We start from the raw sequence: 133,150 nt of genomic DNA on the forward strand, positions 1-133,150 counted from the left end.
CATCTGGTATGTGTCCCCTTCAGAACCTGGTGAGAATGGCTAAAACACATGTCGGAGAGAGGATTCCTGGGACGTAGAATATGTGCGTACTTACTTTGAGTGGTGCCTGACTATGAACAGTCTCCACTGCTGGCAGACAAGACTGGGGCTGCAAGGAGTCAGAATTGTTCTTTTCATCCATTTTCCCCACACGGAAATAATAGCCTAAACAGATACTCATCCCGACTTGCAAAGCCTCAGGACATCAGTACTGAGATGCACCATGCCTACTGAATGACAGAGATAGACACACCTTTTTATTTCCTGTCTCACATCTCTTTACTAAGTTTCTAGGACACTGACTACATTTATACCTCCTGAGCTCATAAAGCGAGGTTGTTCTTTATCCCTCGTGGATAAAATTTCTGAAGAAAAACTACTGTTTCAAAAATTTTGTTTTGCTCTTGGGGTGCAAAGATCTTTGACCCTATAAGGACCGTCTTCTTTTTTTCTAACCAGGAGGTGAGTGGGAGGGGACTGGCCCCTTAACCTCTCCCGGCACTAGGAGCACTGAGGAACCGGGAAGAGAAGGAGGGATTCAAGGGGTCAGCTGGGAATTTTCTCTGGGGTTTCTGCTGACTTCCTGGAGAGAGACTAAAATCCTTATGGATGGTGGAAACTGCGAAATTTCTTCCCTGGGAAAATGTCCTGCATTTTGGGAGGATCGACCACCTGGGCAAAGCTCGAAGCTAACACATCCCTTGGAATCTCCTGGGGCTGGTCTCTTTCTGTTTGTTTGTTTCGGCTGCGCTGCCGGGGATGCAGGACCTTAGCCCCTGACCAGGGATCGAACCCATGACCCCTGCTGTGGAAGTGCAGCAGGGAAGTCCAGGTGGTTCCTTCTTAAGGGACTAGCTCAGAGCTTACCCTACATCCCTACACCCAGGGGTGCATCTTTTCACAAAGCACGTGCGTGTCATCAGAAGTCATTCGCAAAGAGTCCATTTGTATGTAATGTGAATCCCTTTGTCCTCATTCTGGTTCCCTGAGTTCGGATTTCTCATAACTGGCTTTTCTTAAGTGAAGGCCGTCCTCCTGCTGGACAGACCAAACCCCTGTTGGACTGTCCCAGTAAGTCGCTGGCAGGGCCTGGTGGACAGCTGGAGCGGTTGCTGCGCCCGTGAGGGTTTAGTGCTCTCTCTGCCTGTCGTCACTTCTTTCCCCTCACTGGCTCCTGGTTTTCAAATTCTAGCTCTGCGAAGTGGCTTCTGTGGCTGGCTTTATTTGAAAGTATTTAGGACAAAGAGAGAACCCAGCATTTCAAAACACTGAGCCTCACTTCCACGTCGCTTTCTCATAAATGCTGAGAGGGAACAGATTAGGAAGAGGAGATGACGCCTTTGGAGAAGTCACCCTGATTTCCCACTTCCATCTGTCCTCAGCACTTTGCTCAATACTGGCATCATAGACATGGGGTCAAAGGTCAGCAGGTCAATGGTCCTGGAAGAAGACAAGATTACCATTATTCCTTAAAATAACCCATTTTTAAAATTTTTATTTGTTTTTTAAATATATTTCTGGCTGCACTGGGTCTTTTTGTTGCGCACAGGCTTTTCTCTAGCTGCGGGGAGCAGGGGCTGTTCTCTAGCTGAGGTGCGTAGGCTTCTCACTGAGGCCACTTCTCTAGTTGTGGAACCCAGGCACACGAGGGCTTCAGTAGTTGTGGTTCCTGGGCTTAGCTGCCCCACAGCATGTGGGATCTTCCCCAAGCAGGGATTGAATTGTGCCCCTGCATTGGCAGGCAGATTCTTAAACACTGGACCACCAGGAAGCCCGAAGACAAGATTATGACGAGACAAAGAGCGGCACTCTTTATCCAGTGCCTACTTCATGATGGATGTTGTGCTAATACTTGGGCCACTGGATGTGAAGAGCCGATTTATTGGGAAAGACTCTGTTGCTGGCAAAGACTGAAGGCAGGAGGAGAAGGGGATGACAGAGGATGAGATGGTTGGATGGTATCACTGACTCAATGGACATGAGTTTGAGCAAACTCCGGGAGATGGTGAATGACAGGGAAGCCTGGCGTGCTGCAGTCCATGGGATTCGCAGAGTCAGACACAACTGAACGACTGGAAAACAACAACAAATACATATATACATATACACACACACACACATATCCCTTCCCCACTAACTGTGACCATATTATTGCAAGGTAAGCCTTATCTCAACTTTGTGTAGCCTACAACCCCAGGCTACCTTGGACACCACTGTCTACCCCACTAAGACCCTCATCTCTCTCTGACTCACTCTTCTGCTATTCGAAGGTGACTGGGCTCTGCCTCAGAGCATGGGGAGGAAGAAGATTCCTTGGCACCAGGAAGGGGAAAGGGACGCAGGGCTGTTAGTTCCGTCTGTGTGGGACCGAAGGCAAGCAGCGGCAGGAGAGAAAGGCCCAGGAGTGGGCAGAAAGGGGCACAGAGGGTCTGGTCACCAGAAGGCAGGGATGATGCAGAGCTGTTTGCCAATCCCACCCTCTGACCCCTCAGTCCTTCACAAAGCAGGACCCACAGAGTGTCCCAGGGGGAGGGCGGAACAGCAGAAGCACCTGGGAAACTGCGCAGCTGACCCTCTCCTAGGCCTTGAAGTCACCCTGAGGGCTGAGAAGAAGATTCCCGCGACTGTCAGCCCGGTAGGGGTCACGGATGTGTGGTGGGCTCAGGTTTTCCCTCCACCCGGCCTGTGCAATGACCTGGTCCTTGTGCTAAAGGCTGGTCAGAACAGGGGAAGGGAGAGTGGGGAAGGGAACCCTGTAGCGAGGGAGTCCACGGTGCACTGAGCAGAAGGGTGAGGAGAGAATGAAGGAGACTGGGACTCAACATGCCTCCTTTTCTGGACTGGGAGCGCCACTGGAGGGGGCTGGCAGGACCACGCTGTGCAGCTGAGCGAATGGTGCCTCCCACTGCACTGGGAGGTGCCAGTCATGTAGACCACAGTGCAGATGGCAGCCCCTAGGGTCAGGCGCTCCACAGGCTGCAGGGCATAGGAGTAGTCATGCCCTCTGCACCTAGCTGCTGTTATTTAGTCACTAAGCCATGTTTGACTCTTTCAGGCCCCAAGGATTGCAGCAGGCCACACTCCTCTGTCCTCCACTGTCTCCCAGTTTGCTCAAATGCATGTCCATTGAGTCAGTGATGCTATCTAACCATCTCTTCCTGTGCTGTCCCATTCTCCTTTTGCCTTCAATCTGACTCTGTCTGAAAAGCAAGAGTCTTTTCCAATGAGTTGGTTCTTTGACTCAGGTGGCCAAAGTATTGGAGCTTCAGCTTCAGCATCAGTCCTTCCAATGAATATTCAGGGTTGATTTCCTTTAGAATTGACTAGTTTGATCTCCATGCAGTCCAAGGGACTCTCAAGAGTCTTCTCCAGTACCACAGTTCGAAAGCATCAGTTCCTTGGTGCTCAGCCTTCTTCATGGTCCAACTCTCACATCCATTCATGACTACTGGAAAGACCAGAGCTTTGACAGTGTGGATCTTTGTCTGAAAAGTGATGTCTTGGCTTTTTAATACACTGTCTAGGTTTATCTCTGTGCCTAGAGAACATTTTAGAGGCTACTGCCTATTCTAGACTTTGAAGGTAGAAGCACTCAGACGTGAGCATTGTCCAGGAATTTAAGAAGCTTTCTGAAGAGGCCATCATCAGTTATAAGATCTAGTGGTTCTGGCAGGGGCCCAGCCAGAGAGGTCTTCCTGACTGCCATGTCTTGTCCTTGGCCCCATAGGCACCCAGGACTGAAATGGCAGAATCCTTGATCTTTCCCTGCATCAGCAATCACAAGAGTCAATTCCAGTTAAAAAGTCTAAATAATCTCAGACACACATGAGCCAGTCCTTTACAATGAAGACATAGCATAGCCTCTTAGGCCTGCTGCCCCAACCGTTCCATCTAGCTTCTAAGCTTGATTTCTTTCCAGTGGAGACCCCCAGAGGCATGCTTGCCATTGGTTCTTTGCCTTTTTGGGTCTCCATCCCTCCTCCTGGATTACCATCAGTAAAAAGAATGTAGATGTTTAGTGGGCAGGGGGTCCAAACCCCACCCCTCAGGGATACCTCAAGTATACTCGCCCATCTTAGGGGGAAGCGAGGTTGCCCACTGGATCCCAGATTAGGGGAGCAGAGACAGGAAGTCAGTAGTCAGATGGAGGTGCTCACTGGACTCAGTTGACCTCACAAGGAAGACACACAGCACCCGAATTCAATAGGAGCCAAGTCTAGGGCATCCTCTCCAGTCTCTCTGTAGAAGGACAAGCTGGGAGAGTTGTAGGATTTGGACAGTGGCCTGAGCAGAAGGACAAACTTGCCTTTGTGTCAGGTCTTGCCCCCACGGTCAGCCAGACATGAACGAGGCAGGGTCTCTGCCAGCTCTTCCACCTGTTGGGGCTGCCCCGCTGTCCCCAGTCAGGCTAAACTAGGTGACACCTGCTCGTGGAATGCCAACTCAGGCAGGTGCTTGCAGAGCAAAGTGTTGGAGTTTCCTTTGAGCAGGGAAGTTTAAAACTGAGATAAAGATGATGAGATCTGAACTGTAAGCTGCTTCTCACAGCTAGTTTAGGAGAAAGATCTTACCAGGATCTTTCCAAGATGAGTACACAGATTTGGACAGTCTTCTTCGGTCTCCAACTGGGTAGATTCCATTTGAAATGTGTTCCTTCCTCTTCTGGTCCTTGGGTGCTTATAACTGGAAAGTTCTTCTCTCATTCTTGAGTGCCAACATACCTAAAACCTAATGAGCTTACAGAATGGGCATCATCAAAGAATCTACAAATGATAAATGCTGGAGAGGGTGTGGAGAAAAGGGAGCCTTCTTGCACTGTTGGTAGGAATGTAAATTGATACAGCCACTGTGGAAGACAGTATGGAGATGCCTTTTAAAACTAGGAATAAAACTACCATATGACCCAACAATCCCACATAGGCATATACCCTGAGAAAGTCACAACTGAAAAAAGTTACATGTACCCCAATGTTTACTGCAGCACTATTTACAATAGCTAGGGCACAGAAGCAACCTAGATGTCCACTGACAGATGAATGGATAAAGCAGCTGTGGTACATAGACACGATGGAATATTACTCAGTCATAAAAAGGAACACATTTGAGTCAGTGCTCATGAGATGGATGAACCTAGAGCCTATTATACAGAGTGAAGTAAGTCAAAAATAGAAATATCGTATATTAATGCATGTATACGGAATCTAGAAAGATGGTACTGAGAACCTACTTGCAGGGCAGCCGTGGAGATGCAGACCCAGAGAACAGACTTATGGACATGGGGACGGGGATGGTGGAGAGGGTGGGACGAATGGAGAGAGTAGAACGGAGACATATTCACTAACATATGTGAAATAGATAGCCAGTGGGAATTTGCTGTATGACTCAGGGAACTGAAAGTGGGGCTCTGTGACAAACTAGAGGGGTGGGATGGGGTGGGAGGGAGGTTTAAGAGGCAGGGGACATGTGTATACCTATGGCTGATTCATGTTGATGTACGACAGACACCAATGCCATACTGTAAAGAGTTATCCTTCAATTAAAAATAAATAAAAAACCTAATGGCCATCCTCTGATCCCTTTGATCTTTTCTTCCAGTCTCCCAAGACGTTAATTGCTCCCCTCTGAAACTCATCCGAGATTTGTTGACCTTTCTGGGCACTGAAACATCAGGATGGCACTCAGCAGCCTACAAGCCGCCAGAGTTGCTGAGAGGTGCAGCGACAAGTCACGTTCGTTAGTATGAGGGTAAGGGCCCTGGTGTTGATTTTCTGAGGGTGAGGGCGGGCCAAGCTCAGCTGTCTATGGTTTTCCTTTGCACAAGGCTCTTCCCTCCTTGCCCTGCCTCCTTACAGGCCATCTTCAATCCCCCATTAGGGCTGTGTACTGTCATCAGACCCCTGCTGGAGTCACACTGGAGGTGGGGAGATCAAGGTAAGTGGCCCCCTTCCTCCTCCCCCTAAGAACTACATCTAGGTACAGCAAGATGTAAGGCAGGTGTCAGACTCAGAGGCCAGGCCAAGCCACTAACTGGCCTTGGGCTCTCCTCAGAAACGAGGGGGTAGACTGGGCAATACAGCTACGCACTCCACCCTTCAGGACCAGCCCTTCCTACCCTTTCTTTAGCTTCTCTTCAGGCAGATGCGTTTTATTTGAAAAGTTCCCCGCCTCACCCAACCGCAGTATAATTTCACTGTCTCTTTTCCACCAGCAATTCAAATCCCTCCTTTCTCCTATTCCTCTGCTTACCCTCTTCAAAGGCCTGTGCTCTGAGATCTCTATTCCAGATCTGGCCTGAGGCTTTAGTGAGCGGGGACTGAACTCTGACTGTTTCCCCTCTTGGCCTAGTCGGACTTCTTTTTTTTATGGTTGAACTTCTTCTTGAATTAGATGTTACAAAATATTTAACACACATACACATGTGAAACAATCCTGCATGGAAAACTCTGGTCAACTTTTCTTTGGCACAAACACAGAACATTTCCATGGCTTCCCACTTCCTTGATTCTCTAGGGCTGGCCCATGGCCAGATGGAGGAAATTTAGCTCTCAAGGCCAGAGAGAAGTTCGCTGTCCCAGCTCCTGAGGTCTGGGTCATCTCCAGTACCACCATATTAAGACAGTAGTTTAATAAAATCTGCCAGTATCCCCCGCCCCCTAGCCTTGCTAATAGTTGAGCAAGGATCTATAGTTGAGCAAGGATCTATAGTTAAGCAAGGATCTATAGTTGAGCAAGGATCTATGGGCCCTGTCAGCCAAGTCTGGTTCTTTTTTAGAAGCTCTTAGACAAAGCCTTTAGACAGCTGGCTCCCCAAGTTGGAGGCAGTGTCCAAGGGCTCAAACTCAGCCTGGTCCACTATAATAGGGATAATTTACTCTTTTCTATGATCGCAGAGTAAGGTTTGCTTTTGGCGAATCTGCGTGCATGCTCAGTGGCCGAATTTTTGCGACCCCGTGGACAGTAGCCCACCAGGATCCTCTGTCCATGAACTTTCCAGGCAAGAATACTGGAGTGGGTTGCCATTTCCTCCTTCAGGGGTTCCCAACCCAGGGACAGAATCCATGCCTCTTGCATCTCTGGCATTGGCAGGTGAATTCTTTACCACTAGCGCCACCTGGGAAGCCCCAAGGATTGCCAACAAATAGTAAATTCTTTCTCTGAAGAACTTACTTTCTATATTCCTTGGCAGATCCCATCCAAAAAAGCCTTCTTCATGGTTGCTATCAACAAGCAATGAGGGCAGAGTAGAGAGGATATGCTACTGAATGCAAACACTTAAGTGCTTTCTATACATCGGGCTCTAAGGCACAATAATATGCACGCACCCATGCATGCACGTGTGCAGATGGTTTATCCTCTAACAATGTACTGGCACTTTCCCCCTTTTTACACATGAGGAGCTTGAGGTTCTGAGCAGCTGTATACTTACCAAAGATCTTGGCTCACTGGTTGGTTCTGGTGGCACTACAGTGATGTCTCAGGAATGAGAACTCATAGGAATGGGATGCAGATAGTACGTGGAATTGTTAGGGGAAACACACTGACTGAAACCGCCCACCCTGGCCAGGCACCACAGTAGCCATTTGCACGTTATCTTACGACAGGAGGTCTTGGGGAGGAGCACAGAACTAACCAGCTACTACCAACCAGAATTCAGGAAAGGTCGAAAGCAGAAGCCAGGTGTCCTGCCACCTCCCAGAACCCTTCTCGCTGGCATCCATCTTGGCAGAGCAATGCATGGAGTACCAGGAATGACCCTGACTCAGAGTGGTTGGCCAGAGAAAACCCAGAAGTTAAATCCCATCACAATAAAAATGGAAATTGCAAGCCATGTGCCTGAGCAGTCTTCCTAGGTACCCTTACCTTCCTGCTCTCCACCCAGGTGCCCATTTTCCCAGTAAAGTTTCTTGCTTTGTCAGCACATGTCTCCTCAGACAATTAATTTCTGAGTGTTAGACAAGAGCCCACTCTTGGGCCCTACAAGGGTCCCCCCAACTTCCTGCAACAGTATGGAAAGAATGACATTTTAGAGTTGAGAGGGACCTCGACTGTACAGTTCCCAAGAATCTGAGTGATCTTCCCAAGGTTCACGAAGCTACTCCATTGAAGAATAAATACAGAATCCACTTCTTTTGTTATTTCAATACTATTTCTATCCTGCTCACAGGTCTCTCTTATGAGGAAGGGAAAACAGACATTAGCTTTAATAATTTAAGGTGGGGTCTTGGAGAGACCAGAAATGTTAAAAAACACTTGACTCTGAAAGAAAAAATAAGTTTAAGAAGTGGTAAGGGTAAGCCCCAAATAGTGTCACGGACCATAGCGTCTATGACTAGTCCAACAGGGAGACGTTACCCTCTGAAAGCCTACACCAGTCAGCAACAACTGCATACTCATCTGTTTTGAGTACCTGTTTCAGTGTGCTGGTTCTCAGGATTATTTTTTCTTGGAATGTATGCATTCTAGCAAAGCGAATTTCTCCCAAACCAATCCTTCACTTTTATTGACTTCCATTATAACTTTGGCAATTTTCAAGAATTTTGATGACCCAGTGTTTGAGGCTGACCTGTGGCATGTTCAGCGCTAGTTCTGCGGGTCTGGAAAGCAGTGCGAAGGCACCTGGCGTTCCACTCCTTCTACTGCAGCCTTCCTTTTCTTCCCTTCAAACATCTTCCATGTTAGCTCCCCTGGACCACAAGAATATCTTATGGCTGAAGATCTGGGTTAGCACCCAGGCAACTTTCTGTTGTATTGCCTTTCTCCAGCCTTGGTGGAGGTACTGACAAAGTCAGATACAGGGAGACTTGAAAGCTAGCATTCTATATTTCAGTTGGAATATTCCATTAGCTCATGGCTTTGGGCTCCAGAAAGGAGTCATTTCCCAGTAATTTGAAATACTAGATACTCGATTTCCTTACAATGTGACCGTCTTGTAGATAAGCACTGTGGGCCCCTGCTGCACAGCTCAAGTAAACTCTGTTGAGTGAACAGGACTGACCAACTCTTCCTGCTGTCCCTGGCCATGTCAGCGCTGGCCCAGTGAAGTTTATCTTTGCCTTTCAGCCTCCTTCCTGAGAAGCATCTTACCACCTTTTTACTAAGAGTGAAAGGCAATTAGGGTACAGATGGCTTAGATTTTCTTTTCATATACATTTTTCTTCTGCTGCATGTGGGAAGCACTGTACTTTGAAGAAATTCAAAATTATTCCCAAGACACTTAATGTTATTTTTACTCCAGCATGAGTGCTCAAGGACAAATGAGCACTTAGACGGAAACATCCTGCCTGAGAGAACCACACAGCTTGTCCAAAGCCCTTATCCTGATGCTGTGGGCAAGTTCGGACTCACCGAGCTTTATTTCACCTTTGTATTTCAATTGCTGGCATGTTGCCTTGCTTAGGTCATAAGGGACGGATAGTCTTCCTTTGGCAGTATAGATTTTCCTCACAAGAATTTTGGTTAGCAAGAACTTTTCAATTAACTGAAGGAGGCAGCTTTATAGGCAGGATATATGATGGGTTGGGTTTATTTTTAATTTCTGTTAAAAGTTTACCATGCATGTCTGGGAGAGGGCAGGAAAAGCAACTTAATATTTGGAAACATCAGAAAACATAATTCTTTGGAGGCTGTTTTCAATATCACTTTGCTGCATCTTTCCCTCAATTCTAACAAAAGGGTCAATTCCAAGATTTCAGTTATCCTGAGTTCATAAAGCCTGGGAAAAGAGATCAAGTAGATACTTCCTCCAACTCTATAAATTTTGTGCTCCTAATGTGACCTTTGTCCCAATACCTAGAAATGACCTTGACCACTGGCATCGAGGCAGTATACCACAGCTTTTCTCCTAGTGTTCAGGGTGGCTTTGAATCAAGTTTCCAATTAGCAAAGAATTGAAACAGGAAAGGAATAAAGGAGGAGGGGTGTCTAAGCAACCGAGTCTTCCCTGCAAGAGAAGAGGAAGCCATGAGAAGTGAGTAATAGGTTTATTTGCATATACAGAAGAGAAGAGCTAGCGTTGCTGGGAGAGAGGCAGGGCTTGTGAGGAGGTAAGGCTTCAGCAGAGGAAGGCACCTTGACAAACAAGGACTCCGGGCTCAGTAAACCAAGCACAGTTGCAACCTTCTTTTGCCCCAAGCCCACTACTCATTTAACTCATTTACCTGTTGTCAGAGAGACATGGGAATTACTTACAAAACCAGGTGGTAAATAAGGTGGAGGGAACCAATTTTATAAATCTGGACCAGCCACTTAAAACCTTTATGTACAGGATGCAGAAAAAACCCATAAGAGGCACCTTTGAATAGTTCAAACCTAACCAGGTGCCATCCGCCCTGTTAGTAAAAATAGCTATCACGGAAGACTCTGGGGATTAAATGTCTCTCCAAAGTTGAGGCCTCAATCCTACAAGTTTAGGCAAAGGGACTCTAGAAGTAGAAGTTCCTGCCAGGTTTGAAAGACCATGATCACAGACAGGAGATCTCTGGGGATCAGAGTGGAATGGCTACAGAGACACGCATTTCTCAGCCTGCTTCTGTGGCTACGCTGTGGGGCCGAGCTCCTAGCAAGCAGAATCCGGGGTGTCTCCCAAGGATGGAAGGCATCCTTGCGAAAAACATCTTTTCCTGGATTCTAAAGTTGAACCAGAATGAACTTTGACCTCTTTTCTAAGTATCCAAATGAGATAAAGGCTCTTAACATGAAAAAATCAAGTTCTGCATTTGGGAAGAGCAACTACCCAGTGGCTAGTTCTCAAGGGAGCTTCACCTACTTCTTTTTCTCCAGGAAGACATGTGGATTGTCCTCAGAGAAGTCAGAAGTGGCCAGCTACTGACTAGATGCAGTAATATAAAACAAAAAGATTGGACATGCTGACTAGGAAGGGGAAGAGAAACACACACTGAGTGATCATATCTTTTTTTTGTATATAAAGGATTAAAAAATTCCAATTTAATAATAAATTTTGGAAAAGCAAATGTAAAATGACTTGGGCTTATAAAACCGGAATTTACAATTATCTGTGTATAGTCAAAGACAAATCATAGAACTGTTCTGATTACAGATTAAAGTAATTCTACTGGTTACAGAATCACTGACCCACTCCCTGGTGAGATTACAGTTGTTCAATTGCAAGCATCTCCACCGCTACTCACACTCCTTTGTCTCCTCCTCAGACAGTGTTTTCACAGCCAAGTCACAGCACACACACCAGGCACGTCTTTCTTTTCACAAAGCTTAGCAAGATGATCCCTCCTTCTGGCTTAGATCAACAACCTTCCTTTATAAATAACCCCCCTTCCCCTGGTCACTAAATTCGTCCACGTCTTCATCCTCCACAGGCTCCCTCCCCTTGGTCCCAGTTCCAGTAGGACATGTTCATCCCTAAAAAGAATGCTGGATTCGTGAGGCCACACCAGTCACAAGCTAGGACCTCTCTAGGCCAGTGGCGCTGGGCTCCTAGTTGTCCAGCACCTTTGTGCTCAAGAAGCTGTAGTGTTCTCTCTCCGTCATTTCTTCCCAGCATTCTCCTGCCCTTTCATGACATCCATGCCAACAAGCTGTCCGTCATTCTAGGTTTCCCTGTCTTGTACAAGTCTTCATTAATAACCAAGTGACTGTAACTACCACGGCAATGCTGAAAAGATCCTTGTCTTTTCTTCTCTCAATCTTCATCTACCTTCATGAACAGAGTCTCCTCTAGAAGCCGGTGACTCCTCTCTCCTTTCTCTGCATCCTGAGGGACCTACTCAATAAGAATCTGCTACTCTGAGATGCCTGCTCTGCAAGATCAAGTCACAACACCGCAGGCTCTGTGGACTGCAGGTTGGAGGGAAGATGCCAGGCCCACCAACTCTGATCGATCATTTCAGGTTATATCAAATGAACGCAATACCACACTCTGCTCTTCCCTACACTTCTTCATTAACACACCTATAACATCCGCTTTAGTAGTCTGAGCACAAAGCTCTCGAGAGCTGTCTTTCCCCTTCTTTCCACAGGCTGAGACGCCACCATGCAGGGCCTAGGAAGTGCCTGTTGGCCTTCTGAGTGCCTCTTAGGAACTAGCACCTAACTTGTTAAAGTGTTACCCACAACTAGTTATATTTTATGGCCCCCTACAGTATGGTGTTGCACCACTGCTCAATTTGCAACCAGTGAACTTTACCAGGGATCTATGTCCTCTCGAATCTGGTCTTAACTGCTAACCTCTCATTAGCATGAAAAACGCTCCCCTTTTACACCTACTTTAATGCTCAACGAAGAAGTGCCACTGAGAAAACATGGAAGATTTCTTTAAGAAAGGAACCATGCTTTCCTTTCCAGCACAGCCAGTGGGCTGAAGGCCTGTTTCCACTCATCTCCATTCTTTCAGTGTAAATCCACTACTCACTGGCAACACAGTCTGATTTAGCAGGCACTCATCATTAAAACCAGAACATCTATGGCATATAAACGAGGTGAGATGCCAAAAAACACAGATCCATAGAGCCTTTCTGATGGAGAATGGAAAGAAAAGTCTGAGACAGTGAGCTCACGCGTGCCAGTGTACACACATGAGGAAAGTCAAACATCTCAACAGGATTTACTGTAACAGAATCTGCACAGGTACACTATGCTCAAGTCTTACTAGAAAGGACTCACTTGCATTTTTTCCCTTTCTTAACGCAGCACGACCAATGGCCAGCTAAACATCAGACCCATTGTTGAATAGAAGGGAGCAGCATCAGACACAAAATTCCAGGCCCTGGTTTTACGTGCCTTTAATACTATTTTTCCTTTCCTCTGTGTTCACTAAACAGGATTTAAAATTTTTGTAAAGCTACTTTTCATAGCTTTTTGTTTTCCCTTTGTATTTATCATGTTTTTAATTTCTTCTCTGAGGAGGAATTCTCCGAATCTGGGTCTTCCAATTCGATTCGGTGCCTCTTGAGGCCACTATGGCCATGAACAGCTCTGCTGCTGTCTGTGTCTGGGGGGTCAGTGGGGTCCTCTCTCGTTCCAGCACTGGGGGACTCACAGGCCATTTCAGACCCACAACAATCTTTGTGTAGGAGTATCCCTGTCAGGGACAAGTTATCGTGGTCAGTGTCCACACGTCCTGGGGAAGAGCAGGCCAGTGCCTCCAGCTCCCCGAAGTTCTGCCCATTGTTGTGGGGGTGCGGGGGGCGGGGGTGCAAGCGTCCATTGTTGTGGTTGGCACAGATGGTTTCGAGGCTCCTCTCCTCACTGTCATCAGACTGGGTCCTGAGACAGTTGCCAGACCCGCTGCTCAGAGTGGAGCCAGACGCCTTGGGGACAGGAGGGGAGGGTGGCTCCTCAGCCCGGCTGCTCAGGGCCTTGCTTAGGGCCTTTCCATTGAGCTTCTTGGTTTCAAAAGTGTATTCTACAGTGCCACCATTGTTGGAGTCCTGAGAAGCATCCTCGGGGGCCTCTGCCCAAGGGTGGCCACTGGGCTCGGGGCCTGGGCCATTGTTGGGGCTTAGGGCAGAAGTCCCCTCTTTAAAAGCATCCTTGCTGCGGCCTTCCGGCGGCAGGTCCTGGGTCCTCTGGGCTACCGCCGCGTTTAGACAGGCTTCCTTGCTGGAAGAAGGGGCTGGGTTGTCCTTGTGGCTGGTTCCCGCCCTCCCTTCATCGGCCTCCCCAGACACGAGCGAGCTCTCTCCATCTTTGTTGTTTGAGTAGGAGATGTAGGAGTAGCGGAGCCACTTGTAAGCTTTATAAATCTTCCGCTCAACCGACTCTATGTCGGAAGTTGGCGATGCTCGGCTTGGCTGAATCTCCAGAGTGGACGCGCTCCGCTCAGGGGAGGAGGTTGGGGAGGAAGAGAGGTCATCTACTTTGATCTGGGGGTAATCGTAGTTGTCTTCGCCAATGTAGGTGTCGGTGGGCTTGGGCGGGGCGCCGGGCCTCTCTTCTCGAGGTGTCTTCTGCCGGCGCCGCATGGCGTTCCGCTGCCGGGTGGATGCGCGCCGTTCGTTCAGCTCCTCCTCGTCCTCAGAGCTGCTGGAGCTGCTGGAGCTGCTGGACTCATCTTCGGGGCTGGGAGACCGTGGCCGGGGAAAGAGGTCTGTGTCCAGTTCCACCTCACAGGCATTCTCTTCAGAGTCAGACTCGTTGGAAAGGGCCAGAAGGCGTTTGTCCTGGTAGCGCCGCAGGGCAGACAGGCGCTGCTGGCGAGACGTGGCATCCTCACACGAGGGCAGTGGCGGGGTGGACGCCACCACGTTTGTGGCAGTGACCCGCAGGGGGCCCAGGTGGAAGGCGCTGTCGGCAGACTCATCCACTGTGGGCGGAGGGGAGCGGGGCAGCGAGGCCGAGGACTCGGAGTCGGTGTAGCCGGAGCGCTCGCTGACCCCCGCGTGCAGCTGGAGGATGGTGCTCTCGCTGAGGTCACTGTCCGAGTCAGAGCTCCAGCCCTCGATCTCGCGACGCACCAGGGAGTCAAAGAAGGCCATCATCCGGGGGTCTTCCTGCACAGACTGGTTGGCGTAGTCGTGAGACAGGCCACTCCCACTGTTCAGCACAAGGCTGATGTACTCTTCGTGGGTATAGAGACAGCGAGAATCATCCTCAATCCGACCGTCCAGATCTCCGGTACATCCTGGCTGCTTGTATGGGCTCCAGATCTGCACAGAAGGTAAAAACAAAACCAAGGAAGCCTGATTGCAATGTATTCTAAAGCAGTTGGCCATTAAGAGCTTCCCCAGACTCTCCCTGTCATTTAGCCGGGACTTGCTAACCAACTTTAGGCCCAGGATAAACACATACCATGACTCCCACTGCCCCCCTCCCCTTTAGCTTCCTCTACCAGTAGCCTGGAAATCACAATAACCCCCTACATAATCTCTGAGGACAGAGGATGACTTGAAGATTGGCCAGTGTGTTCAAAACTCTCAGAAGATTGTTTTCCAAAGTGAAAACAGACCCAGCAGTCAGTCCTCTGCAACAGTTAATATTTCAGCCTATAACTACTTCTCCCCAAATGCAACATTTCTATTTTTAACTAATGGGAATTGCTTACTGGAGCTTGGTAAGAATAGCCAACTGCCTACACTGCAGTTCCCTCTTGGATATGCAGGCATCAGTTACCCAGGAAACTGGGTTCTCTTAACCAGGGAGCTGCCTGCTTGCTCCCCAACTTTTCTGTTAGCTATTGGAATAGGCAGGACTCACCCTCCAAGCCCACAGACCCATCTCTTAAGAGCCCTCCACTCCACAGTCAGACCTAGGCGCTCATAGCCAAAAAGTGGCCGAACTAGGATTCAGACTAAAGTCTGTCTGAATGCAGAAGCCCAGCTTTATGAGCTGAATTAAGTTATGCAAAAGTGGAGTTCAAGGTAATTAAGCTGTCACTGCAGATGAGAACGATTAGCTTCACCTGACTCTGCCAGACTGGTCCTTAGCAGCACAGAGAAGCTCGGTTATATCAGCTGGTAGTTATGGCAACTCAGATGACATTCCAGGTGATTTTCTTGCCTTAACAGGCTCCTGTCTATCTTTAGATGGCACCCAACCCAGAAAGCAGTGGCTTTTTGTTCACTATCCTCTATCAAGACAATGGCTTTGCTTCCCCAAAGTTATCCAAGGACAAATTCACCTTCCTGTGAGCATGCTCCTGAGGCCCGCTCCCTCCATGGTTTACTTTGATCTCCCGGGAGGTAGCATCTCTCAGGAGGATCCCCAGTTTAAGAGGGGCTGAAGAAACCTTCTAGGCTAGGTCTCTTCACCAATTCCCAATTCAGATTCATTCCTCCTTCAACTTTGTCCTCTGCCTACAACTCCTCAGGTGTCCTCCCACCCCCAGCTTCACAATCTCACCCAGGGGAGTGTTAAGGCAGTGATTCTCAAACTTTGGTGTGAACATGAATTACCTGAAGAATAATTAAAACGCTGACTCCTGAGCCCCACCCTCAGAGATTCTGATTCAGTAAGTCATGGGGAGGTTACCAGGGCTCTGCACTTTTAATAAGCACTCGAGGAGTGAGAAAGTGGAGGGACCAACTTTTAAGAAACACTGAAATATATTAATAGTTAGCATAAAATAAGTTGCAAAAAATAAAGGCTTTGTCTGAAGCGATTCTCAAATTCTTTGTGAGACCCAATGTTTGGGAAACATTTAGATCTGGTCTTTAGCAACAGGCTCAAGCTATAAATGACTATCTTTGCAAACAGATGTCTCTGGGAATAAAAGTTTGGTGGCTTAGGAAAAAAACTGAAAGGTTCAACAAGCAAAGCCCTTAGGATGCTTTGGAGTCGTAGTCTATACACTGGGCTAAATCTCATTCCCGCAGTTAAAAATGGAAAATGTTACTAACCATGTTATATAATATGAAGATAAATCCTTATGTACTTCCCAGAAACTCAGAATTTAACAAAAGAACGAAACATTCATGGTGAGATGCTTGCTGGCCCAACTATCCAACAAGCCTGGGTTTTAGTCTACTACCCAGCCCCCTACATCTTCACTTCAGGAATGAAAATCATAATACTGAAAGTTGCCATTTATATGCACTCTGGAATGTATTAAGCTGAGGTAGACTTTCATTCCTGAAGCCTGGAGTAATGGAACAAAATGCTGGATCAGAAGGCAAGAGGCTTGAGTGTGGGTTCCCACACAGCTCTAGTTTTCTCAGCTCCCCATCTAAACAGTGAAATTAGATGGGTCTCATGCAACCCAAAGATTCAGAGCAAAACAAAAGATCCATCCCAGATGGCCAGGCTCCAGTCCTCAAGGGACCTATAGCACAGAGCTGTGGGAGAGGCAGAACAGGTAGGAACCTGAGCCTTCTCACTCACATGGCCCAGAGCAAAGGACTTCACCCTTGAAGCCTCTTTCCTCAGTTGCAGACATGAGAAGGATGAAATGATGTAACATATGCCAAAGTGCCAATAACTGCAGTGCTTCCTCCTTCATTTGGCAAACGAATACCTCAACTGGAGGTTTGAGACTCATCCTCAAACAGACTTTTGAACACCAGAGGCACTGACCATCCCAATTATGTTAGTTCTCATCCTTGAAACATCAATTTCAAACATTTGTGAAATTATCTTTTTAATATTGAAAGTCAACAACTCAGAAGTGAAGCAATGAAAGCACAGCTTTCTGTTGCATGTGAACTGTGGCTAGATATCCCTCCTCATGGGACAAGGTTCATGAGAAAAGGAGGAGGGATGTGCGGCTTTCTCTTGAAGCCCAGTGACAGTGACAAGTTTAGCTCAAGAGGCTATTGAGCAAACAGATGCAGTTCAATTCTCATTCAAAAATCATTGAAATGGAACGCAATTTCAGTAACAAGTGTTCTGACCCACACAGGTGACCGTGACATGCTTGATGTAGCATCTCTAAACCCTCTTCTCTCTCTGCACTATTATACTAAATTCAGACATCTGGCCACCTACCAAGAAAAACGACACAGGCAGAGACTTATGTTGTCATTCAGGGGTGCTTCACACTCTCTAATCTGGATTCCAAGACTCCCTGGGCCCAGGTGTGGCCTACACCTTCCCAGCCTTACATCTGAGCCCTCCCCTTTCTGTGCTCTTCACTCTGGCCAAATGATCATTTCCTAAACAGGCCCTATGCTTTGCTGCTTGTGAGCACTGACTCATGAGCGTACTACCTGGAGTGCAGTAGGTGATCAATAAATATTTACTGATTCAGTAAAATAACGAAATATCCAATCTCTCTCTTTAAAATGGCTCTCCCATCTTATTCCTTTCTTTTCTTTTGCAGACTTTTTTCTTCAAAATCTAGTTCAAGTATTCCTTGAGATAGCTCAAGTGTACTGAGATTACCCCAGGTGGGGGGAAAAAAAATCTCTGCCTCCCCACATAGCAATGTTTCTATCTCTTATGTACTTTGCATTTTTCATTACTTTTATTTCTTTTTTCTCCTACTGGGTCATCAATTCCTATGGGGACCTGCATTACCTATCTTTGCATTCCTCACAGGGCCTATCGCAAATCACACATAGTAGGTATGGTTCACAAATACTGGGTGAATAGACAAATACTGGTCTTTGAGGAAAAAGAAAAAGCCAGCAATTGTTCATCTTTCTCTCTCTTATGTTTAACTACCAAATAACCCCATTTTTTGCTAAGTGTGGGCATTCAAGAGAGTATAAGATCTGTTGTGGGTGAGAAGAGCCTGGTTCTGACTCCTTTCTTTCAGGCTAGTAAGGCATCAGTAAAGGACAAGTCAAGGAGAAGGTGGACCAAACAGAGACAGGTGGAGACAGAGGCTGGCTGGATTAAAGTATGGTGGAATGATGCTCTTTGAGCCATTGACTCTCTCAGAGAAAACACAAGAAAGAAAGAGATTTTTTTTTAAAAGATTTTTTTTTTAAGCGGTGGACCATTTTTAAAGTCTTTATTGAATTTGTTACAGCACTGCTTCTGTTTCATATTTGAGTGTTTTGGCCACGAGGCAAGTGGGATTGTAGTTCCCTGACCCGGCATCAAACTGGCCCTCTCTGCATTGGAAGGCAAAATCTTAACCACTGGACTGCCAAGTAAATACCTGAAAGTGACTTTTATTAAAACAGAAACTGTCAGGCACAGGTAACCTGTAAGGCACTCCTACGTGTCGTTCACTTGACAGATGGGAGACAGACTCACTGCCCAAGGGTACTAACTGTTACTGACTTAAGGTTTCCAGTGGCTAAACGTGCCTCCTGGTGGGGCAGGGCTCAGACTCCACTGGGACCTGGGAGCAATGAGTTCTACAGTTCAGTCTGAATATTTTCACAGAGAAAATACTCTCTCCTTTAAGAACTTGGCTAGTCTCCAACCTCTGACCTCTTGGGTAAGGATTCCAACTGACTAAACAACGACTGGGGAGACTTAGCACAGAAGCATCCTAGGGCATCAGCCAAGCAGGAATCTCTCTTCTAAAGGAGATGCTCAAGCAGAGTTCCCTGATAAAGAGAATGATGTCAATAGGACTATGGAGGACATGGTACTATACTAACCTGTGAGTCACACCCTAAAAGAAAAGGGAAAGCAATATGCAAGGGACAGGCCGGTTCAGTGATCACCCAAGTGAAGGACTGCTGAGATGAACAAATACAGCAGGAGCACCAGGCCACTGCTGCCTTCCCACTAGCAAAGAAAGGGTGGCTAGACATCGACAAGAACAAAGAACAGGGCCCTGTGCTGGCCTTACCACTACTAGCTATAATTAACCCCAAACAGTAAATTTATAATTTACATCTCATCCTCTGCAAAAAGAAAAAGTCAATAAAAACAATCTAAGTCTAGGTCTAGCACTGTTTATTTATGGGTAAATAAATGTATGCAATCATGAAAGTCAGCCCTGATCAACAATAAAACCTAAATAAAGGGAGTTGGAATAACGACAAATAAAAATACTGACCCATACTCCAACATTACATTTCTGATAGTTTCCTCTGCCTCAGACGTAAGTTGGATAGTTTTTTTAAAGAGAACAAAAGAAAATGAAAACTATCCGTTTATTACAAATCAATCTTCACATTTCCCCTGAAATCTCCCTCAAGTTTTCAATTGTTATTTTGGGGGAAAGTGAGGAGTTTTATGTTTTGCTGGGGGGAAGAGGGAGGAGATATCACCTATCCTTACTTAAAAGTCACATCATCACAGGGTCCTCAGGAATTCATCATTTGCCTTGAGCCCTCATTTTCTCAGCTGTGGAGAAGGGTTACTAGCAGTCCACTGGAATGTGAGTGATGGGCAGTGGGCCATCCTTCCATGGACACAGGCCAGGCTGGCTCTCTCATTTACAAGCTCTAAAAATATCCCTTGGCAGGGTTACGTTCATTCAGTCAATGTGCAATTGATGCAAGTGTTCATCCTCAATCACAACCACATGAAGTGGCTTTTGATATGTCCTGAGACAAGTTAGCTATGGTTCTGGAAGTCACTTGTTGTATCTGTGCCATATGAGTACAGGAATTAATGCCAAGTGCACACCCAGTAACTGAGGAGATGGTAGCTTCTTTATCTGAGATGGGGTTTGGAAAGCAGAATTCATCAGACTCCAGATCAAACACCATTGGAAATGCAGCAGCATACAGGTAGTATCTGGTTTCAAAGCCTCGTGACTAATTTTTAAGAAAACAGTTCCCTCTGAAAGGAGGTTTAAAAACCACTCTCTTGATTATAACATCAATTTTTCCATATGTTGTAATATGTCAAAATAATTAAGAATTCTGATAGACCTTTAGTATGTTTAGCTATGACGTGCTACATACATTGTTTTGTTTTTTTCCATTTATGAACTTGCAGTGATTTCTCTCAAAGGACAAAAGGGGAATGTGCCTCACCTTGATAATCTTTTCTACACCAGAAGAGCAGATCATGTAGGTGTGGGGGTTAAATCGGACCTGGTTAACAATAGACCGATGCCCTTTCAGCACCATGAAGGCTCCGTTGACCACCCTACCAATGCCACCTGGGAAGACAGAAGGAAAAAAAAATCAAATGATGAAACAGATGGAAGTAAACAGGCTCCAGTAATGGCAAACAAACAGCTCTGAACCAGAGTTGACATTTTTTACTAACTGTATCACCAGCAGAATGCCTAATCTTACAGATAAAGTTGCTATGGAAAGAAGGAAGATGAAATATCTCTCAGCATATGTGCTCTTACCCAGAGCCTTTATTTAGCCTTTAAGCATTGCCCACACCCACCCACTGCAATTCCATTGTCAATGAAGCCACAGCCACTTAAAACACTTCTCAAGTTTTTGATCCCTAGGATAGAATCCCAGTGTTACCTTAGAAAAGGCCAGTCATAAGCAAAATGAGACTGATCTGCTTGGGAACAGTTAGGCAGCTAAGCCAGGGACATGCAAGAACCAGAAGCATATAATTACTTAAGTGTACCCAAAACATCACTGATCCAGTTGCCCTCAATTTCTATGATGAAAGTAGCAAACAAGACATATAAAAACCTCTGGGAAATAATGGAGAAAATCCTTTCTTCACTCTGACAGGGAGAACTAAGGATAAAGCAAGGAGATACGGGTCACTTTCACAAGAAGCAGAGTCCAAGTATGGAAAATTACATAGGGTGGGCCTTGAAGACATCATGTATAGAGACCACTGACAGAAAGCAGTATCTTATGGACCATCCTATAGGCTTTCTTTTTCAATGATGAGAAAAGTACCAGAGGCCTAGAACTTATAACGCAGATGAAAATGTCATCATTTATGAACTTGGGATAATCTAAAGGTTCAACTTCATTGGTAAGGGCATCACACTCCCACAGGACACATGTACCCAAGTCATCACTTTTAAGCAGCCATCAACAGCTCAGTACACACAGGCTGACATGTGCTCCTGGTCAACTGGCAAAATGTGATATACAGACACAGACAAATGAGTGCTCATTTATTTAAGTAGGGAGAGCCTTCGCAGACCCTGCCAGGAGCACGGCATCGCTGGGGCACAAAGTGCCATTAGCACCACCTCGGTTCCACATGCTCCACCCCAGGGCCAACTTCTCTCAGTTCAAACATTCATGCCAAACACTTCTCATCTCACTATCTGCAGGGAAAATGGCTAGAACGATATCCCTCTTCTAGGGATAATCTGGTTCTGCAGAAGGTGTCTTCTGCTTTTGGCCTCCTGACACAACTCCTCTTTCACCTCTCCTGCCTCATGAGAGATATTCCTCTCTACTGACATGTACATAACATATCTTTTTTTTTTTTTTTTTTACAACAGCAAGAGGTTGGGAGACTGCACTGATTTGCTTCTGAGTGGTGTCAACTTGGCTAGCACCAGGTGCTTACTCTACTTGCCGAGTGACAAAAATGTCCTTTCCCTAAATTTTGCCCCATGTCTGACATTATTAATATCTGAATAACCCACGATGGACAATACACTTATAGCCATTCGTATTTCAGCCCAACATCATCACATTTGCTAACAAACCATAAAAGAGGAGAAAGTAACTAGGACATAGGTATGTTTTTATGGAGACAAAAGAGTCAGGGAAGGTTTAAGCACCCAGGTAGGCTGCCATGATGGGAACACCTAGGCATCCTGAGTGCACCAGGTTCCTAAGGCGCGAGGGAGGAGGGGAAGGTAACCTGAGCCTAGTCAAAACAAAAAGAAACTTGAGAGAACTAAGAGGGATCCATGGGAATCTAAACCAGTTGTCTCAATACACCCCCAAAGAGTTCCTTTGGGTCTGTTTCTTTTCTATAAATGGCTGATTCAACAAGCCGCAATCTGGCTCATGGATTTCTTCTCAATCCTACGTTTCAACAGCCTACTCCTATCCATACCTCCACTGGGGTGGTCAATAGCAAAAAAACTTATGCTTGAACCTAGTACCAATATCGTTGAATCCTTCTGCTTCTAAGAAAAGGAATTTAAGTGACTCAGAGAATTTCAGTGACTTCTTCCAACTAGCTTGGCAGAGCCAGAATCTGAACCAGAGTCTCTTTGGTTTTAATGCCTAATATCCTTTCCATTGTATAAGTGGCCTTTAAGAGATGAAAAGGTTTGAATAGGGATAGAGTCAGAAGGTCATAACCAATTTCTAAATCCTTCTGGGAGTCATCATATAAGCTGGTTTTCATTTTAAGTCCTGAATTTAACAGGGGGTGGGGTGCTTCCTGGGTGGCGCTAGATGTAAACAATCCACCTGCCAATGCAGGAAACACAACAGAGGCGAGTTCGATCCCTGGGTTGGGAAAATTCCCTGGAGGAGAAAACGGCAACACGCTCATGTATTCTTGCCTGGAAAGTCCCATGGGTCAGAGGAGCTTGATGGGCTGTAGTCCATTGGGCTGCAAAGAGTTGGACATGACTGAGCAACTGAGCACACGCAGAAGGGGGTAAGGAAAAGATTCTGTCCAATGGTATTCCGAGTGCAAGGTCTATAGTATCAGCACAGGACGTTTCATCCCACTGCCAACACTAAATAGTCTATGAAGTAGAACTGGATCTCATGCACACCGAGAACCTGGAGTGCGACGCCTGAACTAAAGCAGGCACTTGCTATAACTAAAGCTGGTAGCCACTGCTGAATGGACAGTGTTTCAGGAGAGGGCAGTTCTACAGTAAGTACCACTAAAGGAGGACTTTGGTGAGATGGAAGGTCTCATCTTAAAGAAACAGCAACCATACAACCAGGGTTTATTAACTAAACCAATCTTTCTGTCAAAGATGACTTAGAATACAATTACACTAACTTTCAGATCTAAAGAATAATTGAAGGGTATCAGTGCTTGAAAAATTCAGACCACAAAAAATCTGTTTCTACTGCTCTTTCACATGCTGTGACCTCATTTGGTTTCTCTTCTTGGCAGTAATTTTAATACAAGATACTTTCTCCTTCCTACCCAAGAAACCTGAAAAAAAGGAGGAAGTCAATAAAGCCAAGAGACTGAAAGTGAAACAGGTACAGAAAGAATTACTGCTGCCATCTGTATAAAGTAATCCCGGCTATACACAGAATCACAGCAATGAATAGGCTTTAGAGAGGTTCGCTATAGTCCCTCTCCAGTTTTCAGGTTTCAAGTGATTGAAAACAGCTGCTACTGTACAATTTACACAGAATGAGTTTAGAGAAGAAATTTTTATCAGTTCTGGAGATGTGTATAAATCAGATAGATCCCTTGAGTCTCAAATGACTAATGCCAAGATGCCAATACCAGTAAGAACTTGGGTTCTCCTCTCCTCCATTATCTAACCAGAGCCTGCCCATCAATAGCAAAATCAAGCTGAAAAAACTTAGGCGGGGAATATTTTTGACAAGAACTACATAACCTACATAATTTCCCTTTAGGGTCATCACTCATCTGTGAGTAAGAGCCCTGGTAAGGCTCAAGCCCACCCCATGGTTACTGAGCCAAGTCACAACGTTATTGCTAGTAATGGTACCAATAAGTAAAACAGCACAGATTCAAGAATGAGACCCTTGGTCATTCTTGAGCTGCCATTTGTTTATCAAGTTCTGTGAAACCAATGGTCATTTCTCCAAACCATCTGCTCTGGCTGGCTCAGACAAACAGGCTGGTACCATTTTGTAGGTTTCTTTTTAAGTTGAGGTCAAAGTTTCCATACATCCATCTTTCCTTTGTTTCAGAAGGGATACTAGGGAGGTGGCAAATGTTCTATCTTATCTGTTCTACTTCTCTATTCTACTGCCAAGACCTCAGAAAAGAAAATGAGTGAGAGGGCCATCTCATAAGACTCCAGCATTAGTGGTTCACTCACTATCTTGGGATTCTAGGAAACACAAGGCACTTAGAAAAAACACCTTGTTCAGAACCCTGATAAAGACCTTTCTAAAATGCCATGGCCAAATGTTCCCACAGAGAAGACAAAGGATAAGCCTACATGTGCTCACTGCCCTCTTTTCTTAACTATGCTCTTTTCAAAAGATTCAGCCAGAGATTTGTCCCCTCAAGCCTCTCAAGAGGGTCAGGACACCACTCCCACTTCTTGCCAACTTCAATTACTTCTGTTTCTTGTCAATTTCATTCATTTTCAACAAAGTCCTCCAAGAATGAGGATGTTTTCAACTCAGAAGCTAAAAGCACCCTGGTCAGGATTTCTAGATGCTTTGGTTCAAACAAACTTATCCACTGTGCTAGGGCATGAACCTCAACAGCACTTGGGACTGACTACAGGACAGGACACTGAAAGATCTTGTTCTGAAATAAACTCCGAATCAAAGTGGGTAAAATGGCAGTATTAATTTTCTTGTTACAGTCTTTGGATTTTCCACTCCTTCCTCAGTTCAGTCGCTCAGTCGTGTCCGACTCTTTGCGACCCCATGAATCGCAGCACGCCAGGCCTCCCTGTCCATCACCAACTCCCGGAGTTCACTCAGACTCACGTCCATTGAGTCCGTGATGCCATCCAGCCATCTCATCCTCAGTCATCCCCTTCTCCTCCTGCCCCCAATCCCTCCCAGCATCAGAGTCTTTTCCAATGAGTCAACTCTTCGCATGAGGGGGCCAAAGTACTGGAGCTTCAGCTTGAGCATCATTCCTTCCAAAGAAATCCCAGGGTTGATCTCCTTCAGAATGGACTGGTTGGATCTCCTTGCAGTCCAAGGGACTCTCAAGAGTCTTCTCCAACACCACAGTTCAAAAGCATCAATTCTTCGGCGCTCAGCCTTCTTCACAGTCCAACTCTCACATCCATACTTGACCACAGGAAAAACCATAGCCTTGACTAGACGGACCTTAGTTGGCAAAGTAATGTCTCTGCTTTTGAATATACTATCTAGGTTGGTCATCACTTTTCTTCCAAGGAGTAAGCGTCTTTTAATTTCATGGCTGCAGTCACCATCTGCAGTGATTTGGGAGCCCAAAAAAATAAAGTCTGATGCTATTTCCACTGTTTCCCCATCTATTTCCCATGAAGTGATGGGACCAGATGCCATGATCTTCATTTTCTGAATGTTGAGCTTTAAGCCAACTTTTTCACTCTCCTCTTTCACTTTCATCAAGAGGCTTTTTAGCTCCTCTTCACTTGCTGCCATAAGGGTGGTGTCATCTGCATATCTGAGGTTATTGATATTTCTCCCAGCAATCTTGATTCCAGCTTATGTTTCTTCCAGTCCAGCGTTTCTCATGATACACTCTGCATATAAGTTAAATAAGCAGGGTGACAATATACAGCCTTGACGTACTCCTTTTCCTATTTGGAACCAGTCTGTTGTTCCATGTCCAGTTCTAACTGTTGCTTCCTGACCTGCATACAGATTTCTCAAGAGGCAGGTTACGTGGTCTGGTATTCCCATCTCTCAGAATTTTCCACTCCTTCCTAATAGTCCATTAATTAATGGGTAGGACAAACACCTTTGCGAGAATGGGAAGGAGAAACAATGGACAACACAGAGATTAAGGAGGGGGAGTCTGAAACCAAGAGTGAGGAACCAGGAACAGGGACTAGATGACTGGAAGGGTCTGTTGGAAGATAAGAAATTAGGACAGCAGGAGATAGATTTGTGTTTAAAAAAAAAATAGAGCTCTGGGTTCTCATGAAGAGGGTAAACATCCTTGATCTTCCAAGATTTATATGTTGACATGTCCAAGGATAATAAGAGCTGGACATTTAAGGACTTAACAAATGATTGTTAAATTGGAATTAGTGAAGAACACTGTTAAGAGCGGCGCTTCCCAGGTGGCTCAGTAGTTAATAGAGTCCGCCTGCCAATGCAGGAGACTCAGGTGATGCAGGTTCAATCCCCGGGTTGGGAAGATTCCCTGGAGTAGGAAATAGCAAGCTATTCCAGTATTTTTACCTGGAAAATTCCATGGACAGAGAAGCCTGCCTGGCAGGCTACATTCCACAGGGATCACAAAGAATTGGACATGACTTAGGACTCACGCATGTACTGTTAAGAGTGGTATTTTAAAAAACTTAATACTCAAGTTAAAAAAACATAGATTATGGTACAGGAGATGCTTTCAGCATTTCATGGGAGAACTTCATCTGGTAGCTCTAGATTAGGGTAGGAAACAAAAGGCTGCAGAACACACTGATGGGGCAAGGTGGTAAGCAAGGGCGTAAACGAGTGGCACCAATTTATAGAGAAAGAAGTTGAAAATATCTCAATGACGCAACTGACTTCAAGACTCTGTAATCGCCTAGCCCCCCTCGCAGCAGGAAGACTTGGGCTCGGTGTTCTTCACCAAAGAATCCAACAGTCAATTCAGCTTTCACCCTACTCGCCTCATTACTGGCAAGACTCAGCCGAGCTGCCTCCTCGTGTGATGTTTTCCTCCATCATCTTCCTAGGCTTCACCCTCTTATGGGTTTCCTGCTACTTCACTGGTCACTCCTTTTTTTTTTTTTTTTCTTGTAAATTTTTTACTGAAGGATAATTGCTTTACAGAATTTTGTTGTTTCCTGTCAAACCTCAATATGATGGGCACTCCTTCTTGATTTCCTTTTTGGCTCTTCTCCCTGGCTTCTTGACATTAGACTGCCTTAGGGTTCAGTCTTTGGTCCCCTTCCCTTCAACTAGTTATACTCACTTCACCCACTGCTGACCTCATACAGTCTGTGGCTTCAGATACTACCAATGTTGTACCAAACCTTCAGACACCACCTACGTGCCGATACCAAAACTCAAAATGTTATCTCTAGTCCAGGTCTTCCTTGCACTCTACACTTCTATATCCAAACTGTTTATTCAACATCTCTAGAGACATCTCAGACTCTACCTGCTCACCTTTTCTCCCAATCTAATGTATCAGAAATTCTGATGGCTTTACTTTCAAAACCTATCTAGACTCCAACCCCTATTACCTTGGTTCAAACCACCATCACTTACTAACCTGTATTATGAGAGAATCCTACTGGTTCTCCTCATTTCTATCGCTGGAAGTCCCACTCCCAACATTTACCCTCAAAACTCAGTAACCAGAGTGATGCTGTTAAAACAAGTCAGATGAAGTCACTTTTCTGCTCAAAATTCTCCAATGGTTCCCACTTCACTTATAGGAAGAGCCTACATGACTGGACACCCCACATCCCACTTACCTCTATGACTAAGCCCTGTTCTTTTCCCCTTCTCATTCCGCTTCAGCACATTGATTTCCGTGCCATTTTTCAAACATAACAGGCACACTCTCACTTCCAAACCTTCATGGTGGTTCTACCTGAAATTTTCTTACCCTGGATTTCTGCAATGCTCCCGCACCATCATGAGGTTTTATTCAGATGTGACCTTTTCAATGAGGACTATATTGAATATCCTATTTAAAATGACATTTCCCTGATTCCCTTCCCCATACTACTTCCTATCTCCCTCATTCTGTTCTAATTTTTCCTTTTCCAAAGCACTTCTAACCTTTTATACACATGATATAATTTATTGTAGCTATTGTTCACTGTCTGTTTCCCCCACTAGGATGTAAGCTCCATTCTAGCAAGGATCTTTTGTTCTTCTGCTGTACCCTAAGTTTCTAAAACGGTGCCTATCTAGCACATGATAAGTTTTCAACAAGTATCTGATGAATGAATGAAAAGGCATGTGCATTAGACTTCAGAATATAAGAATGTAGGAAAAGAACCTAATCTCCACTAGTGGGCTTCAACATCCAACATGTGGATTATCCAAGTGTCTCTCTCCATCTTCCTGATGTCAATTTTGGATGTTTCTTCTATAACATTTTTGACTACAGTAGGAGCAGAGAAATAAAGAAGCTAAGATTCTACCTACCTTCATGGTCCTTTGAAACACTAATTCCATAAAAACTTGACTTGATTCCCCAAATCTGTTCAAGCTCTCCTTAAATATCTTTTTTATAGGCCTTGGAACCCATTTTAAAATTTAGTACGTGCGCACACGCGTGCGCACACACACCCCCCTCCCCCCCACACACCCTTTTCTCATCTCTCTTGGACTAGAAGTTCTTGGAGGGCAAGAAAGCATTTATCTTTCAATCACCCATAGGATTTGCATAACATTTTATCTAAGGGTACTCAGTAAGTGAACAAATTAAATTCTTTGGAACAAGGCTTGAAGGAGAAGGCTAAAGCTATTATCTACTAAAATGAGGTCTGGTAAGTACCTGTTCAAGCAGTTAATCTATTTCATTCTTGACTCTACCAGCAGAAATTAAGAAGGGCTGCGAGGGGCAAGAGACCACTACTTTTCCTCACTATATCTAAAGAGTTGTCCTAACAATCTCTTAGTAATTCCAAAAGGTCTGCCTGTACATTCCCAGGGCTCCAAGTTTCCAACCATAAGGAGAAATACAATCAGGGTACTGACAATACAGAGAGCAGTGGCTGCTTCCTGGGGATCATGTAACCACTTAAGAGCTAAGAAAAGCCAGATGGGGACAGTCAGTGCTGTCAGTAAAGCTCAAAGAGCCCCACAGACAGCAACACTTAATTGTACAAAAGAGTCAATTACACTAAATTCTTCTTTCATCATCTGTATTTCACATGTGTTTGCAACCAACTACTTGTGAACAATTAAAACCAGTTGTTCCTCCAACTACTCGGGAGGAAAGAGCAGATACCCAGGTCTGACTCCCTGATAGTGAATGCGTCTATGAGAGTAATGGGAGGAGAGACGGAGTATGCACACACACGCAGGCTCATGGAGATGCAGCAACAGCTGTTTCCAGCCTCTTTCCTCCGCCTGCTGGCAGTGGGGGTGGCTGCAGTGAAGAGCTGTATGCGTCCCCCTCCATTCAAGGAAAAATCTGTCATAGAACTCCCCCTCTTAAACTACCAGTGAGTCAAGAGCAGCCTTCATGCAAGAAAAATGTAACTGACCATTCAGGAGGGTACCAGATAAGGCCCATGTCTTGGTCTCTAAGGAATTTTTCAGAGGAAAGTTAAAAAGGAGAAAGCTTTTAAAATGAGAAATAGCAACATTTATTTATTATAAATAGAAACTCAGTAGCTACTAAGTACACTTAAAATACCCCTAAGAAACTAGGTATTATTATTACTGTTGTTATTGTTTACATTGTTAATATTCTTATCTTACAGATGAAGAAAGTTTTATTAAACAATTTTCCTAAAGCCTCCAACTAGAAGATGAATGTGTATCAGAAATTTTAAGCCCAGGCCTACCAACTCTATTACACTGTGTTTCTTTCCATAAATAGTACGGTCTTAGTGTAGAGGCATATCTGAGGCGAAGCAACTCAATCAGTGAAAACCCTAAAGCCATTTCCAACAAGAATTAGGAAAAAGGGAAAGAGAAGGCCATGTGGATATTTTACAGAGACGCCCACCTCTACCACATGGTATCAAACCCTCCATTACTTCTATTACCTGTTACTAGGGGGCAAACACTTTGGAAACTATGGATCTATGAGCACTCATCTTATCCAGAGCAGTAACAATGTCTTCCATCTGAACACATCTAGTTTTCAGAAAGCCTTCAAGACTGTTAAATCATTCCATGATATGAGATGGTAGGCTGGGGGGGGGGGGGGTAGCAATTTTACAAAAGAAACTGAGGCCCACAATTGCTGTTACATAACCTGCCTAGAATCACTCAATCAGTTATTGGAAGTACTGGACTTGAATCCAGGTATGATTTTAGGCCTAATGCTCCTTCCTATACACCATGCTGACTCTATACATAACTGTCAGTCTGTTTATCTTCATAACTGTCACATAAAAACAGATGCTCTTCCTACGTACTTCAGAGGTGTAAAACATATTCTGATGGGTTTTTTTTTTCTTTGCCACAGTGAAATTCCCAGTTCTATTCCTTCCTCTGATTTTTAAACAGGTTTTTAGAAATGAGTTGTTATTTGAAATCAATTGAAAAAAATTGAGCCTAATTTTCCAGGTAGGAAGTTTTACCCTGAGTATTAGGTCTTACATCTTGAAATTATTTCCTCAACCTACTAGGAAGCCCTATGTGAATTACTTAGCCAACTGGCTAATTCTGTTTATATAATAATACTAAGTCTTATTTATATAATAAATAAATTTCATCTCTTTGGCGTTTGTGTAGCAAAAACATTTCCCCAGTGATTGTCAGTCTTTCTGAACAGAAGCGTGGAGAAGAAAAAGATGCCCCTGCTCTTGGCTCACACTTAGCACCGCTCTCCGCCTAGTTCTCAGCATCTGGCATGCACCGAGAAGCACACGGCTGGCATTCAATAAAAAATGTCGACTGCGTGTCATCTGATTACGCCATTAAGGCATATAACAGCAAGCCAACTTCCCCACATAGCCTGCCTCAGTGTCTTACTCTGAAATGGCATGAACAGAGACAGCAACTCAGCCTCATTCCAGATCTGTTAAGTCAAAGAGGCAGTAGATTAGATTAAGAATTTCCTGACAGACTTTCCATCATCTAAGCATTCAAAGCTAAAACCCAAGGCCACTTCAAGCCCTTATATGTTATGTCTGGCTCACTGAACCTTGCTAAATGTTTTTTAGAACTACAAATGGCCAATAGTTAAAAATAGAGAAATTACACAGAAGAAATTTCTAATCACTGGAGTTGCTCTGGGGCAACAAGCAGGCTATCAGGGTGGGCAACCTAGCAGAGGGCTTCAGTTAAAATTCCTCCATAAAAGTGTACTTGAATACACGTTAAGTTATAACTCAAAAGAATTATTGTGGGGATGGGTACGTGAGCAGAAAATTCTATAGACCACTGATCTAGGCTAAGTAAACTCCAGCATGTAAATGCCTCTGCTGGGATATCATGTTTTCATTTTTATTCATTTAATAATATTTTACTTCTATTGTGATTTTTCTTTGACAAACATTTATTCACTAGTTTTTAAATTTCTTTTCATCAGGGAATAAAAAAAGAATACCGAAAATAGCATAAAAAGTATAAGTTAGGGCTTCCCTGGTGGCTCAGTGGTAAAGAATCCACCTGCCAGTGCAGGAGATACAGGTTTGATCCCTGGTCTGGGAAGATCCCACATGCCACTGGGCAACTGAGCTCATGCACCACAACTACTGAGCCCGTGCTCTAGAGCCAGGAGTTGCAGCTACTGAAGCCCCTGTGCCTAGGGCCCCATGCTCTGCAGTGAGAGAAGCCACTATAATGAGAAGCCCTTGCACCACAGCTGGAGAGTAGGTCCCCCTCCCCCGCTCACTGCAAATAGAGAAAAGCCCACACAGCAACAAAGACCCAGCACAGCCGAAAGTAAATAAGGAAAATCGTGAGTCAAATGAAAGTTTAAAAAGTATAGCTTAATGAAATTTTGTAAGACAAACACCTATCTAACCAACACCGAGGTCAAGAAATGGAATTTTTCTTGGCCGTTTAGAGGCCTCTATGTGCCTCATTCCTATTACAACCTCTTCCTTTCCCCAAAGAGATCATCATTATCCTGGGACTTCCTGGGTGGTCTAGTAGTTAGGAATCCACCTGCCAATGCAGGGGACACGGGTTTGATCCCATATGCCGCAGAGCAACTAAGTCGGGGCGCCGCGACCACTGACACCTACACGGCCTAGAGCTCAGGCTCCACAGCAAGAGAAGCCACCAGGATGAAAAGCCCGCACACCTCGATGAAGAGTAGCTCCCCCCTACCATAACTAGAAAAAGCCCGCACTCAGCAAAGACCCAGGGCAGCCAAACAAACAAAAAACCCCAAATACACCATTACCTTGACTTCTGTATTAATCACTTTCTTGCTTTTTAAAACAATTTTTATTCATTTCAGTATACATTCCTAAATCCTTTTCATCTGGGGTGGGGGGAGGGGGGTGGTGGGCACACCACACAGCTTGTGGGATCTTAGTTCCTCAAGCAAGGATCAAACCCGGGCCTTAGGCAGTGAAAACGTGCAGTCCCTAAACCACTGAACCGCCACTGAATTCCTCCAGGGAATTCCCTCCTAAATAGTTTTGCTTTGGTTAATGTATCTTTTGGAATTTTTTTATACAACAGGTTACTCCCTGTCCATCCTTTCTTTTATCATCAGAATGTATCTGTTGAAGAACATAAGATCATTTCACCTATAGTTTCTGACAGTCTGGGTTTTGTGGATTGTATCCTCACAATGTAGTAGTAATACAACACACCCCTCCGTCCTCTGTGCTACCTGCAAATCAAAGCTAGAGCCTGAGGTCTGATCAGATTCAGGATTGTTGTACTTCGCAAGACTCTAGGCACCACCATGTTTCCCATCAGCATGCTCATAATGCCTAGCTGCCTTTCTTTTTGTAATGCAAATAACCAGTCGATGCTCAATGTGTAGATGCATTAATTCACGAAGGCTGCTAAGTAATTATATTAAAACTCTATAATTTCTTTTTTTAAATGCCTTTTATTTTACCTATATTTTTGAAAGATATTTTCCTCGTGTACAGAATTCAAGGTTGGCAGGTTTTAATTCTTTAAGCACTTCAGAGATATCCTTCTATTACAGTCTGGCTCCCATCTTTTGATTATCAATCTTACTGCTGTTTATTTACAGGTAATTTGTCCATTTTCTCAGGCTGCTTTTAGGCTTTTTCTCATTATCTTTTGCTTTCAGTAGTTTGATTTATGATGTGCCTAGGTGTGTTGTATTTACTCTGCTTGTTTGAATCTGTATAGCTGTATTTACTTTGAAGTTTTTGAAACTGAAAATTGGCATATTTCATTTGTTCTGGAAACTTTCAGCTATATATTTCTTTATATATTTCTATATTTCTTCATATATCACTTCTGCTTCACTTTCTCTTATCCTTCTGGGATTTCAATTTCATATGGATATGGCAGATCACCCATGTCCCTCTTGTCTCTTACACTCTGGTTTAGCTCTTCCCATTCTCTATTCTCATTGTCCTTCAGTTCGAATGTCTTCTATTGACCTGTCTTTGATTCACCAAACCTTTCTTTTCACAATTAAACCCAGCCAAAAAATTCTTAGTATTAGACATATTTTTCAGCTTTAGAATGTCTACATTTTTTCCAAGTAAATTCCAATTCTCTGTTGAAATTCTCCAACTTTTTATCCATTTTGTCCATCTTTTCTATTTTCTTTATCACATTTACAATATTTAAAGCTCCTGATTATTTGACTTCAGTATCTAGATAATATTGTGGATTGGCTTCTTTTGATCCCTGACCACATTTTCCTGTTTCATAACTTTTTTACTGCATACTGGACACTGAGGATAAAGAACCACAGTGACTGTTACGGACTGAACTGTGTCTCTCGCAAATTCGTATCTCAACGCCCCAGCCCCGCAAGGTGACTATTTGGAGACAGAGGCTTTAAGGAGATAACTAACGTTAAACAAATTATAAGGGTAGGACTCTAATCCAATAAGACTGATGTTCTCATAAGAGGAGGAAGGGACATCAGCAATGAGACATTAGCAAGAAAAGGCCATGTGAGAGCACAAAGAAAGGACAGTCATCAGTCAGCCCAGGAGAGAGGTCTCGGGAGAAATCAAACTTGCCAGAACCTTGATCATGGACATCCAGAACTGTGAGAAAATACATTTCTGATGTTTAAATAACCCAGTCTGTGGGATTTTGTTATGGCAGCTGTAACAGACTGATACAGAGATGAAAGTAATTTCCTCCATCTAGCATTTACCCATTCTACTTCTTTCCTCAGGAAGGTAAGGGGCTGATCACCCTCAATCCAATCAGGAGGGACCAGGTCAGGGCTGGATTGCTTCTTTAGTCAGACTAAGTCTACTTCTGGTTTCAAACCTCTCAAAGGCAAGACCTGGAGACTGCAGGTTGCAGGTCTCTTCCACTAATGGGGGTTTGTGTCCTACACGCCAGGAGACTGCAAGAGACTGCACTTTGCCTTTCTGGTCCAGCTCCGTCCTCGAGTGTGGCCTCTTGGGCTTCTGATGGAGAGCCTGGGAAACCTCTGTTCTCTGCTTCTGTCCTTTGGAGGTTTTAAGCTTATCTCTGTGTCATCCTCTTCCAAGCAGGTTCAAAATGCCCTGGGAGCAGCCCCCTCCCACTAGGGAACTCTGTCTCCTAAGCACTGTATACCACAGGCATTTCATTCTGCTTTCCAGTCTAGTCCCCTTCCCTCAGTGCAACCCCAGCACCCAGCAAATGTCCTACAGAGAAGGCTGGTCATGTGCTTGGGGTTCCTCTGAATCTAATATATCCTATCAACCCATGTGGCTGTTGAAAATCCCTGGTAGAGGCTGTCCATGGCAGCTCCATCGACAACCTGGGCACAGATGCCGTCAGGACAGAGCATGGCCAGACCTTCTGCTCAGTTGGGAAGGTTCTTCCTTCTTCAGAACTTTAGTTCTTCTCATACTATTACCACAGCTCTCTGACATCTTTAAAAAGGTGGCTTTTGTAATTTGAGTTTTGTACTTATTGCAATGGGAACTTACTGCACCCTATGTGGAATCTGCTGCTGCTGCTAAGTCGCTTTAGTCGTGTCAGACTCTGTGTGCGACCCCATAGATGGCAGCCCACCAGGCTCCCCCGTCCCTGGGATTCTCCAGGCAAGAACACTGGAGTGGGTTGCCATTTCCTTCTCCAATGCATGAAAATAAAAAGTGAAAGCGAAGTTGCTCAGTTGTGTCCGACTCTTAGTGATCCCATGGACTGCAGCCCACCAGGCTCCTCTGTCCATGGGATTTTCCAGACAAGAGTACTGGAGTGGGGTGCCATGAAGTCTAACTATTTTTCAATAGAAATTTTACATCATTCCTTTTTCCTCTTTAAAATAACATTTCTATTTTACTTACTTTCCCCCAAATTTCAACACAATATATTTTTATAAAAATTCTATCAGATTCACCAACAAAACTATAAATACAAATTCAAATTTTTTTTATTTGCTGTGACCGTAAGGCTCTAAGTGTTAACATTTTGGTACTGTATAGGATTAGAGTTACCATTACAATTACAACTCAGTAGCTCAGTTGTGTCTGACTCTTTTGTGACCCCGTGGACTGTAGCCCGCCAGGCTCCTCTGCCCATGGGACTTTCCAGGCAAGAATACTGGAATGGGTTGCCATTTACTTCTCCAAGGAACTACAATTCTTACTGGAACACAACTGATCCAAACAGATATACTTTTAATGTTTTATAAAAACCAATTACTATAAAAAGAAGCAATTTATTGCATTAGAAGATAAGGGAGAAGGGAGGGGGCGGGTTGGGCTATAGCCCTATGATTAAAGAATCCGTCTGCTTTTTTTTTGTCACCTTAAGAGATTTTTATACCTTAGGGGCAATGCACTATGCCAAGGTTCAAGTAGTCAGATACTTCTGGAATATTCCTGATTTTCTGGTATTTTTTGTTTGTCTGTTTGTTTGTTTCTTTTTCTGTAAAGTGGTAGATGGACAATAGGGAAAGGGGAGGTGGGAATAGACAATACATATGGAATTTAAGAATCTAGAAATGGATTCCTTTAAACTAACTGTGCCTGTACAATCCTTGGAAGGTCCAGGCACCCATTTCCCAGTTTCAGTACTGGAGTCCTAAATCAGTTCTGAGGGTCCCTGCCAACTCAGAGATTGCATTATCATCTACATATAAAGGCAGCCTAACAGTGGCCCACACCCTAAGCCAGTACAGAAATCATCAAGGGAGAAACATCTGCACTACTACTGCTAATTCTTCCCCCTTCTCTCAATACAAACATGAAAAAGATTCCAGAGAACAGTCCTGGGAGAGGGAAATTATCCACCTTCCATTTAAAAAGTCAAATAGACTTAATGAAAAGTTTTCAAATCATGTACAATAATAATTAAGATACAATTAAGCCCCAAGTTTATTTCTCAGCTAATCAATCTAGGACTTATGGGGGTGGGAGACTTAATACAGGACTAATTCTAGAGACAGAACATCATTTTTTGTTCAGATAGACTGTTGCTGTCCCATCTGGTTATACGTCAAAGGTAAGATGCTTCATTCACACTTTCCAAATTCTAGAAGGGGAAAAAGGCCTTTTGTAACTTGTTTAGTAACCAGAGCATAGCAATAGGATAGCTTTTCCAAAAGTAAGCCTCATCAAATTCTGAAAGGCAGATGTTTGGTAACAATATTGTTAATTCAGCAATAGGCAAGCCAACAACTTTCCTCAACTCTAAGCCCTAGACACATTTTGTGTAATATTATCAGCACAGTCTTTTATTCCTTTCCTACCACTTTCCAGTTTGATGTCATGTATCACCTGGAGCAGATGGCTGTATTGAACTGTCCTGAGAATAAAAAATAGGCATTTTTCTACCAGTAGGAAGCCACCAGTAAGACACTCATCTGAGCACCTGAAGACACTGGTATCAAGAATGATCCCTGCTGCCTAGAAGCTCAGATGGCCTAGATCCAAACTTACAGAAAGCTTTTTCAGAATATATCTAGAGCAAAAGCGCAAACATTTCTTCCTAGTTTCTCTCATGTATGGGATCAGCCAAACTCCAGGGAGTACATCTGTCCATAAATAAAGTTTCCCTTTAGTAAACATCACCAGGGAGGCCAAAGGAAGGGCAGAGGCCCTAACAACTGTTTGTAGAGTAATAAGCGGAGCAGGAATGTGTGCATCGATAATGGAAAAGCACGGTAAAAAATATTCCAAGTATGAAACAGGAGAGAGGAAAATGAAGAGGAGGCGCTCTAAGAAGTCTAAAGAAAAGTTCTTAGGAGAAAAACATCTGAGCGTGATTATGTCAGATAAGGGTATGCATGAAGGTTATAGCTAAATCTGGCTTCTAATTTTTAAAGTTTACTTTGGTCACTCTCCAGTAAATTTGTTATATTAAAGGATAAATACTTTCCTCTGTTTCTACAGATCTGCCCTTTCAGGGCACAGCATGCAGAAGGTCAATAGCGCCAACATTAGCAGCAGGTTCATTCTAAGGATATGCTCACCTGCTTCTGGATCTGCAGGAATTCTCCACATGTACAGGTTGAAGTCATCAGAGCCTGAAAGGATATACTGTTGAAACAAAAAAATATGTATTTATTACTTATGTACTGATTGATAATATATGTATCTATATCTATACAGGAAAAGGTTTTTTTAAAAATAAACAAGATAAATGAACATATAGTCATAAGGCACAGCACAGAACTCTCTTAAAAGTATCTACAAATCAGAAGACTAGCTGGCTAAAACTCAGCAAAACTGAGTTTTAAAACAACCAAACAGTTTTAAAACAACCAAACTGATTTAAAAATGGGCAAAGGATATGAATAGATATTTCTCCAGAAAAAGTATAAAAATGGCCAATAACATGAAAAAATGCTTATCACTAATCACTAGGGAAATTACAATGAAAACCACAATGAAGCACCACTTCACACCAATTAGGATGGCTGTTACCAAAGGCAAACAAGCAGAAAACAAGTGTTCGTGAGTATGTGGAGAAACTGGACCCCCTGTGCACTGTTGTTGGGGCTATATAATGGTGCAGTCATTGTGGAACAGCAAATGGAGGCTCCTCAAAAAGTTAAACATAGAACTATCATATAACCCAGAAATTCCACTCCCAGGTATATACCAAACAACTGAAAGCAGGAACTCAAGATATCAGTACACTAATGTTCATAGTATAATGCTAACAACAGCCAAAAAGCGGAGATGACCTAAATGTACATCAATGGATGAGCAGACAAATAAAATGTGGTATATATATCCATACAATGGAATATTCTTTAGCCTTAAAAAGAAAATTCTGACACGTGCTACAACATGGGTGAAAACTGAAGACATTTAGGTAAATGAAATAAGCCAAATACAAAAAGACAGCTGTTGTATGAGGAACAGAGGGTAGTCAAATTCACAGAGACAGAAAGCAGAATGGTAGTTTCCAAGGACAGGGAGGGAAATGGGGCGCTACTGTTTAATGAGTACAGAATTTCAGTCTAGACAGATGAAAAGGTTCTAGAGATGGGCAGTTGTGATGGTTACACAACAATGTGAATATACTCAATGCCACAAAACTATACACTTTAGATGGCTACAGTGTTAAGTTTTATATTACATATACTTTATATCACATTTTTTCAAAAAAAAAAATTAAAATTTAGGAGTTTTCCAGAGACCTTTTATGCAAGCCCAAGCATCCTGAACTTGCCTGTTGTCATCTGACATCATTGAGTAGGATGCCACTGTCAGTCCAGCTATGAGTTAGCATCCCTTTTATGGGGTGGCTTCAAACTGATCTCAAAAAGACAGGACACTAAGCCAGATCTATTCTATTAGAACTCATAAGAGCACTGTCTAACACTGTCTAATGGCAATCAGTGAGCAATTCTGTGAGTTCACTTATTTCCAAAGATTAACAGAAGTGCTCTACCTTACGTTTAGCTCAGCATTACTTCCTGCCTTTTGGTCCCATCTGCTTATTTACCTAGAAAAATAAAGGCCTACAGTTTTCTAATGAAAAATTCTGACTTAAAAATGACACTATCAGTTCAGTTCAGTCGCTCAGTCGTGTCCGACTCTTTGCGACCCCATGAATCGCAGCATGCCAGGCCTCCCTGTCCATCACCATCACCCAGAGTTCACTCAGACTCACGTCCATCGAGTCCGTGATGCCATCCAGCCATCTCATCCTCGGTCGACCCCTTCTCTTCCTGCCCCCAATCCCTCCCAGCATCAGAGTCTTTTCCAATGAGTTAACTCTTCACATGAGGGGGCCAGAGTACTGGAGATTCAGCTTCAGCATCATTCCTTCCAAAGAAATCCCAGGGTTAATCTCCTTCAGAATGGACAGGCTGGATCTCCTTGCAGTCCAAGGGACTCTCAAGAGTCTTCTCCAACACCACAGTTCAAAAGCATCAATTCTTCGGCGCTCAGCCTTCTTCACAGTCCAACTCTCACATCCATACATGACCACAGGAAAAACCATAGCCTTGACTAGACGGACCTTAGTTGGCAAAGTAATGTCTCTGCTTTTGAATATACTATCTAGGTTGGTCATCACTTTTCTTCCAAGGAGTAAGCGTCTTTTAATTTCATGGCTGCAGTCACCATCTGCAGTGATTTGGGAGCCCAAAAAAAAAAGTCTGACACTGTTTCCACTGTTTCCCCATCTATTTCCCATGAAGTGATGGGACCAGATGCCATGACCTTCATTTTCTGAATGTTGAGCTTTAAGCCAACTTTTTCACTCTCCTCTTTCACTTTCATCAAGAGGCTTTTTAGCTCCTCTTCACTTGCTGCCATAAGGGTGGTGTCATCTGCATATCTGAGGTTATTGATATTTCTCCCAGCAATCTTGATTCCGGCTTGTGTTTCTTCTAGTCCAGCGTTTCTCATGATGTACTCTGCATATCAGTTAAATAAGCAGGGTGACAATATACAGCCTTGACGTACTCCTTTTCCTGTTTGGAACCAGTCTGTTGTTCCATGTCCAGTTCTAACTGTTGCTTCCTGGCCTGCATACAGATTTTTCAAGAGGCAGGTCAGGTGGTCTGGTATTCCCATCTCTCTCAGATTTTCCACACTTTATTGTGATCCACACAGTCAAAGGCTTTGGCATAGTCAATAAAGCAGAAATCGATGTTTTCCTGGAACTCTCTTGCTTTTCCCATGATCCAGCAGATGTTGGCAATTTGATCTCTGGTTCCTCTGCCTTTTCTAAAACCAGCTTGAACATCTGGAAGTTCACAGTTCACATATTGGTGAAGCCTGGCTTGGAGAATTTTGAGCATTACTTTACTAGCGTGTGAGATGAGTGCAATTGTGCGGTAGATTGAGCATTCTTTGGCGTTGCCTTTCTTTGGGATTGGAATGAAAACTGACCTTTTCCAGTTCTGTGGAAAACTGCTGAGTTTTCCAAATTTGCTGGCATATTGAGTGTAGCACTTTCACAGCATCATCTTTCAGGATTTGAAACAGCTCAACTGGAATTCCATTACCTCCACTAGCTTTGTTCGTAGTGATGCTTTCTAAGGCCCACTTGACTTCACATTCCAAGATGTCTGGCTCTAGATGAGTGATCACATCATCATGATTATCTGGGTCGTGAAGATCTTTTTTGTACAGTTCTTCCGTGTATTCTTGCCACCTCTTCTTAATATCTTCTGCTTCTGTTAGGTCCATACCATTTTTGTCCTTTATCGAGCCCATCTTTGCATGAAATGTTCCCTCGGTATCTCTAATTTTCTTGAAGAGATCTCTAGTCTTTCCCATTCTGTTGTTTTCCTCTATTTAAAAAGTAAAAGTCCAATATATGCACAACCTCATGCCTAATTAAAATACGTTATTAAATACATTATAATCATTAAAAGTCAATTTACCAGTCTTCAAAACACTAGTAGTGACATGATAAAGGAGATATAGAAACTTGTATTCAAAGATGAAGAAAACATTATCCACGGGGACTAAGGTGATTTGGCCCAGGGCAGAGAGGAAAAAGAAGTGGGTTCAGGTTCCTCATCTGGTTTCTCGTTGCTCTGGTTTGAACGTTTGTGTCCCCCTCAGATTCACATGTTCAAATCCTAATGCCCAATGTGGTAATATTAGAAGATGGGGCCTTTGGGAAATGATTGCGTCTTGAGGGTACAGCCTTCATAAATGGGATTAGCACTCTTATAAAAGAGACCCTACAGAGCTCCCTAGCTCCTTCTACCATGTGAAGAAAGTGAAGTCAGCTGGCTGCAACCATGAAGACAGCCTATACCACAATCTAATCAGGTTGGCACCCTGACCTTGGACTTCCAGCCTCCATAACTGTTAGAAAGAAATTACTGAAATTGTAAGAATCATAAGTCACCCAGTCTGTGGTATTTTGTTATGGCAACCAGAAGAGGATAAGGCTCCTTTAGTTCTAGGATTCTGTGATTACCCTGTGAAGGAATGATTGAAGCCAGATCAGGGCTGAAAGTCCCTAAACTGCTGGCCCATGGTTACTTGACAAGTCACTACATAAGTATGCTCAAAATAAAGAAACTCAGTCTAGGCCTACTACACTTCAACTAAAAAGTTTCCTCAACAACAAAACCCAAAGATTTTAAAAATGGGCAAAGTACTTGAACAGACATTCTCCACAGAAGAAACATGATGGTCATATACAAATGGCCAATAAGCACACGAAAAGAAGCTCAACGTCACTCATCATTAGGAAAAGGCATATCAAAACCACAAGGAGATACCATCTCACACTCATTAGGATGACTACTATCAAAAAAAATAGAAAACAGTTCCTCAAAAAATTAAGAATAAAATTACTACATGAGTCATCAATTCCACCTCTGGATATATATCTTAAAGAACTGAATGCAGGATCTCTTAGAGATATTTATATAACAATGTTCATAGCAGTTTTATTTATAACAACCAAAGAGGGAAGCAACCCAAGTGCCCATCATCAGATGAACCGTATAAACAAAACGTGGTGTGTACACATGATGGAATATAATTCAGATTTCAAAAGGAAGGAAATTCTGACATGAGCTACAACACGGACGTATCCTGAACATTGTGTGTTCATGACAAGAAGGCAAACACTGTATGCTTCCACTTATGAGGCTAATAGAATAACTGAGTAGTCAAATCCACAGACACAGAAAGTAGAATGCTGGTTTACCAAGAGTGGGGGGCAGGGAAGAGTGGGGAGATAGTGTTAACTGGGTACACAGTTTCAGTTTTATAAGATGAAAAACTTCTAGAGACAGATGCTGGTGATGGTTACAGACCAATGTTAATGTACTTATCACCACAATACTATACACTTAAAATTTTTCCCTTAAAAATAAAAGAAAAAAAGAGAAGATGAATCCTCCTTGTCTTGATTTAAGATCCACTCACTAACTCTGCAGTTTATGATACTATCTTATTTGAAGTTAGGAAGCTGGAATTCAGGAGCCCAAGGCTTTCCTCTCACAGCCTGTTTGGCTAAACCACCTAGTAGTTAGGGGGGAAAATTCATTAATTACACAAGAGCCAAGCACTTACATGCCAGGCACTCTGCTGTTTACAAAAAAACATCAGGTAATATCCAGATTCCCAAGGAGCTTAATTTCAGTAGAAAACATACATGTAGGTACACAACTACCACGCCATGAAGTAGACATCACTAGGTGCTGTTACGAGAAATAAGGTGCCTAGTAAGTCACAGAGGTCAAGGCAAGACAGATTTGAGCCCTGAGCCACCCCCAGGTAAAGATGTGGTAGAAAAAGGTTAAAGCAAAGAGCAAAGATAAAGCTATGGTACCCGTGTGGCTTTAGCAGAAAGCGGAAGCATGGGTAACTCACTCCTTCATACCCGGCTCATGTCTCTCAGGCCTTACTGCTCAGTGTACCTGATCGCCAAGTGCCAGTATTCATGTCTCTTAGTCTAAAGTCTTCTCCAAGGCCCAGGAGGCTGCAGGCTGCTCTAGGGAATGAACCTCCTTGGGAGCAGGTTCCGACAATGATTCAAGGAAGCTGGCACATCTATATTCCACCTGGCTTGTTCCCAGGTAGAACAGCCTGAAGTGTGCGTCCTGAAGGATTTCCTGGTGGCTCAGTGGTGCTAAAGAATCCACCTACCAATGCAGGAGAAGCAGTAGATGTGGGTTCAATCCCTGGGTTGGGAAGATCCCCTGGAGGAGGAAATGGCAACCACCCCAGCATTCTTGCCTGGAAAACGCCACGGACAGAAGCGCCTGGCGGGCTACAGCCCATGGGGTCGCAAGAGTCAGACACAAGGGAGTATACACGCATGTCACGTGTTTTATACCCCTTCCCCTCAGGATCAAATTTCAACTGCCCACAGTTGTAGTTGGCTCACTAAGTCATCCTTCCTTTCCCTATTTCTCTTTTCCACTCCTGTGATATTTCCCGCATTTCCAAATAAACTACTTGTATCTGAAATCTGAACCCAAATTAAGACACACAGGGGAGGAGGGACAGAACACAAAATAACTGTGTGCTAATAATTCATATGTAAAATACACGTATTACTCAACAGCTCATCATTTCACGTTCTGTGTTTAAAAGAGGCTATAAAACTTCACACAGAGAATTCCCTCTACCCTGTGCCCACCCCCATACTTTTCCCAAACTAAACAAACAAAAAATAAATATTAAAAAAGGAGGGAGCCGAGGCTGGGCTTTTCAGAGGTTTTACTATTAATACATCACTGCGAAGGATCAGTGCTTCCCTCCTCTGTTCAACTATTCACCAGGGAAAGCCATGACAAGTTAAAGGGGACTCCCAGACAGAATGCTGACTCAGAAGAGTGCCTTAGAAGGAAGAAAACTCCCGCAGAGCTAAGGCCTCTCGGATTTTATATGACAGCTCCAGAAATACAGAGAAAATGAGTACAACGTACAGGCTTCCTCTCAGGGATAAGGGCAATTCCCGACCCTTTCTTCCTCTTGCAACCACCACAAGGGAACAGTTCGGGATGATTTCCAAGGAGGGGGTCTTGACCCACTGCCGTCTAGTCAGACCGTTTAAGTGTTCACACACACTAGACTCACATAACTGCCCTGAGGAATTCATTTATGGCATTTCTTGCTTGTCTGCTGGGCTCCTTCCAACATTAAAAGTTGGCTGCCTGGGATACTGCTGACTGTGGGAGAGTAAAATAAAAATGAGTCCATCCATGTATTCATTAAACAAATATTTGTCAAATGTCTACTATGTGTCGGGCACTGTCCCAGGGAAAGGACCACAGCACTGATCAAAAAAGACCCTATCCCTACCTTCATGTGAGTTACATTTTATTGGGTGGGAAGAGGAAAAGAATTTTATGCATATGTACTGGAGACTGAATAGGGGGAAAAAAGTTTATATATATATATATATATATGTGTAATATGTCTAGTAACAGTGTTACAGAGAAAAATTAAATAGCATCTTAGAGCATATAGGGAGTGCTGGGGGTGCTTAGTTCCATTTTATATAGGGTGGTCACAGAAGGCCTCTCTGATAAAATGGCATTTTGAGCAGAGCCCCGAAGGAAATGAGGGAGCAAGTTACATGGATATCTGGGAGAAGAACATTCTAGGAGAAAGGCTAGAGCCCTGGGCTATTTTAAAATACAAGGAAGCCAAAAGAGATCTGTTTCTTCTCTTTTCCAATCCTCCCTTACCTTCTGTCTCTTTCCTTCTTTCTCTCCCTCCCACCCTCCTTCCTTATCTTTCTCTGTTTAAAGCTTTGCAAAAATAAGAATCATTTCACGTGCGCTGAGTCCAGAGATACATTTAACATCATCAGAGCAGTTAGAAAGATTCCTCTCCTCCCAGATTGAGGGAGGTTGAAGCCTCTGACTGAGAGGTGAGTGACAAATTAAAAACTCACTTCCCATGAGTGTCTCACCTTGTATCCTAACACAGACATATAGGGCAGGATTCCAAAGGAGAAAGAACGTTTTAGGGGATCTGTTTTTTGGGCAATAGAAGCCCCACTTCCTAAAATGCTGAGGTATGGGGGAGGGGGGAGGTGGGAGACCCACAGGCTACTTTAGATCAGCGAGTAGAAGACGTACTCAGTTTTAACTTGGTTTTGTGGGTTAAGATAGGGGATACCAATGCAAAAATGAGCGTAAGTTCTTGTGTGGATGCACACCATCCATAATACTTCTCAGCTGGCCACAAAACTTAAAGGTTGGCTTCACTTTAACCTCATCTCTTACTGTTCATTCATTTCATATCCCAAGAGGAAAGTCTGTTTACTGATCTTGATGCAACCCAGTCATCTAAGCAGAGTTAACCTGAGGCCAGTGCATTTTATCTAACCCACGGTCAGTATGGAGATACTACCTTGTTCAAGCATACAAGAGCAACAATTGTTCCTCTTAACAGGTTCAAGGAGCCACCAGCATGACCACCACCACCACCAACCACCCCACCCACATCACCATATTAGCACTCTGTCACTATTTTATTCACTCATATGTCCTCTGTCAATCTATCAACCTTTAGAGAAAACAGGCACTCACAAAATACCCCTCTTCTGGTAGACTGCCATAATGCCCTCCAACAACTCCTCCCCTTTCTTCATCTTTTAGCATTCTCAAACCGAGCATGCTCTCAAGAAAGACTTTTTTCTATATGCAAAGGCATTTTGCTAACTGAACTCCTAGAGAGGCCCATGCCTCTAAATATAAAGACCACTTTTGTAGAGTGACCTAAGTCACAAGTAATTATTAATAACTTGAAAGTTCAAAGAGGGATCTAAATATGGCCTGCCACAGCAAAAATGCCTACTAAGTAGAAGCTTACTGGGAAAAAAATTATTTATTAGCCATCTTCAAGCAAAGCAATAGTTTCTTTTTCCCTAACATGGTATCGAAAACAAACTTATGGTGACCAAAGGGGAAATGTGATAGAGGGAGGGATAAATCAGAAGCCTGGGATGAACATATACACACTACTATTTATAAGACAGAGAATCAACAAAGACCTCCTGTAGAGCACAGGAAACTCTACTCAACATTGTGCGACAACCTATATGAGAAGAGAATTGAAAAAAGAATGAGTATATGTACAAGCATAACTGACTCACTTTGCTGAACACTTGAAACTACTACAGCATTGTAAATCAACTATACTTCCATACAATTTTAAAAAAAGAAAATGCATCAGTAAAAAATTTAAAAATAAATAAACCTTAATGGTTAAACAAACCAAATAAAGGGACAAATTTGGAATATAGATAATTCCCTATCAATTATATTTTAAGGCCTCACTGGGTTTATAAACAAAACAAAACAAAAAAAAGTCCCACTCTTCACACCCACCAAAATCTATATTAAAAAGAGGAAAAAGTTCTAAAAGGCAGGAGGAACAGGCCATCTACCTGATACACTCGAAAAATACCCCAGACTATGTCTTAGGTTCTTTACTAACATAGAAATCTCTTTCTGCTCAATTTCTCTGCCCTACTTCTCTCTCAAAGTGTGTACACACACACACACACACGTGTAAGTTTAAGTGTAAAGCGTGTGCATACGTGTGTTTGCACAGTATTTTATATTCCCCAATATCTGCTAATGGAGAAAGAAACATCAGTCAGCTACTATTCACTGAGTACTGATCAATTTACACAGTTCTGAGGTTCTTCCCATAATAACTGATTAATTATTTCTCCAGTAAATGGCATCCCTGTCCAATTAACTGTATTGACTAGGACAGAAAAACCAGATGGCTCTCTGGCCTGGATCAGCAAGAGCAGAGAAACTGCTACTAACATTTAAATCAAACACAGTTCTCATTTCTCCCTGACCTTTGTCAGAAGGGGAAAAAAATGTGACTGAACAATTCTGTGATGTGCTCTCTATGAGATTATTTTCAGTAAAAGGCTTGCCTATTGGTATATAATATACCTTTGATCATATCATTTATACTGAGTGCCTGCCACAAATATCATCCAAAAAAAACAAGAATATTTTTCTTTGGAAATGGCCAAAGCCATAGGTTTACATGATTTTATTTGGTAAGAGAAAACAGACATCTCTTGGCTCCCAATAAAAGCAAACAAATATGCATACTCATTAACACTATTTTTTGCATGTGAAGTGATATGATTTTTGCTCCTTTGGATCATTTGCCATGTTAGCTCCACTATGCTCCTGGAATTCTTTGGTTTATTAAAGTAACTAACGTTTACGGGTTCTGAGTAGGAAAAATTCTATTAACAAAGAAACGTTCCATAAAGACAGCCAATAACTGTAAAACAATCAGTAGGAAAGAAATTTAAAAAAAACAAAAAAACAAAAACTCTAAGTCTCTAACAGCTGCTTGTAACAAAGTAGCCTGCGTTACTTAAAGATGAATCTTTGGCAAAACTCTTTTGGAAACCTGAGCAAGAGGCGTCATCAACCAGATGGCCTTCAGCAATCAATTTCTCTTCTGTGGTAAAGCTACTTAACGTAAACTCTACAAGGAGCATAGGGCAAGTAGCCAGGTTATACTCTGTTCCCATCATTAATATCTGCCAGGGATTTCCAAGTGGAGCCCAGACTCCTAGTCAGGAACTATACATTAAAGGAACACTACCACGCTGCGTTAGCAGATCACATCAATTCTATTTATTCCTAAGAAGATATCAGGTCACCTAGTGTTCCTTTTCTGGAGAAGGCAATGGCACCCCACTCCAGCACTCTTGCCTGGAAAATCCCATGGACGGAGGAGCCTGGTGGGCTGCAGTCCATGGGGTCGCTATGAGTCGGACACGACTGATCAACTTCACTTTCACTTTTCATTTTCATGCATTGGAGAAGGAAATGGCAACCCACTCCAGTGTTCTTGCCTGGAGAATCCCAGGGACGAGGGAGCCTGGTAGGCTGCCGTCTCTGGGGTCGCACAGAGTCGGACACGACTGAAGCGACTTAGCAGCAGCAGCAGCAGCAGCAGCAGTGTTCCTTTTCAGTTTAACAATTAAAAACTAGACTGTATCTAGTAGGTCTGCATACACGCCAAAACCTTTTAAGCTTTCTAAGTTCTACATCAGCAAATGAAACAAAAGATGGTTTAATACTTGAGTTAGATCTTAATTCGGGATTGCTAATACTTGAAACCCCTAGTTTTCAGGAATTCCATAAACTCCTTAACGTTATATGCAAAACTGTGTGCATATGTACATTTTTCTGAAATGAGTGTTCAAAGATTTTAGACTTTCAAAGAGGCTCAGGATTAGAAAAGAATTATAAATGGCTTATTTAATAAGTTATTTTCATGCTACCTTCTCTCTATAGAATAGTTTCCTAAAATATTCACCTAAAAAATACATACAATATTCTGTGTTCAGCTCTTTCTCATCAGCCCATGGAAGAGGCTATCACCACTTGATCTGAAAACACGGGTGGCAGCATGCCTATGAGGAACAGGGTTCATCACAGGCAAGGGACTGAGTCTAGTCCTGGTTCAGCAGTTTCAAACCACACTAGACCTTAGTGTCATATGGGGATCGAACCTGTCCAACTACACCCAAAGTTCGCTGGGAGGATCAGTATGACATGAAAGCACTTTTGAAGCTAAAGTGCCAAAAATGTGTGTGTGCGTGCTCAGTTGCTCAGTCATGTACCACTCTTTGCAACCCCATGGACTACAGCCCACCAGGTTCCTCTGTCCACCAAATTTTTCAGGCAAGAATACTGGAGTGGGCTCTCACTTCCTCCTCTAGGGGATCTTCCCGACCTAGGGACTGAATCTGCATCTCCTGTATTGGCAGGCGGGTTCTTTACTGCTGTGCCACCTAGAAAGCCAAAAGGGCTAAAAATATATGACATAAAAGAAAGGCAAGAAGAAAGAGCTGACACAAAACAAGTCAAAGGAGACAGAACCCAAGAGTTGAATCTCCCCTGTGAAAGGGTGCCTTTATTTCCACTGAAGGGGAACATATGGTACACTAGGCCCCCAAGTGAGTTTAATCAGAGTTTTTACTGTTGCTTTTGTTTAGTCGCTCAGTCGTGTCTGACTATTTGCGACCCCAGCAACACGCTAGGCTTCCCTGTCCTTCACTGCATGGAATTATTAGGGAAAAAGAAAAAAGCAAAGCTATAACTTTCTAGGTTGCTTTACTGGCCTGGATCGCACTTCCTGACAGATTCCTATACCTCTGCTATGCCCATACAATGTCAACACAGAAAGGTTGAGCGGTGATGTAACGTCTGAGGCCAAGCCAGGTATACAAGGCTATTTTGTTGGCTTCACAGGGTACAAGTAAGGAGATGAGATATGATGACTTAATTATCATGACTTTAGGGGTTCTGCCATCTATCAAGTTCAAAAGAAAGACCTGTGTAAATGATACCAATGTTCAGACACTCAAGGGCTCAGTCCTTTCCATAAAACTATTCCCTCTCCCACTTTCAGCAAGATATAGGGACTATTAGACTAGGTGTTAAATGAGACTAAAGCAAGAGAAGATTTTTAAATTACCACAGTCTATCTCCAAGCCACACAAACCCATTAGCCTGAAAGACTTATTTCCCAGAAGCCTGAGCTATTCCGCTGGACTCGAGCAATCTGGGGCAAGAGCCATTTAAGGCACTGTGAAAGAAAAGGAACAAAAACCGAGCGCTGTCTTAAAAGTGAGTGCCAGAAAAGCTAGCAGGTGGAAAACTGGCCTTCTTTTTTAACCCTGTTAAGGGACTGACTCACTAAGTATACAGAGGGGAGTATGAAGCTTGGGAGACAGAATGTACCTAGTCAGGCTTCAGGGAGAAGAGGGAAAACAAACAAACAAAAATCCAAGTATGATACAAAAGCAAGGAGGAGAATCCTTTAGATTTAGGCAGCCTCCAGAGGAAGGAATGCTATTTGGTGTTTTACTGAAAGACTCCTCATTATACTGCAAGACTGGAAGGTAGGCTACCTTAAAAAAAAGTTAAGGCTTTATTTGGGGCTAATTGTTCCTGTTGATACCCAACCAATCTGATGTCACTTATGTCACCTTATCTGATGACAGACATTATCAAATTTGAATAAGATTGTGCTTAATCACTCAGTTGTGTCCAACTCTTTGCAACCAACCCCATGGACTGTAGCCCACCCCAGGCTCTTCTGTCCATGGGGATTCTCCAGGAAAGAATACTGGAGCAGGTAGCCGTGCCCTCCTCCAGGGGATCTTCCCAACCCAGGGATTGAAACCAGGTCTCTCACACTGCAAGCAGATTCTTTACCGTCTGAGCCACCAAGGAAGCCCTATATTATTATTATTATTATTATATAGCAATAAATAAACCGTGTATCTGTAGCCAAAAGTGGGGGTGACAGAGTGTATACAGGGCTTTGAATGAAAGTCTCAAAGGGGATACAAACTGGCAGTCATGCAACTGCGTCTACCACAGCATCTGGCACGCAGTAGATGCTCGGCAAATATCTGTCTTCTTATTTTATAAGATGGAAGGGGGAAAGGGCATGAAGTTAGGACAGGTTCAGTAGGAAACAGGTTCAGTAGGAAAAATGGATGTTTTCCTGCTGAAGCAGAGGTTTGAAACTTGTGGCTCTAGAACAGAACAGGTGCACCTGTTCATTTAATTCATACAATGAAGTATGAATTTGGTGCAATACTTAAAATTCAAGAAACTTCATATCAGTTAGTCAGTCAGTTCAGTCACTCAGTCGTGTCCGACTCTGAGATCCCACGGATTGCAGCACGCCAGACTGCCCTATCCATCACCAACTCCCAGAGTTTACTCCAACTCATGTCCATTCGGTGATGCCATCCAACCATCTCATCCTCTGTCGTCAACTTCTCCTCCCACCTTCAATCTTTCCCAGCATCAGGGTCTTTTCCCATGAGTCAGTTCTTTGTATGAGGTGGTCAAAATATTGGAGTTCAGCTTCAGCATCAGTCTTTTCAATGAATATTCAGGACTGATTTCCTTCAAAATAGACTGATTGGATCTGCTTGCAGTCCAAGGGACTCTCAAGAGTCTTCTCCAACACCACAGTTCAAAAGCATCAATTCTTTGGCACTCAACTTTCTTTATAGCCCAACTCTCACATCCATACCTGACTACTGGAAAAACCAGAGCTTTGACTAGACAGAAAAGGAAAGATATACCCATTTGAATGCAGAGTTCCAAAGAATAGCAAGGAGAGATAAGAAAGCCTTTTTCAGTGATCAATGCAAAGAAATAGAGGAAAACAACAGAATGGGAAAGACTAAAGATCTCTTCAAGAAAATTAGAGATACCAAGGGAAACATTTCATGCAAAGATGGGCACAATAAAGGACAGAAATGTCACATAACAAATCTTTATTTTTGGTTTCTCTTGAAAAAAACCAAAGGCCCTCTTGGCCACAATAGGCTGAAGCTTGGTCAAAGCTTCATTTACATGGCATTCACTTAGATTTAGGGAGGATAAATCTAAGTTGTGGCTATAGTCCCCACCACTCACTATTGCTTACTTCTAGCCCAACTCATTCGTCTTTGCTGCTTGCCTTACTTTTGTTGGCATTAAATTGTGACCTTCTATACAGCAAAAAGGAGCCTCTATTGAGACCTCAAAAATCTGGGTTCTAGTCCTACTCAAACTTGTATGTTTTAACTTGTTTTAACCTAAATCTCTGAGCCTGTTTTCTCATCTGTAGAAGGCCCTCCTACGGACTGAACAAAATCTCTAAAAGCTCTATAATTAGAACTGATCCACAATGGTGGCAATGAGCATGCAAAAGACACAAAACACTATTCAGTTTTACACTTTATTCCAAGTCCAAGATCTTGAAATGTTAGTTTCATTCTGGGCCTAATGAATTACCTAGTAAACCTATGATAGTCTAATAAGAAATACAGACTCTCTTACATAATGTTTTGATTTGGGTGGACTGCGTAATCTCATTGTAATGAAAAGCCAGAAGACTGTCTCAGATAGATAAGTCACTCACTGCCTTTCCTGACCATGTTCATTCCTATTATGGAAATGCTCAGATTCCTCTCTGGGATGGTTACTTACCCAGCCTATGACTAAATGAAGAGTTGCAGAGCACAGAGCTTCAGGCTGTGGGCGTTCTCAAAGTATACAAGAACAAGACCAAATACAAAGACCTGATAGAAGGAAAGAGTAGGCTCTGGAATTTGAAAGCAGCTAAAAAGATCCTGTTCGAACTAGTCAAAGAGTATCAGTCTTACAGATCATACAGTAACTATGGCAGCCTCTGCTTCAGCCCAAAGTGTGTAAAGGCAGAGGCCATAAATCACCTTTGAGAGACATGTTTCAGAAATGAGACAACTCCTGTGTAACACTTAGAAGTATAAGCTCAGCTGATTAGTTTCACTGAAAATCCATTATTTAATCATCCTCCTAAAGCTCCTGGAAGTTGAGCAAGAAAACAGGTATTATCAGTCCTGACTTACAGTTAGACAAGCCTTAGGCCCAGAAAGCTAAAAACCACACACTGACTAAAATACTTAAGATTCACTTCAACAAATATTTATTGTGCTCTCAGTACACCAGGCATTGGAGACAAGACAATGATGAATTAGCTACATTTCTTAGTCCCTAAGGGGTGAAGAAAACAGCCACACATAATCTCTGTGCGTCTCATTCCCTAGGTCATATACTCTGATAATCTATATGGGGAATATAAATAGACTAACTCTGAAATGGATCTGAAGTTAAGACTCAGTGACTTCCCACCCTCCTTTATCCATGGCAAATCACTTAGCCCATCCAAAAAAGAGTCTAGTTTGTCAGAAAGGATACATTACCCACAAACTCTTCCCATAAGACGTACATATTCGTCAAATCTGAATAGAGAAAATCAAAAGCCTTCCCATGTTTTTATCATTATATATAACCTGAAAGGCAAAAAGCACTGCATCCTGTCAATGTAGATGACCAGGATCACCACAAAATAACTCACGTGGTTCTCACTATGGTAATACCTGCACTTGACCCAGGAATTGAACTAGGGTCTCCCGCATTGCAGGCAGATTCTTTACCAACTAAGCTATCAGGGAAGCCTACGTATCTCATAACTGCAACTTAAGGCAAAAGTTCTCACCTGGGGCAATTCTCCACCCAGGAGATAAACTGGCAATGTCTGGAGACATTTTTGGTTGTTTTGGGGAAAGTTAGGAGAGATGACACTGGCATCTAGTGGGGAGAGGCCAGGAATGCTGCTAACTATCCTAGAATGCAGAGGACAGGCCCTCACAAGGAAGAATTATCTGACCAAAATGTGGACAGTGCCAAGCTGGAGAAATCATGGCCTAGGTGCTCTTACACTCGGTTAGAAGCCTTTGTTCTCCATCTTTCAAGGACTCCATGCAGACAGGTTCCGGCTGCTAACACAGAAACCGACAGAAAACACAGCATCCATTCCCCTTCACCTCTTTTCTCCTTTTCCTCAGGCCCTGTGTCTCTGGTAATAAAACCTAATAAACCACTTCATGAAGTAGAGCCTGCTCTTTATTGCTCAATGAAATAAAACGCACATGCATAAGAGGTTGACAGAAGATGGAAAATCAACAAAAGCAAGGAAGAAAGGTGGAGAGGGAGGGAGGAGGTGCTTGGTTGTCATTTCCGCAGCTAAATGAAACTAAATCAACCATCGGCAGAGCAGAAAGCTACTTGTTCTATCAAGAGTCAGTTCATCTCTAGAAACTGCTTCTTTCCACCCAAGAAACAAACTGCCTAATAAAAACTAAGTCTATCAAGAATTGTGGTCTCTCAAGGGAAATTTATCACTTATATAACTGAGGCCACCTAGTGGTTTTAAGTGTAGATCGCAGCTAAGTAGGCCCTGACTTGAACATAAATTCTGAATTTAGACATATATTCTCTATTTACAAAAGGGGAAATCCCTAGTCTGGGCAACTTAGAAGATATTCTCAGCTTCTTTAACAAGCAACTCTAATTAAAAAGCTTTATTGTGTTCCTGCTACATATGCTAATCCTTAAGCTATGATGTTGGAGAGCCTCTAGCAACCTCGGCTAGGGAGAAAAATCATAGCTACTGCTTTCAAAAAAATACGATCTTCACAAGTTCTCAAATAACTATTTCTTTTATGCCTCTTGCCCACAAATAACTTTAAAGCAGTGGCATACAGCATGTGAGAATTATATGTAAAAATCTGACATAGCTGATGGATCCAAAGAGAACACAAAGAATTAGCAAGAAACTAAGGTTTCTTTTTCCAATCTAGATGTGCAACAGCAATGAGATTTGTTGTGTTTCAGAAGAAGAAGAAAAAAAACACATTATTTGATCAGTCTTCCTTTATATTTGCCTTTGCTAAAACTTGGTTACTCAGACCAGTCCAACCAGTCCATTCACTGACACTCACTTCAGCACTTCTATGGCCAAGATTGACAAGGTACTGGTATGTTTTTAAACTGCCAGCTCTAAGGCAACATCAGTATTTCAACTCCCAGTAAGACTGTGAAAAGGCAGGAAACTTCACAGCTTCGGTTCTCCTTCCCAGTTGTGGTGCTGGCAATATAAAGGAAGAGAGTCAGCATCTGGCTTCCTCTCAAAGTTGCACAGCCCATTTCATCCAAGAAAAAGATGCCACCCAAAAGGGCTATTCAGGATGTATGTCTCTTAGCTGGTACCCACAGTGTTTCACTGATACCAAAAAAAAAAAAAAAAAAAGGTGTCCTTTTCAGCAGGCTAATTTTCTATGGACTTCCTCCTCTCTTCTGATACGACGCATTCTTAGAGTCTTAAAATCTGTTCACAAACTCGGCAGATTTAGGTTGCTCAGAACTATATAGTGGTTTATGGTGTATACCTCATATTATCCAAAGGCAACTCTGATGAAGAAACACTATTAAGATGGAATGTCTCCAGACCCTTACTGTTTCAACTGTTTCTACCTGACATGGCTAAAGAGAAATAAAGACCAGTACATAAAGAACAATATGAGAGGAAAGCAAGAACGTGGGATGCAGGAGGTAGAAGGCACGTACCTGGTCACGATCTCCTGCAAAACAGCAGCTTTTCATGGTGCAAGAGTTGAAGTAACCCTGATTGTCAAACTGGAACACAGGCAGGCGGGAGTGGATGTCATAGAGCACGGGGGGCAGGCGACGCCTCAGGGCCAGGAGCTGGGTCCCATTGCTGTTGAATCGCACACTCATGGCACTTTGGAGGGACAGGTTGCCCCCATACCGCAGGAGAGAACTGAAAGGCAGAAAGCACATGGATCAGGCATGAGGCAGGCAGGATGACAGTCTGCAAAAAAAAAAAAAAAAAACGCTGCATTTCATAACCAGGACCTCCCGTCAGCCTTGCACATCTGAATTCTGGCAGAAAGGTGTTTCTACGCAGTGGGCTAGAAGGTAATAAAAAGGACAAAGATGACTCCTTGATTACATTAAAACAAGTTATTTAACTTTGCGGTTCCTTTCTTCAATCTCCAAAAGTTGAATTACCACTAAGTTTATAGGAATAAGATACAACAAGCATCTTGAATGAAAAGACATATTAAAATGATTAGTTCTTTTATTTACCTGAGCTACATAAGCAAAGTTACTTGTCAAGACCCTGGGAAGTCAGTGGTGTCCACCCTAACTATCATGGATGGTATTTAAGAAATATATCTGTCTTTTGAATTAGAGACACAGAAACCATCAGCCAGCAAAACAAGATACTCTAGTTTATTCTGGATTTTTAAAAATAATAATGACTTTATTGCTTATGCACTTATCTTTAAATTTTCAATCTGTTCAGAGAATTTTTATATTCCATATGGCATAACTCAAGAATAAATATTAAAGAAAAAATTTAAATTAAATACAGAGCCAGCAGTTACAACAATTAGAAAAGCAGGATGACTTGCTTCTCTTTACAGTTCCCAATGAGTTTATATTTAGCTTTAAAATATACTTTAACTTAATTCCATTTATCCAGCTTCTACTAGAGACTGGTATATTCTGATTCATCCAGTATTCTTCTGTAGCTTCATAATGTTCATAACATTTTAAAAAAGTCAGATGGTATGGTTCAAAAGTATTTATTATGATGATTCAGAAGATACTTCCAATTTTACAGTTCACTAGGATGACCATGAACATTAACAATTATATAGTACTAGGTAACTTATCTTTCTAGTAGTCAGTCTCCTTGACTACCTGGACACTGTTTTATTATAGAGGGATGACTATTCATTGTCCATGGATAACCAAATTACTGGTAAGAAAGTGAGATTACATACCGATCTTGTGCATTGGAAATGCTACAGAAATGAGGGCCACATTAGTGCTATTAACTCACTCTGTTTCAAAAGACACTGTGATCTTGCAAAGAGAGTCTAGTAGTTTAAGAAAAAAGTTTATACATTTAGGGAATCAGAGCTGGAAAGGGCCTGGAGACATCTAAATTAGAGCCTGGAAGATTTATTTGAAATTTATTAGTATTAGCATGTTTGACCATTTGACATAATTTAATTCACAATTTTAGTTTTTTCAACATGCTGTTTTATTAAATATAAATCCAAGTAGTCACCTTTCCTCTGAAACTCTCTGATATTAACTTTGGTTCTGAAGATTCTTTAATACATTATTTATATACAATTAAATTTATTTCATTATACAGACATAATAAAACAGTATGTGGTATAAAACTTTGTAACTGACTAAGTGCTATACAAATTAAAGAGATTACTATTTTAAAAAAAAGAAAGAAAGAAAGAAAGGAGTCCCTGGACCACAGTGCAAAGGAGTTTGCCAACCTGTCCTGATCATAGAAACATTCTGTGCCATCGCTAGCCAGTCAGTCCTTTGTCCCCCAAAGCTGTCTTTTCACCAGAGGGAAGAACTCTAGTACCTCAGCTACGTGTGGAAACAAGGCCTGGGCAAACAGACTTTATTCCTGTTCAGTGTGAAATGGGAGGAAAGAGAGAAGCGACTTAGAAAAAACGGTCCCTAGAACTCCAAACATCACAGAGAAGAAGCCTAGTCCTGCTGTAGGCCCCAAGTAATAGTCCCTACAGACCAATGTTCTTACAACGTCCTAACACTGGCCACACTCACACACACACCGGGAATGAATGACAGGGCTACCGAGTCCAGGTGTTTCCTTTACAGGGTGTCCTAGCTGCCACCGGCATGCCGTGTTTCCCAAACACTAAGCTCAAAAACAGTGAGAGCCTTTCAAATTCGAGATCAGCCTGGAGTGTGCAAATAAACCGGCATCTGTATACAGGGCTGACAAGAAGTTGGGGGTGGAAACTAGACTCAACAAAAAGAAACTTGGCCAACCCCACCAGCCACAGCAGCAGGGGTTTGCATCAGCTGGGGCCTCTGGCAAAAGCCCTTTGCATCCGTTAACAGCAACTTCTCTGCAGATTCCAGTCAGACCTGCAGGACAGGCATCTAGGCCCATCCCATTCCCACCCAAGCTCCTAAGTCTGCTGCTCTCCAGGAGTCTGTCTGTGGATTCCACAAGAGTCACTAACTTTCCCCCCCTTAGCTTCTGGGCAGGGGACCCCTATCTCTCACACAGAGAGTGCAGGTACATAGGAATCCTGCTCCTAGAATGTTTAAGAGTACAGCTACCAAAAAAAAAACAACAACAACCAAAACTGTAGCAGCAGTTACTAAAACTGAATACTTCATGTTTGAGGGCAATAATCCTTTCCGAGGGATAGACTGACACCTGAAATTCAGAAAGTGAGCTACATTAACTATAATTTCTCAGCAGGGGTTCTGCTGCTGGCTCCTCCTATTGAGAATGGTAAGAATGATCTAGTTCATCAGGAAGAAAAGGCTTAGAAGTAGTTTCCCCTCAAAGTCAAGATATAATGTCAAAGATCCTGTTGTTTATGATTTCAAGGGTAAGATGTGTGATAAATCATCTGGTACTTTTTCTCAAATAGATTCTCAGGATCCATATGCAGATAGTCTAATTCAATCTGAGAAGTGGGCCCAGGAATCTGAATTTAACAAGCAACCTTAATTAATTATGATGCATGTGACTTTCAAACCACTCTTTGAAAAACATGGTTCCATTTCAGGATTTGGGGTGAGTGCAAAAATAAGGTGGAGAGAAAGCAGATTACTAGAAGCTAAATGAAAAGCCAACTACACAACATGGCACTTTTTTTTTACAGCCCAATGCCCAATAGGAGAAAGGACTCCAATTCCTTTTCAGATCAGAGTTCCACTCTACCCACAGTGCCTGAAATGTTTCTTTCCTGCCCTCAACACATTCCCTGAAGGAGAAGTTTCTTGTTTACTCTTTGGAGAACTGAAGGTACCTATACACAAGAACGTCTCAAATTTGACAGTGTCTCCACTCCTCCAGAGAAGTGGCTACCATTGCACACCCAAATGAGATGAGCGCTATCTTGAAAGGACTAGCAACAAGTTGAAATGAGTTCAAACCAAAATATCCCTATAAGAAAAAGGAAAGCAAAAATCAGTTCCTGGCGTATCTTCACATGCTGCTTCCCTGGTGGCTCAGAGAATGAAGAATCTTCCGACCCGGGTTCGATCCCTAGGTTGGGAAGATCCCCTGGAAAAGGGAATGGCAACCCACTTCAGCATTCTTGCCTGGAGAATTCCATGGACAGAGGAGCCTGGGAGGCTACAGTCCATGGGGTTGCAAAGAGTCAACATGACTGAGTGACCAACACTTTCATTTTCGACCTATCTTCAACCAAGAATTTGTAACAAAATGCGACAAGAATGGGACAGGAGGTGATCGAAAGGTCAGCAGGTAAAAGGCCCAGAACAAAAAGCAAGAGAACCTCAGAACATCAGGAAAATATTCCTCATTAGTGTGATCCTCTGGTTTTTGGCTTTTTTGGTGTTTTGGCCCCTCAGAAATAGTCAATTGGATTTTTTTTATCGCTTTGGCAGGATAAAAAGAACATTTACAAAAAGTCTTTGGCCAAGGTTAAAGTCTTGGAACAGAAGAGAAATAAACCAAGGCTGTTTCCCAAAAAAGTGACTGGGGGTATCACATTTAGCACAAGATAGAGCACCCATAAACGTTCCAAGATCTGGCTTCATGAAGCTATATTTCCATAAATTTATGACTAAGTAATTCATCAAATAGTGCCAATGATTTTCTAAAGCCCACTGGCATGCATTTCCTCAGAGTTACTATGTGAAAGTTTCCTAACACCTGTGAAACGGCTGGAGTCAAGGCACTGCTATTCCAAATCACAGACATCAGAGCTGGTGCCAGCCAACCAGAGAGGAAAATTCAATGTCGCATAGGTAGGAAAAAAATCTCTCCCCTTCTGTTTCTGCTTTAGGACAGGATGACCTGTAAGGAATACAGGTTGCATTTTGTACTTCGTATAACAGAACACAGAGAACAGGACAAATCCTAGAGGATTTGTTAACTAGAATTAAGTAAAAAGTGAACAGGTTCAAAAAGTTACAGCCCGTATCAGTTCTGTTCAAGTATATTCAAGATCTTGGTAATCCTGTAAACCTTTTCTTTCTTCTTAAAAAAAAAATCCACTTTAAAAAATCATTTTATTTATTTGTTTTTGGCTGTGTGGGCTTTTCTTTAGTTGTGGTAAACGGAGGCCACCCCCTAGTCGCGGTGCGTGGGCTTCTCGCTGCGGAACACAGGCTGGAGGGCACGTGGGCTCAACAGCCACAGCTCCTGGGCTCTAGGGCAGGCTCAGTAGTTGTGGCGCACGGGCTTGGTTGCTCCACACACTTGGGATGTTCCCGGATCAGAGATAAACTGGTGCCTCTTGCAATGGCAGGCTCACCCTCCACCACTGAGTCACCAGGGGAGCCTTCTTTCTTTCTTTAATTGAAGTCTAGTTGATTTACAACATTGTGTTAGTGTCTGGTGTACAGCAAAGTGATTCAGTTATATATATATATATGTGTGTATATATATATTCTTTTCCATCAGAGGAAATTTATTACAGGATATTGGATGCAGTTCCCTGTGCTCAGCAGCAGGACCTTTCCGTTTATCTATTTTATATAGAGCAGTTTGTATCTGCTAATCCCAGACTCCTAATTTATCTCTCCCCTTCTCCCTTTCCCCTTTGGCATCTAAGTCTGTTTTCTGTGTCTGTGAGTCTGTTTTGAAGATTCCACATATAAGTCCTATCATATGGTACTTGTCTTTCTTTCTGATTTACTTAGTATGATAATCTCTAGGTCTGCCCATATTGCTGCAAATGGCACTATTTCATTCTTTTTTGTGGCTATATAGTATCCCACCATATGTACATTATATATACATATACATAATATATACACACACTCCTCACATCTTCCTTTTTAAAAATTTATTTATTTTTAAAAATGATCACGCTGCACATGTGCCTGCAAGATCTAACTTCCCCAACCAAGGATTGAATCTGGGGCCATAATAGTAAAAGCACTGAGTCCCAACCACTGGACTGTCACGGAAATCCCTGGCACATCTTCCTTAACCGTTTCTTTTATGCAAGTTGGAAGGGGAAGAACCTGGGCTTTCAGGTACTGCAGAGCCTCTAATCACCACCTTCCAGAACAGAGGCATCACGCGCAGAGCTGAAGTGATCTACAGCCCATGTTTTTGTCTTTGGCTCAGGGGATCCCAAAAGCCACATATAACCAACCAAGATCTCAACCCTATGCAAGATCTCAAAACGAGTTAAAAGGCAGTGCCATAACGGATTTGTCCTAGGACACTCGTGATTTTTCTGTAGAATTAGGGACTTAGCATTCAGTCATCTCAGTTCATCAGATGATTTGCTTATTCAAAAAATCCCCCTTTACTGCAAGCTGTGGAAAATAGAGAAGGGTTTTATAAGCAGTCATTTAATCTTCATCCTAAATTATTAATGGCTCTACCTTCTGACAGATGTTACAAAGCATCAGCCCTGACCTCACAGTGTACAAAGCTGGAGAGGGAGAGTTTAATGAATACAGGTTGGCAGGAGGAAGAAAAAAGTCAGGGGAAGGTGGGAGGCTGAGACGGCAGTTGCTACAGCAACAGTAAGGGTGCAGAAGGAGTGGGTGGGAATACAGGCAGGTAAACAGCCAGTCCCTGATGGTGGAGGAAGAAACTAGGTGGGTGTGCTGACTGTCAGGGAACTCGGCCACAAAGCCAGAGGGCTGTTAAAGGGGAAAGATGCAAAGCCTAGAAAAAATGCTAAGCAGAAGAGGGTTTGAAAACAAAAATCACAATTTGATCCCTTCTACGAGAACACTTATGCAAACAGTGGAAAACAGGAGGAGAGAGGAATGCAGTGGGAAGGCCAAAGTGCTGACTGATGAGACGTGATTATAGGAGACAGCCTGTGTCATACAGGAGCCGCTTACTGAGTGTCCAAAAACCAAAGTCAGTTCTAGCTGGCAAAAATGTAGATGCCTTAAGATAATGGTTTTCAAGTGTTTTTATAGTAACCCTTTATAATAAGCTTATTTTATACTGTATTCCAGTACACCCACGTTTATTTAGCATAAATTCATTAAACAACTTGCCATCTACTGTGTGCAGTGCACCGATTTTCCATTTTCTATTTAATAAATACGTGTGACCACCTAAGTCAATTCCATGGCCCTGTGGATTACTGAGAGAGTTTCCTACCTTGTCTTCATGCCTCTACTCTTGGCACATGCTTCAGTTCATCCTGAATATGACAGCCAGAGGGATGCTGAACCCTGGGTCAGACTGCATCATTCATTTGCCAGTGGATTTCAACCAGGCTAAAACTCAAACTCTTTATAATCCCAACGGAGACCCTAGACACCTTTCCCCACCAATCCCTCATGTCTGACTCTACCTCCTGGCACTCTTTTTCCCTTACCCTACCTTCAACCACATGATGCCTCCTTAGAACACATCAAACATCTGCTCCAGGGTCTTTGTACTTGCAAATCCAGAGGGAATGCTCCTCCCCAGATATGAACATGGTTCATTCATTCACTTCTTTATTCAAATATTCTCCTCAATTAGTCTGTTCTGATACCCAATGCAAAAATGAAACCTCCCCAATGCTCCCTGTCTCCCTTGCCCGTTTAGTTTCTACTAATGAATCACCATCTTACATACCATTTATTTTGCTTCTTACCTGTCCTTTCCCACTAGACTATATCACCTTTTATGTCGCTCCCCGTGCATTCCAAGTGCTTAAACAGTGCCAGACACGTACCAGCATTCAATAAATAGATGCCGCATGATCGAGTGCACCATGAGCAGCAATCTGAAACACTCTGACTTTACAACATTAAAAAAGCAGGCTCCACAAAGGTTTACCTGGCTCCTGACATTTGTCTGCTCACAAAACCTAATCTTGGGAGGGAAGCAACAGAGCAGCAGAAGAATCAAAGAAACAGTAGGAGGCTTGGAGAACATCTAAGTCAGTTTTCTATTACAGGCAAAGAACTGTGGCCCAGACGTCAAATGATTTGCCGATGACCACTCAGGTTTTCTCTGTACTGACACCGCCACATATTCTTCAACTGAGTCAAATTTACCTACCTGCTAATAAGCAGTCAACAAAAAAGGAATAGTTTAACAGGTAAACACGTATCTTAATTATATCTTGTACTTTAAAGCAAGTTTCTGGTATTTGTAGAATAAAAATTCAAAAGGAAGATTAATAGTCAAACTTTAGGAAGTCAATTATAAGCTAAAAAAAAAATTCATTTACCCATTTTCAGAAAGTAGACAGTGAATTCTATAGGCTTTGAATACATGCCCTACCCAATCATATCTAAAATTAGATAGTGATAAACATTTAGTTTGATGGCTATACTGAGAACAGTAAGAAGATACGTCAATCAAACTATAGCATTTAGTTAATTTATTTTTGTACCGTTCACTTTATTTTCAAGTTTTCCTACAATTAGGATAAACTTCTGTAATTTCAGAAGAAAATACGTTATTCTAAAATGCCATCTCAGAGATACTCCTTTAATTAAGGGACCACAGAAGGTAGCTCTGAGGGAAGTATGAGAGAGCTTAACTGAAACTTCAGGTGATGTGCTGCCCTACAGGGTTCTGGTGCAGATGCAAATCTGAAATTAAGCCATTGTCCTAAATTCTTTAAGCGACAGTTAAAAATTTGCAAAGGACTCTAAAACTACCAGTGTCCCTCACCATCCTTCTCAATGAAGGAAAATAATATCCCTCCTTTGAAAGGATTTTAAGTAATAAACAGGACCCACCCTGGTTAGCACTGGACACAGTACCAGGTTAGATCTGAAACTATACTTAGTTTGGTTTCTCTTTGCAGATACACTATCCCACTTCCCAAGTACTTATAAATAAATGGCAAAGTATATTATTGGAATAAAAAACAAATTCAAAGTGCAAAGCATTTTATGTAGAATCCAGAAGCATTAGCAAGGTTCCCGGAAAGTCTTCCATACATGGGTAAATTCATGATAAATGAAGCCAAGATTGTTAAGAGTATACCAAGATATCCCCGTCTAAAATATGTGACTCACAACAGATAAAGTACAAATGGTCAAACCTAAGATCACAAAATAAAAAGTTCAAACTATGAAGAATTCACTGATTCTCCATAGAATTCACTGATTCTTCAGTGATTCTTCTTAAAAGAATCAGATCACAACAGATACCCTTGAAGAAGCAACATGTTTTTCATTAAATTCCAAAATGTTTACATATACTTTGTATCAATTAACCCTTACAATAACCCTATAAGGTGGATAGTGGAGGTATCATTATTTTCATCTCAAATTGGAGGAGATCTAGGTCCTAAATGTTTATATGACTTGGCCCTGACCATACAGTAAATAAGAAGCGGAAATAGGGCCAACAAGTTGTTTTCTGCTTCTTGGTTCAACAAGATTTCACTGACTACATGGTGGAGATGAATTATTCCACCCAGCAAAAAGAACAGCATCAGATGACAATACATCAAGGCCAGAAGGATTCATCTAAGTAATTCACTTCAGATCCTTCCCTGTAGTTCAGTAACTCATATATATGTAACTCATATATGCATGCCCTTACTGAATAACCATTTATTGAAAACCTGCTAACTATTCTAGATACTATGCTGAGCACATGGATTTAAAGATGAAATAAGATGGGAAAGACATCCTCAAGAATTAATGAGGGACAAGAAAGCCATCAGTTTCCTTCTATAATATGAACAATGTTGTAATAAGGGGAATATGTCCTGTGCAAGACATAGGGAGAATATCTATCCCTCCACTGGGAACGCAGGAGAGGGCAGTCACGAAAGACTTCCTAGAAGAAAAATCTAAGCCGACTCTTCACAGAGAGAGTCAGAGAGATGACTCAAGTTCTTAACTGGCAAAAGAAACAAGATAAATCTGGACATGTTAACACATGGATAAATTCCCAAAAGATACTGATGGGTGAAATAGTCAAGCTGTAGAATAACTGCATAGCAGTACATCATCCATGTGAAAAACATACCTCCACATAGGAACAAAAACCATGTATTTTCTACAGGTACATGTATAAGCATACAAAACCAAAGAAAAAGTTCTGGAAGCATATACAAACTCTTAACATTCATTACCCTCAGGAAAGGGGGCAGGAGACCAGGATTGGAAGTAGTCAGGAGGAATTTTAGCCTTATTCATAGTTTTTAAAGGAGCATGCTATTATGTATTACTTACATTTAACTTTTTACTTTGAAATAATTATAGATTCAGAGGAATCTAGGGTTTCCCTGGTGGCTCAGATTAAAGAATCTGCCTGCAATGCAGGTGACCCAGGTTCAGTCCCTGGGCTGGGAAGATCCCCTGGAGAAGGGAATGGCAACTCACACCAGTATCCTTGCCTAGAGAATCCCATGGACAGAGGAACCTGGCGGGCTACAGTCCATGGGGTCACAGAGGCAGACGTGACAGAGTGACAGTCATTCTCAGAGGAATTTGCAAAGAAATTTTCTTGTAAGAGTTCGCAAAGAATAAAAATCATATGATCATCTCAATAGAGATGCAGAAGAAGCTTCTGACAAAACTCAACAACCGTTTATAATAAAACTCTCCAGAAGTGGGTGTAAAGGGAACATATCTCAACATAATAGAGGCCATATATGACAAACGTACAGCTGATATCATACTCAACAGTGAAAAGTTGAGAGTATCTCCTCTAAGATCAGGAACAAAACAGGAATGGCCATTCTTGCCACTTTTATGCAGCATAGTTTTGAAGACTTAGCCACAGCAATCAGAAAACAAAAAGAAATAAAAGGGAACCCAAATTGGAAAGGAAAAAGTAACATAGTCACTGTTTCCTAATAATACGCTACTATATACAGAAAATGAAGAAGGTTCTTTGAACCCTTTACCCAGACTCTCCCAGTGTTACCACCTTGCATAACTATAGTGTGATATCAAAACCAGGAAATTTACACTGGTACAATCTATGGAGCGTATTCAGATTTGTCAGCTACACATGCACTCATTTGCGTGTGTGTGTGTTGCTCTATGCAGTTGTATCACGTGTATAACTTCAAGCAGTCACCACCACAATACTTATGTGTACCATCACCACAAGACTTCCTTCTATAGCCACATCCACCCCTTTTACCACTAACCCTAACACCTGGCAATGACTAATTTGTTCTCCATCTCATGAATGTTACATTAGCTCATGAGAAGTGACTTAGCAGCAGTTCACTTAAGGTTTATCCGAATTGTTGCACGTATCAACCATTCAGTTTTTTGTTTTTTATTGCCAAGTAGTATTCTACGGTATAAATGCACTACAGTTTTATTATTTTTTTTTAAACTTCTTACAGATTGAAAAACGTATGGGTAGTTTCCAGCTTTGGGGTATTATGAATGAAGTTGCTATGAACATTCATGTACAAGTTGCTATATGAAAATAAGTCTTCCTCTCTCTTGGATAAACACCCAGAGTGCAACTGCTGGGTCAGATAATAAGTTCATTTTTAATTTATAAAGGAACTACCAAAACATTTTCTAGATATTTTGTACTATTTTACATTCCTATTCACAATGTATGAGTGATTCAGTTTCTCTACATCTTCACCAGCATTATTTGTATTTTAAAAAGCTGAGAAGTCAGTCAATGTATTTTAAAACAAAAGACAAAACCAGACATTTTTGGCTTCCTTATGGTTATATACAACACTACCTATGAAATATTTTTGTAACACCTGCCAAAAAGAATCAAACCTAAAACTGTTTCAGTCCCTAGACCCAATACCAATTTATGAAAAAAACTGAGCTAAGAGGGAACATGCTAAATGACGGCATAAACATGCAATCAGTGCAGCTGCCCCTTGGCATCTATGGGGGACTGGGTCCAGGAACCCCATAGATACAGAACCCGAGGATACAAAGGGCCTCCTGTAGACTCTAAAATGCGAGAAATTCCGTAAAACAAATAATCCAGTTTCTTTAACAAATAAGTTACAAGAGAAAAAAATGAAAAGTAGGAGTATCCAAAGACTTAGAAGCCATGTCAACTAATTGCTTGGTACACACCTTATTCAAATCTCGATCCATAAGAACCAACTGTAACATTTAGGAGGCAATTAAGGAAATGTAAACACTAAATATGCAATGGTATTAAGGAATTATTGCTAATTTTTTAGGTGTGATAATAATACTATGATTTTTAAAAGAATTATCTTTTCATGGAAACTAATATGGCAGTTCCTCAAAAAGTTTAACATAGGATCACCATATGATCCAGCAACTACACTCTTAGGGATGGAACCAAAAGAACCAAAAACAGGTATTCAAACAAATACTTAATCATAAACTTAACAGTAGCACTATTCACAGTAGCGAAAAGGTAGAAACGACTCAAATGTCCATCAGTAGGTGGATAAACAAAATATGGTATATACATCCATACAATAGAAAATTATTCAGCCATAAAGAGGAATGAAATACTGTACTGATACATGCTTCAATGTGGATGAATCTCAAAAACTTTACGCTAAGTACAAGAGGCAAACTAAAGGTCACAGCCATAACACGTAAATCCACAGATACAGAAAGCAGACTGGTGGTGGCCCAAAACTAGGGGAGCAGTATTCTGGGGAGTGACTGCTTAATGGGTGTGGGTTTCATTTCGGAATGATAAAAATGCTTTGGAACTAGACAGAGGTGGCACTTGCACAACACTGTGAATGAACTAAATGCCACTGAAGTTTCCACTTTAACATAGCTAATTTTAACTATTGAATATAGTTAATTTTACATCATGTGAATTTCATCTCAATTTTTAAAAAAGAATATCTTTCAGAGATACATACTAAAGTATTTACAGAGGAAATAATACAAAGTTACATGGAAATGGAGTCATCTCAGTGGAGGAATAAATGAAGTAAGATTGTCCACGGGTTAATTATTTAAGCTGGGTGCTAGGTGCAATGGAGTTTATTTTAGTATTTCTCAGTGTGTGTGTGAGAGAGAGAATTTTTAAACATAAGAAGTTTTTTTTTTAAAGAAAAAGAGTCGGGGTCTAGTATCATCTCCCCCTGAGTAAGAGGAGTTGGGAAGTATTAAAGGGAGGATATGAAGTGGAACATGCTTCCACAACTCCCATACATTCACCAGGCATTCCCCAGATGCTCTGGTCTGAAGCTAAGCCTCTTGCTATAAAAAGGCACATTTGTGTTTGGTGAGAATGAATAGACACAGGGAGGCTCTGGCCTAAAGCCAGAAGACCCTGGGTCCAAATGAACACAGCAGAAAATTCAACACAGACCTCTGAAAAATCACAGCTTCCACCTTGCAGGATAAGCAAAGTTGCCAAATCACCTGGGGTATGTATTAAAAAATGGCAGATTCACAGGGTCTGCCCTGGAACGACAACTCAATCTCTGGGTCTGTGCTCCAGGAAGCAGCACTTTAACAACCTCCCCAGGTGATTCTGATGCCCTCTGAAATTTGAGAATTACTGGGTTAGGATAATGGGGCCCTGGTGTCTTTTTGCAGCGAAACTGATTCTAGAGCTCCACCTTGTGGCCCAAACACTAGAAAGCAACTTTGTCACAATTCTTGACTTGCTTACATCGCTAATTTAAATCATTGAAAACCGTTCAAAGCCCCGCAAGAACCCTTACAACCTCCTCTAAGGGTTTATTCTCTGCAGATAACATTTTGATCCATGCTATTACACTTAGGGAGTTAATGAAAACATTACAGAGAGCTAGCTTTGAAAATACATACTATTTCGTGACGAGTGTAACATTGCACTCACTATTTACTGAAGGTCATAACATTCTAAGCATTGTGCTAGGCAACAGATATAAAACATGGCCATGTCTTTAAAAATCCACAGGAAAACATGCAAAGTAATAGTACAGATTAAGACAAGTGCTTCCTTTCTGAGAAGCAACTTCTGAGCACTAGAAAGAAAAGACATAATCTTTTATCTGGAGATAAAACATAGTCATAGTGAAGATAATCAATGATGGCAAAAACAGTAACTAAGACATGCAACATGAATGCCACAGACCCTAAGTACTTTACAGAGGCTCTGGATAGAGTGATCCTTTCTGCCAGAAGTGAGGGAAAGCTTCATTCATTCAACATATACTCTGTGCCAAAACTGGGCCAGGTGCTGGGGACACAGCGAGTAAAAAAAGGAAGGACGCTTTAAGAGAATGTCACAGGGAGATAGAGCAAGGACATCTGCACCGATGGGCTGCCATTTGATCTTGGACCTTGAAGGGTAACTAGAATTTGAAAAGGATAAATTTTCCTTTACGTGTGTTTGTATGTAGAAGACAACCTACAAGGGGAAAAGGGCCACTGGCACCAGAGAAGGGGTTGACTGCTTGCTTAACAAGTTTCCATTTCGTCCGTAAACTAGGTCATCCATTCATTAAAAAAAAAAAATTTCTTGGAGCATCCCACATTACTGGTTCTGGGGAATATGGCCATAAACAAAGATAAGAAGCAGACTCTAGAGCTCCTGGGTAGGGGAATGGCAGATATATGTTTAAGGACATGTGCTGTGTGCCAGAAGCAAGAGCAAGTTAAGAAGCTAGCCAACACCTTAGAAGTCAACACCTTATGGAAAGAGTAATATGGACCTGAAATAGAGCAGAGGCTTTAAGAACTGAAAACAGTGGGCAGGCACTAACACAGAGCAAAGCTGGTTATAGCAGAGGGATTAAGAAATAGAAGAGGCATATGGGACTCTGGGATTTTAGCCAGGATCATTACAAGAGTGATGGTGACATTAATAAAGAACTTAAGGAAGGAATATAGTTTCAGGGGAAAAACAAGTTTTTATTATGGGTTTAATAGATGCAACATTTGCCTGAGCACTGGATAGGTTCATATAAAAAGTGAAGATGGGTGAGTGGGAGAGAAGAGAGAGAAAGCAGAGCATGAATGGCTTTTTTTTTTCAGCCTTTGAAGCTGAACTCTTGGGCTCTATTTTCCCACAACAGTATGAGCAGCCCTTAAAGGCAATGTGGCAGAGACTGCCCGGCTGTTCAGAAGACAGAGCTGCACTTAATTTGGTCTCCATAGAAGTAGGATTGGCCCAGGCCCAGAGAACAGATATCTAGGCCCCAAAGCCAGGTGAGTTACTAAGAGCAAGCAAGTCCTTCTTGGCAGCAGGAATTTGCATTTACTGCCCATTTACACAACACGTAAAAGCACCAGCTTATGAGGTTAAGTCTACAGGAATTCCTGGCTTGCCCTAGTTTTATTATTGAGTGGGAAAGAAACACTCTCTTTATTATCCTTGTCAAAGCAAGACATTGTTACCTGTCACAGAACTAATAGTTCCTGACAAAAATTGACAGAAACTATAAAGACACAAGAAAGCGGAGAAGTAGTGAGTGAGCAGACAGCTAAAACAGGCAGTGAAAATGGTGAGACAAGGAGAGCGACAGCCGGGGAAACTTCACTTTTCCTTAATGCTTTGGATGTTCAAGGAGCTCAGTTCTGAAAACCGCCCAGAGGTCACTGCAATAGACCAAGCAAGACATCACAAGACATCACTTTACATATAAATGAATGAAACCTCATCCAAACTTGCGATTATACTTCTATATGTGAAGTTTTCTCTTATCCAGTCGTTGTACTCAGGTTACCTACCTATGGTCCACTCATTTGCACTAAAACCCCCAAAGCAAACCTTCAAATTCCTAAGATGACAGGGCCAGGGAAGTAATGTAAATGAGCGGAACCTCCTGGGTTAAGACGTGAAGGCGTGGTGGAGCCGGTTATGCATCCTAAAGTTTCCAAGAGCAACAAACCCCTGATTCAGCTTCGGCTGTTGCCATATGAGAATAAAGGGCCAATGATTTCAGGTCTTTTGACTTTTTCAAGTGATGCTAGAAATTTGGATTTTTTTCTGTGTAATTTTCTAAACACTATTACATCATGTAGGTCAAATAAAATATCCCTGTGGGTTGAATATGGCCTATGGGCAACTAGTTTACAACTTCTGTTCTTAAACTTTACAAAAGAAAAATTAACAGCATGTTCAGAAAAATGAATAGCATGTTTTTTGTCCAGGGCAAAAAATTAACAGAGCAAAAAATCTGGAAAGTCAGTGTGCAAACTGGGGCTGGGCCATAAGTCAGTGAAAAGTGAGGCAGAAAGTCTAAAGGACTCACTTTAGAGTTGGATAGGTCTATATTAGAAAAACTTGAGAGGAATTTTGACAAAGTTTTATTTCAAGGAAGCACAGATGAAAGAAAACTAGGATACACAGGGTCCCTAATTGATTTAAAAGGGGGAAGGAAATACACACACACACGTTATTTTACCTCTCTGTATGTACCTTGACTTCTTTATCATTAAAAAATAAGAATAACAGAATCAATTTAATAAGGCTGTCATAGGATTAAAAAGGAATTATTCATATAACTGTCATTATCCCCAGCAAATCATGTTTAATATATGTTAGCTATTATTTATTATTATGAGGCACCGAGAGGTAAAGTAACACGCTCAAGATCCCACGGCTATTAAGGTGTACTGCTTGGCTTTGTATCCAGGATATACTTCAGATCCTACTCTCAAAACCATCAAGCTCTTCGGCCTCCGTTTAAAATCTGTACAATAAGTAAGTCAGGTCAGATGACAACTGAAGTCCCTTCTAAAGCTGACACTTTATTCTGAAAGCCAGGCCTCTCACCAGCTTATTTCAGGGCAACGGTGGGACAAGCACGAACCTGTCCACACTCCTATGGGCTGCCTGCTGAAGTGGAGCGACACAGCTCAGGCTTGGGCAGGGCAAGAAAACCACTCTAGCATGGAACTAACCCTACGGTAAGGTAGGAAGCAAAAGGTATTCAATGTGAGCCCCCTTTGTTGTTCCACGAAGATATATTTGTTTCTAGGAAGCCAGTGAGCCACTCAATCAGGCCCAGAACGCACAGACGTGCCCAAGCTACAAGCTGGAAGTTACTGAGAAGTCGGCTAAGGAACCACAATAGGCTCTAAATCAAGAATCTTTAGAACACTGAGCAACTCATCCCCTTGGGATTCAAGGGTCTCTGTGAGAACCTGGTAAAAGCTCTCCTCGTTCCTAGAAAAAAAATGCCACACGTGCCCACTCAGACACACAAGCACACATCATTTTACCTGCGATTATAAGGTGCTCACAAATTCTCGAAAATCTCTCCCTAGACATTAAAGTACCCCTGAAACAGATCATCTTTCCTGTTCTAGGCTTGTCCTCCCAGGTGATTCAGAAGTGTCCCAAGATTCGGGGGCTGGGGTTTCCAGGCAGCTGTGTTAGGAGACAAATCACCCACTGCAACGCAGCATAATTAATCCCATATGGAAAAGACAAAGGGCTGTCTCTTTTTCCCCACACCAACTTGTACTGAGAAAGTTCAAACAGAAACTATCTGCACTTTAATCTCCAAACACTACAGGATGCGGAGAACAGGACCCCAAGAATATTTCATAGCTTTTTTCTGCCTCGTATCCAAAAAATTACATAGAACCTTAGAAAAGATGAAATAAACAGGTAAAAACATCCCAGTCTCCACAGCACTGTGCTCTTCCTTTTACTCCAAAAAAGCAATCAGTCAAGAATGCCAATTAGCTTTACTAGATGACTTTTCTCCCATATGGGCTTTGAAAACTATAGGTTACCAAAGAAACCACATAACCTTATGCATAAATGAAGTAATCAAAACAAGAACATAATATTTTCCCCCATAAGACTTGTAACAGTTTACATGTTAATGAAGGACTACGTGTTAATGAGATATATGTGATCTTTGCAGTTGAGAGGTTTGTAAATCAGTGTAGCCTTTCTTGGTGGTGGGAAAATTTGACAATTTTTATTTAAAAAAGATGTAAAAACATCCATTCTTTGTTTGATGCAGCAATTCCCTAGATATTTTGCAAAGGTAGGCCAAATATGTGTGACCAGGGTCAGTGAAACATAGTTTATAACGGCCCAACAGGAAACAAGACGTCTGGTTGCTGGGTCCATCACATGAATGGAAAACCAAGTAGCCATCAACAGAATATGCTAGATCTGTTAAGTGCTGATATGAAAAAAGCTGCAAGACATATTATTAATTGAAAAAAGACGCTGAAAACAAGGTATTATTATGTGGTTCTTTTAGTTTAAATTCTTCTAAGGATATGTATTCTTTATGCTAGTTATACGCATTAAATTTTGTTCTTGACAGATACCTAAGGAACTGTTCACTGTAGTTACTTTTGGAGAAAGTGACTAGAGATCAGCAAAGAGAAGAACTGACACAAAACATTTAAAAAACATACAAGCAACAGAGATCAGCTTGAGATAGGACCTTCTTTTTATCTTTTTCTTTACATTTTTCTGGATACAGACCCTAAATTTAGTAAGTGTTACTATAAAAATATAGCAGAAATCTCACTTAGAATTTTTTAAAGAGAAAGAAGCCATGTTTAGTGAAGGGATAAATACAAAGGGGAGGAGGGCCCAAATACAAGGCACAGTACGAAGCTGGTGGAGGAAAATCAGGAGAAACATTAACATTCAACCGCCCTCTTCTCTCAAGACACTGCTGACATCATGAGCTACTCAAGCTTTCCACTGGGGATGAATAGCTCAGGCCTCACTCCAGTTGCCAGCTATTCATTCTCAGTACAGGAGATAGCAGGCTGGGAGAAAGCTGGCATCGTTAGTCCAAATTCTGCCTTTTGTGATATGGACAAGGCAGAACAGTTGCTCCCAAAGAGCGCAAAGTGGAGAGAATGCTAAAGCTAAACACAGGAGACTGTCTTGCTGGCAGAGGACAAGCCTCCCTAAGCACACAGTGCAAAGGCACCACAGGGGCCCTGCCGCTACACGCACTCCTGTCACATGGAAAAGGGAGAGCCAGGTGCACATGCAACAGCGAGTATGTGGAGCATGTGTCTGCTGCCCTATGGAGCCTCCGGGATCCCCGCTCAACACCAGGAATGCCCTTCTGGGATCCCATAGTTCCAGCCTCATCAGACTGCCCCATGGAGAGAATTAGCTAGGACTGAAAAATCACCAAGGAAGAGAATCCTCTGTACTTAATTGCTCCTTTCATCTGAGGCCCATGAAATAAACCATAATCTTGTTTACTCTGCATGATACTCTTCTGCAATGGTGCCTTAAAGTGGGAGGTTACTGCCATATGGAATTTTCAGAAGAGCAAGCAATGCATGTAAATCTTTCATAAAGCAAGGTTTGGCTTTATATGCCATAAAAGGTCATAGGTGCCATAAAAGGTCATCTCTCCCCCATGGGAGTTAAGGAACATGAAAGAGGTTCCTACTTGCCCCATCCACGTATTTCTCTTAATGATGTCTGAAACTCCCCCATAAGTGATCAGCTCAGAATTGTCCTAAGAGTACTCTTTAATAGCGCAAACACAAGGGGAACACATCCCTAACACTGCAGTGGTAGCTGTTAACCTTTACTGTTGTAGTCACTGGTCCTTTTGAGAAATGGGAAGAAAAAAACTTCCTCCTCACAAAAACACACTCAGGTGAATATACAATATAAATTCCATGCAATTCGGGGGTTCACAGTTCTCCTGAAGTTCATATCCCCTTCAGTCTGGGGTTAAGAATCCCCAGTTCAGTAGTAAAAATCACCATAATTCCCCTTCCATGCATCTGGGGAACCATGGACCTAAAGATGGAAGGTAGTGCTAAAGCAAGGCTTTCCCATTGCAAAGTTTGCCTAGAATTGATCCTGTCTAGAGCCCAGATTACAATTTATGACTTCTCCTTAGCAAGGAGTATGGATATTTCACTCTGTCTCCCCGTTGGGAATAGAGTTCTCCTGGCTTCAGAGAAACCAGGATACATTAGGAGATGTCCAACTGAGATCAACTGCCAACCAGGTTCCCACAACACATGCTGGCTGATTATATTTCTTGAAAGTTCAGGCAGGGAAAAGTTCAGGCATTTTATAATGCACACCTTCTGAATAAAAGGAGCTCACCTCTGAGGTTTTCGAATATCCCAGAGTCCCACTCCTTCCTTTGAATTGGCTGTGGCCAATAACCTGGGCTCCACAGGGTTAAACATGACACTGTGAAAGGCTGATGGATAGTTGGCCAGGCAGAAGGGCTCTGTGAAGAGAAAAATTCTGATCAGTCCACTTCAGGCACTTCTGGGTCAATGGCAGGTAGACAAGGAGGAGAGTGAAGGCAAGGAGGAGCACAGCCTTTAACAACTACCCCACTAGCATGCTTATGCACAAAGTCCCCACGAGTCCTGGCACACACCCTCTGTACACAGAAAGTCTGAACACAGCAACTTAAACACATATGCACAAAGTTTAAGCTATAATACTGAGAAATACACACAGCACCTATTTAGATCCTGTAACAAAACAGAAATGGTCATTGTAACCAGGAAGGTAAGCTGTTTCACAGTAAGTAAAACTGAATTCCTCATGAGCTAAAAAAAATTCACACTCAATTACTGGTAGGATTATTATACCTTAATCCAAATTTACCAGCTTTAGAAATTAAGTTTTATAACTATACAGACTTAAAATAACAGTGCAGTTTTTCCTTCTGGCAATATTGCTCCCTAAATTGAAAAGAAAATGGCTCCAGTCTAGAATTTTAAGATTTCATTTCAACTGGAATACTTAAAAAAAAAAAAAAAAGACATCTAATACTTGAACTTCTCTTGTATCCAGCCAGCTCCTATGTACATCAACTTCCCCTAGAAACCCTACAGCCTCCTGCATATACTAGCTGGCTCCAGGTGAGGAAGGAACCACTCTGCTGCCTGGGAGGACTCAATCCTGTGGAAGTTGTTTAGAAGCAGTAGGTGGAAAGCACTCCTCAGTCTATGATTCTGTACAGAATACGTCACAGGCCTCTGTTGCGGGAGCGGGCACAGGGAGCACTCAATCATCTCAGCCAGGAGGCAGTTCAGACAAAGGAGAATTTCATCTAGGAAGCAAACCATTACATTCAACCACAGATGCTGCTTTGGCTACCTTATCTTCCTGACCCTGAGAATAAGCTTCTCCTATAGCCTGGACCTCAGTAATGAGCACAGACCAACATATTAAATGCTCTGCATATAGAATAAAGACTCAGAGCCTGTCAGACAAGGCAGGCAGGGTAGTAACTTGGGCACAGAGATATGGCGCTGACAAAGCTGCACCAAGAGTGGGGCTGTGGGTGGCACTGAGGGTATGCAGGAGAGAAGAGCCTTTGAAGACAGAGGGACGGAAATCTCTCTGCAGGAAATGAGCTGAAAAAGAGAATTTCCTGAAGAACTTCAGTGAAAGTCAACAAGACAAATTCTTCACTTTACATTTCAGAGATGCAAAGAAAACATTCAGAAGAGGAACTCACCCAGACAATCCCCCTTAAACAGAGTGTATCTGCTATCATTTTAAGTTTCTATACACAGTCAAGGTGGTATAGATCCTCAACCGCAGTTGAGGGTCTGTGGTTCTTCCAGCAAAATAACAACCCTGGAACTAGGATACAACAAATTGCACAACACCCCCATTCTCTTAAATAACCAAGAATATGTGCATTTCAGCACCATGCACACAGCTGGCCCTTGTGGCTCCCCCCACAAATGAGGCACCACACATTCTACTCCTTGGGGCTACCTCACAACAAGACACTGTGGTGTTTACACTACTGCAAAGGTCTGTGGATCACAAGTGACTGGAAGAGGACTGGCAAAGGTGCCTCACTGCTGACTACTGGGGGGTAGGATGGGACCTCCAGAGACACACATTCATGTCCCCATGTGAGCTTCCTCTCCCTTCACAGCACTTCCGCCCAGGTTACTCAAGTCATAAACTGGATCTGTGATGAAGCTGACGTCAAACTCTGCAGCACAGTCCAGCTACTTTGTGCACAGGGGCCCTACCTCCATGGGGAGATTCCCGGATGTCCCAGATGAGAACCCGGCCATCATCGGAGGAGCTGGCAAAAATGTTGTCATTCACAGGGCTCACTGACAAGCCATACACCGCATCTTCATGAGCGAACACATCTAAGGTCTCACTGCTGAGAGACAGAGAGCAGAGAGAGGCACACAGGCACATACATACACACACAAATAGCGCAGAGTCCCAGCCCTCTAGTTCCTAGAATGAAGCTCTTTTCATTTCCAGGAGAAAGTCAACCCAGCTAAACCCAAAGGATATTACCTTTACTAAAAAGTAAAAAGTAGGTATTCAACTTTCAGGTTAAAGGAAAAAGGTATTATTAAAGAGACAAGACCTCACAACAAGTTTGTTTGTTGCCCTAACTGAGCGTGTTTGAAAGTGACTCAAGGGAATTCCCTGGCAGCCCAGTGGTCAGGACTTGGTGCTTTCACTGCCAGGGCCCAGGTTCAATCCCTGGTTGTGGAACAAAGATCCCCACTGTACTCCTCCCTACCACGTGCCCGCCAAAAAAGTGACTCAACACATGAGTTTCACGTTTCGACTTACTACAGAACGCATCTGCTTGTGCACAGACTTGGGGAGTGGTGCTGATTTCCAAAAAGTGAGGGAGAACAATAAAGCAGCCCTGATGCCAGCAAGGGAAGAAGAGGAATTCCCGATGCCTGGCATGTGAGAAAATGCGTGGCCCCAAGCCAGGCTGCCTCAGTTCAGATCCTAACATCACGTGACCCTAAGTCACCTAACATCTCCATGCCTCAGTTTCCTAATTGAGATCATAATAGTACTGCCTCATAAAATTACTGTGAGGGTTACGTGTTTCCTTCCCTTCTAACCTTGCCCTTTAAAATTTCACCAGAAAACTATAATTTTATATCAACTTTGTAAATCTTTTTATAAATCAAAATTTAATTTGAAAACTATTACCGAAATCTTTTTTTCAGCCAAACAGTTGATTTTATGCTATTTACCTCAAAAACAGAAGAACTATTTTGGTCTAAAGAGGTATCTGCCTTTCTTCATATGAAAAACAGAGTTAATCACTTTCACATATCAACAATCTACTTACCTTTCAACATCATGGAGGATAACTTGCTCATCATTTCCTGTAAGGGAAAAAGCAGACATTTGACAATTCCTGAAAAGTGGTCCCATTCATATTACAATTCAGTATGTTAAAGATTTCAGGGAAAACAAATGAACAAAGTCAGCGTTAATAAAAATTAAGACTGCTAATTAGGAAAAAGGTTTATAAAAATCATTAAGAAGGATAGGATATACTTATAGAGAATTTTTAAAAGCATAATAGCAACTAGAAATAACAAAATAACAATCTCCAAAATGCATTATCCAATGATTAAAAAAAACAAAAACAAAACAATGGCTCTTCAGGAAAAGAATAAGTGATCATTGGCAAATCAATCAACTACTCCAAGCTAGTGTTTTCTCGTTTGTTCTTTTTTTTTTTAAAACAAAACATTCATTATCCGTGAGACCTGGAATAATATGTTACTTTTCTATGTCTGGGCAAAACAGGAATAATTGTGTCTACTTCCTAGTAACTGTGAAGATAAAAGTGTAAAAGCATTCAGACTAGAACTAGGCCCCCCAACAAATGTTTGCTGCTATTCACATCCTCATCATCTTTTATAGCATTACAATTTAATGATGATGATACTAAATGATGGGAAGGTTTTTATCCACAACTTTTTTCGCTTGCATTCTCTTTATTCCATCAAGGCATCTATAAATACTATACACTCATGATGTGTATAGTCCTGCCTTCACTTGGTTTATACAGCTAACAAATAAAAACTCCAAAATGAAGACAGTAATAAAATTTCCCACTCTATGCTAAAAGTATAAGCAGTAGAGATGTGGCTAGGTCATCTTAAAGTCCTCCCTGTAACTATTGTGGGTTCATATGAAGTAAATCAAACCCGTGTCAATGCCTTATAGGTAACAGGCACAGTGTGAAGTGCTGAAGCTTGAGAGAAATAAGTGAGAATTCAGTCTACCTGCACGAACAATTAACAGCGACAAGACGGGTTATCTTGTAGTGATATGCTCTACCATGGGGACACAAATAAAGGGGCAATTGTGTCCTTTATGAGCAGGGTGAAAGTACATGGGGAATATGTTTTTATGGGAAAGGAGACACTTGAACAGAAACTCAGAATTCTAACCGATGGGAAGCTTAGGGTAATTGGTGGGGTTGGACAATAATCATGGCCTGTGGAAAAACAGTAATGGCACTTAAGATGGCAAGTGGCTTAGCAACCTAGAGCACAATATGCAGGGGAGGAAAAGGAGGCCAGGCAGGGAGACTGGGTAAGGTCAAAGGTTCACAGGATTGATTTAACTTTTCAAAGAAAACTTGTATAAGCAATGAGTAAGGAGATACTGGTAGCAGAAATCACAGAAGGACACTACAGTAGTCTAGGCCAAAACTGAGGACCTGAATCAGAGCAGTAGGTACAGCAAAAGGACAGAAACTAAAGGATGAGTATGAGGCTTCCAAAATATTAGTAACTGGTGACTTACGAGATGTAAAAATGACAGAAAGACACGTTTGGCGCGGATTTTGAGATTTCTATAAGACTGGACCATATAACATTGTCATTGCTGTAGGCTGAAAATGCTTCAATGTCAGCAGGTCCTTAAAAGGTAAACCTAACTATTTAGATAATTACTTGAATGGTGCTAATAACTGAGGAAGGGAATCCATGAAACAAGAGGAAATCCTTGTGCAGGTGAGAAGGACTGAAACCTCAGCTTTAGATCTGCTGCATTTAGACCACTTCTGGAACACAAGGCAGATGTCCAGTGGGGACGCCTGCAGTGCAGCAGAGAGAGTGTTATTCGCTTAGTCATTTCTGACTCCCTGTGATCCCAGGGACTGTAGCCCACCAGGTTCCTGTCCATGGAATTCTCCAGGCAAGAATACTGGAGTGGGTTGCCAGTCCCTTCTCCAGGAGATCTTCCCAACCCAGGGACTGAACCCAGGTCTCTTACATTGCAGGAAGATTCTTTACTGTCTGAGCTACCATGGAAGCAGAAGAGAGGTCAGACCTAGAAATGTAGTGGTCAGACAGGAGTGTGAGTGATGGATGCCATCAAGAGGCTGGCTTGACAGCAAGCCATTCCAGTTATACCCCAACAGAACATGTTTTCAAACCGGAGCCACTAATGGGTCATAATACCAATTGGAATCACAACCTTTAAAATCTTTAAAAACAGAATAGAAAAAAAAAAAAAATCAGAGTGAGTCACACATAGTACAGTTAAGTACTCTTTCTAATATGTATCTGTGTACCAGACTGCAATGTGAAGTTTTCTACCAAAAAAAATAGAAAGAAACAAGAGCAAAGGAGAGAAAGGACAGACAGACATTAGTCTGATATGTGTATCTAAACTGCTACCATACAGAGAAGACAAGCTATGGGAAACCAATATTTCCACAATTCAATGGGCTAAAGGAAAGAAAATTTGGAGTAATTTTAGCATTACTTTATCTGAAATCCCAGCCACAGTCAATTTCCCAAGGGGAAATCTCCCTTCTGCTCACCTCCAGAGAATACTTTGGTGTTCCCACTGTTGAAAGCCAGGCAAAAAATGTTGGAATGATGTTCTCCTTTCAGCTGTATGGGCTTAACTCTGGAGTGGATAGCTTGTTCTATGTGCCACAGTAGAACCCGGCGATCATCTCCTCCTTGAGAGGGGAGCAAGAATCTAGGGTTAAAACAGCTGGCATTGGGCTGATATTTCATTTTTCTACCCTGAATCCCATACTTTTCAAAACTTCATCTCCCCACCTCCATGAGACTCTGATGAGCCACATAAACCCAGAACTCTATCCCCTTAATCATCAGTGGACATGTGGCTTCTAAGTCTTACATCTTGAACAGACACACAGAAATTCCTGAATTTCCAGAGACCCCGTCATTTACACATTTCTTCATTTGCTACCTAAAATTCTTCCACTAATGTTTCCCCACTTTTTTTCTGGTCTAACAGAACCTGAGTTGCTTTCTACTTCTTGCAATCAAAGAACTCTAAAGAAATTATCCCAGAATTTAAAGCATAATAGTTTCCAAAGCACTCTCCTTGATGAGATCTCATTGACTACGGGACGCCAGACAAAGGATAACTGAGGAACTGCCTGTCACAGCAGCAGGATCAAGACAGAACTTGGCTCTGGTGAAGCTCAGTCCAGCTCTTTCCTCTGCACAACTCTTTATAGTCTGAGTAGAATGAGCAATATTCTACTGTATGCGCCAGCTCCTAGAGAATGAGAAGATACATGTTCTGCTGCTAAGTCACTTCAGTCGTGTCCGACTCTGTGTGACCCCATAGACGGCAGCCCACCAGGCTCCCCCATCCCTGGGATTCTCCAGGCAAGAGTACTGGAGTGAGGTGCCATCGCCTTCTCCAGATACATGTTCTACATATTCTTTACTTTTGCAAATGCATTATTCATGTCTGGAAGGATCAACAATGAACTGTTAAAAGGGTTTACTACTTCCAGGGAGTAGGATTAAAAGAGAGATAGAACACCTGTTAGAAAGTTTTTACTCTTACTTCATAGATTTGGCACAGCTTGACTCTTTATAATAAGCCTATATTATATTCCTAATAAAACTGTAACTTACAACAGGGCAGAAAAATAGTAAGTTCTATACTTTCGCCTCCCCTTCTCCATTCAATATAATAGCTACAAACTGCATCACAATCATACAAAAGCGTACCACTAGACACAACCACTAAATCAGTAAGTCTATAAGAACTAACACAGAAAGATGACCAAAGGTCTTTGTCAGGGGAAAAACATTTAGTGTAAAATAGTATGCATACCAACATCCTTTTGTGTAAAACAAATTTTTAAAAAGCTCCATGATAGCAGGAACCTTGTCAGTTTTGTTCACTGCAGACTTTCTAGCACCTAAGGGAATGCTCCAAAGAGTAGACACTAAATTAACATGCTTATGCTTGCATGTCTATGCTTGTATTTGCATATCTAGGTGGCTGTAAAAGAAGTTGTTTTCAGTGGACACCACTTCTAGGCTAGGGCTGCTGGGAGACTTTTCATTGTGATAAAATATATATAACAGAAAATGCAGCATTTTAATCATTTATGAGTGTACAGTTCAGTGGCACTAAGTATATTTGCAGTGTTGTGCAAACATCACCATTATCCATCTCCAGAACTTTTACATCATCTCAAACTTGTAGTTTGAGTACTGTACCCAATACTTATTCTGTACCCAATAAACGATATCTCTCCCCAGTGCTCAGTAACCATTATTTTACTTTCTGCCTCTATGAATTTGATTACTCTAGGTACTCCTATATAAATGGAATCATATAATATTTGTCCCTTTGTGTCTGGCTTATTCACTTAGCATAACATCTTCAAGGTTCATCCATATGGTAGCACATACCAGAATTTCATTCTCTGTAAGGCTGAGTAATATTTCATTACACACATACCATATTTTTTTAAGTTCATTCATCCATCTATAGATATTTAGGTTGTTTCTACCTTTTGGCTATTGTGCATAGCATTGGTAAGAGCATATGGATGTATAATATTTGTTCAAGCCCCTACTTTCTGTTCTTTGGGTATATACTGTTGGAAAAATCATTATGTTTTAATTTTGCCATAAACATATTTCCTCTTTTAGTTAAAAAAAAGTAGAAAACAGAGTAGTCAAATCAAACTTAATTCTCCCTCCTCTAGAAAGAAGCTGCCTTCATTCCTTGAGTTCCTTTGTTTCTTGGGATTCTTCTTCCTTTCATTGTTGGTCAAAATCAAGTTGTGTCCTCCTCCAAAGTATTTCATTTGTCTACCAGAATGATCCCTTAACTATGACCCACAATGTTCTTTGTTTATGATTTGCCTAATTCAACTAGGCTGGCCTGGGATGGTTATTCAAATTCCATATCTCTTATAAAGTTAAAGTCATGAAAATAAAGTTTGGGGGTTTGTTTGCTTTATTTTAATGAAAAATGGCATATAGAGGTTTTCCTCCCTCTTCATAGATTTGGACAAACCATAGGCACTTGAGTTCTACATAGTCTCTACTCTTTCTGTTTTCCCCCACCACTTGAAGCCATAGGTCAGGGACTTGGCACTGTTTTTGCTACTCTGTATCTTAGAGAAATATTTTTCTGTGCCCACCTCTCTATCAAAAGTGCAAATTAAAAGATAAAGAGGCCCACATGTTTCTTCCACTTACTCATGTTTCTAATCTAATCTTCCTGAGCCTGACTTTCATCAAATACACACCTAGGATCATAATAGCTCTACTCTCACGGGGTTTATAGACTATAAGGTCAACTACAAGAGAGTTAAATAACTTGCCAAGGCAACAACAGTAAATATAGTGGTTGGTTAATTCAAGATTCAAAGGGCTTCCCTGGTGGTTCAGCTGGTAAAGAATCCACTTGAAATGCGGGAGACCTGGGTTCGATCCCTGGGTTTCGAAGATCCCCTGGAGAAGGGAACAGCTACCCACTCCAGTATTCTGGCCTGGAGAATTCCATGGACTGTATAGTTCAAGGGGTCACAAAGAGTCGACACAACTGAGCGACTTTCATTTTCACTTTCACGATTCAAAAGGAAATAGTTAAAAGACTCCATAGTTCCCATTCTCTTAACCACTATTGTAGATTGTTTGCATTACAAAACGAAAAACAAAGCAAATTCAGTTGATGAACAACTGAAAGGATTCTCTGCCTTGGTAGCAAAACTCAAAACACAGTAGGTAAGAATAAAACAAAGGACCACAGGAATAAAAACAGAAATCAACTTAACTGGAGTTAAACAGAGGGAGCAGAGACAGGGACCAAGAAGGGACTGTCTGAAATGCAACACACAAAACTGATCATGGCTTATTTTGAAGAAAACACAAAAATTTCTACAAATCAATTTTGAAAACCACTAGGAAAAGAGGCAAATATGACAACAGATATTACAGAGGATCTCAACCTCTACAGTAATTAGACAAATGTAAATTATAGATCTCTTCTTTCAAAATGGCACAAAGAAACGTACAAGGATGTCCACTGCCTCACTGTTCATAATAGCAAAGAAAAAAAAAGTATATAACATAAATATCCATCAATATATGAACAATAAAACAATTGGGATGAAAATACAAATAAAATCTAAGCTCAGTGGAACCAGTACCCAGCATTTTAAATGAGCTAGATACATGTACCAAAATGAATAAACTTTGAAAACCTAATTTTAAGTAATAAAAACAAGTTTCAGAAGGATATATAAAGGAAAACATTAAGTATTTAAATGTGCAAAACATCACCATATTATTTAAGAATAAACACAAACAGTAAAAGGGGACCTCAAATGTATGTGTAAAATTTTGTTTCTTTTTTAAAAAACTAAGATTAGAAGCAAATTTAACAAACTACCAACACACTGTCAAATTCGATATATCTCTTCCTATTTAAATATTGCATGACACTGTTATATCTTTTAGGTATAGTAATGGTATTGTGGTCATGTTAAAAAAGAAAAAAAACTTCTTATCAGTTAAGGATGCATTCTCTAATGGGGTTAAGTGGTGAATGTCTGGAAGTCCCTTTAAAATATTCCAGAAAAAAATGGAGGTGAATAGGTGATAAAATACTAATTGTTATAGATGGGTATACTACATTTTTGTATATGCTTGCACATTACCAAAAATTTTAAAAAATATATTTTAAAGATTTTTTTAAATGTGGACCATTTTTAAAGCCTTTACTGAATTTGTTACAATACTGTATCCTTTTTTATGCTTTGGCTTTTTGGTCAGGGGGCATGTGGGATCTTAGCTCCCCAATCAGGGATCAAACTTCATCTCCTGTATTGAAAGGTGAAGACTTAATCACTGGACCACCAGGGACGTCCCTATATATTTATATATATATATTAATGTTCATGATAGAAAAAGAAAACTCTCCAGGATGTGCTGGGATATCCACAGAAAAGAAATATAACTGAGGGAACCTCTGTGTTTTTCATTAAGATATCAACAGGCAGCACGACCTCTCTCTGCCAGCAGCACGAACTCTCTTGAACTGCTGCTGCTGCTAAGTCGCTTCAGTCGTGTCCAACTCTGTGCTACCCCGGAGACAGCAGCCCACCAGGCTCCCTGTCCCTGGGATTCTCCAGGCAAGAACACTGGAGTGGGTTGCCAGTTCCTTCTCCAATGCATGAAAGTGAAAAGTCAAAGTGAAGTCGCTCAGTCGTGTCTGACTCTTCGTGACCCCATGGACTGTAGCCTACCAGGCTCCTCCATCCATGGGATCTTCCAGGCAAGAATACTGGAGTGGAGTGCCATTGCTCTTGAACTGCAGTAGCATTAAAAAAAGAACAAAGTTCAATAAAAAAGGAAACAGAATATCTACACCTATGCACTCAAAGTCATTACCATTCTCAACCAAAGAATCTTCTCCTATCACCCAGATTATCTTTAATCTTCATTTTGGATTTAATTTTACAAAATAAATAAATATTTGGTGATTTAACATGAATGGTTATTTGTAGAGTGCCTTGGGATAATTTAAAATGATGTGTTCTTAGTACCTAAAATGATAATGGCAGCCCAAGTCCACAGGAGATTGGAATCACTGAGGCAGAGACTATCGCTCTGACAGGGCCTGCTTCCTCTGCTTGCCCTCAAGGTCAGTGTCAGAAGACGCGGTGAACATTCTCCCCCACCCTGCCCCACTTCCTTAGGCAAGGTATTAAGAGCCCTGTACAAAGATACCACTTTTCAACCATGTGTTGGCAAAAAACACAAAGGATACAAACTGAGGCATTATCTGAAACTGTTGGGCTGCTTTTTAGCCAGTAGAGGGAGCAGAACAGCTGTGCCCAAATTTCTGACCCCAAAAAGCTAAGCAGAGCTGATGAAGCAAGGATAAATCAGTTTAGAACGTGAAAAAAGCTCTAGTTTCTACAGTTCTGTCTCTGTGAGTCATCTGGTCAGTTCAAAAAGGGCAGAGATTGACTGTACCACTTACTACCTATGTACCTTTAGACAGGTTACGTAACCTCTCTAAATTATATCCTCTCATCTGCAAAACTGAGAAAATAATTACTTATTGTCTATAGTGTTACTGGACTTCCCTGGTGGTTCAGATTATGAAGAATCTGCCTGCAATGTGCTTGATCCCTGGGTCGGAAAGATCCTCTGGAGAAGGGAATGGCAACCCATTCCAGTATTCTTGCCTGGCAAATACCATGGATAGAGGAGCCTGGTGGGCTACACAGTCCATGGGATAGCCAAGAGTTGGACATGACTAAGGGACAAACACACGTTAGGATTAATGATAGATCTGTGTGAAGGGCTTGACCCACTGCCTGATAAATAACACAGGAAGAGAAATGTTAGCTAATTATTATGCTATCTGAACTAAAATAATAGCTAACATCAGTTAAACTTACTCTGGGTGAGGGACTATCCTAAGGGTTTTCATGTAGTGGATCTTCTAATCCTCTTAATAACCCTATGAATCAGGTTATTATCCAGATGAAACTACAGAAAAACTAAGCAACCTGAAGGTACACAGCAACCAAAAATGTGAGCTGGGATCTCAATCCAGCTAATCTGTCTCCAGAGATGGAGCTCCTTACCACCATACAATCCAGCCTCTCAAGTACACAGAGGCTAGTCACCAAAGCAAATGAGTGAAACTTGCCAGATTAAACAGCAGAGGAGAGATTACACAACTTTGTTTAAAAGAAAGCCACTACTAGGCCAGAGGAGTACAGGTTTAAGTTGGCCATATCTCCCAATGTTTTAAGAGAAGACAGCACCTTGATTATCGCAGGCTAAGTGCAGGCTTCAGTGCAGGCTGCATGCCATTAGCCCATGGAGAGGTTAAAACTGGGTGATTTGTCCAAGGTCACAAAACTGGGGTCGAATGGCAGTTCCTAAATTAGGGAACTCTTTCAACAATGCAAAAGAAGACTCTACACATGAACATCACCAGATAGTCAATACCGAAATCAGACTGATTATATTCTTTGCAGCCAAAGATGGAGAAGCTCTACACAATCAGCAAAAACAAGAGAGGGAGCTGACTGTGGCTCAGATCATGAACTCCTTAGTGCCAAATTCAGACTTAAATTGAAGAAAGTAGGGAAAACCACTAGACCATTCATGTATGACCTAAATCAAATCCCTTAAGATTATACAGTAGAAGTGACAAATAGATTCAAGGGATTATATCTGATAGACAGAGTGCCTGAAGAACTACGGACGGAGGTTTGTGACACTGTACAGGAGACAGGGATCAAGACCATCCCCAAGAAAAAGAAATGCAAAAAGGCAAACTGGTTGTCTGAGGAGGCCTTACAAATAGCTGTGAAAAGAAGACAAGCGAAAAGCAAAGAAGAAAAGGAAAGATATACTCATTTGAATGTAGAGTTCCAAAGAATAGCAACGAGAGGTAAGAAAGTCTTCTTCAGTGATCAGTGCAAAGAAATAGAGGAAAACAATAGAATGGGAAAGACTAGATACAAAGGGAACATTTCATGCGAAGATGGGCACAATAAAGGACAGAAATGGTATGGATCTAACAGAAGCAGAAGATATTAAGAAGAGGTGGCAAGAATACACAAAAGATCTTCACGACCCAGATGATCATGATGGTATGATCACTCATCTAGAGCCAGACATCCTGGAATTCTAAGTCAAGCAGGCCTTAGGAAGCATCACTACAAACAAAGCTAGTGGAGGTGATGGAATTTCAGTTGAGCTATTTCAAATCCTAAAAGATGATGCTGTGAAAGTGCTGATACACCAGCAAATTTGGAAAACTCAGCAATGGCCACAGAACTGGAAAAGGTCAGTTTTCATTCCAATCCCAAAGAAAGGCAATGCCAAAGAATGCTCAGACTACAGTACAATTGCACTCATCTCACACACTACTAAAGTAATGCTCAAAATTCTTTAAGCCGGTTCACATACTGTGAATTTCCAGATTTTCATGCTGGATATAGAAAAGACAGAGGAACCAGAGATCAAATTGCCAACATCAACTGGATTATCGAAAAAGCAACAGTGTTCCAGAAAAATATCTATTTCTGCTTTATTGACTATGCCAAAGCCTTTGACTGTGTGGCTCACAACAAACTGTGGAAAATTCCTACAGAGATGGGAATATCAGACCACCTGACCTGCCTCCTGAGAAATCTGTATGCAGGTCAAGAGTTAGAAGCAACAGTTAGAACTGAACATGGAACAACAGACTGGTTCCAAATCAGGAAAGGAGTACGTCAAGGCTGTATATTGTCACCTTGCTTATTTAACTTATATGCAGAGTACATCATGAGAAACACTGGGCTGGAAGAAGCACAGGCTGGAATCAAGATTGCTGGGAGAAATATCAATAACCTCAGATATGCAGATGATACCACCCTTATGGCAGAAAGTGAAGAAGAACTAAAAGAGCCTCTTGATGAAAGTCAAAGAGGACAGTGAAAAAGTTGGCTTAAAGCTCAACATTAAGAAAACTAAGATCATGGCATCTGATTCCATCACTTCATGGCAAATAGATGGGGAAATAGTGGATACAGTGGCAGACTTTTATTTTCTTGGGCTCCAAAATCACTGCAGATGGTGACTGCAGCCATGAAATTAAAAGACGTTTACTCTTTGGAAGGAAAGTTACGACCAAGCATAATCAAAAGCAGAGACAATTCTTTGCCAACAAAGTCTGTCTAGTCAAAGCTATGGTTTTCCCAGTAGTCATGTATGGATGTGAGAGTTGGACTATAAAGAAAGCTGAGTGCCAAAGAACTGATGCTTTTGAACTGTGGTGTTGGAGAAGACTCTTGAGAGTCCCTTGGACTGCAAGGAAATCTAACTAGTCCATCCTAAAGGAAATCAGTCCTGAATATTCATTGGAAGGACTGATGCTGAAGCTCAAACTCCAATACTTTGGCCACCAGATGTTAAGAACTGACTCAATGGATCATTGGAAAAGACCCTGATGCTGGGAAAGATTGAAGGTGGGAGGAGAAGGGGATGACAGAGGATGAGACGGTTGGATGGCATCACCGACTCAATGGACATGAGTTTGAGTAAACTCTGGGAGTTTACTCAGGGTTTACTCAATTTACAGGGAGGCCTGGAGTGCTGCAGTCCATGGGGTCGCAAAGAGTCAGACATGACTGAACAACTGAACTAAACTGAACTGAACTGAAATTAGGGAGAAAAAAACCAAATGGCAAGTGCAGGCTGGGGTGGAGAGAAAAGGTGGAATCACATGAATTTCGCTGTTCACTACAAAGAAGTAGCCACAGGAGTAATACCTCTCCTATTACTCTGCTCTTATCTAGTATCTTTATCCTGAAATTTATTCCACTCATCTACCGATTATCTCATTTTTTCACATACCCGATTAAGTAAGGCAGAAATATTCCCCATTTTAAGGCTGTGAAGAGTAAGGCAATGGTTTGCCTCAATGAAGGAAGCCTCGACTCCTAGTTTGAAACACTTTACACTAAAGAAGAAGCAGAAATTAAAGTGGCAGCAACACCCTAAAGAGACAACTAGAACACTGGGAAATAAAATGGTTTCTCTAAAATCAGATGACTAATAGCAGTGGAGTTTAATAGAATTAGGGTCTTCAAATCCTAAGCTAGCACACCAATCCCTAGAAAATGTCTCTACTTCCTAAACAGAAATAGAGGGAAAAAATCCATATCAGAATCACAGAATAGAGTCCGAAGACACCCAACAGATCATCTTCTCTAATATCCCCATTCTGCCAATGAAGAAACTAAAGCACAAAGAGGTAAACTCACCTGCCAAAAAAAACACACCACCAGTTAGAGGCAATGATATGCTATGCTAAGTCACTTCAGTCGTGTCCGACTCTGTGCGATCCCGTATATGGCAGCCCACCAGGCTCCCCCGTCCCCGGGATTCTCCAGGCAAGAACACTGGAGTGGGTTGCCATTTCCTTCTCCAATGCATGAAAGTGAAAAGTGAAAGTGAAGTCGCTCAGTCATGTCCAACCCTCAGTGACCCATGGACTGCAGCCTACCAGGGTCCTCGGTCCATGGGATTTTCCAGGCAAGAATACTGGAGTGGGGTGCCATTGCCTTCTCCAGTTAGAGGCAAAGTGAGATTCAAATCCAAGATGTCTGAGTCCAAAGCCCCTGTTTCTCCTAAAGTGTAGTAAGCAGAGGCCACTGGATGATTTCAGACAGTAGAGAAATGACTTTAATAATTATGTATTTTAACGTGAGTTAGGGGGAAAAAACCTAGCATATTAAATTCATGATTTCATGGATATTATAATAATATAAAGTTTCCTTTCAAATACTGTTTTAAGGAATCAATTTAGAACAAATGCTAAATAGCAAGGTGATATATGAAAAAAAATTAAGAAAAAACATAAAACAGCAGAGGTGGCCTAATTTCAATTTCATTTTTTTAAATATACACATATAAAGACTAAACAAAGTATGTCCCATATGTCCAAAATGGTCATCCTGAGTAGGTGTGATCTTTCTTTAAATATCTATTTTCCAAATTTCCCATAATTAACACATGACATTTAAAAAACATGAATAAGTGGGAAGTCTGTCTTATAAGTGCCATAATCTGATAAATTGTATGACTCAACAGGAAATTCTCAATAGTAAAGTATGGCAGCAGTGAAATGTCAAAGGACAAAAGCTCCTCAAATAGAGCTGCTGAGTGCTCAGTCGCTCAGCTGTGTCTGATTCTCTGTGACCCCATGAACTGCAGCCCGCCACTGGAATTTTCCAAGCAAAAATACTGGAGTGGGTTGCCATTTCCTACTCCAGGGGCTCTTCCCTACCCAAGGATGGAACCTGGGTATCCTGTGTCTCCTGCATTGGTAGGAGGATTCTTTACCACTACAGCCACCTGGGAAGCCCCAAACAGAGCTAGGGCAACACTAAAAACAGATTCTCTGGGCCTCAACAACAGTAAGAATTTACAGGGAATTTATGAGAGTGGACAATACATTCATTCTGTGGTATTCCCAGACCACAGACTGTCCTCATGTCCTGTCTCATTTCTGCCACAGAGAGAACTAACCTGGACAGTATGCTTTCTCGATTAAAGCATAGATGCTCTTCATTCTTTCTGTGAAGTTTCTTATTTTTACTTTTTTCTTTAAGTAAGAAAACTGCCTGTTTGACTTTTGCAGAATTCCTTGCATAAGCAAGGAATAATATAATAAAGTTTTCTTTTACCCTTCATAGGCAATTTCTAACAATTAAACCCCAGGAAGGTAAACAGAGAGGTCAACTCTGAGACTAAATCAAGTTGACGGTGGTTGCCAAACATGCCAGTATGTTTCTTGCCAGTATGTCTAAGGCAAAACATGCTGCAGCCACCTATGGCAGGAAGCCATAAAATATTAGTACCAGGCCATCAAACATAGTTAAGAAATCTACAAAAACAAACAAACAAAAAAACAATCCTCAGAGATTCCAATTAGTTACTTAGCTTTAAGGAGTAATGCCAAATACACAACCAGAATTTAGATACAAGACTTTAATGGAAATTTAGAAATGAGGAAAGTTGTATAACAAGATTTTGACAGGTATCTGGATTTGCAAAAAATTCCTCCTCCTGAGTAATGTTCTTGGAAGACTTTTTAAAATAAGGAAGTACAGGCAGGCTAAGAATTAAAACTAGAGAGTCAACCAGATTGACAGTCTGCCTACACCCTGGAAAATCTCTACTACTCATCTGCAAAATAATGAGGCATCACCAACTTAATAAAAACAATCCCTTTCAGAGACAGTAAAACTGCAGACAGAATGTATTGGTGGAGTAAGCCACTTTGAGGAAGTCCTTTATAAATGCAGAACCTATTTTCCCTACTGAGGGACCACGTCAGAAGACCCAGATTTTAATCTTGCTTGTACTTCTTACTAGTTGTGAGCTACTGGGCTAATCATTTTACCTCTTTACTCCTTTATGTTCTTACATGTAAAATTAAAGGGGTTCCGTTAGATGATCATTAGTTCTTTTCAGCAATAAAACTGCATGATTCCACAGGGGCAGAACATCAGCAGCCTAAAATCACAAGACGGGTGAAATCAGGCCTTTAACCCAGGTCTCTTAAACCTCTTCAATGATGACATTACATGGCATCAAAGACACTCTATATAGCCAATACCTGAAAAACTACAATATCTGAAAACTCTTCACAGGGCCAACCTATACACTTGAAAGAGTCAACTTTTATTCCAAATGTACCTGGTACTAGACAGATAAACTACAAAACTAAGCCTTTAGCATGGTTTTAATATCTATATCACATCACTTTGGGTTAAAAACACCTCAGGAAAAAAATTCCAACTCAGTGGAGAATCATTCATCAAAATGCCTTTCCTCAAAATCAACTCTGCAAAAAAACCAACCCACAGGGAGAGTTTTTTAAAAAAGAAATGAAGGAAGGGGACTTCCCGGTTGTCCAGAGATTAAGACTCCACCATCCAATGCAGGGGGCACAGGTTCAGTCTCTGGTGGGGGAACTAAGATCCCGCAGGCTGCAGGGCAACTAAGCTTGAGCACCACAACTAGAGAAAACCCCACACACTGCAAATCCTAAACCCGTGCGCTCTGGAGCCTGCAAGCCACAAACAGGGAAGCCTGCAACCGCTGCAATGAAGACCCAGCAAGCTAAATATTAAAGAAAAAGAAAAGAAAAGAAAGAAAAAAGAATGTACAAGTGAATAGCAGGACAAGAACTATAAGAGGAAGTACATGGTAAGGAGAAGGAAACTTAGCCTCTAGATCTAGCATTTTCTTAATGGTTTTAACCTGTTTCTTGGCGGGGAGGAGGGTGGTTTCTAGGACAAGGAGAAAAATGACTAACCAACCTCTTTGCCTCTCAAACTTATACCTTCAAAGTGGCAGCTGAAAGACCTCACATGGGGAGAATGGAGGCTTGGAGGCTTTTCCAGCAGAGGCATTCAACAGGGAATAGAAGGAGTGAAGAGACTAGTAGACTCTGGTAGACTTGGTTCTACCAGAGTGCCAGACAGCTCTTATGATCATGAGTAGGTGGCCCTATGATTTATCATCCAAACCAGGACCTTTTTAGGAATGAAAGAGCACTAATAATTGTATCAGGGCTACGGGGAAACTGGGTCCTAAGTAAATCAGATATATGGTCATCTTAGGTGTTAAGGGCCCCGGTAAAGGCAGGGGTGCTTCCCCGGTGGCTCAGCGGTAAAGAATTCAGCTGCAATGCAGGAGACACGAGTTCAATCCCTGGGTCGGGAAGATCCCCTGGAGGAGGAAATGGCAACCCACTCCTGTATTCTTGCCTGGAAAATCCCACGAACAGAGGAGCCTGGAGGGCTACAGTCCATGAAGTTGCAAAACAGTCAGGCGTGACTTAGCAACTAAACAACAAAACAAAGGTAGGGGATCTACAGAGTTAGCTGATCGACCATATGACGAAATCTTACCTCACCTTATCTACCATAGGAGCCACAGGGAAGATGGAAATCAGCCTTTCGGCTAATACCATCTCTGCTCCTTGGGTACAATATTAACTTGTCAGTTACCTCTGGTGCCATTTTCTCATTGATTCCTACGTGTCCCAGCCCTCTGGATAAACTCCTTTACAATTGGTCCTAACAGTACTCAAAGCATGCAGACCTGATCTCCAATGCATATCAACTCTGTATCCCAAGAGGTACATGACAGAATCTCGGGTATCTAACACTGCAAAGTGCAAGGAGTGAGCAAGGTGACAAAGGAAGTGTGAACGTGAAGGCATGGGAGAGCAGGTATCTAAAGTGACAAACTGCTGTTGTCAATTCTTCCCCTTAATCCCTGACCTATAAAAACTGATGTAAGGGCAAGTGGAATCCAAGAACAGAACCTGAAGAGTAACCCTCCTTTTTCACCCAGCCAGTGAGTAACTCTGGAAGGAACCAAAACACCTTCTTTTTGACAAAAACAAGAGTGAAGCTGCAAGAACCCTACACTCCTTGTTAGCATTAGAAGCGCTTCCAAATGGCTTATGGGCAGACCTCCCATGCTGCACTGTTTAAACCGCCTTCCAAAAAGCAATTTATTCTGAAGCACATTATTTATCTCTACCCCAGGCCTATATATTTTCTCCCCATGTATAATTATAAGGAAATACTCTTATTTCTGTTGGCTGGAATTCAGCCAAACATACTCAAGCAGCATGATTTCAGCAGAAATCAAACTCACATCACAAGCTCAGTGAATACATATATATTGTTTGTGCTTCTAGTGAGGTAAATGGGGAATAGGAACTAACTTGGTAACCAGAGTATGTATACCAACTTCTATTCAGACTAAAGCAGGTGAGTTTAACCCAGTATGAAGTTAGTCACGTGGTTTATAGAAGGAAGCATGAAACACGCAGTGTTAGGGAAGAAGACTTTAGAAAGCTGCCAAAACCAAAATCCAGGTGAAGTAAGTTTTAGTCCTGAGAGAGATCTTGAGAGGAGAGAACTGAAGCTGTGACCAGAACTGTGCCTGTTATTGGCTCCAAACCCATGATCCATCCCCTCAACCTCAACCCCTTCCTTGTTTTCACATAAAGGGGAAAAAAACCATTCAGCACACCAGAGTGACAGCATAGGGAGCTGAGAATAGAGGGGAAAGGTCAAATCCTTTTAAAACGTATATAACATTCCAAAAACTTTCAGAGCAGTTAGCAGCATGTCTCAGAACTCACGCAGACCCAGGCTGGAAATCCAGCTTCACCACAAACTACAGGTTTCACAAGTTACTTAACCTCTCTAAGCCTCAATTTATTGTCAAACATTTTTTTCTTTCTTCTCGCGTTTTTGAGGGCACTGCAGTGGGATCTTAGTTCTCTGTCCAGCGACGGAGCCCGCACCTCTGCAGTCGAAGTGCAGTCTTACACTGGACCACCAGAGAAGTCATTGTTAAACATTTGCTTTTATAAACAGTAATATCTCAAACACCAGATGAACCATGCCTACTTAATGTGGTACACGCTGGGGAGCACTGTAGATTTTTGAGAGATCAGCAGGAGATATAAGATAATGAGTTAAATTTTAGGGAGCTTATATTATGTTGGCAGTGGTGAGTAACAAGTATTAAAGCTGAAAAGAACAAAAATTTGGGAAGCAGCTATTGGAATCAAATTTTCTACAAAGATTAAGGTAATATATAAGGCAGTAAAAAAAATCTTATTTCATTCCTAGAATTCTATTTCATTTTCTTTTAATGAAAGACAATGAATTCCAGTATCTATTTTTCCACTAATGCCCTGAGCAAGTGAGTGAATGTTAGTCACTCTGACTCTGGGGGACCCTATGGACTGTAGCCCTCCAGGCTCCTCTGACCATGGAATTCTCTAGGTAAGAATACTGTGTTGGGTAGCCATTCCCTTCTCCAGGCATCTTCTCGATAACCCTGGTATCTCACATTGCAGGCAAATTCTTCACCATCTGAGCCACCAGGGCAGCCCACTAATGTCCTACCTGTTCTCATTACAGAATCCTCAGCAGTCATTTATCAGTGTCCTCTCTTGATTCTTTAGCACTTTGTTATGACAATTAATACAAAACCTTCAAATCCCCTATCTTTCTAGATCATAAGTAACACTGGCTATTCTGCAAGTGGCAAATAAGACATACAAAGTGCTTAGCAGAGGGCACGGCAAATGTGTGTGCATTTTCACACTATCTGCTAAATAAATGTTTTAAAAAAGTAACTCAGAGCTATTATTGAGATTAAGGAGGCAGACATAGTGTGTTCTCAGTAAATATTTTGAATGAATAAACGTAACATACCTATTTGAAACAAGTTATTTACATCAAAACATAGCAATACAATTTATCATCTAAAAGGAGCAACTAGAGTTGGACATATGCTCAGAAATTGCTAACATTTCGCTTTCAACTCTTTCGAAGAGGTCCAGAAAAGGTCGCCTGCCTGAGAAGGGGCAGAAAGCTATTAAAAGGTAACCTACAAGCAGCACTTGCCTAGGAGCAGAGTCCTACTTAGTCCTCACTGCCAGAGACTAACCAAGCACTCTGGGCAAGCCACCTTTCTACTTCTCCACTCCCTCTCCCATAAAATGAAGATCTTTCCATCTCTCTGATTCCATGAGAAAGAAGGAAGAAACCAAATAGGCTTTCTAAAGTAGTATTTCCCAGTCAGTCAAGATCAACTTTTGATTTTTGCCATATCTATATAACACAGCCACTATCATTTTTCTTTAAAAGAACTTTTAAAAATTTAGCTTCACCTTAAGCAATAAACCCATGAAAGCTATTTTATACATGTTAATTAACTTTTCTAACCTGTATAAAATAAATGTACTATTAAAATGTAAATATTCACTCAAAGATCCCTTAAAATCAGCTTGTATACCCACACTTTGGCAAATAGTAACCTAACTATTATGGGTTACTCATAACTTAAAAGCAAAAAATTTAAAGAACACAAATTAAGTAAAAAATAAATGCAATTTCATGTTTCCACAATAATCTAAGCATTAATCTTAACAAATCAATATTCAGTTCTTAAACTATAAGAGATAATACTTTTACTATAATGTGAGTCACCAAGAATTGAAAATAGAATTGATTCCTTCTTAACCTACATAATCTTCATTTGAATTAGGAATTTCGTTCCTTCAACCTTAAAAGGCTTTAATTTCACCCTTGAATATTTAAATTCAGACTAAAACAATAAGAAAAGCAATTTCTTCCTTCTTGAAACCATGAAAAAGAAAACAAAAAGATCAACATTAAACATTGTTTATAAGCAATGAAAGTGCTCTTCACCTTGCTCAATGCATGAGAAAACAAATGAAACCCACTTAACTCAGAATTCAGAAAGCAGCACTCCTGGGTCTCAAGTTTTACTGGTCAATAAAGTGTCCTTGATCTAAATGATTCCAACTACTTCACATCCGAATCTATCAGTAGTCAAGTGAATGAGCACACACTTGTACCTGGCTGACACCTCTCTTTAGTGTGTGGCCAGGATACACAACTGAGGGCCACGGCTCTTCAGAACTCTTAGGGATCAAAAAATGTACTAAGTTCAGTGATGATCCTCTGAACAGTAATGAACATAAAGACAATTTTTTGATGTACTTATAATGTCTAATGAGACTGGTGACCATCAGTTAAAACTCACTAGGTTATTTTAAAGCAAAAGTGACAAACCCAGGCATAATTTTACATTTGCCAGTCTTTGATAGATAGCAATTAGTTGACTGAAAAAAGAGTGGGAAAAATAATATGTATCTATAAATATCTGTGATACCATATCCTTGTGGCATGATCTCTAAAATATATCATAGCAGTGTCCTCCAAGGCCATTTCTATAAGCCATCTTTTTTTCCCACTCAGGCTAACAGACAAGGGGATTTTTGCCATATTAAACACTAAAAACCAGAGAAAAATCAAATATCTATTAAAGTATCATAAAGCAGAAGAGAAAATTTTTAAAGGACCAGGCACTGTTACATCTGAGAAGTAAAGGTTCTGCAAATGCAAGCTTAAGAGTATGATTTACACCTGATTCATCATCTCTGTACTTCCCATAGCTCCTGTCTTATAAACAGTATGTGCTCAAAAACTATTTGTTGAACTAACAGACCAAAGAATAAAATTTAACACCTTCACAGCAATGAATTATTAGTAAATAGAAAAGCCCAGAAGAAAATCCAAGAATTGATTCTCCTAATCACCATGTCAAAATGTATGTAACTACAAAAGCGTAGTCAGAAATCTGGCCACATTTTTCCTGATACCAAGATATCAGGACCCCTGGACCAAGATATTCATTCTAATTAAACATGTGAGAAGTTTTAATAAAGTCAGAATTCATTTAACTGGCTAAAGCCAAACACTTTACCTATAGGTAATATGTTCTTACATGAGTTAATTTACAGAAAACTGATTCCATAAAATGAAATATAGGGACTTCGTTGGTAGTCCAGTAGTTAAGATTGCGTGCTTCCACTGCAGGGGCCGTGGGTTTAATCCCTGGTCAGGGAAGATCTAAGATCCCTCATACCTCAAGGTGCAGACAAAAAAATTAATTTAATTAATTTAAAAATAAATAAAGCTTAATTACATAAACTTAGTAGCCCAACCCACCCCCCACCTCCGCAAAAGAAATACAACTAGTGATTGGGCAATAGGAAATGATCATCAGTTAATAGGTTCCAATTAAGCATATACTTATCATCACAGCTATTATTTGATGCTTAAAATTATGCTGTGACAACAGTATCGGGGTTAAGCTTATTCATAAAGCGTTTCTAATATTTTCCCTCACTGAGATCATTCTTAATTTTTCACACTGTTCTGTGCTATCTGCAATAAATGTTAGATGTTGAGGTGTCACTCTCTTAAAAGCTTTTTTGTGAGGTTCAAGTTAAACAGCAACAGTAACAACAATTGCAGCAGTAGCAGCAACCAGAGCAACAGTATGGTTTAGATCCTTGATAGAAAAACTTTACAAGTATTATTTCATTCAACACTTATCACAACTCTGTGAGATGTATCACTGTCTTTATTGTATGAACATGGAAACACAAAGGATGAGTGATTTGTCAAAGGTAACCCAGTAAGCAAGCAGTTTAGTTGATTTTCATCCCTAGGCACTCTCAATCCAGAGTTCATGCTCTTAACCTCTAGGTATAACTGTGGATACTTAAAATAAGTCAAGTCAGAGATCCACAGGAAACAGAAATAGGACTAAATAGTGAGCCCAATTATAAATATTATGACCAAGTAATTAAGTGCCTCTCCCCATTCACAGCTCCTACTTAATTAACACTTTGAAATAGTGTAGTTGCTGATGGTATCTGAAAAGCTTCTGAAGGTGCTTTTTCTACATTGGGTCATAAGGGTTAAAAAAGAGATCATAATCTCTCACTATAACTCAAAACTTCACACTATGGGCTATTAATCTGTTGGTGCTACAAGTTCCAAGGCCTTAAGCATCAATTCAGGGTAAATGATATTATAGCAACTCTTATCCCAAAGAGCTGAATATTTTTGTTTACTGCTAAGTCTGTTTATACAAACCATTTATAAGATACAAGAAAGCAGAGATATACATATATACAGAGCTACATTCTCTTTTTTTTGGCTTCCAGGATCTCAATTCCCAACCAGAGACTGACCCTGGCCCTGGCAGTGAAAAATGCCCAGTCCTAACCACTGGCCCGCCAGGAATTCCCCGAGAGCTATATTCTGATCGGTCTTCCAATCAGAACCCAGGAAGATGTTCATCTTCTTCCCCGGGAGAAAACAAAAAGACTTTGAAGTAAACATATTTCCATTCAAGGGAAAAGGAGAAGAGGAGGCAGGGCCTCCCTGGTAGTTCAGCAGTAAAGAATATGCCTGCCAGTGAAGGAGACTCGGGTTCAATCTCTGGGTTGGGAAGATTCCCTCAAGTAGGAAATGGCAACCCACTCCAGTATTTTTGCCTGGGAAACCCTATGGACAGAGGAGACTGTCAGGCTACTGTCCAAGGGGTCACAAAGAGTCAGACGTAACTTTGCAACTGAACACCAACAAAGAGGAGACAATGGAGGCAATTTAAAAAATCAGATGCAACCAAAGACTCAAAAGCTAAACCTAGGCTATGCCCTAAATAAGTGCACTAGCAGAACCTCTTTGATGGTGTCAGGATCTCTCCTAAGTAGCATTTCAACATACAATTGTTGTTCCTTACCGCTCTCAAAGAATTAACACCCTTAAATATTCTAAGATGAAACCTGCAAGCATCAAGCATAAGCTGTCCCTTATAGACAGTTGCTGCTGCTGCTAAGTCACTTCAGTCGTGTCCAACTCTGTGTGACCCCATGGACGGCAGCCCACCAGGCTGCCCCGTCCCTGGGATTCTCTAGGCAAGAACACTGGAGAGGGGTTGCCATTTCCTTCTCCAGCGCATGAAAGTGAAAAGTGAAAGTGAAGTCGCTCAGTCATACCTGACTCTTAGCGACCCCATGGACTGCAGCCTACCAGGTTCCTCCGTCCATAGGATTTTCCAGGCAAGAGTACTGGAGTGGGGTGCCACTGCCTTCTCTGTTATAGACAGTACTGTTCACTCAAACCTATGGAGTTTGCAAAGTACCTTCACATATAACATTTCACTGAATACACCTCCTTGTTAGGGTAATGACAGTAATTTGATAATCCCAGTTTACTGATGAGGAATGATTAGGACTTCCCTAAATTCAAACAATTTGAGACTAGAAGAGCTTCCAACATCATGTGACACCAAATTCCAAACTTTGTCCATACCATTCTGTGCCTCCTCATTCCACATCAAAAAGTCACAAAACTATCCTGTCTGCCCCATTTGCACACGTTCATTACCAGCACTCTAAGAACAAGTGTCAGCTAATTACGACATCATGAGTTATAAGTACAGAGGGTAAAGAAAACAAACTCAGCATTTTTTCTGAGGCCTGGCACTCTGTTCATTACCCAAACTAAACCTGGCCTAATGTAGTTGTTACAACTACAGCCCTTCAGGTGGGTGCTGGTATTCCCTGCTCACATCAGGAAAAAAAAGGTTTAGCAACTTGACTAAGGTCACACATTAAATCACGTGTGCTGTGCTGTGCTAAGTTGCTTCAGTCATGTCTGACTCTTCGACCCCATGGATCGTAGCCCACCAGGATCCTCCTGTCCATGGAATTAGCAGTGATTTTAACCATGTGTACGCTATACCACACTGCCTTACGTGATACCACAGTAACACCCTTTAAAGTAACAAAAATATTTTTTAGGTTAAAGCACTTTTGTATTTTAAAATGTCCCAAAACCATCCTCCTTCTTATTGCTGTCCTACATTCACTTCCCAGCTGAGCACCTTTTCTCCTTCCTGGTTTTCTCTGCTTTACTCTTACTATCTACTGGACTCACTGTGCCCTGGAAAAGGGGCTAGCTGTTAGAACAAAAAACCAATGATGTGTCCTTAACAAACAGTATTGTTTATAAGGCCACAGGATTCATGCAAATATTTTTGCCCTAAGTCTAAGTTAATTCTATCAAATAGTTTAAGTGCCAGGGAATTCCCTGGAAGTCCAGGGGTTAGGACTCTGCGCTTTGACTCCCACAGCCCCAGTTCAATTCCTGGTCAGGGAACTAAGATCCTACAAGCCTCCCAGTATGATCAAACGAAATTTAAAAGAAAAAAACAAACAACAAAAACCCCCACACAAATAGCGTGTGTCAGTTAAAAGAAATGTGAGCCTGCCCAAACAATTAGAAAATGAAAACAGTGAACAAATTAAGGACAATCTATCGTTTTAAAAAAATTGTTTTTCTTCCAGTTTTACTAAAATATATTTGACATACAACACTGTAAGGTGTACAGTATAATGATTTGGCTTACATATATCATGAAATGATAATCACAGTAAGTTTACTGAATGGTCCACCAGCTCATATAGTTATAAAATTAAAGAAATAGAAAAAAAAAAATTTTGTCATTGGAAGGACTGATGTTGAAGCTGAAACTCCAATACTTTGCCCACTTGATGCGAAGAGCTGACTCAATGGAAAAGACCCTGATGCTGGGAAAGATTGAGGGCAGGAGGATAAGGGGACGACAGAGGCTGAGATGGTTGGATGGCATCACCAACTCAATGGACATGGGTTTGGGTGGACTCCGGGAGTTGGTGATGGACAGGGAAGCCTGGTGTGCTGCGGTTCACGGGGTCACAGAGTTGGACACTAGCGACTGAACTGAACTGAAAGATTTACTCTCTTTAACTTTCATATTTAACATGCAACAGTGTTAACAACTGCACTATACATTTCACTCCTAGTACCTGTTTCTTATAACTGGAAGGTTGTACTTTTTGACTGCCTTCACCCAATTCCTCACCCCTTGACCCGACCTCTGCCTCTGGTAACCACAAATCTGATCTCCTTTTCTATGGAACATTATATCATCATAATCATATTTGAGGGCTTTAACCAATCCAGACAAGATATAGGAACTACAACAAAACGCACAGAAGTAATCTCATCTGACCTCTTACTACATTTTTGGTGAAACATTAGGAATAGATAGCATTAGCCTCAAAATACCTGGAGCTCTTCCCCTCAGGTGTTAACTGCTAAAGAACAATGATAGATAAAATGTAAATATGATACCTTAAATAGTTTTAAATTTGGGAAGATTACTGAAAGACTTCCTAGAACAAAATTTAATTAGCTTTAACAAGTGAAGGTGTATTTATGACTCCCAAAGGGGGTTTCCTTATCTAAAGCAAACAGGAGGACATTTCTGTTGTATGTTATATTCATAATACACGAATAAGCTAATAAGGCTTTTAACCAAAACTCTACCTACCTTCTGGCAACAAGAAAAGCTAACAACAGCTAACACTACCTGAGCTAAACTGGACGAGCAGGAAAGGGACAGGAGTATATAAAAAGCAAATAGGAAGAACTGAGCTAGAGGAAGTGTGAGAGGAAGAAGGACTAAGGGGCAAAGAAGGCTGGAACCCAGAAGTACAGATGGAGATGGCTACTTACGCCTAGAATCAGAAGGTTCACCAGAGCTGCCCTGTGGAAAGGGCCCTGCTCTTCTATAGACTAAAATTAAGATAAAGAAAGTGAACTGGTCCAGTCTAGAGAAAATGGGGTTCATGTAAGACAAAGGGGAACATACAACACAAGGAAAACCGGTAGAGAGGAGGCAACACTTTATCGCCTTAAAAAAAAAGTTCTAATGAAATTTAAATGGATGAATTGTATGGCATGTGAATTATATTTTAATAAATCTGTTATTTTTTAAAAGCGTGTTAAATTGAGCAATGTATGACTGCATTTATCATTTAATCAACATGCTTAATTAGCTCAGTCTGTAATAGCACCTCCCCGTCCCCCCCACCCCCCACCACCGTCAAAACTCCCTCACTCTGTAGGGTACATTTACTTGGGAATCTCTCTGTCGGAATAAATCAGTCTAGGAAGGAGACAGAGTATGATACATACAGAAGTAGCAGTAGGGGAAAAAACTGCGAGCTCTTTTAACAGCTCTTCCCCCTATTCTTGCCCTGTAGGGGAAGGAAGCTTTTGTTTGGGGGTATGCCTCGAAGTGGAATATCAGATGTCTCCAGGAGATGATCTAGGGCCAAACTCTCCCTAGTCAAAGAGAAAACGATACGGTGTGGAGAAGTCAAGTCAGTCCTGAAGAAACCCCAGAAGGCTTATCGTGAAACGATCCCAAGTCTTATCTCTGCTACCCCCAAACTGGACGGCACTCCCCGTGCCACTTCGCGAAGAGTTACTCGCGAAGACGTTGGATGCCTTGCCAGGATCCCAGAAGTTTCTGGCGAGCTGCCCACTGACGTAAATTAGAAAACCATTCAGGGACCGGGCTGGGTGAAGCGAAGCGCCACGTCCAGCGCAGGGCTCCCCCTTCCTCCCTCTAGACGTAGGAAAAGGGATGGGTAGGGAGGGCAGAAGGCGAGCGGGAACGCCAGATCAGCCGTCTTCGCCCTCCTACCCTGGGCCGGGTTTCGGGGAGCCGCCCCCAGCGTACCCCATCCCCACTCGCCCGCCTTGGGCCCACGACCCCCCCGATGAGGGCGGCGGCGAGCGCCCCCAGGGGCCGCAGGCGCACCTCCTCCGGGGCAGCTGTCGCCACCACCCGCCCGGCCCCGGCCTCCCCGGGAGCAATAGGCTATCGATTCAGCTGCCTGTCGCTAGGAGCCCCGGGAGAGCGAGGCCTACATCGCCCGGCCGGAGCCCCGGCCTCGATTTCGCCACCTACCCCACACCGGAGGGGGAGTCGCGGGAGTGGGCCGGGGGGGCGGGGGGAGGCAATCAAGCCCAGGTGAGCGGGAGGAGGAGGCGCGACGACCACCTGCAACGGGCAGGCGCGGGGGAAAGAGGGTGCGGGCTCGCGGCTCCCGCCAACCAGTCTCCCGGGGTCGCACCCCTACCCCACCACCCCCACCCCCTGCCCTCACAAGTTGCGCATTCAAGTTCAGGCCGGTGCCCCTTGGCCTTCCAGAGTCCTCCGCACTCCCGAAACCGGAAAAAAAACAAGACACGGAAGAGACCACCCCCAAGACCCGAGGAGATGGTGCTGGGGCCCCTGAGGGCGCCGAAAGGGGCGGCCCACAGGGACCCGCCCGTCACCTCCCCTCGGCTCACCCGGAGTCGCAGCCCCGACCCCTCCCGGCGGCCAGCCCTGTCACCGCCCTACCCCGGCCCCGGCCCCCCCCCCCCCCAGGCCCCTTCCCAGGACGCCGGCGACAGGGGCGCGAGCTCCCCCTCCCTTCCCCCACCCCGGCCTCAGGAGCGCCTCGGCCTCCTCCCCCTCCAAATCGCCCAAAGGCCCCCCGGACCTTTTAAAGTACACGAAGGAAGAGTTTCCCATCAAACTTTGTCAGGCCGTAACCTCGCCCCCCACCCCCTAGCCGACCCACACTTCCAGGGCAGTCATCAGGACAGATCACTTTACACTCTGGATAAAGCGAATTAAGGACCTGTCAACCATTTTAGGTCTTTTTTTTTTTTTTTAATAGAAGACATCCTCTTCTTTCGCCTTCCACCCTCCCCCTGCCAGGGTTTTAATCTGACACCCACCTTCCCACCGCCGAAGAAAGGGGGGGGGTGTGGGTTGAGGAGGGAGGGGGTACGGACGGAGGGCAGGAGGAGGGTGGCGAGAGAGTGAGAGAGAGAGACAGAGAGCGGAAAGGGGAGGTTGGAAGGGGGCCGGGAGGCGCGGGGAGGGGAAGGGGGTTGATTTACCTGAGACCAGCCACTGGCCTCCATTGTTGGAGAATTCAATGGCATTGACACAGCCGAAGTGGCCGAGGAGGTCCTTCTTGTAGAGGTTTCTGCAGCCTCGCAGGCGTCTCCTCTGAAAGTCCTGAGTGAGCAGGGGGTCCCCATGCAAGCCCCGCTGGGACAAGAAGCCCACCACTGACCTCATGCTGCCCCCCAGGCCAGCTCTCCTCTTCATGCTGGAACCGCCGCCGCCGCCGCCGCCGCCGCCGCTCGCTCGCGCCGCCGCCCCTCCCTCGGCCTCACGCGCGGCCGCCGCTCTCCTCCACCCCCCACCCGGCCCTCCCCCCGCGCTGCGATCCGGCTGGTTCTTTTAACCAGCCATAGCAAGAGACGGAGCGAGGTGTGCAGACACTCGGTGGCGTTCGCGGCTTCCTGACGGTCCCCTCCCTCCCCTTCCCTCCAACCCCTCCCAGACTCCTCCCTCTCCTTCTCCGCCTCCTCCAGCAGCTGATCCACAGCTGCGGCCGCGCTTCCGCGAAGCGCGAGGCCCTTCCGCCGGCCGCGGGGGGCCGGGAGAACGCTGGCGGCGACGGCCCCTCCCCCGCCGCGGGCTGCGGGGCCGGAAGAACGCGGGCGGCTGGCCTTGAGACCGCGGGCGGCGGCTGGGGCTTTCGCACCGCAGTTCCTCCCCCGTGCGAGGACCCGGGTCGCTCTGGGCGGAGGCCGGGCTGCACCCCACCCGCCCCCTCCCTGAGCCGTGCACTCTGTGAAGTTGGAGGCGCGCAACAATCAAAGTGGCCGCGGGGCCGCGGACTCGCCTTCCTCCCCCGGCGGCCCACGGTCCATCGCCGCCCCGAGTCCCGGCGGGCGCCGGGACGAGTGTGCCCGGTCTCTCTCTCTCTTTTTTTTTTTCCGGTCCGGAAAATGCAGCCCGAGGTGGCACAGAGGTGGAGGGAGGGTTGCAGACGGAGGCTCTGGTCGGTATCCCTCAGTTCGCCTCATCCTTGGGCCGTCCGAGTCCTGTCCAAGAGAAGGGGATCAGGAGTTAGGACTGGACACTTGAGGGTAAGGTTGCTTGAAAGTGAAAGTCGTTCACACGTGTCCCGACTATCTGCGACCCCATGGACTATACAGTCCACGGAATTCTCCAGGCCAGAATACTGGAGTGGGTAGCCTTTCCCTTCTCCAGGGGATCTTTTCAACCCAGGGATTGAACCCAGGTCTCCCGCTTTGCGGGCGGATTCTTTAACAGTTGAGCCACAAAGGAAGCCCAAGGTTGCTTGGCGCCCGAAAGATATTTTTAACACCACCCTTCCCCCCATTCAGTTCCCTAATTTTCCCTTCCTCCAGCCATTCATTGAAAAAGAATGAACTGGGTTCCATCGGTTAGATGATAAAGTGGTATATGGGGGGGTTGGGAGAGGAGGGGGAATAAATTTTTCAGATCTGGCAAGAAAATTGCCAAAACCGAGTTGAGAAAGGTCCAGGTGAGCAGAAAGGACTTCTGTTCATTAGTTCCAGGTTCATCTGCAAAACACAAGACCGCGTTATTCGAAAATAATACTACATGTTATTTAATTGGGTGTGGTGAGGTCCTCTTCAAGGTCTTGAGTGTGGAGCTCTGAGGCTGTACAGCTGTTAACTAGCAGCTTCCTACCAGGCCGGAAGCAGCTGCATTTTAGTGGCCTGGAGCCGGAGCCTCTGCAGTGACCCCAGTAAGGAGAGTGTTAAGTGCTTTGGAATTCTATCAGATACTGTAAAAAAAAAAAAAAAAAGTCACCTTATTCGGTTCAATGTATTAGGTTGGAGCAAAAGTAATTGTTGTTTTGGACCATGAATTTTAAATCATTATGATGCTAAGCCACTTCAGTCGTGTCAGACTCTGTGCGACCCCATAGACGGCAGCCCACCAGGCTCCCCCAACCCTGGGACTCTCCAGGCAAGAACACTGGAGTGGGTTGCCATTTCCTTCTCCAATGCATGAAAGTGAAAAGTGAAAGTAAAGTTGCTCAGTCATGACCAACTCTTAGCGACCCCATGGACTGCAGCCCACCAGGCTGCTCCATCCATGGGATTTTCCAGGCAAGAGTACTGGAGTGGGTGCCATTTCCTTAGGCTCCTCTAATAAGCAGCTAGCTCAGATCCAGAGGAGAAAGGGTCAGCTGCGCTGCTTTGACGCCATGGGGACCGTTTTCCCTTGGGACGTCTCATCTAAGTCACTGCAAACAGACAGAGCTGGGAGATGCGTGACCAAGGTGATGGGGTGGCCCTGTCACCCAGTGCATTTACTCATTAGTTCATGTGTCCATTTATTTATTTAACAAACTTTTATTTGGACCATGAATTTTAAATCATTATAATTACACTCAAACTGATCTTTATTAATCAAAATAGAGACTATTACAATCAACACACTTTTGCTAACAAAAAATAACTTTGTTTATTCCTATAGCATAAAAATCTGTGCTTTGGGATACGAGGAACGTTTGGAAAGTGTTTTCTGCATCCTGCTAGTAGTGAAAGTGTTTTCCCTGCAAAAGGTTATTGAGATTCTTGAAGAAGTGGTAGTCAGTTGGTGAGAGGTCAGGTGAATATGGCCGATGAGGCAAAACATAGCCCAATTCGTTCAACTTTTGCAGCGTAGTTGTGTGAGGTGCGGTCGGGTGTTGTCATGGAGAAGAATTGGACCCTTTGTTGACTAATGCTGGCTGCAGGCGTTGCAGTTTTTGGTGCATCTCATCGATTTGCTGAACATACTTATAGATATCACAGTTTTCCCAGGATTCAGAAAGATGTAGTGTATCAGATTGGCAGCAGACCCCCAAACGGTGACCATGACCTTTTTTTGTTGTCGTCGTAAGTTCGGTTTGGGGTTGTGCTTTAGGAATCACTGAACTAAAATGGACCGGAATGGGTGAATTTAATTCAAATGACCATTATATGTATAACTGTGGGCAAGAATCCCTTAGAAGAAGTGGAGTAGCCCTCATAGGAGACAAAAGAGTCCAAAATGCAGTACTTGGGTACAGTCACAAAAATGACAGAATGATCTCTGTTCGTTTCCAAGGCAAACCATTCAGTATCACAGTAATCCAAGTCTATGCCCCAACCACTAATGCCAAAGAAGCTGAAGTTGAACAGTTCTATGAGGACCTACAAGACCTTCTAGAACTAACACCAAAAAAAGATGTCCTTTTCATCATAGGGGACTGGAATGCAAAAGTAGGAATCTAGAGATACCTGGAGTAACAGGCAAGTTTGGCCTTGGAGTACAAAATGAAGCAGGGCAAAGGCTAACAGTTTTGCCAAGAGAATGCACTGGTCATAACAAACACCCTCTTCCAACAACATAAGAGAAGACGCTACACATGGACATCACCAGATGGTCGATACCAAAATCATATTGATTATATGTTTGCAGCCAAAGATGGAGAAGCTCTATACAGTCAGCAAAAACAATCAAGAACTGACTGTGGCTCAGATCATGAACTCCTTATTGCCAAATTCAGACTTGAAGAAAACAGGGAAAACCACCAGACCGTTCAGATATGACCTAAATCAAATCCCTTATGATTATACAGTAGAAGTGACAAATAGATTCAAGAGATTAGATCTGATAGAGTGCCTGAAGAACTATGGAGGGAGGTTCATGACATTGTACAGAAGGCAGTGATCAAGACCAGCCTCAAGAAAAAGACATGCAAAAAGGCAAAATGGTTGTCTGAGGTGCTCTTACAAATAGCTGAGAAAAGAAGAGAAGCTAAAAGCAAAGGAGAAAAGGAAAAATATTCTCATCTGAATGCAGAGATCCAAAGAATAGTAAATCTTTCCAATGCAAAGAAACAGAGGAAAACAATAGAATGGGAAAAACTGGAGATCTCTTCAAGAAAATTAGAGATACAGAGGGAACATTTCATGCAAAGTTGGGCACAATAAAGATGGAAATAGTATGGACCTAACAGAAGCAGAAGATATTAAGAAGAGGTGGCAGGAATACACAGAAGAACTATATAAAAAAGATCTTCACGACCCAGATAACCACGATGGAGTGATCACTCACCTAGAGTCAGACATCCTGGAATGTGAAGTCAAGTGAGCCTTAGGAAGCATCACTATGAACAAAGCTAGTGGAGATGATGGAATTCCAGTTGAGCTATTTCAAATCCTAAAAGATGATGCTTTGAAAGCGCTGCACTCAGTATGCCATCGAATTTGGAAAACTCATCAGTGGCCACAGGACTTTGAAAGATCAGTTTTCATTCCAATCCCAAAGAAAGGCAGTGCCAAAGAATGTTCAACCTACTACATGATTGCATTAATTTCATATACTAGCAAAGTGATGTTCAAAATTCTCCAAGAGAGGAGGCTTCAATAGTTCGTGATTGGAGATCTTCCAGATGTTCAAGCTGGATGTAGAAAAAGGCAGAGGAACCAGAGATCAAATTGCCAACATCTGTTGAATCATAGAAAAAGCAAGAGAGTTCCAGAAAAACATCTATTTCTGCTTTATTGACTACACCAAAGCCTGTGTGGATCACACAAACTGGAAAATCTTAAAGAGAAGGGAATATCAGCCCACCTTACCTGCCTCCTGAGAAATCTGTATGCAGGTCAAGAGTTAGAAGCAACAGTTAGAACTGAACATGGAACAACAGACTGGTTCCATATTGGGAAAGACATACATCAAGACTGTATATTGTCACCCTGCTTCTTTAACTTATGTACAGAGAACATCGTGCGAAATGCTGGGCTGGATGAAGCACAGCTGGAATCAGGATTGCCGGGAGAAATATCAGTAACCTCAGATATGCAGATGACACCACCCTTAGGGCAGAAAGTGAAGAAGAGCTAAAGAGCCTCTTGATGAAAGTGAAAGAGGAGAGTGAAAAAGCTGGCTTAAAAATCAACATTCAACAAACTAAGATCCTGGCATCCAGTCCCATCACTTCATGGGAAATAGATGAGAAAACAACGGTATCAATGACAGACTTTATTTTCTTGGGCTCCAAAATCACTGCAGATGGTGACTGCGGCCATGAAATTAAAACACGCTTGCTCCTTGTAAGAAAAGCTGTGACCAACGGAGACAGCATATTAAAAAGCAGAGACATTACTTTACCAACAAAGGTCTGTCTAGTCAAATGTATGTATTTTCCATTAGTCATGTATGGATGTAAAAGCTGGACCATAAAGAAAGCTGAGCACCTAAGGATTGATGCTTTTGAACTGTGGTGTTGCAGAAGACTCTTGGGAGTTCCTTGGACTGCAAGGAGATCCAACCAGTCAATCTAAAAGAAACCAGTCCGGAATATTTTTGGAAGGACTGATGCTAATGCTCCAGTAGTTTGGCCACGTGATGTGTAGAACTGACATTGGAAAAGACCCTGATGCTGGGAAAGATTGAAGGTGGGAGGAGAAGGGGATTACAGAGGATGAGATGGTTGAATGGCATCACCCGCTCGATGGACATGAGTTCGATCAAGCTCCGGGAGTTGGTGATGGACAGGGAAGCCTGGAGTGCTGCAGTCCATGGGGTCTCAAAGAGTCGGACACAACTGAACAACTGAAGTGAACTTGGAGCTTCTTCTCAGTCCAATCACTGAATTGACTGTTGCTGGGAGTCATATAAAATCCACTTTTATCACATGTCACAATCCCATCAAGAAATGGTTCGTTTATTGTTTCGTAGAATAAGAGAAAATGATGATCATTTTGATTTGAAGTCAGCTCATGAGACTCCCATCGATCAAGCTTTTTCACCTTTCCAATTTGCTTCAAATGGTGAATGACCATGGAACAGCTGATGTTGAGTTCTTTGGCAACGTCTCATGTAGTTGTAAGAGGATCATCTTCAACGCTGCTCTCACTTAGTTGGTCACTGTCAACTTCTGATGGCTGGCCACTGCGCTTTTCGTCTTCAAGGCTTTTTGCAAAACTTCTTGAACCACCACTGCACTGTACATTCATTAGCAGTTCTTGGTCCAAATGCGTTGTTGGTGTTGTGAGTTGTCTCCACTGCTTTATGACCCATTTTGAACTCAAAACATCACTCAAATTCACTTTTTGTCTAACATCATTTCTGTAATATAAAATAAATATAAAACAAACAGCAAGTAAGTTATCTACTGGGAAAAATTAGGGCAAGAGGAGAAGGGGGCGACAGGGGGTGAGATGGTTGGATGGTATCACTGACTGAGTGGACATGAGTTTGAGCAAACTCAGGGAGATAGCAATGGACAGAGAAGCCTGGCGTACTGCAATTCATTGGGTCACAAAGAGTCTGACACAACTTAGTGACTGCACAACAACAAGAAGAAGTAAGTTATTAGCAAAAAAAAAGAAATGAGCATTAAAACGATGTATAACGTAACCACACTTAAGAATGTATTCCGATATCAAATGGCAAAGTTCAACAATGCAAAACCGCAATTACTTTTGCACCAACCAAATACTTTCCCGAGAAGTTATCTGCTGAGGTTAAACAGCAATAAACTACAATAGGCAGATGTCAGTTTTGCCCTTTTAATTTAGCAAGAATTATATCCTCTGTATCAGAGATAGCACATAAGCAGTTAAGTATACCACCATGAAAGATGAGCTGAAATGAAAAATACACTCATCAAGCAAAATCACAGACTTCTACTTTTCATATAAGGACAATGATAAGATTAATAATACTAATAACAAAAGTGCAAGTAAATATTTAATTTAAAAGTCAACATTATAACAAATGTTACAAAACTTAACAGAAATTCTCCAAATTCCAAAAATTATGGTTTTAATGGAGTATTATTTTCCTAAACAGGAAAATGTGTAATACTTTTAAAATGTTCAATTCTCAGGATGCTTCATGCTATGAAGCACCTGAAAATTTTAGCACCATAAAAATTAGTAGTGGTATGACAGCTTGATTGGGCTTCCCAGGTGGCCCAGTGGGTAAAGAATCTCCCAGCAATGCAGGAGAAGTGGGTTCAGTCCCCAGGTCAGGAAGATCCCGTGGAGGAGGGCCTGCTAACCTACTCCAGTTTTCTTGCCTGGAGAATCCCATGAGCCTGGCAGGCTTACAGTCCATAGGATCTCAAAGAGTTGGACATGACTAAAACCTCTGAGTATGCATGCACTGACCAGCTTGATTATAACCAACATTTTTTCTTCACATCTACCAAATCTTTTCTTCATAGCAATGTCTTAATGTGCAGTTAAACATGGGTTTTGGGGTTATATCAACATGTTCCCCTCATAAGTTCTCTTGAGAGCAGGGACCATGGCTGTTCTTCGCATGCCTGTGTGTCCAGAGCTAGCACATGCTGAAACTGAGTAGCCACTCAAGTATTTGTTGAATACGTAAATGAAGTCAAGGACAGGGGAAGGTAATGCATCAGTTTCAGGCATCTGCGCATCAGTCTGAGGTATCTGTGCTTAATTCCAGTGAAGACGATTTCAAAGCCAGTTTCTCATCTCACTGTTCTTTTGCTTGACCTACTCAATCCACACATTCAAGAATAAGGAGCCCCTCTGGCTCCTTCCAATTGATAGGACATCATCTATACCTATTTCATTTTGCCTGGGGTGGGGTAGGTGTGAACAGTGATGATGTGATTGAACATATATTACTGTGGCAATATATGACACCCTTCTTTCCCCTCTCAAGCACATACCTCTTCTCTACAATTTTAAATGTAACTTGATTTTCCCCAATCCCTGGAATAACTGTCCCATTTATCTCAGCCTAAAAATAGACCAGGATCTGGTCACAAGCCAGCCCAGTTCTAGGACCTTGCTAGAAACTTCCTTAACTGTTCAGCGAGCAGCCAGAACAGAAATATAAGGACCACTGTCTGTTTATATCATACTGCTAGACTGGGCAGCTTTTTGTAAGGTGAGTGCATAAAATCTCTCTTATTCATGTAATTAGTGTTGCCAGGTAAAATGCAAGATGCCCAATTCTATATGAATTTCAGATAAGGAATAATTTTTAGCATAACTATGTCACATGTAATATTTGAGATATACTGAAATTATTATTCATTGCTTGTCTGAAATTCAAATTTAATTAAGCATCATGTATTTTTATTTGCAATATCTGGCAACTCTATCTATAATATAACCCAACTTCAGAAGATCAAGCCCCATGATATGTACTTGCTTTTATTATGAATTGATCCTTCTATCATTTGTTGCAAACTAATAATATTGAATATAACTATTAAAATGCAATTATATAACACAGGGAGCTTCCCTGGTGGCTTAGACAGTAAAGAATCTGCCTGCAATGTGGGAGACCCAGTTTCAATCCCTAGGTTGGGAAGATCCCCTGGAGAAGGGAATGGCAGCCCTCTCCAGTATTTTTGCCTGGAGAATCCCATGGACAGAGGAGCCTGGCAGGCTGCAGTCCATGGGGTCTCAAAGAGTTGGAACACAACTGAGTGACTAACACCAGAAAAGGCAATGGCACCCCACTCCAGTACTCTTGCATGGAAAATCCATGGATGGAGGAGCCTGGTGGGCTTTAGTCCATGGGGTCGCTAGAAGTTGGACACGACTGAGCGACTTCAATTTTACTTTTCACTTTCATGCATTGGAGAAGAAAATGGCAACCCACTCCAGTGTTCTTGCCTGGAGAATCCCAAGGATGGGGGAGCCTGGTGGGCTGCCATTTCTGGGATTGCACAGAGTCAGATACGACTGAAGCAACTTAGCAGCAGCAGCAGCAGCAGCAGCAGAGTGACTAACACACACATATAACAGAAATATTTTATCAACTTCAGTGACCATTCGAGCTTGGCCTTTTTTGATATAGGCATTTATATTAAAAAAAAAAAAAAGCCAGTGTACTTAGCTTAAAAATGGCAAATGAAATTGGACTCCTGAGTAATCTCTCCAGTACATAGAGTATGTGGAGGAAGAGGGAGAAAAAGTAAAAAGTTTATATTTTTCTTACCTAGGCCCAGAAAATTCTGTGTATTAGCATTCATATTCAGAAAGCCTTGAAACTCTGTTTTGAAAACTTCATTCTGGAAAAACCAAGATATGGAAATTGCTTAACATGAGAACTCTTACTTAATTGCTCCACCATGAGTTGAATGCTAATTAAACATAAAATTCCCAGAAATCGTTTACTCTGATTTCTATTTTTCTTGGCCCTGATATCACTAAAGAAAAATAAAGAATCTTAAAAACTGACTAAATATTTGAGGAAATGCTCATACATTAGAAACTTTTAAAAAAGAAAACTGAGAGAACGCTAAGCCCCTTCTCACACATTTACTAAATTTTAACATATAATATTAAAAGCTATATATGAATACCAGGTGGTTCAGATAGGAAAGAATCTGCCTGCAATGCAAGAGACCCGGGTTCGATCCCTGGGTCGGGAAGATCCCCTTGAGAAGGGAATGGCTACCCATTCCAGTATTCTTGCCTAGAGAATTCCATGAACAGAGGAGCCTGGTGGGCTACAGTCCATGGGGTCACAAAAAGCCAGACAGGACTGAGTGGCTGAGACACAGATAAGAGATATTAATTTAGACAAAGATCAATGTGTCAAATATATGTATAATTTAACTGTAATGTCATCTAAGTTTTAAAGAATCAGGTATTTATCGGTCATTTCAAACAGACAACAGCCAATTTGGGGGAATAAGAAGAAATATCTATTTAATTGCAAATTCCTCCAACAGAATCTAGGACATATGTCCTTTCTAAATAATTTTATTAGGTATGATTGAAATACCATAAAATTCACCTTTTTAAAGTTCACAATGGAGTGGCTTTTAGTATATTTACAAAGTAGTGCAACCATCACCACTAATTCAGAACATGTTCATTACCCCAAAGGGAAACTCCACTCACATCAGCAGTCAGTGCCCAATCCTCCCTCCTTTTAGCTCCTGGCCACCGCTCATCTATTTACTGTCTCTGGATTTGCCCCTTCTGGACATTTCATCTGGTTTCAGTTCAGTTCCGTCAGTCAGTCGTGTCCAACTCTTTGCGACCCAATAGACTGCAGCACGCCAGGCTTCCCTGTCCATCACCATCTCCCGGAGCTTGCTCAAACTCATGTCCATCGAGTCAGTGATGCCATCCGACCATCTCATCCTCTGTTGTCCCTTTCTCCTCCTGCCTTCAATCTTTCCCAGCATCAGGGTCTTTTCCAATGAGTCAGGTCTCCGGATCAGGTGGCCAAAGTAATCATATGAGTGGAATCACATAATATGTGGTCTTTGTATCTGGCCTCCTTCATTTTACAGTGTTTTCAAAGTTTATCCTTGTTGTAGCATGTATCCTCCATACTTTTCTTCGACCAAATTATGTTCTGCTGTATGGAAAAGACTACATTTTGCTTATCCATTCTTTAGTTAATAGGCATTTGGGTTTTTTCCACTTTTGGGTTATTATGAATAATGCTGCTATTTAACATTTGTGTACAAGTTTTTGTGTGGACATACGTTTTCATTTCTTTTGGGTATATATTCCTAGTAGTGAAATTGCTGGGTTATATAACTGTTTACGTTTAATATTGTGAGGAATTTCCAGATATTTTCCAAAGCAACTGACCATTTTACATTCCTATCAGCAATGTAAGAGGGTTCCAGTTTTTTCCATATCTTTGCCAATCCCTGTTATTATCTTTTTTTAAAAAATTATAGCCATACAAGTGGGTGTAATGGTTTCCCATTATGGTTTTATTTGCAATTCCATAATGGCCTTTGTCACCCTGCTTATTTAACTTATACACAGAGTACATCATGAGAAATGCTGGGCTGGATGAAGCACAAGCTGAAATCAAGATTGCCAGGAGAAATATCAATAACCTCAGATACGCAGATAACACCACCCCTATGGCAGAAAGTGAAGAAGAACTAAAGAGCCTCTTGATGAAAGTCAAAGAGAAGAGTGAAAAAGTTGGCTTAAAGCTCAACATTCAGAAAACTTAAATCATGGCATCCGGTCCCATCACTTCATGGCAGATAGATAGGGAAACAGTGGAAATAGTGGCTGACTTTTTTTTTTTTTTTTGGCTCCAAAATCACTGCAGATGGTGATTGCAGCCATGAAATTAAAATATTCTTACTCCTTGGAAGGAGTTATGACCAACCTAGACAGCATATTAAAAAGCAGAGACATTACTTTGTCAACAAAGGTCCGCCTAGTCAAGGCTGTGGTTTTTCCTAAGTAGTCATGTATGGATGTGAGAGTTGAACTATAAAGAAAGCTGAGCACAGAATTGATGATTTCGAACTGTGGTGTTGGAGAAGACTCTTGAGAGTCCCTTGGACTGCAAGAAGATCCAACCAATCCATCCTAAAGGAGATCAGTCCTGGGTGATCATTGGAAGGACTGATGTTGAAGCTGAAACTCCAATATTTTGGCCACCTGATGTGAAGAGCTGACTCATTGGAAAAGACCATGATGCTGGAAAAGATTGAGGGCAGGAGGAGAAGGGGATGACAGAGGATGAAATGGTTGGATGGCATCACTGACTCAATGGACATGAGTTTGGGGAAACTCCGGGTGTTGGTGATGGACAGGGAGGCCTGGCATTCTGCGGTTCATGGGGTCGCAAAGAGTCGGACACAACTGAGCGACTGAACTGAACTGAATGGCCTTTGATGTTGAGCATCTTTTCATGTGCTCACTGGCCAGTTGTACAACCTCTTTGGAGAAAGGATCTATTCAGATCCTTTGCCCATTCAAAAACTATTTCTCTTTTTATTCCTGAATTGTAAGAGTTCTTTATGTATTTTAGATACAAGTCCCTTATCAGATTATGACTTGTATATATGTTTTCTCATTTTGTGAGTTTTCGTTTTCTTGATCGTATCCTTTGAATTACAATTTTAAAATTCTGATGTGGTCTAATTACCTATATTTTCTTGGGTTACTTGTTTCTTTGGTGCCATTTCTGAAAAAACCCCTCCTAATCTAAAGTTGGAGAAGGCAATGGCAACCCACTCCAGTACTCTTGCCTGGAAAATCCCATGGATGGAGGAGCCTGGTAGGCTGCAGTCCATGGGGTCACTAAGAGTTGGACATGACTGAGTGACTTCACTGTCACTTTTCACTTTCATGCATTGGAGAAGGAAATGGCAACCCACTCCAGTGTTCTCGCCTGGAGAATCCCAGGGACAAGGGGAACCTGGTGGGCTGCTGTATATGGTGTCGCAGAGTCGGACACGACTGAAGCGACTTAGCAGCAGCAGCAATCCAAAGTTACAAAGATTTACTCCTCCTGTATTACTTGTAAGAATTTTATAGTCTTAAACTCTTATATTTAGGTTTATTATCCGTTTTAAATTAAGTTTTATATATGTGTATGCTCAACCCTGCCAGGCTCTTTTGTCTGAAATTTTCCAGGCAAGAATACTGGAGTGGGTTGCCATTTCCTACTCCAGGGGATCTTCCTGACCCAGTGATTGAACCATGTCTCTTGCTTCTCTTGCATTGCAGGCAGATTCTTTACCACTGCGCTACCTGGGAAGCCTGTTTTGTGTATGGTGTGAATTAAGGTTCTGACTTTATTCTTTTGCATGTGAACATCTAGTCATCTCAGCACCATTTTTTAAAAAGACTGTTCTTTTCTTCCATTGAATTGCTAATATATGGAAGCACAATAGATTTTTGTATGTTGACCTTTTATCCTGCAAATTTGCTTAACTTGTTTATTACCTCAAATAGTTTTTTGGTAAGTTTCTTAAAAGTTCTAAGTACAAAATCATGTCATGGGCTAAAATAGTTTTATTTCTTCCTTTTCAATCCACATGCCTTTTATTTCTTTTTTTACCCAGTTGCCTTGGCTAGAACCTCAAACACAATGTTGAATAGAAGTAGTAAAAGGAGACAGCTTGTCTTGTTTCTAATATTGCTTGTGTGCTCAGGTGCTTCAGTCCGGGTCTGACTCTGCGACCCTATGGACTGTAGCCTGCCAGGCTCCTCTGTCCATGGGATTCTCCAGGCACGAATAAGAATGGATTGCCATATCCTCCTCCAGGGGATCTTCCCGACTTAAGGATCAAACCCATGTCTCCCACATCTCCTGCATTGCTGGCAGATTATTCACCCACTGAACCACTGGGAAACCCATTCCCAATATTAGTTACCGTTAAATACTATGTTAACTGTGAGTTTTATAAGATTCCCTTATCAGGTTGCAGAACTTCCTTTTTATTCCTATAATGTTTTTATCATGAAAAGATGGTGGATTTTATCAAATGTTTTTTCTTTGTATGTTGAGATGATAATATGGTTTTTGTCCTTTATTCTACTAATGATTTTCATACGTTAAATCAATCTTTCATTTCTGCAATAAATCCTACTCGGTCATGGTGTTTAATCTTTTTTATATATTGCTGGATTCACTTTACTAGTATTTTGTTGAGTTGTTTTTTTTTTTTTCAATTGTACTCATAGAGATGTTGGTTTTTATTTTTCCGGTGATGTTTTTGTCTGGTTTTGGTGTCAGGGAAATACTGGCCTTACAAAATGAGATGGCAGTCCAGCAACTATTTTTTTGGAAGTGTTTGTGAAGGATTAGTGCTAATTCTTTTTTAAACATTTGGTAGGATTCCCTAGGGAAGTCATCTGGCCCAGGCTTTTCTTTGTAGGAAGATTTCGATTACTGATTCAATCTCTTGTTAGAATTCTATTCAGATTTTCTATTTCTTCTTGATTCAATTTTGGTAGTTTGAGTATTTCTAGGAATCATCTTGGTTGTCTAATTGTTGGCATGTTGATAGTATTCCCTTTTAATTCTATTTCTGTAAGATTATAATAGCATCTCATTCCCGATTTTAGTAATGTGAATCTTATCTCTTTTTTCTTTGTCAGTTCAGCTGACTTATCAATTTTGTTGATATTTTCAAAGAACAAAGTTTTGTTTTTTTGTTTATTCTACTTATTGTTTCTTATTTGTTTCAGTTCAGTTCAGTTCAGTCGCTCAGCTGTGTCCGACTCTTTGTGACCCCATGGACTGCAGCACGCCAGGCCTCCCTGTCCATCACCAACTCCTGGAGTTTACTCAAACTCATGTACATTGAGTCAGTGATGCCATCCAACCATCTCATCCTGTCATCCCCTTCTCCTCCTCCCTTCAATCCTTCTCAGCATCAGGGTCTTTTCCAGTGAGTCAGTTTCTCGCTTTAGGTGGCCAAAGTATTGGAGTTTCAGCTTCAACATCAGTCCTTACAATGAACATTCAGGACTGATTTCCTTTAGGATGGACTGGTTGGATCTGCTTGCAGTCCAAGGGACTCTCAAGAGTCTTCTGCAATACCACTGTTCAAAAGCATCAATTCTTTGGCGCTCAGCTTTCTTTATAGTCCAACTCTCACATCCATACATGACTACTGGAAAAACCATACCCTTGACTAGACAGACCTTTGTTGGCCCTTTTGTTTTACTTTTTTCATTTCTGTTCTAGTCTTTATTATTTCCTTCCTTCTGCTTGCTTTGGGTTTGGTCTTCTTTTTCTAATATGTTAAGGTAGAAGTTTTGTTAACTGATTTGAAATCTTCCTTTTTAAATATAGATGTTTACAGCTGTTAATTTCTTTCTAAGCACTGTTTTAGCTGCATCCCATAAGTTTCTGTGTGTTGTGTGTTTTCATTCACTGCAAGGTGCTGTTTAATTTTCCTTGTGATTTCTTCCCTGGCCCATTAGTAATTTAAGAGTGTATTGTTTAATTTCCACATATTGTGAACTTCCTAAAATTCTTTCTGTTATTGATTTCTAATACATTTTTTAAAGGGGGCATTTTTTCACAGGTTTTGAAGTGAGTTTCCAGCTTGTGAAGTAATTGAATTCAGTAATTAAAGTCAGAATAACATTTGTTACTAGAATTTTCAAATCACATCCAACTTACTCTCCAGACATTTGGTTCAAGTTTTCCATGCATAATTCTTCATGATGAATGAAGAAATTCAGTTTGAAATAACCATTAATGGAGTGAAAGTGAACAGAAATCCTCAATGGCCAGGATTATTCATTCATATTTACTCAGTGGTATCTTCTGTGCTATTCAATGCCAACTATCTGGGTTTTGTATATTTGACGTTTTCTGATGAGATTATCATGAACCAGCTGTTTTTACTTATTTTAAATTTTAGGTTTCCACATGAATAACCCCTCGTGAGTGGTATGAGAAACTGTTTAAACAGTTATTGTTTATTGCACTGGATATGTAGTCACATAGCCAAAATTTCTTTTCCAGAAATAGTTCCATGGATATATAAGATTTATTGAGCATCTTCAGTCTGCTAAATACCATTTAGAAAATAAAACTGGGCAATGCCCCTTCCCCAAAGTAAAATATGATCAAGGGGAAGCAAGCAAATTCTTTGATAAAGAGGTCAAATATAAATTGTCATTATGGGTTCAGTGGTAATTGAGAACAGGCTCCTAGAAAATGAACTGACCACAGCATGTGTTTATAAACTTGTTTCCCCTCTCTTCTGAACAAACCACATGAACTCAGGATGTAAATATAATGAGGATTCTCGACTACAGATCACACTTAAGTTGAAGCTGGTGTGTCAAGTACTGATCAAGTACCTGGCTATCCATGAGCTTGCTAGAAAATAATCATTGTTCAAATCACAAAATGGTAAAGCCCATTGGATCTCAGAAATCAGCTGGTCAGATCCCTTCACCATTCATGGTTTATTTTGACCACTATGAAATCAATAGCATCAACAAGAGATCCTGGCTTACTAGTTGTTGGGTGAAAGAATCTTCCTGAAATGTCTCTGCTCAGGATTCTCTTTTCTCTGTCATTTCAGGTCAAGCCTTCTTTATCTGCCTATCAAGTCCCTCCATGATTTGTCTCCACCATATCTATAATTAGATTTCTTGTTACTCCTCATCATACACCCACCAAGTAGGCTGGTAGCCCATTTTCCCTACATACCCATATGTTCACACTACTCTACCAAATCCTATACATACTCTGAGGTCCACTTCATCCATCAAAATCCTGTATATATTCTGAGATCCATTTCTTCCATGAGCCCCCTTTCCGACAACTTTAGGCCACATTAGTTTTCCTTTCCTAAGATTTCTGTTATGGTTACAGTTAGCATCATAGTTTACCATTTAAATGTTTAATATTTCAGTATCTCCATGTAGTTTTAAAAAGTACCTCACATACTTTTTTTTTTTTTTTAATATAACAATCCTGTATCGTTGGCCAGAATTACTATTTTTTCACTCAAGTAATGTGTTTGGAGTATTTACCATGTGCCAATGCTCTAGGGAGACACAAGGGAAATCATAGTGAGTTAAAAAAAGAAGACCTTGACCAATGTTCATAGTACTTACAGGAGAGAGACAAACTTTAATCAGATAATCATACAAGTGTAAGATTACAACAATACTAACAGTTGCTAACATTTTTTGAGCACTTATTATGTGGCTGGCACTGTTCCAAATCCTTTACTGATAATAACCTCATTTTATGTTCTTAATCACCCTATGAACAAAGTACTATTATTCTATATTGCACATGAGGAAAATTACAGTTATGGCACATAAGTGTATAATAACTCAGTATCCACATATAACAAATTCTTATTGGTAGAGTCCTTAGATTAGTGACTAACTTGTAGTAAATATGTCTGAGTATTAGCTGTTATGATGGTGAGAGATTAAAATCCTATTGGGAGAATCCTGTTAGAGGCATTTAACTAGGAGCTATGATCTGAAGGAGAGGCAGGTGTGAAAGAGGCCAAGTGAGTGGTTGGGTGGCTATTTTCCAAGCAAAGGTAGCAGCACATGCAAAGGCCAGAGGGAGGGGAGAACAGAGAGTGGGGGTGAGGGAGACCCAGAAGGCAGCCATTGTGATTGAAGCGCAGATGGGATGGGGAGCATGATATTAGATGAGGATGCAGCTGAAAAGCTGCTAGATTCTGCAGGGGCCTGGCCATGTTGAAGATTTTAGTTTTTATGTAAAAATCACTGAGGGGTTTTTAACAGGAGCTTATATGATCAGATATTCATTTTATATGATTATTTTGGCTACTAAGAAGAGAAAGGATTGGAGAAGGCCAAGAGTGGATTAAAGTAGATGTTAGGAAGATTTTCCAGTAGTACAGGGGAGAGAAGATGGTAACTTAGACAAGTCTGTCCATCTAGTCAAGGCTATGGTTTTTCCAGTGGTCATGTATGGATGTGAGAGCTGGACTGTGAAGAAAGCTGAGCGCCAAAGAATTGATGCTTTTGAACTGCGGTGTTGGAGAAGACTCTTGAGAGTCCCTTGGACTGCAAGGAGATCCAACCAGTCCATTCTGAAGATCAGCCCTAGGTGTTCTTTGGAAGGAATGGTGCTAAAGCTGAAACTCCAGTACTTTGGCCACCTCATTCGAAGAGTTGACTCACTGGAAAAGACTCTGATGCTGGGAGGGATTGGGGGCGGGAGGAAAAGGGGACGACAGAGGATGAGATGGCTGGATGGCATCACTGACTTGATGGACCTGAGTCTGAGTGAACTCCAGGAGTTGGTGATGGACAGGAAGGCCTGGCGTGCTGCGATTCATGAAGTCGCAAAGAGTCGGACATGACTGAGCGACTGAACTGAACTGAACTGAACTGAATGAGAGTTAGAAGTAACTAGGTTTAATATAAAAAGATAGAATTGTTAATGGATTAGAGAGATTAGGGGTTGAGGGACAAAACATCAGGGAAATGCCTAGGTTTTTGTATTACTATTCCCTGCAATAAAATTCATAGAGAAGGCCAGGTTTTGAGGAAGAAAATCATGGTTTCAATTATACATACATTGAATTTGAAATCCCTCTGAGACTTCCAAGAAGCAATGACAAGTAATCGGAACTCAGACGCATGGTCAAGGCCGAGGTCATTAATATAGAGGTGGTGGTAAAGTTCTAGGCATGGACAAGAATATTCAGAAATATTAAGCAGAAAGAAAAGAATAGAAGGCCAAGAGCCAAGCTTTGAGAGATGCTTGAAGTTAATGCTTGAGTAGAGGAGGATATGCTTATAAGGAGTCAGAAGAAGTGATCAGAAGTTTAAGAAAAAAACTGGGAGAGTATTTACCTGGAAGCTGGGAGAAGACAGCATCTCAAGAAAGAAGAGTGAGTAGTTGTGTTAGTTGTTGGAAAGTCATTAAGATAACTGGGAAATGTTGGGTTTGTTGACACCAAGATTTTGTCAGTGAGACAGAAGTGACCTTAATCAGTTTCTTCAGGGGCGTGATAGTGTGGGGCTGCAGAGAACTAGCTGAACGGTGAGTGGAAGGGAAGGAAATGAAGGCAGTTACAGGAGCAGCTAGAAGGGAACCTAGGATCTAGGAAGGGTTTTGTTTTGTTTTCTTTAACAGAAAAAAAAAAAATTTGAGATTGTTTAAAACTATTGAGAAGGATCCAGAGGGAAAAAATTTGAAAAAGGTATATAGATGAAACCAGACTATAGTCTTCAGGAAAGTGTCCTGAGAAGACAGGGTAGAAGGAATCCAAAGCACAGGCAAAGAATTTGGCTCTAATTAAGAGGAAAGACAGCTTTCCATTACAACAGAAGGGAAGGAAAACAGAATGGATAAAGGTGAAAGTAAGGACTCTAAGTTTAGTAGTAAGAAGAAGGGAAATGCCCGTGTGATAGTTCCTATTTTCTCAGGCAAGTCAATTGAACTTCCACTGGAAAGAATTTATCTTGCCTTGTTATCAGTTAGATACAGTTTACATAAGCCATAAAATACCTCAAAAGCCATAAAAGGCTAGAATCAGATAACCTTGAAAGGTCTGCTCTGAAGAACGTGTAGCTTTCCATTGAAAGCATCAGTTGTATTTTTTGCTTATTTCAGGTTTTGGTACATTTGTCACCCCATAGGTTTGTGGGACCTGAGAGTCTAAGCAGCACCATTTGGGTGGGACAGCAGGAAAACAGTGTCCTCAAGGGAGAGGCAGATTTTAATAATGATACGAAATTGAAGAGAAATTTTGACAACACGGGGGCTTTTGCAGGTTGCGGATAATAAGTTCCAGAGGGCACAGTGGAAGAGTTTGGAAGGTAGGGTGAGGCTGAGAGAAAGGCAAGGATGTAGAGAGTAATATAGGCATAATAATACATTAGCATGTTGATTCTCAGTGGGGGAGGGGGTTGCCCTCCGCACCTAAGCTTGTCAGATAAAACCCCAGCAGTTAATTTTTGAATTTCAAATAAGAAGTTTAATGATCCAAAAAGATACCTGCTCCCCAATATTCATTGCAGCACTGTTTACAATAACCAAGACATGGAAGCAACCTAAATGTCCATTGACAAAGGAATGGATAAAGAAGAATGTGGTACACATATACAATGAAATATTACTCAGTCATTAAAAAGAATGAAGTAATGCTGTTTGCCACAACATGCATGTACCTAGAGAGTGTCATACTGAGTGAAGTAAATCAGACAGAGAAGGAGAAATATCATATGACATACCTTATATGTGAAATCTAAAAAGAAATGATACAAATGAACTTCTAAAACAGAAACAGACTCACAGACTTCTTAAAGGAGCCTATGGTTGCCAGGGAGGAGTGGCAAAGAATTGAAGGAAGGGATAGAGTCTTGGGATATATATAAAATGGATCCCTGCTATATTTAAAATGGATGACCAACAAGGACCTGATGTATAGCACATGGAACTCTGCTCAATGTTATGTGGCAGCTTGGATGGGAGGGGCATTTGGGGGAGAATGGATGCATGTATACGTATGGCTGAGTTCCTTTGCTGTTCACCTGAAACAATCAGCATTGTTAATCAGCTGTACCCCAGTACAAAATAAAAGTTTAAAACACGAAGAATAGAGGTTTTAAAAAACAAGTATGTCATGTTGTTTTTATTTTGCTATATCTGGCAACCCTAAGGGAACGTTTGTCAATGTTATACTGTCCTAATATATTATGTACAATCACAGAAAATATTAAAATTTAAAAACTAAAGAATGAGGACCTCCCTGGTGGTAGAGTGAATAAGAATCCACCTGCCAATGCAGGGGACATGGGTTTGATCCCTGGTCCAGGAAGATTCCACATGCTGAGGAACAACTAAACCTATGCACCACAGCTACTGAGCCCAAACTCTAGAGCCCTTGAGCCACAGCTACTGAAGCCCAAGCGCCTAACAGCCCGTGCTCCACAGCAAGAGAAGCCATCTTAATAAGTCCCCACTCGCCACAACTAGAGAACGCCCACTCGCAGCAACACAGACCCAGTGCAACCAAAAAAACTAAAGGATGAGATGAAACTGAAATAAACACACTATTGTAAAATGTAAAATTTTGTTTATTATCTATACAAAAAGTCCTTTTTACTCCCATGAACTTTATTTTTTAAATCAAGGGCAATCTGATTGCTTTGCTTTTGAAATGGTAGTTTAACACTATGATGTTATGATTTCAAAAGTTTGTCTCTATGATCTGACTGCTGCTGCTGCTAAGTCACTTCAGTCGTGTCTGACTCAACTACTACTTGGTTTTAATGGAAATGAAACTCACAAAAATATGTAAAGGATCCAAATGAAAAAATACTTGGTTGGGCTTATTCAAACATAAAACATTTTTCAGTCCCATTGAATTTTATTGAAATTCATCTAGTTAAGTCTTTTCTTCTGTGATATCAATCAGTTGCATTTGCAAATTAATCAATAGATGTTGTGTTTTTAGCAAATATATTTAAAATTCACTGAATCTCTTTTATTTGGAAGATTATTAGACATAGTAGAAAACTATTTCCAAGGTTTTATGCATGCGAATATGAACATTTTATAAGTGACATTCTTCTATGTTTTTTGGCAAGAAAAATAGAAACACTTCTAAATATCATTTTTCAAAATATTTGTTTACAATAGCTTTCAAAAAGCAGTTATTTGTTGTTCATTACACTATCAAGTTTCTCTTGAAGGAAGAGAATTTAAAACATTATTTTTTCACATCTATACTGCTACGTACTACTATCATCATCAAAAAAAGTCAGTAAATTTGAATGCTTATTTTTTTGTAAAAAGAAAAGTATGTTATCTGTCACCACTCTTTCCCCAGCAGGAAAAAAGAAAAAGAAATGTGAGTTATTTATAGGTTCTGACAACTATTTTAATACTCTAACAACAAATATGCAGCAAATCTGAGTGAAGCCAAATATCTTTGTCATCAGTCCCCCTTTCACCATAAACCACTGGATCGTAAAGATTCTATCACCTGCCAAGGCAGGAAAGATAGCCAATCTCTGATCCAGGAACTGAGATCCCAATGCCATAGGCCAGCTAAGTCCAATGCGCTGCAACCACTGTAGCCCACTTGCCTAGAGCCTGCGCTCCACAACAAGAGAAACCACCGCAATGAGAGGCTCATGCACCACAACTGGAGAGTAACCCCCACAACTGGAGAAAGCCCACGAGCAGTAACGGAGAGCCTGTGGGCCGCAATGAAGATCCAGCCCAGCCATAAGTGAATAAAGAAAGAATGAATTATAAAGATTCTGCTACATCAAGGTCTTGGTTCTACAAAATTGAGCACACTGATGTCATCACTTACACACAAAAAATAGAATATGGTGAGCACTATCAATCTGTTTGCACTGTGGAGCTCCTATGTCTCCCTGAAGATACTGAGATGACCCATAGCCAGCTGGCATCTAGACCAGATAAGGATGCCAGAGTCTATTTGTATATTAAATAGTAGCAAAGCTGAATTTTCTCTATTATTTTTTTAGATTTAAAAAGTATAAATATAAATCTAGCATTTTCTGTTAACATCCCAGTAGACCATCACGCACCCTGGATGTGCCCATTCTGCTCCACTGTGGGGACCATTACGCTAGAGGATGGGGTAGCTGGAGACCATTCCTATTTCTTTGCTGAGATGAATGAAGTGAAGACAGGTGCAGACTGAAGTCAGAAAGACCTGGGTTAGAGCTTCCTAAAATAGCTCCATCATTCATCAGCTGTGCAGTCTTGTGCAAGTTATATAATCTCTGGGCTTCTGTTCCTGTATCTGTAAAATGGAATAATATTGTAAAGTGGAGATAATAACTCCTCATAGAACTGATGGGAAGATTAAATAAAATATTGTTGTTAATACAACCATACCACCTTTCCTAAACCCTCATACACTGAGCACACTCCTCAAGTCCTTGCCCTTAGCCTTGGCCTCTCCATCCACTTCACCAGTATCATGGAGGACATTGGTTGACAACTTCAATTTCAGGTCTTTTCATGGCAAAGCTCCTCTTACCCAAGCACAGTGCTTTCCCTGTGCTCTAGAACCATCTCATGTTATCTCTTCATGTATGTTGTCCCGTTAAATATCCTCTCTTTCTCGTATATGTTTACCCATCCAATTCTATTGGCTTTTCCCCCTAAGTTGGCAAATATGTTCAAGTGTCTCCCAACACTGAAAAAAACTTGTAAACTGAAAAAAATTTGTAAACCAAGATAATAAGTTAAAATCCGTATTTCTGCTCTTCCTCAATGTCTGAGAGGAAACCATGAAAAACAGTTTAACTCTACCCCATTATTTAAAATTTCTGCATCACATAGTGTTCTGTGGTTAGTAAATATCTCGAGTATCTATTTGTTCTATGCACTGAGGGTATAGTATTGAACAAGTTAGATAATATTCTCTGTCCTTCCCTGCTTTACTTTCCAAAGGGCACAAAAAGTCAATAAGGTAAACTATATTATATGTTGTATGATGATAACTACTTTGAGATTTAAATAAGGTGAAAAGAGAAAGCATCACCAAGAAAAGTGACATTTGAATAAAGATTAAAAGGAGGTAAAGGAGAAACCCTCAGGGATATCTGGGGGAAGAGCCTAGCAAGCAGAGGAAATAGCAAGTGCGAATGTCCTGAGGCAGGAAGAATGCTTGCCATGGAGTTATAGTTAGACTATCTGTAGGCAGTGTTATTCACCTCTCACATTCAGTTCAAGGTCCTCCCTGCGTATATTGAAACCAAGGACTAAATTGTAGAGAATTCACTGAAATTGTTGTGGAATTAAGACCCCACAAGCTGCATGGCACGACCACTGTCTTCTGCCCTCCATCGTTTCTGGTGAAAAGTAGTAGGCTGTTTGCTTTTTTTAAAGATGTATTTATTTGTTTATTGTTCATCGACTGTGGCGGGTCTTTGTTGCTGCACTTGGGCTTTCTCTAGTTGCTGTGTGCAGGCTTCTCATTGCAGCGGCTTCTCTTGTTGCAGAGCACAGGCTGTAGGCACGCAGGCTTGAGTACTTGCAGTGCGTGGGCTCGGTAAGTGAGGGCGCACAGGCTTAGCTGTTCCATGGCATGTGGGGTCTTTCTGGACCAGGGATCAAACTGATGTTTCTTACATTGCAAGGAAGATTCTTAACCATTGGACCACCAGGGAAGCCCTCAAATTAGTAGTTTTTTGACTCCTTATTCTCTTGTGTGTAATGAGTCATTTTCCTCTTGTTACTTTCAGAATATGCCCTTTGGTTTTCAACAGTTTGAATATTCTATGCCTAGGCATGGTTTCTTTGAATTTATACAATTTGGCATTTACTGAGATCTTGGGGGTCTGTAAATGTATGTCTATCAAATATTGTTTTCTGCCTCTTTTTCTCTCCTGTCTGTCTGGGACTCTAGTTTAATATACATTAGGTTTTTCTTCTATATTGTCAGTGACCTCTGAAGCTCTGTTCATTTTCCTTCCAATGATTTTTCATTTCAGTTTGTCATATTGGATCATTCCTATTAACCTGTCTTCAGGTTAAGACACTGACTCTTTTATCATCTCAACTCTGTTATTACACTTACCCAGTGAAAATTTCTTATTTCAGAATTTTTTTTCCTTTTCCAAAATTCCCATTTGGTTCTTTTCTATCATTTCAGTTTGTCTGCTGAGATGTCCTATTTTCCTGTACATTACGGGCATTTTCCCTTTATATCATTTAAAGTGGCTATAATCTCTGCTTTAAAATCTTTGCTAATTGCATCAACTGTATTATATTGGTATCTACCTCTGTTGATTGTCTTTTCTCTTGGGAAGATGTGATACATGGTCTTGTTTCTTCATACATCAAGTAATTTTGAATTGTTGTGGAGACTATATTCTGTCTAGTCTCTATTAGACGTTTGCTAGCTGTTTTTCTTAAAGAGTGTCAGTTTTGTTGTGGTGTTGTTTCAGCTTACCATTGTGGATGATTCAAACTGCAAATTCTGTTTTTGGGCTGCAGCACAAATTTCAGTTCTGTTGTTTTATCTTTGGTTGGGCTGTTTGCAGTTTGCCCTCAAAATATACAATTCAGGAGTTCACCAGAAGTTGAACAGTGTTTAAACACAAATTATGTGGCTCGCTCTCTCTGGTTCTCTCCTTTCTTGGATTCTCCTCTCACTGTCCAACAGTTGTGGTTTCCTCCCGCCTGCCCCCCGCCACCCCAGTTCTCTCCTCTGGTCTTTCGGGCCAGAAAGACTGAATTTTCTATCAGTTTTAGCACTTGAAGTAAGTAGCCCTGGATGAAGCCTGCCTTCAGGTTCAAGACTTTATAAGATGGAAAATTCAACCCATGCTATTGCTTGCTATATTTTAGGTGTTGACCCCCTGTCAAAATCTATCTGCTTTTTTTTTTTAATCGCTCTCCAGTGCCTTCAGAGTTGGTTTGTGTGTATTTTGTCCAGAGTCCTTGTCAGGTCCAGCACAGGGTCTTACTAGGACATACCATAAGTGGAATTCCAGTAACATTTTATTAAGCTGTCCATTTAACTTGGGACACCAGGATCAATCAGTCACTGCCCCAAATTCTTGCATATCAAATTTCATTCCTGCTGCTCATTATGATAATTCTTCCCACATTGTCTTTTTTTTTTAAGTAAATTTTTTACTATAGAACAGATTTAGATTACAGAAAACTTGTGAAGATAGAGAGTTCCTATATATGTCATAACCAATTTCCCCTATTATTAACATGTATCTTAGTATGGTACATTTGTCATATTTTTTTAGTAGTATAACACATTTTTCTTTTATTACTAAATTTTATTTATTTATTTATATTTGGCTATGCTGGGTCTTTGTTGCTGCGTGCGGGCTTTCTCTAGTTGCGACAAGTGGGGGCTACTCTCTAGCTGCAGTTTCTAACTGTGGTGGCTTCTCTTGTTGTGGAGCACCTGCTCTAAGCCAGTTGGGTTCAGTACTTGTGGCACATAGGCCTGGTTGCTCCGCGGCATATGGAATCTTCCCAGACCAGGGATGGAGCCCGTGTCTCCTGCACTGGAAGACAGATTCTTAATCACTGGACCACTAAGGAAGTCCACATTTTCGTAACTAATAAACCAATATCAGTACATAATTGTTAAAACCCATGCATCAGATTACTTTTGTGTTCCAGGATCTCATCAGGGGATCCGCTATACATTCAGCTGACATGTCTTCTTATGCTATTCTGACAGTTTCTCAGACTTTTCCTTGTTTTTGATGATCTTGGGAGTTATTTTTTAAAAATTTTATTGAAGTATAGTTCATTTACAATGTTGCGTTAGTTTCAGGTGTACAGCAATGTGATTCAGTCATATATATATATATATATATTCATTCTTGTTCAGATTCTTTTCTCATGTAGTTCTCATGTGTATTCACACAATAATGAATATAGTTCCCTGTACGATACAGTAGGTCCTTGCTGGTTATATCTCTTATAAATAATAGTGTTGTGTGTGTCAGTCGCAAGCTCCTGATTTATCCCTCCCCCAACATTTCCCCTTCAGTAACCAGAAACTTGTTTTCAATATTTGTTAAGTCTGTTTCTGTTTTGTAAATAAGTTCATTTTTAAAATTAAATTCCACATAGGAGTGATATCATATGATATTTGTCTTTCTCTTTCTTACTTCACTCAGTTATTTTGGTTTTTTGATGGCTGGTAATAATCCATCGTGTATTTGTACCACATCTTCTTTATCCATTTCTCTGTCAATGGACATTTAGGTTGCCTCCATATCTTGGCTACTGGAAATAGTGCTTCAGTGAATACTGTCAGTCTCTCAGCCATGCCCGACTCTTTGCAACCCCATGGACTGTAGCCCAGCAGGCTCCTCTGTTCATGGAATTCTCCAGTCAAGAATACTGGAGTGTGTAGTCATTTCCTTCTCCAGGGGATCTTCCTGACCCAGGGATCAAATCCAGGTCTCTTGCACTGCAGACAGATACTGTTTGAGCCACCAGGGAAGCTACAATTGGAGTGTGTGTATCTTTTCAAATTATGATTTTCTCCAAATATATGCCCGAGTGGGATTGCTGGATAATATGGTAGTGCTATTTTTTTGTTTTTTTTTTAGGACTATATTTTTGGTCATGCCACACAGCTTGTGGGATCTTAGTTCCCCAACCAGGGATTGAACCCAAGCTCTTGGCAGTGAAAGCTGGAATCCTAACCACTAGGCCACCAGGGCACTCTCCAAAAGCCTTTAAGTTTAATTAGGTCAAATTAATAATAATAAATAAATAATAAACAATTTATTTATCTAATAAAATAAACATTTGTTTATCTGTGTTTTTATTTTCATTACTTTAAGGAGTGGTTCAAAGAAGATATTGTGGCGATTTATGTCAAAGAGTGTTCTGCCTATGTTTTCTTCTAAGAGTTTTATAAAGTCCAGCCTCACATTTAGGTCTTTGATCCATCTTGAGTTTATTTTTGTGTATGGTGTTAGGGAATGTTCTAATTTCATTGTTTTTACATATAGCTGTCCAGTTTTCCCAGTACCACTTATTGAAAAGCCTGTCTTTTCTCTATTGTATATTCTTGCCTCCTTGGTCATAGATTAATTGACCATTAGTGCATGGGTGACCTTAGTAGTTTTGAAGAATATTTGTTAAATATTTTGTAGAACATCATTCAACTGGGATTCGTTTGATGTTTACCTCATAATTTGACTGGGGTTATATGTTTTGGGGACAAAGAGCACAGAGGGAAAGTGACATATTCATCAAACTATATCAAGGGTATTATATGGACTGAATTGTTTCTTCCCCTGTCTACTCTCCCCAAATTCATATGTTGAAGCCATAAGCTCCAATTTGACTGTTTTGAGACATAGGGCCTATCAGAAGTAATTAATGTTTGACATGAAGTAACGAGGGAGGGTCCCTGATCCAATAAGATTAGCGTCCTTATAAGAAGAGATACCAGAGAGCTTTCTGTCTCCATGATGTGAGGACGCAGTGAGAAGGTGGCCATTCACAAGCCAGGAAAAGGGGTCTCAGCAGAAACAGAATCGGCTGACACAGCCTTCAGCACTATAAGTAGACTTCTGTTCTTTAGACGGTCCAATCTAAGCTGCTTTGTTATGGCAGCCCTAGTTTATTTAGGCAAGTATGTACTGTCATCATGACTTACTGCCTTGATTACCTCAATGAGGTAGTGTTTGTCAAGAGTTTGCACTGTAAAGTGACTCTTTTGTCCTCTTTGTTCCCTACTAGACTCTTTGGAAGAAAGTCCACACGTTGTCTCTTCACTCACACTGACTTGACCTCTGTAACTCCAGGATCCCATCTGTTCTCTCCACTGAAATCCAGAAACCCATCTCAACTATACCTTCTCCCTCTGCCAAACCTGTCTAGAGAAAACAGTCACCAAATAGTTAACAGGCATGCTGGTACCCATTCACTGATATATTTCTCAATGCATTAGAGAAGGGAATGTCTTCTGGGATTTCTCAGATGCAATAGTGATGGGGTGGCAGTTCATGCATGATAGAGCCACTCCAACCTTTCTGTCTCCTTAAGACTTTGGATTCCTTCTAGGTTATGCCAGAAGGTTTTGCATCTCAATTTTATTGAGTATAGGCCACCATGAAAATGAAGTTTCATTCAACCAACTATCAGAGCCATTTCCAGCTGCACAGTTAACATGTTAAATCTAGAATGGTGATAAATGTGCCCACATCAACAATTCAACCAAATCTAATATTACATTATATCTTCTTTATTTCCTTCTTGGAAAGGAAGGATCCATTGTTTCACACATTCTCCAAGTTTCTGCAAATATAAATCAGCAAAGTATTGCAATATTAAGCACAAATGATTTCTTCCCAGTCAATCTGTGGAATATGTTGAGATCTGACCCTAGTTTGAATCTAGAGTAGTGGTCCTCACCTGGCATGATTTTTCCCCCTGGGGTGCACTTGGAAATGTCCAGATATAATTTTGGTTGTCACAACTCAGGCTGGAGAAGGTGCCACTGAATATACTAGGTAGAGGTCAAGAATGCTGCTAAACATATTACAGTGCACAGGACATCATCTCACAACAAAGAATTATCCACAGGCACTGAGAAACCCTACAGTTAACAGTGAGCGGTGGGAGTGAAACTGAAGGAAAATAGGCATCCTTCAGATGATATAATTACAGGACTTTAAGCAAGGGATGAAGGCTGTTTCCACTAATACTGGAGAGAGTTGAGCAGTCTAGAATCTTAGCTTTGAGTCAGTCCTAATGTCCCCATTCCAAGTTTCAGTGTCATATTCTTCCCAAGTAATGCTCTTTCACTAGAGAGTTTTGGCAAGGCTATGAGATAACTTCTGTTGTTATTCTGAAAACTGCACAATTAAACTTTTGTTTGTTTTAGCCTTCAGGTACAAAAAGGAAGGGGTTTTTTTAGGGCTTCCGTAGAAGCTTTTGTTGTACCTTGAACCAAATGTTTAATGACTTGGACTTTCCATTTCTTTATGTAAGTTCTTCAGCGCGTGAAAATAAAGTCACTCCCAACCTATAGTTGTTATAGTCACCGTGCATGTGTGCATGCCTGCTCAATCACCCAGTCATGTCTGACTCTTTGCAACCCCTTGGACTGTAGCCTGCCAGGCTTCTCTGTCTATGGAATTTTCCAGGCAAGAACACTGGAGCAAATTGCCATTTCCTACTCCAGGGGATCTTCCTGACCCAGGGATTGAACTCATGTCTCTTTAATTGGCAGACTGATTCTTTACCACTGAGCCACCTGATAACACCGCTGAGGCCCCATGACAATCACCTCTACCATCAAATAGTCAAGCATGGCTCCAAAGCATTTGTTTTAGTGGGCACTTCAGGTGATAAGTTGATTATCTGTGATGTTACTGCATCTCATTTCCCATTGATGAATTGTTCAACATTGAATTTGAATGTAAGGGTATGATCAAATCAACCCCAAATCCTATATCTGAAAGTCTCTTTCCTAGAACCACGCTTAGGACTATTTTCTTATTAGTCAGGATTCAATGAGGAAACAAACCACAGGAGTTATTTAACTGAGGAAACTAACACAAAGAGTTATTAGCGCTATCACGGGTATTGGAGAACTGAGAAAGGAAAATGAAACAGGAAAGTAGTTGCTGCGAAGAGTAGATGGAGAAGT

At 41.8% G+C, this 133,150-nt stretch overlaps 1 protein-coding gene across 1 annotated transcript; it reads right to left on the bottom strand.

Annotated features, from left to right (window-relative positions):
• Positions 1–10,004: 10,004 nt before the first annotated feature.
• DCAF5 (DDB1 and CUL4 associated factor 5) lies at positions 10,005–104,344 on the bottom strand. Its single transcript, XM_069595129.1, has 9 exons — positions 103,830–104,344; positions 79,614–79,757; positions 77,115–77,151; positions 76,027–76,166; positions 74,117–74,246; positions 54,727–54,940; positions 37,291–37,357; positions 20,337–20,464; positions 10,005–14,660 (listed from the first exon to the last, which is right to left on the bottom strand). Exons 1-9 carry the CDS (start codon positions 104,041–104,043, stop codon positions 12,891–12,893), a joined length of 2,844 nt encoding a protein of 947 aa, XP_069451230.1. The 5' UTR covers positions 104,044–104,344; the 3' UTR covers positions 10,005–12,890.
• Positions 104,345–133,150: the final 28,806 nt, after the last annotated feature.

The sequence above is a fragment of the Ovis canadensis genome, chromosome 7 (genome assembly GCF_042477335.2).
Source record: "Ovis canadensis isolate MfBH-ARS-UI-01 breed Bighorn chromosome 7, ARS-UI_OviCan_v2, whole genome shotgun sequence".
NCBI classification, from domain to species: Eukaryota; Metazoa; Chordata; class Mammalia; order Artiodactyla; family Bovidae; genus Ovis; species Ovis canadensis.

What these genes read in the sequence shown, in the direction of transcription:
- DCAF5 (XM_069595129.1), bottom strand. Translation starts at nt 104,043, where the DNA reads ATGAAGAGGAGAGCTGGCCTGGGGGGCAGCATGAGGTCAGTGGTGGGC. An exon ending in ATCCTCCATGATGTTGAAAG is followed by an intron (nt 76,167 to 77,114) that starts GTAAGTAGATTG and finishes TCTGTCTCTCAG; the next exon opens with CAGTGAGACCTTAGATGTGT. An exon ending in GATATTCGAAAACCTCAGAG is followed by an intron (nt 54,941 to 74,116) that starts GTGAGCTCCTTT and finishes TCTGCCTTTCAG; the next exon opens with TTCTCTCCTGCGGTATGGGG.